This window comes from Rhinatrema bivittatum, chromosome 14, assembly GCF_901001135.1.
Source record: "Rhinatrema bivittatum chromosome 14, aRhiBiv1.1, whole genome shotgun sequence".
In the NCBI taxonomy this organism is placed as follows: Eukaryota; Metazoa; Chordata; class Amphibia; order Gymnophiona; family Rhinatrematidae; genus Rhinatrema; species Rhinatrema bivittatum.
Genome location: NC_042628.1, coordinates 40415615 through 40559793, shown reverse-complemented (window position 1 = coordinate 40559793; position 144179 = coordinate 40415615). Strand labels below are relative to the sequence as shown.

Here is a 144179-nt window from a genome sequence, read left to right as displayed (position 1 = left end):
GCAGTATAGATTTTGGGTGTCTCTTTTGCGGTGCTTTATGTTAGTTCACAATGTGTCTGGCAGTGGAAGGTGTTTGTGCTGCTGTTACTGTGAGGTGACACCAGAATTTGAAAATATCTTTTACTATGATGAGCTGTAAGGGAAACATCCAAGCTCCATTGTTTGGGGGAATTTCAGTGGATGCACAGAGATACAGAACTGGAGGTGCAGGATTTGTATTGACATTCTGTCCCTTCCTATATATTCCAGACTTCACTCTCATAATCCATATAGAATTAGTTGAATGAGGCTATCAAATAATTTTATAGTAGTTTTACTAGAAGTGTGAAACTGGCCAGCTTTTTAAAATAATGCAGAGGACCCTTTGGACTTTTTTTAACAACACTTTTTTTTATAACCAATTTTAAAGCAGGATCCATGCTATAGAGGTGGGTGTGATGAAGAAATGTCATTTTGGCTCCCCCCCCCCCCCACCCAAAACAAATTCTTCTGTCTAGAGATGCCACTGATTTTCTGTGGCACACAAATGCATTGGCCCCTGGGCGCTGGAGACCTTGGTGCGCCACTGGGTGCGAGCCATATGGGGCCGCAAGTGGTGGCAAAGAGGAGTGGAGATTTGGCGGGCCGCAAGCAGTGCCCAATCTGCTCGCGACCCAGAAAACCCCAGTCAGCGGGCGTGATTGAGAATGAGGTAGGAGTCGGGGCCGAGACCGGGGGGGGGGCGCAAGGAAGAAGGCTCGCCTAGGGCGCCAAATCCCCTTGCACCGGCCCTGCGCGCAATACACATGATTCAGGCCGTGCACATTGTGCCGCTAGCGGGAAAAAACGGACGCTCGTATTGAGCGCCCGTTTTCCTAACCCGCACTGACAGCCACCTTTCCTGGGCACCCGAAGCCGAGGAGGCATTAGGGACGCACGGGTTCCCCTTGCGCCTCCATTTTAACACGGCAGCTCATTAGCTTACGCCCGGAAGAGGCGGATGGATGCCCATTAGGAAAGCGTCCGCTTTTCACGTGCCGATATTGCATGGGCCTGAAAGGGAGCAAAGAAAAGCTACCCAGCTCCTTTCTTCATAGGTAGAGAAGGCAAACCTGGAGTAGATGGAAGAGAACAGAGCCTTTAGATCTTCTGATTTATGGTCCTTTGACCGGGGGGGGGGCCACCTAAAATCCTAAATCGGCCACTGCTGTTGATCTTGTTTGAGATGATAGACCAGTACTTTGCACACAAGAGACTGATGTAATAAACCTGCAATGGTATTCATTGCCAGTCCTCCAAGGCCACAAATGGGTTACGTTTTCAAGATAGCCCTAATGAATGTGCATAAGAGGTTTGCGTACAATTGAGGTGGTAGGCGTGCAAAAGTATTTCATGCAGATTTAGCCCTAAAACAAACGGCGATTCTGTATGCAAAGTGCTAATCTGTCTCAAGCAGGAGCGACAGGATGCTCTCCTTAAAGCTTCCGCACAGGTTCTTGCTGGCTCTGGTACTTTCCACGCGGCCCACGTTATTAACATGTAAGCAGCCTTATCCCGGCCAGAACCCCTGCCACGGTGCCGTACCTGGCCCAACTGCAGCAGGGACTCCGGTCAGCCGATCACGCGCCCTCCGGACGGAGCAGCCTTGCCCTTTAAGAGCTCTGGGGGCGGATCGCAGCCGGCCACGCCTTTCTTAAAGGGGCCGCTCCCGGAGCCCGCACGCTACTGAGAGTTTTCCAAGTGGAGAGGCAGCAGAAGTTGGGGGCCGGCGGCTTGCATTAGTTTGACAGGTTTTCGGCTTTCGGGGATTTGATTCCGCAAGGGCAGACAGCATCAGGGCTGCCGAGGACGGGCAGCTCCAGCAGGAATCCCCCGCAGTAAACTTCGCTGCTGTGTTAGCCTCTGCCCCGCGACAGGGTGCCCTTTCCCAGCACCACGATGTACACGATTACCCGGGGACCCAGCAAGCTAGCCACGCAGAGGAGGACAGGTAACCCACCCCGGCTGCCCTCTTATTTTAATGATAAGCCACAGGGCATTGTATTGCTTCTGATGGCAATTTGCAGTGTATGGCGCGTGCATATTTACAGTGGAGTCTTTTCTTTTTTTCTGCTCTGCCGATACTGCTGTCATGTTAAACACCGCATACAGAGAGAGTCGTGCGCCCAGGCGCCAGGTATTCTTTTACAAGCACCGATGCATATGGCACACACGAGGCAAGCACCCGCCTAGAAGCCGCTTGTATTCCTCTCTGCCTGATACTGAGGTGCATTAGTTGTCTGCAAAACACAATCTTGGCCGTGATTTCTTCCTATGTGACATTTACCTTTCTGTATGTGTCTGTCTGTGTGTCTGTCTGTGTGTGTCTGTGTGTTGTAATTCCAGGTCCCACGCAGCAGATTGAAAGCAAACTGGGCGATCTGAAGTACAAAGCTCCGAGCAGCCCGTGCGCCTCCTCCCCCTGGCCCCTGGCAAGGTGAGAGCGAGAATCGGAGAGGGGAGCACAGCCCCGGCTCCCCCCCCGCACAGCTCCCATCGTTGGGCTTCCAAGCGCTGCGGCCCGCCCGGCCCGGCCCGGTGACCTTGCACGTCTCGCTGCGTCTCGGCGCCCTTCTTGTGTGCGATGTCGGGGTGCATTCCCCAGGGTGGGTGGGGGGTGTTCCGGGCCCTCCCCCCCGGCAGGGGGCTGCAATCGCTTGGCATGGCAGCCAGGGAGGAGGAGCTGCCGTCCAAATGACCTTGTGCAGAGGTTAGCGGGAAGGTTCGTCATTGCCACATGGCTGACGGGAGACGGAGTAAGAGGAGGAGGCTGGAAAGAGAGGAGGGGATCGGCTCGGTGTCTCGCCCACCCCACACAGGGCCAGCCCTAGAGAGGGAGAGAAATGCTACCGGGGAAGAGAAGGGGGCGCTGCTCTAGGATCCCAGGAAGGCAGAGAATACGTTACCCAACTCTGAACACTGGCACTGTCTCTAGTGGCCAGGATTGCCCAGTACTAAATTCTGGCACTGCCTTCTATTGTCAGGGCTCCTTGTGCCTGGCACTGTCTGGTTCCAGGAACTCTTGTGCCCAACATTGCCCCAAGGCCCACTGTGAACACTTCCAGCTGTAGCCGGCTAGCGCTGCTACCACCCAAGGTGCCCGGTGCTGACCGAGCCTGATCTTCGGAGGGAAGGGGGGCAACAGGTTAGGGGCCCCAGGTCTTGTGTTCAGGAGACACCTTCCACAGTGGCAGGCTGCACACTCTGGCAATGGCCGCCAGGCGCAGCCACTCAGTCTCCTGCATGCCCACATCACGTGATGATCCCGGGATCCTGTGACAGGGCCCTGGCCCACATTTTACTCGTTGGTACGGTATCGGCTCTTGCAAATCCTGCCACACCTACCGGTACCGTATGCAGGGGCAGCAGGCATGACCTAAGCTTGTTGTGGTGCTGTCCTTGTACTCGGCACCGAACAGTGGTACTGGACTCACCTGGTACCTGGCACTATCCCAAAGAGACAGAGCAACTGCCAAGCTGCCATAGCCATTTCTTCCCTGACCAAATATCTGCTGGTTTCCACTTCCTCCCAGTGTTTCTGTTGCCAGAATGTTTCAGGGGGGGGGGGGGGAAGACACTGCCCATCTCTCACCAAATCTCCCCATGTAAGAATCCATGTAGTATTGAGGGGAAAGGTCACAACAGAAAAAGCCCAAAACTCATCTGAAGTCGAGCGAGACCAGGCCGGACCACAGCTGGGGATCTAATAATAGTAATATCCAATGCCTCCAAATAATCAGGTTTTTCAATAGCAGTAATCACAATTGTGTTATTGCCGTTTGCTATACGATGCGCGAAGGTGAAGCAATTTAGAGGTACATTTCAGTGAAAGGCACTATAATAAACTAAGGCACAAAGAGACAAAAGCTGGGATTTGAACGCAGGAGCTCAAGCCTTCCAGTCTCCTCTGGGTGATGGGCATCCTCCCTTCTCAGAAAGAAAACTGCCCAGAGACCCCCAGCAGAGCAGAGGAAGCACAGCTGGGATTCTCTTTCACTACAGGGTGCGGTGTGTGAGGGATTTCCCTTGGCCAGGGGGGTGCCAGCGTGTGGGCTTGCCATTATTTTGGCATTTCCTTCTTCTTTCGGGCTGGAGACTTTCCCGTGCCACATTACGCCACCCTAAGGCTGTTCTCGAGCCTCTGACCTTGGTGAAGCTTGCCCGAGTACTCCAAGAGTCGGGCAGCTAAATAGCTTTCCTGGGCTCTGCTTCCAGGTGCGGTACTGATCTGTAAGGAATTCCATCCGACTATTTATGGAATATAAGCACCGAGGGATTTAATTCTCACTTTGGAGAGAGACAGAAACCGGGGAGGGGAATGAGGGAGAGAGAGACAAGAAGAGACATAGAGCAAAGAGTAGGTACAGAGAAAACGACAGGAGTCAGGTGGCACCTTATAGAGTAACCAGTTTATTGAAGCATGGGCTTTCGAGGGCAGAGTCCACTTCGTCAGATGCACGCAGTGATGTACAGGAAATGGGTAACATACACACAGAACAAAGTGAAGGCATTGAATTAGGCAAGTCACAGGGGCCGAATCAATATCCTGCATGCAAAAAAAAATGTGCGTCCAATGCTAAATAGCACGTCCGTGGCCTCGAGCGCCCAGGAGAAGTGGCTGTACGCAGGTAAGGAAAACAGAGGCGCAATTTTACGAGCATCCGTTTTCAAAAAATAGACCCTCGTAAACTGAGCTTCCCTTTTCCTAACCTGACTGCTGTCAAGATTTTTTTTTTTTTCCATGTTGCAGCTTTCTATGGTTCCTCCTGCTTAATATCGCAACAATAGGAGGAACCACAGAAAAGCTGCATTTTTTGCTTTTCTGAGCATGGCTTGGGGTTAAAAATGTGCACGTCAGGCGCACATTTTTTTATTATGTTGGGGGTACTAGCTAATAGCCTCATTAACATGGCATTTGCATGTGATGAACGCTATCAGTTATGCGCCGGTATGCTCACTCGATTTTGTCGCGCTATCCAGATATTGCATCGGACGTACGTCTAGAGTTTCCAAACCGCGTGTCCAATCACGTGTTTAGTGGCGCTCTGAGCGGCCCCACAGTGTGACGTGTTAATAGCATTATAGTGTAGCCTACTGACACCTGTGGTAAGTGTGAAAAGACAGAACGATCTGCTAGCACTTAAGTTCATGGATAGGCGTAGTGAGTCCTGACGCATCCTCTCTGTTCAGACCTAGGGTGATGGTGTTAATTTTTTTTTGATGAGCTCCAATTCAGCAGTCACCCAACTCTTGTCATTTTTTGCTGCACCAGTCTAGCACGGCTATCCCTCTGGAGATTTTAGATACAGGGAAAAATTCATCCTGTGAAAACGAGAGGTGCAAAACACTGAAGGAGACAGTGAATGTAGGGGGCCGGGAAGGAAGGAGCTAACAAGCGGCAGGGCTGGGAGGTTCCCCAGAGATTGGAGAGCTTTGAGCATCTTCAGAATATGAGATGCTAATTTTTTATTGAAGATTTCTTTATCAACTTGTACAGTGCAGTCCAAACTTCTGCATAGATGGTGAAGCCTCTTAGCAAGGTTGACATTGCAAAGGTCGGTGGTGGTAACCTCCTCCTCCTGAAATGGCATGGAGGATTTGAAGAGATCAAAGATGCCATATCTGCACTATGAGTGTTGTTTGTGGTATTTTGACAAAATATGCTGATTTCCTATGGCAGCACAGAGTAAGAATGGATGATGTCTGCTCTTTCTGCTTTTTGCTATGAAATCATGTTCTTTCAACCATTCTGAGTTGAAGGATGTCTTGCGCTTGGGCACTTTCAATTAAGGGTGCTGTCAAGGCCGGTGAAACTCACTGTGCATTAGCATAGGATGGCAGCTTTGGGGAGCAGCAAACAGGATCCTGTTGGCTCCATTCACTGAAAAAAACCATCAGCACCTTAAACCCCTTCTTCATACCTGTGCACAATTATATAGTTATGTTAGGTACTGCTTTTCATCATGGCTTTATTTATTTTTGTGTGTTAGACTTTATGGTTTTTTAAATTGTTTGACTCATTTTTTTGTCTAAGCTTCTGACAGGACCCTCAGCTGCTAGCTTTCGGTTTTGTACTGTTATGAAGCATGAAATATTGGATCTTTGGCACCTGTAGGCCCAGAACAAACATGAGTTAATTAATTGGCAAGTATATTAATCCATGAAGACCAACAATCTCCAGTTAATTTGGAGGTTGAAAGTTGGGTGTTTCAAGCAAAAACAGAGGACATGAAGGCATCCTGTTATGTATCAACAGAGGACAGAGTAGCAGAAAAGTGGACGGTCGTAGGACCATAAGAACATAACAATTTTGTGCTGAATGTTCTTGCTGTTTTATCTTCTATTTGTTCTATTTGTTTGTCAATGTTGTGACTGCAAACTGCTTAGAATAACTTGTGCTGCGGAGACGGCATATACATTTTATAAATAAATAAATATATATAACATGCTGGGTCAAAGCAAGGTCCATCCATCCCAGCATCGTGTCTCTGACCGTGGCCAGTCCAGGTTGCACTATTGTCTGAAGAAGAGGATGAATAAATGAGCCGGCTCTTCTGCTGGGTGCCACACATTTTTCCAGCCCTGCTAGGTGTTTGCTGGTAAAGCCAGCTTCAGAATCTTCCACAGCGGCTGGGCTTATCCAGTCATCAATCAGACCTTCCTTCTGTCCATCCGCCTTTAGCATCCGGTCTGGTCGTGCTAACATCCGGCTCGGTTTACAGCTCCAGTGTTGAATTCCTGCTCTTCTTCAAGAGCATTTTTCCTCAGGCTGGCCTGCTGGCTCGCTGGCAACGTTGCATGCCAAATAACCGTTCCCTTTCCCAGGCTAAAGAGCTCTAACTTGTTTAGTCTTTCTTTGAAGACAGCTGTCCATCCCCTTAACCACTTTTGCTGCCCTTCTTGGTACCTTTCCTGATTCCACTCTATCCTTTTTGAGACTGAGTGGCTAGACCTTTACAGAGGCATTGGGATATTTATTTGTTTGAGTTTATATTCTGCTTTTTATGTTCTCGGCTTTATTCTCCATTCTTTACTGAATAATTCCTAGCATTCTGTTTGCTTTTTTTGACTGTCACCGAACACCAAGCTGAGGTTTTCAAGGTCCTATCGACGTTGACGTAAAGATACTTTTCCTGGGTGGTCGCCCTGCATTGTGTACCTATGGTTGGGAATATTTTTTCCCCCTGATGCGTATCAGCTGCATTTGCCCACATAAAATTTCATCTGCTGTTTAGATGCCCAGGTCCCCAGTCTCACGAGGCCACTCCATAGTTCCTCACAGTTCGCCTGTGTTTTAACTGCTTTTAGTATTTTTTTTGTGTCATTCGCAGATGTGATCACTTGTCACTCCCTTTTCTAGATCCATTAATAAGTTAAAGAACACTGGTCCAAGGACAGGTCCCCGGAGCACTCCAGTATTCACATTTATCCGTGGGACTGAGATACAAGAAATTGATCTATTCGAGATCAGCCAGGTAGCTGTGACCAGCTGGCCACTGTCGGAGGTAGGGTGCTAGGCTCCCTGGGCTTTGTTCTGACCCAGCATGGCATTCTTATGGGCTCCAGCTCTTCATTTACTAACTTTTAACGGGTTACCAATCCACCGTAACACAACACCTCCTATTCCATGACTTTTTAGTTTCATGAGGAGTCTCTTACGTGGGACATTATCACATGCCTTCTGAAAATCCAAACATACTGTATTGATCGGGTTACCTTTATCCGCATGCTTATTCACGCCTTCAAAGAGTTCTAATAGGTTAGTAAGGCACAACATCCCTGTGCTAAATCCATGCTGGCTGTTCCCCATTAAGCTATGTAGGAGATCTGTTAGATTTCCAGGCCAGATCTCTGCTCTTTGGGTTGTTCAGGACTCGGGATGTTGCGGTGGTCCATAGGGAGTGAGAGTCTTGGTCATCACACAGAACTTTCAACTAGTAGCCAGACCTGAGGTGCACGTGTACCAGATTCTTGACAGAGTTACATACGGTGGCCTCTGGCCCAGGACTGTCACTGGAGTGGTTGAGAGATACTGAGGAAGAGGGTTATAAATTGGGGTGGGGAAAGTGTTTTCAGTTTGGTGGCATGACATCACGCCACACACCACTTTGAGCCTCTGTACCTGCCGCCATTCATTCTTCTGCCTGGAGTCTTTTTGCCTTTAGCTACATCTTCCATGGTGGTGATAGGTACCATTGACTCATTGGCTTCTGCAGATCTTCAGTCCTTGGGTGCCGTTGGGGGAGACGTAGTGCCTCCACCTGCCCTTGACTTGAGTACATCTTGGACTCTTGCTTTGAGAAGCCCTTCTCTAGGCCCAATGGCTGCCTGGAGTTCCAGGCTGCAGAGAGAACAGTTGCATGCAGATGACGGTGGCAGCGGTGTCCTCTCTGCTGGGTGTGCGTTAATGGGTGAATGAAGATGCATCTGGAATGGTTAGGGAAGATGAGAATAACCTCAGTAGTGTGGAAGGAGCAGCTGCCCCTTTGGGGGGGCTGGAGGGTTCAGTTTGCAGAAGGCCTTGGTCTTTGTGTTGGAATCTATTTGGGAAGCTATGGAGGCCTTGGGAGAGTTGTTACTTCCCAAATAGCCTTGATGGTTGCAAAAAAAACCTATGCTGGAGGAGAAATCTAAAGATTTGGAGAATTTTAAAGAAGTCACTGAACATTATAGCTAAGACCAACCAAATGGCTGCAGTTCAACAATCTCTTAGGTCCGGTTATTGGCTAAATTGGAAAATACTGAAAACTTGTCAGCGGAATTTACACTTTATACATTTTCCTAAGCTGCCACAGCTATCTGCTAAAGAAATATTTCATAGATTCCTCACAATTCCTACTCTTTCTCTTTCACCAATTTCACAGGCCTTTAGCTGGAAGGAGGAGTTTGAGTCTGAGGAGGAGGAATTGGCAGTTTCTGAGGAAAATTTGGATTTAGCCACATTTCTGGAGACTTCGGACGCTGGGCTGGTTAAGCCTGCAGCTCTTATCGTTCCCCTTGCTTCAGATCCTGGTATAGACCGCCTGCTAAAGCTTCCCTTTAAGCATCAAGATGGGAGTTTTCTAGGCTGCAAAGTTAGAGTTTTTTCTGACGTTTCCAGGGTGACCTAGAAGAGACGTTGACCATTTTTGTTAATGAGGCCAAGGGTTTTGCAAATAGGAGCCCATGTTTTAAATATTTTCCCTGTGAGTGTTGTATTACATAGAAGGATGCTTCCTATATTTTTTTTGAACCTACGCGGTTAACTCTTTGCTTTGGAAGCGATGAGTTTGTACGACTGAACACCCAAGCCCGATCCCTGTACCTTCTTTGTATGCTCTCATATAAATATTAGATGGCGCTGTCTCGCCTCTTATCTCCCTCAGATGGTGGGACTGTGGGAGATTACACGGTGGGGTTTTTTTTTTTTTTGTTTTTTTTTTGTTTGCATTTGCTCACAAGGAAAGAAGAACTTTTTAATGTGAATTCCTTTTCAAGTTTTCTTGAAGTGTGGGGAAATCCTCAGGTAGTTGTGAATGAAGAGTCATTGCCCAGCGAGTGAGCGGATTTCTCTTTTCTTGTGCCCAGCAGCTTCCCCCACCTCCTCCTGTGGGGATTCCAGCGCAAATGAAAGTGGCTATAACTAGAGCTTCAGTGCCCCGAGCTTTCATTTGCAGCCATGAGAGAGAGAGAGAGAGAGAGTGTGTGTGTGTGTGTGTGTGTGTGTGTGTGTGTGTGTGTGTGTGCGCGTGTGCATGCGTGTATGTGCATTCCTGCGTGTGCGTTCGTGCGTGTGGTTCCTCCTTCTTTTTATTACCTTCCCACCGCCCATTTTAGCCCCGCTGTTCCCGTGACTGCCCTCTGCCAAACATGGCCCATGGTTCTCTCCAGAACCTGCCGTGATTGCATTCTTGAGTTAAGCAGTGGTTGTTGCTGTTGAGTGATGGCCGAGACCTCCTTTCTCTGCTTTTGGGTTGTGAGCGCTGCCTGTGCAGCACCCGTCAGGCCTGGAAATCAAGCCCGGAGCTCCTGGTGGGTTTTGCCACCGAGTTATTGGACCGGCTCACATTGTCTGCTGTTGACGAAAGGTTTCTTTGCCAGGGACGCAATACGCTATGTAGTGGTACTCGTAGTAGCAATGGCCTAACAGAACGGAAAACTTTCTGGCCACGTGAGACTTGTAGCTACCGGAAATGCCATCTGGGTGCTCACAATCGGTTCACCCCCAGCGGTGGCACTATCGCCGCACTCCACAGCTGTGCTCGGCTCGGCGAAGCTTTGCCGGCACCTGCTTGGGTTTTATTCCTGCATTCTGCCGTCTGCTTTGTCTTCTCCCTGCTCCTTGAAAGGACACCACCAGGACTACTTCTAATGACCTTTCCTTTAACTTACTGACCACTGCATTTGTTAAACATTCACCCAGTTCAGTGTCACAAGTAACTAACTGAACACATTTGCATTTGGGATTTCTTTCATAGAGGTTGACAGTGAACTAATTTTCAGGAATCTCGAGCTGAGGCCAGGGCAGTTTAACAGGGGAAAAGCAAATTGCATGGAAAAAAAAATTCATTTGTAACCCTTCTATCTCACTGTGCATTGCCCAGGTGGCTGTAGTGCTTCTGCCTCCCCCTACGGTGCCAAGGGGAATAGAAACAATCCTCGGGCAGTTCTAGCGCTCATGGAGCTGCGTTCCTTTGATTTCACTCCTAAAATTAGGCAGTAAATCTGAGTTGGTGCTTTCTGTGGACGCGCTGCCGCTTGTTGGCTCTTTCCCTTCCCAGTCCCCTGCGGTGTTTTGCCACCTCTCGCTTTCACAGATGCCTGCAGGTATTTTTCCTCTGTGCTTCTTCTCCAGGCCGTTTTATCCAGAGGGCAAATGCGGCACTTGCCTAGGGCCTGAAGCCTTAGAGGAACCCAGCTTGATCCTCCCAAACAAATTAAAGAAAAATGTTAAAATGTCAGCTAACATGCCCCATGTTACCTTCTATAGGTCTTCACAAGGATCCACTGAGTCCATGGTTCGTAAATTGCTCAAAGATTTTAGGTGGTGAGGAGTGGGGAGGGGTCCAGGGCCTCATAGAGGCTTAAACCGGCCCTGCCTATTCTTTGCTCTTTGTCCCTCCTGGTCTCGCTCTCGTTTTCTCCCCTCCCCCATCTCTCTCCAAAGCCAGGTAATAGTGATGGCTGTGCCGATTGTAACAGGTGCTTTGCTCCACTGAGCTACAGTGAATGCAAAGGGACCTGGGGGGAGGCCCCACAAGGTCAGGATTTAGCTCCATTAGCATTTCCACTTTAGAGAGTCCAGCGAGGTGTCAGAAGCAGCTCTGGAGTCTGCTGGTCCTGATCCACTGTGCTTTCCCTTCCCAGCAGTAACCCGGCCCCAAAGCTCGTCTTCAACAGAGTGAACGGGAAGAGGCACCAGGTGGCGGCTCCTCAGCCTGTGGCCACAGAGGAATGCTACACACTGGCGCATGAGGAAAATGTGCGATTTGTCCATGAGGGTAAGAGCTTGTGCCCCACCCAGCTTCACCCCCCTGCTGCCTGCCCTGTTTCTCGTCTCCCAAGGTTGCCCCATCTCCCAGGGATAGCACCACCTGCTCCCCACCCTCTTCCTCATCTCCTATCTCCCGGGGGGTATTCACTGCCTGCAGCCCCCATCTTCCAGGGGCATCACTGCCTGCTACTCCAGTGGTCTTACTGCCGGGTGCTCCATCTCCCGGGGCTCTCACTGCCGGGTGCTCCATCTCCCGGGGCTCTCACCGCCGGGTGCTCCATCTCCCGGGGCTGTCACTGCCGGGTGCTTGGTCTTCCAAACCCCAGGCATAGCCTTGCCTGTTGCTTCTTTGCTGTTTGCCAAAGGTATTGCCGCTGGCTGCCTCACCTCCCAGGGAATCACTGTCTGTTGCAGCTTTGTTGTCTTTCGGAGGTATCATTGCCTGGTCCCCCTCTCTGAGGTATTTCTTTCTTTTTTTTTACCCCCCTATCTTAAAATCCTAGGCAGGGAACAACATTCATGCATAAAAACTGTCAACACACAAACATCAGACAAAGCAAACACATCCTGCACTTCATTATATAGGATATCTAAAGACAACTCTGCATTCCTGCCTAATGCCCCTTCCCCCTCTCCTCTGTGCTCTCCCTTTTCCCATATCCTAGGGCTGTCATTTCCAGGGCCCATTCTCAGCTTGCTGGCCCTCTTCTATTTCTCAGGGGGCTTCCTTTCCTGGAGCTCATCCGTAGGACCCTCTCCCGCTGTGCCTGATTAGCCTGCACGTCTTGTCTCAGCGTGTTTCTCTTTCCCCATGTCTCTTGTGCTGTGTTGCTATTTTTTTTTTCTCATTCTCTCTTAATCTCCTTGGCCCCTGCTTTCTTTTGCTTCCTGTCTCTTCATCATCTTCTCACTCGTTCTCCACCTCACCTTCTCACTCTCGTTCTCACAGCCTGGCAGGAAGTAGAGCAGCAGTTGGATGACAGTCAGCAGGGGAAGAATGGCCGAGGACCTGTGCAGTATGTGGAGAAAACCCCAAACCCTACCTTGAAGAGTAAGTGTCCAGCACTGATATCCTGTGACTTTGACGGGCTGCGGAGTCCCTTTCCCTGCCTTTCTGGAGCGCTCACTGGATGAGTTCTTCTCCCTGCAAAGGCTGGAGGAGGACGTCCTGGCAGAGCCTCTCCCTGTCAGAGGAAGCATTCAAAAGTGGAAAATTCTGTCTTGATGAGTCCTGGACAAAGCAGGATTCGTTGCAGGTTGTGATACCTTTTTTTTTTTTGGATTAACCTAAAGTTACCCAGGAATCTGGGAATTTTGGGGACTGCACTGGGTGCTGTGCTCATAGATTAGCAAAAGCTCCTTCAGGCGAGGACGGGATCAGTGTGATTTTGAAAGCTCATGTAAAACATCCTTTGTATAACTTTCATCTTAAGCCAGTAAAAGGTAGCACGGTCTGCAAAAATTGCAAAGCACGCCGGCAGCTTTTTCAATGTGAAAACCTTTGAAGCAAAGGCGTTGCAAAACCATGACGGAGCCAGATGTTTGCTCTGCCCTAGAAGAGCAGGATTCTCTGGGGCCGATGCAATAAAATTTGCGGAAAGCGGGCGCTGACTTTTCAGCGCCCGCTTTCTTAGTGCACGCATGGCGCCCACAAGGGGGGGGCACCATGTAATAAACAAATTAGGGGGTCACGTTAGCAAGGAGGTGCTGGGGTCGCTAGCATGACCTTAGCGCCTCCTTGCTAACGCGACCCCGCGGTTACCGGCGGTCTGCCGGTTATGAAAAGCGACACCGAGCATATCGGCGTCTGTCTTCAAAGCAGCCGGCGGAGTTTTTTTTTTTTTCAGTGCGCTCAGCTATTAACGCCTGCTCCAGGCAGATGTTAATATCTGAGCGATAAATGTGCGTCTGAGACGCACATTTATTTTTTTTGCATTTGGAGTGAATGAGTAATAGCCTCATTCACGTGCATTTGCATGTGATGAGCGCTAACTCATTCACTCCACGTCGGACGCGCGTTAAATAGGCGCTAATCCCCCTATTGCATTAGGGGGTGGATTAGCGCTTATTTAACCCGCGTCCGACTGCGGGTTACACAGTGCGCTCGGCCCCTCTGTGAGGCTCCTCCCAGGTAGTGCTGGAGGCCGGAAGGAGATAAGAACTGCTCCGATCGGGCCTGAGTAGATGCACAGCCTCTGTATTCGGTTACTCATGTTTTCTTTTCTTTGATTGTCAGACTTTGTCCCCATTGACCTGGAGGAATGGTGGGCCCAGCGCTTTCTGGCCAACATTGAAAACTGCTCCTAAAACGGACAGAGAGGAACATCAGAAGTGGAGCAGCTCCCACCTCCTCCGCCGCTCACCTTTCTCCCGTGGGGTAAAGAAGTTTGGCAGGGGAGTGGGAGAAGAGCCCCAGGACCAACCGTGGGGTTTTGAGGATTTAAAAACAAACAAAAAAAAACAAAACAGTTTGCACTGGGGACCTGGCCGCCTGATCCCATGGAGCTCCGAATAATGGGAGAGAGGGTAAGGGATGTGCACGGCTGGGATGAGGACATCCAGCATTCAAGAAAGACATAGCCATAACAGCAGCTCCTCCCTCTGCTTCTCCAGCTCTTACAGCCAGCGTCATGGCAGCACACGAGGAGTAAGCATAGGGGAGGGAGCAGGGGCTAGCGGAGCTCCTGTTTCGCCCACCAGCACCTGGTCGTTCACCCATGGGCACAAGTGCTCACATCTCACACTTTACACCATGGAAGTTGTACACAAGGACCACCTGTTTACAAAGGGCACCTGAGGCCCTGCTGGCTGCATGGACGGTTTGCACTCGCACATGTAGACGGTGCCAGCAGAGCCGCTGCACACCTGCCAAATCAGCCGCTCACCACCAATTTCTGCTGCCACTCTGCCATCCTCATGCCAAGGTCACCGTTATCTGAAGATCAGTTCTCTGGGCCCGGTACTGCTCTGCATAAGTCGGTTTGACTGCATTAGATTGCTTTCTTGTCCTCGCTGAAAGCATATCATCATTTCTGTCAGCAGCGCAGCCCTCCGCAGGAGGTGATGTAGGATCATTCTTCAGCGCTTCAGCTCACAGATGCACAACGAGGTCCTCTTTGTTAAATCCTGGTCATTGCTGTTACCACAATTGTAGCTACTCATTTGTAAAAATTTATACACAGAGGAACTGTCCCTGGTAAAAAAACGTGCCTTCAAATGAAATATGGCCACATGGCGTGCATACAAGTGCACGAGGCTGGATACTAGAAGCATGGGTGCGGGGAAGGGATGAGATGGCCTCTGCCTGAGTGGCTTTGAGAGGAATGGGTATAAGCCAAGTGTTTATGTGTAACCTCTGCAGAAAGAACTTTAGGAATGTAATGCTGTGCACAGTTTTCAGCAGAAGGGCCAGATCCTTCCCCTATCATCACGAGATGCTTAGTGAGTGATGGTTTTCAAACCCACACAGAACAGTTTGCATTAGAATGGGGGGCAGACTGGAAGCTATAAAAGCAGGACTGGACTACCACTACATAATGACATGGAGCCGGGGTGAGGGCTAGGGCAGAGGGTAGCAGAGTGGTTGTAACAACTCATATCAATAAATCAGGGGTGGCCAACTCCAGTCCTCAAGAGCCACCAACAGGCCTGGTTCTCAGGATATCCACAATGACTATGCATGTGAGAGATTTGCCTACAGAGGAGACAGTGAATAAATTTCTCTCATCAACATTCATTATGGATATCCTGAAAACCTGGCCAGTTTGTGACTCCTGAGGACCAGGGCTGACCACCCCTGCCATGGTCCTAAAATATGAGAACCATTCAGACGTTTGAGAACTGGAGGACAGCCCCAACTGCCCCCTCCTGGTACTGCCGTTGGCACAGGCACTAGCAGTGTACCCAGAAAGCCACATATACAGAGGGAGGGCTATAGATAATTGTGGTGCGTCTCAGCTAATTAGCCAGCTATACCACTGAATACTTTTGGCTATCTTAAAGTTAGCTGGATAAATTTTCTGCCGAATTTATCTGGCTAACTCAGCTCCTCCCATTATATCCCGGAAAACTCCTAACTTATATGGATAGATTTTAGTCAGGTAGAAAGAAGCCGGATAAAGTCTGAATTATCCAACTATATGCTTCTAAAGATGGACCTCAGGGTCCCTCCACAGGGCAGCTCTCTCACCTCATTTTAGCCAGACTGAAAATGGGCCCCTTAAGGTTGGGGCAGGAGTAGGCAATTCAGATCCTAGTGAGCCACAATGAATGTACACGAGAGAGATTTGAATGCACAGCCTTCACTGTATACTAATCTATCTCATGAATATTCATTGTGGCGATCCTGAAAACCAGACCTGTTTGCAGCACATGAGGACTGGAGTTACCTACCTAGGGAGTATAGTACAGCCCACAGCAGAATCGTAACAAACCTCATTAAAAAATATATTGCCAGAAGTCCCCCAGAGTCTATGCAAACTGCCACTGATATCACCTAAAGCCTTCTCCAGAACAATACTTCCCAACTGGCTTCTGGAGACACACCTAAGCAGTTGGGGTAGTCAGGATCTCCACCCTGCATATGATAATGATTTGCATGCACTGCCTCCATTGTATGCAGATGTAACTCATGCATATTCATGATGGAGATCCTGAAAATCCAGCCCATTTGTGATTCTTGAAGACAAGATGTAGTCCTGGATGCGATTCTCTGCTTTTCACAATAGCACTGGTGCCAGGAGATCCTGAGATAGTAATCCATGCCCGTCTTAATAACTTGCATGCTATTGCTTGTTTGGCTTGAATCACCCACGCTGGTGGCATGGAGATTAGGAAAAATGTAATACACCACTGCTTGAGGTGAGAATACATGAGCAGGTCAGATGCGTCTCTGTTTCACACCCTCTCCTCAAGCTTACTGATACTTTGCACTCAGCCTTACTGTGGCAGATGAGCACATAGAGGCAGAGCAACCATTAGAGGGCACTAGGCAGTCGCCTAGGTCAGCGGTAGTGGGCAGGGCGCCATTTTCAAAAAATGTGAAAGAAGGGGGGGGGGGGGTAACGGGAGAGAGAGCGCCCTGTAAAAGGATGACCATAACTCTATATAGCTGCCACTGTCAGAGGGCACATTCAGCTCCGGGTGGGTTTGGGGGATGTGGTTTTACATTGGTCTGCCTAGGGCGCTACAGACCCTCGCACCGGCCCTGCATGGAGCTGGGTCCAGGTCACAGAGAACGCTTCCTTTGTCTGCTCCCATTAAAGGGAATCTGTCGGCCCCTTGCTTGATGGAGGTGGGGGCAGGTGCTGCTGCTGCTGTGAAAAATATATTTTTAAAGATCTACTGCAACAGAAAACTCTCTTTTATATGGAAAATATTGAGCATGGAATCACTGACATCAATGCCTACCAAGAACATAATCTATTTTTTCAAGTTAAAGTGGTTCCATATTGTGATTCAAAGTTTGTGCCCTGCCTGCAGACGGATGGAATAAAGTGGGTCAGTGCTACTTACCTAAAGATCTGCCCGTCTTTCCTGGAATGAACGTGGGGCATCTTATGTGCAGGGAGGGAGTGGGTGGGCTCAGGACCGAAACATTTCAACCACACACACCACATGATCTGCAACAAAAACTGCTCCCACGCAGCCTAGAAGATTCATTTAAATCTCTACTGTGTTGGGTGGTGGGGTTACAGCTGGCAACCTCAGTTTTTGGGCCTTTAGGGCAAAGGCCCAGCCATATTTATCGATTTAGACTGTTTTATATGTCACCCTTTTGCAGCAGTAAGAGCAGCTACGCTTGTTAAATACAATAAATAGTAAACCATATTACATCAGAAATTTATTTAACAGCTTTTTTTTTTTTTTTTATTTAACAGCTTTTAATATACCGGTGTTCGTGCAAGCACATCACGCCGGTTTACAATAAACTTGAGAAAGGAGGAAATTACAAAAAACAGGGAGTGGGGGAGTGGAGCAGGAGCGAAAAGAGGGGGGGGGAAGAGGGGGGAGAGAGGTAAAGGAGGAAAGACAGCAGCTGAGAAAGGTACAAGGAACATATCAGTATTTACAGGATAGGTTGCTTAATGAGGTTAGAACAAGGTTGATTTTTTACAGCGGTTAATGAGGAATAAATAGATTATATAATGATATATATTAAAGCTTAATTACAGCAGTTATGGTGGATTATATAGATAACTTATTAAACAATTAAACACATATATATAAAGTATTAGCTTATTTACAGCAGTTACAGCAGGTAATAACGGAGTCTTGATTTCGACATATAGGTTGTAAGTTTTAACTGGGTTACAGTGGAGCACGGTGGGAGGGTGGCGGGGGTATAGGGGGTATAGGGAAATATACAGAATATAGAAAAAGACCACCTACAGGATCTTAACCCATTAATAAAGCAATTAAATCTACAGCCCCTGCATCCATATTCAGTGATGTTTCATACTTCAGTGTTTCCCAACCCTCTTTTGGAGGCGCACCTAACCTGTCGGGTTTTCAGGATTGCCACAAGGAGTGTGTAGGATATAGACTTGCATACCCTGGATTTCCAATGGATGCAGATCTTCCGCATGCATATTCATTATGGATACCCTGAAAACAGGAGAGGGTTGGGGAAACTACTGCATTGAACAACTGTGTCTTACAACAGGGGTGGCCAATTCCAGTCCTCAAGAGCCACAAATAGGCCTAGTTTTCAGGCTAGCCACAATGAATATGTACAACAGAATTTTGCATGCACTGCATGCAACTATATCTCATGCCTATTCATTGCAGATATCCTGAAAACTAGGCCTGTTTGTGGCTCTTGGCCACCCCTGCATTAAGGGAACATCTAAAAGTTAACCGACTCTGTGGACATAAGCTCCTGTGGGCCTGAGATTAGAAGCACCAGCGAATAAACCTAGCAGGCACATCTCACAGAATGCGTCATTGGGAGGGAGTGGATATTCAAACAGATTTCTTGCTTGAGAACGGCATGGTGTGAAAAAAATGTCTTCTTAAGGTTTTTGCTAGTGGGCACAGAAAACTTTCAACATTTTTATCACAACTCAGGGCAAATATACTCACTTGAATGGGTCAGAAACCGGTTGAGTAAGAACATAAGAAAATGCCAGAGTAGTGAATGGAGTTCATTGAAGTGGCATGGCAGAGGGAGTAGCCCTTGGACCGCTCCGTTGTAAGTGAAATTGCATTGAAAAAGGTTTGTCTCTTTGCAGATGATTCCATAATCTGCAACAAAGTAGACACCCAGCAAAGTGTGGAAACTATGAGCAGGGGAATGGGTTAGAGTCTGCAGCTAAGATTTAATGCTAAAAAAACCCACAGGCATTTGGACTGCAAAAATCCAAGGGAGCGGTACAGTTGGTTTGTATGGGAAGAGCACCTATGCTAGATGATCGTTTTCTGCTGTCAAATTTCTGTGTGAAAACAGGCAAAATAAAACAGCATCACCCTTGTGCCATTGCTACAAGTAAATATTAAAAATAATATTAAATCGATAGCACCTCAACAAGGCTTACAAGGTAAGGAGGGAAGAGGGAATGGAATATCTGTGAGAATCAGGCCTCTTGCACAGGCAGCAGCAATAGAGACGTACTTCACCCAACTTCTTTGACGGGGGAAGATGCTACTGCTTGGTGATTTCAAGCTGTTGCCCATTGATTGGGACACTGCGGCTTTGGTGATGGTCGGAGCCTGAGAGATGCTGAAGTGCTGCAGAATTTGCATAGGCCCTGGGTTTTTTTAAGGGGGCGTGTCAGGGGCGGGACCAAATGACGCTGCATTTCAGGGGCGGGATGCGGCGTTTCGGGGGCGGGACCGGGGGCGTGGCACCGGCCCGGGAGCATGATCGAGGCCTCCGGACCAGGCCTCGGGTCAGATGACAGCGCGCCAGCAGTCCGCTGGCGCGCGTAGATTTACGTCTGCTTCTAGCAGGTGTAAATCGAGGGACAAAGGTAAGGGAGGGGTTTAGATAGGGCCGGGGGGGGGGGGGGGGGGGGGTTAGGTAGGGGAAGGTGAGGGGAGGGCGAAAGAAAGTTCCCTCCAAGGCCGCTCCGATTTCGGAGCGGCCTCGGAGGGAACGGAGGCAGGTTGCGCGGCTCGGCGCGCAGGCTGCCCAAAATCGGCAGCCTTGCGCGCGCCGATCCAGGATTTTATAAGATACGCGCGGCTATGCGCGTATCTTATAAAATCCAGCGTACTTTTGTTTGCGCCTGCTGCGCGAACAAAAGTACGTGATCGCGCTCTTTTTTAAAATCTACCCCTAAGTAAACTTGATTAATAGCCGTTAATGGACTTCTCCTCCAAGAACTTATCCAAACCTTTTTTGAACCCAGCTACACTAACCACATCCTCTGGCAACAAATTCCAGAGCTTTATTGTGCGTTGAGTGAAAAATAATTTTCTCCAATTAGTCTTAAATGTGCTACTTGCTAACTTCATGGAATGCCCCCTAGTCCTTCTATTATTTGAAAGTGTAAATAACTGAGTCAAATCTACTCGTTCAAGACCTCTCATGATCTTAAAGACCTCTATCATATCCCCCCACAGCCGTCTCTTCTCCAAGCTGAACAGCCCTAACCTCTTCAGCCTTTCCTCACAGGGGAGCTGTTCCATTCCCTTTATCATTTTGGTTGCCCTTCTCTGTACCTTCTCCATCACAACTATATCTTTTTTGAGATGTGGTGACCAGAATTGTACACAGTATTCAAGGTGTGATCTCACCATGGAGCGATACAGAGGCATTATGACATTTTCCGTTTTATTAACCATTCCCTTCCTAATAATTCCTAACATTGTTTGCTTTTTTGACTGCTGCAGCACACTGAGCCAACGATTTTAAAGTATTATCCACTATGATACCTAGATCTTTTTCCTGGGTGGTAGCTCCTAATATGGAACCTAACGTCGTGTAACTACAGCAAGGGTTATTTTTCCCTATATGCAACATCTTGCACTTGTCCACATTAACTTTCATCTGCCATTTGGATGCCCAATCTTCCAGTCTTGCAAGGTCCTCCTGTAATGTATCACAGTCTGCTTGTGATTTAACTACTCTCAATAATTTTGTATCATCCGCAAATTTGATAACCTGTCATCATATTCTATGTTTATTAGCACCTGTGGCAAAACAGGAGTTTTAACTGTTATTTGTCTGTCATGTAAAACTCCTTTTATTGTGAAAACTTTCTTTCCCTGTTGATTTTTGAGTTAAACAGCGGGTGGCAGCATATCAGGGCAGTATTCCACAGTATGGGTGGACAATTCCGGTTCTAGAGGGCCATCAACTGGATGGATTTTCAGGATATCCCTCACGAATATGCATGAGACATAGTTGCATACAATTGAGGCAGTGTGATTACAAATCTATCTCATGCATATTCGTGAGGGATATCCTGAAAACCTGACTGGTTGGTGGCTCTGGAGGACCAGAATTGCCCAGTTCCAATTTACAGCAACAGTAACTGGAGTTGACAAAGCAATTCTCTGAGCCAAAATGAGCTTTTGACATCATTCAGTGAGAGAGTAGTTGGTGTGTGGAAGTTTGAGAACCATTTCAGGTGGGATAGACTACTATGTGCTGACAACAAAACATTACTTAGGACCCTCAAATCTGATTGGAAAGATAAAGCAGTTAATGTTACTGTGAAAATTCCTTTTTCTTTCTCCTGTACTTTGTGGGGCAGCTTTAATCTTATTTACAGCGAACTCAAAACCTTTTAAATAAAACTATTTAGTTTATTAGTACTGTGCTTGTAACTCAGGTAAGGCCGGTGCTATAGGATCCCAATATTTTTTAGTAAATATTCTGTGCTTTTCAGAGAGCTCTATGACCTCAGTTTGTAATGAGGTTGCAGTTTCCCTAGAAATTCTCAGGGAATAGATCATGGGCAGAGTACTTACCCAGAGGCAAGCAGAAACCCAGTTTGCAGACAGGAGGTTAACAGGGAGAGAGGTGCACAGGTGCAGGCGAGGCCTGTACAGTGTGTGTCTTGGGTTCCTCAAGTGGCCAAAGGTTTAACCCCAGATAGGTTGCAGGGATAGTACTAGGACGTTACATAACACACTGCAACCATGTTACAGAGGGTGATAGGCCGTGGTATCCAAGAATCCAAGTTAAAGTAAAAAAAAGGATCTCTTACTTCAGGGGTGGGCAATTCCGGTCCTCGAGGGCTGCAAACCAGTCGGGTTTTCAGGATATCCTTAATGAATATGCATGAGATCTGCATACACACTGCCTCAGTTGTATGCAGTTGTCCTGGAGAACAACTATTATGGCATATTCAGGTTGATGAGGAATGCAGCATACTGAAGATGACCCATGCAATTTTTCAATAGCCTTTTTAGGGTCACAAAGGAATTCTTTTGTACTTGGGGTGGGGAAAGTGGGAAGAGGTGGGAAGGGGGTTATACAAAGTTCTACAGGCTGTTTTGCCTTCTGCTGGATCACCACAGGCAATATCCCAAAGTCAATGGACTAATGGCATTTGTCAATTAAACCATCAACTCTCTAAAGGCAGCAAGATGTTGCTTTGAATGTGTTTGGTTTTTCCCTGTAAGGATTTAATAGGTGAAACATATACAGTTACCAGGGTGCACCCATTTACAGGTTTTCTGCACAGGTATGGCACACTTGGATAGGATTGGGCATTCATGGTAAAGCCCCCTTGGAGCTTCCAATGCATTGGGGAATTCTAACCTAATGGCAGCAGCTTATTTACTGAAGGTTTTAACCCATTTTATGTCTATGGGAGAAAGGCTTGGGAAAGAGAAATCTCAATTTCTTGTACCTACTTTAAAATGCTTAGACAGAAATGTTTTTAAAATCCTCTGGAGGTTACAGAGAATTTTCCTGAAAGAGGTGAATTAGCTTGTTAAATGGGCACTTTGCAGGGGGCATCATATTGGAAGGTTTTCCTGTGTTATTACTGAGTAGCCCCAAGCTGTACAGTCATAGCATTGCACACTCTTCTAACATCTTTTTTTTTTTTTAAAGGCAGGTGAAAAGTGGTTTTAAAAAGAACACACACACCACATGATGTTTGATATTTAACCTCAGAACCACGGCATAAATATTGGTTATTTAATATATACAATCAATGTTTTTAGTGCAATGTTGAAAAATCTGCATTGATCATTGGTAAGTCAGACAGTAGTTAACATAAATCTTTCATCCTAAAACATAAAATAAAACAAAATACCTCACTGGAAACAAGCAAATGGTTGGAAGATAATCAGCAGTGCATTGCAGCCTCCCTTCCTCTAGACACCCAAGGCCATATGGAGTGCCTGCGACAAGATGATAACCATGCAGTACTGAGGTCAGCAGAAATACACCCAGATTATGGCTGGCAAGATATTCCAGCAGTAGAGGATGATGGTTGTGGTGGCTGGGGGTGGGGAATGGCAGCCCTTCATCCAAAACCGCAACGCTGCAGTTTACGGACTAGAACAGGTCACTAAAGGCGCGACTGGTCCTCTAGAAAAAATAAACATTTAAAAAAAAAATCCTCAAATCCTACTAGATTTGGTCCATGACTACTTGCTGTAGCACCTTGAACTCAGTCTATTGCCAGGACTGGACTGTGTTTGGAAGGGTATGTGTTAGGAAAATCAGGTCTGGTCCCAAACCTAAGGAGGACGGAGAGCTGGGTTCTGGACAAGAATGCGCTGTTCCCTGCTTGGCTATTCCCTCACAGACTGAGATCCTGCGGGTCTGAGAGAGGAGTTCTCTGTGCAGCAGGGAAAGCCCGAGTCTCAGCTGGGCTGGGCACAGCCAGGTGGGTGACTCCAGCGCTGCTTTATGGAGGAGCTGGGTTCAATTCTCAGGTCAGCTCTTTTGCCGCAGTCCCTGAGGGAGTCCCATTTGTCACTCAGCAGCATCCCCTACTGGCTGGTCTAAGGGACCATGATTATAGGGCCCTGGAAGGAGCCTTAACACTTGACCCCTTCCCCTCCGGCCATGGACCATTTCTGCAAGGACGACGCTGAGTGAGTGGGAGAGAACGTAACATGGGAGAAATTCCCTGGCTAGTTTTGAATGAAAGCTCATGGCTCCAGATCCCAGCCCCAGCTACACGTAAGCCAGAAGTTTAAAGGAAAAGGAAACTGCTGGACTGAAAGACAAATAAATAAATGAAGCGTGCTGCGTTTTTTGTTTTTTTTCCTCTGCACTTTGTCTTTGGTGGTTGTTTAATATATTTGCTAGCAGGCCATAAGCTGTCAGTCTTCCTTAAAGCTGAAAAGTCATTAGGAGGAGATTAAGTTGCCCAGCTGTGAAGATGCAGGATGCAGCAAGCCGCTGGAAATGGCCCTGGATACAATATACCCCCCCCCCCCCCCCACCCTTATCATCAAGCGATATGCGCAGAAACATGACGGAATTATTTTACAAGTTCCACCACCACTGCCTCATCCTGTAAAAGTCACCCACCACTGCCCTTCTGGAAACAAGGGGCACAAAAACTCCCCAAATGTAACAGGAAGGATATCAGTGGACCAAATGGACACAGGTTTACTTTTCCTACACTGTAACTGTGAGTTGAAAATCCTTTTTTTGCAATGAATATTTTATAGCCCATTACTGCAAAAAGAATTTAAAAAGGAACAAGAGAGGCAAACAATGATTTCTCCTGCCCCGTGCAGACAGTGGAAGATGGATAAATAGGAGGCTGAGGCAAGCTATGGTCAGCATAGTGTGGAGAGAGAAGATCCCGGTGCACAGAAAGAGTCCATGCACCACACTCTTGTCTACCTGCCACTCTGCACCGACAGCCCAGGTGAAGAAATGCCTACTGATCTTACATCCCAAAGCACAGACTGGCATGGGTGGTACAGGGATATCACCTCCAACAGCAGTGCACTTTTTAGCACCAATGAAATGGGCACAATTATTTCGTTACAACATTACAGATGGATAGATTAACAGAAGAGTTCTACTGCAATGCTACAAACAGATTTACAATCTGAAGTGCTTCGAGAGGACTTTGATCCCACACACCATTCTATCAAAAGTGCGGGCTATTACCTGTGACCTACAACGCCAGCGCTATGCCTGCTGGGAGGAGGCAGTGTGTGAATTATCAGTGGCGCAACTGTCCTGGACACCTCTCTGTTCTCCCCTAAGCCCTGGAAGACTGTCGATTCAAATGGCTGTGCCCCAAAAGCGGCTTGATGGATGCAGAGAGAGGCTGAATTTGGCCTAGTCAAACAAAAATCTCCTTTTGCAACTTAAGGGTAAGTGCACACACTCTTGAGGTTAAGACGGAAGCCGGCTTGCTTGAATGACACATGCTCTAAGTGCAAGAGGGATTTTAGCTAACCAAAGCTACAGGGAAAGCTATCCACAATTCTGGAACAGAGAATAACTCATTAGGATACAAGAAAGGGTCAGAAAGAAAACTAGATATATAAAACCTGTAATAGGTACAATATTTATAAAAGTATATGGACTAATGTGAAACAGAGGAGACACATCATCCTTTAAAACAAAGGTTACTCTCTTAAGGAATTTGTTTCGTTTCCATTCGTATGGCTTAGAGAGAGAACAACAAATGCTCAGCATTTGTGGGAATTTCACAAGTTAGTTCCTTCACTGTAATGCAGCTCTAGGCAGGAAGGAAAAATCTTGTACAAACTGAAGAAAAAGCAAACCTGCTGCTGGAGGGAGTACAGCCAGCCCACAGAAGAAAACTCAAGGGCTACAAAATGAGGCTAAGATTGAAGTCGAGCAGTCCTCTCATATACCATAACTACCACAATATCTGAACTTGGACTGGCTGCCATGACTAGGGATGAAATGCAGGTGCCACATTCTCCTATCCCAATACTGTACTTGTAGGGGGGAGAGGTATGTGAAAGGAAAACATGGGGAGTGCATTTCTTCCCTACCCCACTACAGTCCTCTCACTCTCCTCTTCCACGCCCACCCTGGTGCAGTCCCTTGTCTCCTCTCTTACCTCCTCCACCCCAGTGCAGCCCTCCCTCTTTCTCCTCTACCCACCTCACACCTCAATGCAGGCAATGCCAAGAGACATCGGGAAAGGGGACAAAAAGGGGAAATATCTGGAAACAAAATATTGCACAAGTAATTACTGTCCGTAGCAAGGTGATTACAGGCAGATGAGGACCTTTGGCCCACCCCCTATACTCTATGCCTAGACTTCTCCCTCCATCGCCCTCACCGCTCATCTCTGTAGCCGCCTCCAGCATGATCCCTTCTTCAGGTTCTAAAAGCATTGGAGACCTAACAGCAGCGTGAAAAAAAACACTTGCAGCACAGGCTTTACACTCTTGTGAGAGTCTCGTGGCTTATATTACAGGCCGGTGAAAAACTATATCAGATTTTGTGTGTAAAAAAAAAAAGAAAAAGAAAAAAGTTGGAATGAACCAGAAAAGGGTGCAATATTAACCCCTTCTCTAGAGAGGAGCATGCTGTGAAGGTGTACTGCGTTAATAGTGCATGCTGTATGGGTTACGGTGGACTGTAGGCTGGCACTGCAGAGGCACAATGGTTTATGCAATATCATCACTGGCTGCAGAAACAAGTCCTGCAAGGAATACAGTGAATGCAACAGCTATTCATGCCCAGCAGAAGGCACAAAGAAATCTTGCATAATCTGTTAGCACCTGCCTCTATCTAAGTCACTTTCCAGGCACACCCTGGAAGGTTAATTAGGGAACTTCATTTATTTACAAAACAAGAAAGCTGGGATTTTTAGGACATCTTTTATTTGTAGAAACAGCTTTGTCTGTGGTCTTAATCAGTAAGTCATTTAACAAGGCCGGTGTCTGCTCTGTTAAAGAGGCATTTGTTAATCACTAATTCACTGATCTCAATTGAAAGGCTTTTTAGCAAGCTAAGATATATGAATTTTTTTTGGTATCTCAGGGGCCTTTTGGCAACATAATTTTATGTTCAGATTTCATTTTATTACAATTATTAAGCACTTGCAGGAGTGTCATGTCATCCTGAGCAAAAACTACTCAGGAAGAGGATGCCTCAAGCTGAACCTCTCCAGGTGTAGCATTCTCTCACTGTATTCTACCCAAAGTATTTCACTGCTATTATAAAATGATCGTCTGTAAAATAATTTTGTTGGTTTCACAAAGGAGAATAAAATTAAATGTTCTTTTAACAGTATAAAAACATTTGGTATCATATGCCCAATGCTCTCGTTCTGAATCATCTGTACTACAATGTCATCGCCACTGGTTGGCATCACAGCAAATATGCAAATAAAGGCTACTAAGGAACCTGTGGCGTTGCCATAATTACAGCAGCCAGACTGAAATTAGAAGGTAGGATTTTACATGCCTATTTTATAATCTGGAATAAAGCTCCATATCTGAAATGAATACCAAACAAATTCCTTAACCCTTGGAGATGAAATCCTGCTGGAATGGGAGCACCTTTGTGCCATATTAATCCATCAGTCTGCAGAACTTCAAAATAAGGCGAGTGCCAGATTAACCTTTCGTTAAGCATTGTGGGTTTACGCCTATGATGCAGCAGCTCAAGGGATTTACACAGCGGGTCACGTCGGGACTGTCTTGTGCCGAGGGGAAGCAGCCTCTCGAGCTAATGCCAAGCACCCAGGCAGCCACACTGCCAGAAGCAGGCCTAGACCAGTCCAACACCCCCGCCAGCTTCTTTTCCTCGCAAAGCCTGCGTGGGTAAGGCTGTGGGTGGAAGCAGGTCAGGAAAGGGCTACAAAAACGACACAAGGCCGGCAACAAAAACCCTGCAAAGAAAGGCTCCAAACACTCAAAACGTACGCACTGGGTGAAAACGGGGACAAGGGCAGGAGGGACAGAAACTTCAGAATATTCGAGGGACTTCCATATAGTGCAGAAAGGTGACATTTTCAACAGAAACGGGAATGCAAGAAGGAAACTGCACCTAGGAAGGTGCAGAGAAAAGACGAGAGGACACTTCTTTACTGAAAGGGTGCTGGAAGATACTGGCGGCCAAACCGCGGCAGGACTTAAACATGCTTGGGGCAGACTCAAAGCACAGTCTGGTCAAGGCAGGTTAACGTGACAGCCAGAAGAAATGAAGAAGGGAGCTGGAGTGTTTGCTCAATCACACGAGACTCGAGGGGGGGGCCAAAAAGAGAATGCAGAAGCCATAGAGCAGAGCGCGGAGGTGTTACTATTACAGGTGCGGCTGCATTAGGCTGACACGGTTACAGCCTAACAGCAGTGGGGCAACTTACACAGAGTGGCAGATCCATCCCCCTAACCACTGCAGGATGGCTGTATCGGGCTTCCCAGAACGCTGGGGTAAGCTGCTTGGAGAGACTAGGGTGAAAACATCCATGAGCATGAGGAAGCTGGGGGGGAAAGAAAAGTCTCACAAATTTTTATGGTTGTGTGGACTATTACAGAACATAGTGGAGAGACGTGGAAGAGGGCCTGGATGCTGGATTAAGTGTTGGTTTTGTAAGAATAAGAGGATGGCAACAATGCCTGAAAAAGATGACTGTTTTCATTCCACTTTTCAGCACTTCAGAATGGATTACACTCAGTTATTTCTCTGTCCCCAGAGAGCTCACAATCTAAGTTTGAGCCTGACTTGCCCAAGGTTATAAGCAGCAGCAGCAGTGGGGATTTGAACCTTGGCCTCCCTGGTTCTAGGCTACTCGTCCACTCCACTAGCAGAAGCAGGCACTGTAACTGAATTTGGACACACTTACGACACACATATGGAGGGCAGTACTAGAAACAGGGCTGAGAGGCTGAATAAAATACATGGGGTTGGTTTAAACATGAGAATTTGCATGATTACCTAACTAAAATGGTACAGAAGCAGAAAGAAAGAATCTAGACTAGTCCGTCTGCTGTCATTTATTATGTTACGACATAATTCTGCGAGAGATGGATGAGTAGTGCGAACGCACTCAGCTGCTGTTATTAGCGAACACTAATTACAGGTAAGCGATTTCACTTTTTCTAACAAACAATCCCCATGGAGTCACACAGATTGAAATTAGCCAGGTAAGGATGTCTGCCAGAGTGCAGTGGGTAAGGAGGGAAAGGAGCTGTGTGCTGAGTTAATAGATCAGAAATCACTGAAAATGCAAATAACTGAGGTAGAGTGAAGGACAAGGGAACCTGATAACATACAGGTAGAGTGTTCCAGGACTTTCTTGAGCAAGCCAAGGGTCAAACCCAAGAGATCTACTATGTGCATAAGGTTAACACCAGAAGGGATAGTTAGCTCCATGAAGCCTCGAGGATGAGAACTGCAATCAGAGCCATGCAGACAGATGTGCACAGGAAGTGCGAGCACATTCCCAATAGAAAAGACAAAGCAAAATAGCTTAGATAAAAACGTAGCAGACAGAAGCATGGCAAACAAGGCATGATGTGCACCTGCCTCTTTTTTTCCCCTCCTCCTTTGAACTAAGGCTTAAGGAACCTGACCTTGCTTCAGTGAAAGGAATACATCAAGATTGGACTGCAAATGCACTCTAGGACTGAAGATACAGAAGAAAGACTGAATCAAGGGAATTTGGACATACTGAGACAAAACCCGAGTGAGGCAAGTGAAAGGAAGGGCAGTTTGAGGAAAAAAGCTTTATCCTTGAGCCCAGATAGACTTTAAGTAACTGATGGGCCAAGACGATCTCAGAGTAACTCAGATTGGCATACAGGACTGAAGGCTGACAATGCTTCCCAAACTGCATGCCTAGTCTAATCTGAAGGACCTATAAGCATGGAGCCGTGCAGAAAGAGATAGGGCACAGCACTGACATAAGCTTCCACATGTGGCCCTTCCGTCAACCTCATCTTTGGAGTATAAACTTGAAGGGCTGCCGTTCACAGGCTCATGCAATATCCTAATGTCTGTATATGTGAAGAGCACATCTATGTCAAGATCTTAGGCGCTGGAAGTTACCCGAGATCTAAAGATTTACTCTGCAGTTTGAAACAGGATTCTGTCACAGAGCCTGATAGGACATGAGAGACAGCGTTTAGGCACGGCCTGGGGAACCAGGATTAAGGCATCCATACTGTAGCTTGGAGGCACAGGCGCTAGAACCAGTGCTGATTTTCTGCAAGGACACCAATCAGGAACCTTTTTGAACTTGCTTTCTTCTCCCTCATCGGGAAAACGTGGAAGGTGAAGCCTGCTGACCCAGTACCTTTTTTTTTATTTAGAAAACTACCACTGATTGGAACTGCTGAAAGGTATGAACACATATCTCAGTACCACGCCCAGGGGACGGAGCACAGAAAAGAAGGCCATTCTTGGTATAGAAGTGTCATTTCCTTTTAAAGTGCCCTTCTCAGGTGAGGGCACTTGTGGGAAAGAGAACAGCGGCCCTGAAGGAGTGTCATTCTCCAGATGAACAATCTCAGCTGAACGAGTAGAGTAAAATGTGAGATGTTAAAAGGAGACGATTTTGCAGGGCAGGACGACTGGAAGGGGCTGCACATACTGCTGGAAGTGTGGCTGCAGGTGGCTTAGCGGCCAGGTCAAAAGCTTCATGATTACAAGTGCCAGGCTTAGGAGGCTGTTTTGTCGGGACACTGGACAGAGCCATGTGACTCAGCTGTGCAACTTTGAGACTGCTTATTACAGAAATGAATGGGATACAAGGTTCAACACAATTTGTTAAATTTTACCTCCTAAACTTTTCACAAAACTCTTGCAGCTAAGATGAGAAAAGCAAGCCATTCCCATTTTCATTTATATTTCAGAGCTGGATTTTGGATGAGCCCGTTCCTGGTCTTCTGTGTTCAAGCATCCTTCTAACTCAGACTTCAAATGGCAAAATAATGTTTTAAAATCTCTATTCCATCCAAATCTCCTGGAAGCTCATGTCGTTCTCCAGAGAGAGGTGGGGGAATGGGGAAATTGCCCACACAATGCACCAGATGTGCTTCGCTGAGCACCCTGTGATGTGTGGTCCCACCTGTTGACTTACCTCTCAGTTAATCGAGCAAACATCTCTAACTCTCATCACCAACGTAAGTAATCAATCAGGTCTCCAAGGCTCCTCCACATCTGACTAGGAAAGATGAGGAAGCCCATGAGGAAGGACATTAGCAAAGAATGACCAATAATGTCCGCAGATCATATCTGGACCTACCAGAGCTGCTCAGCTCAACAGAACATCACATTTTTGTGGGAATGTTGGCAGTATATTTGTGAGAAACCTAAAAAGTATGCCAGGGCTTTGCATATTCAGTCACCTTCACGTAATCCCAGGAGTCCTTCCAGACATACAGTACCACTTGACCCACAGGATTCCTGGCTGTGTAAGAGACGGCCCCAGAAGATCTTGCAGATGTTTGAACCTCCTGAACAACCCGTTTCACTCACTTCCTCTTCCTCAGTGGGACAGAAAGCAGAGGTTCCATATAAAGGCATCAGGGTTGGAGCACTTGAGTTGTTCCTTCTCTCTGTTGAGCAGACGGACGGATGCACGCTTACAAACGCATGCTCTCTTCTACCCCTTCCCCACCCCACTGTCCCAGTGACCAGAAGGTCGGTTTTCCCTTATCGGTCAAATAATTCTTCCCTATGTTTCTACATTAAGACACACGTTGATATATTATAACTTACTGCCTCTTTGTGTGTGTGTGTATATATTTATATATACATACACACTATGTCTATGCATTGTGTCAGGAGAGGTGTGTTCATTTCCCTTTCTCCTCCGTGTAGTGCTGGAAGTGTGCAAAGCTCATGAACACTTGCTCCAACGAGATCTGGCTGATGGAGTAATCTTCTATTCGGAACTTCTCTTTGGCTTTCTCCAGTGTCCCAAACACCTTTAATTAAAAAAAAAAAACCAAGTCACAAACCCACAGCACCCAGCTCTGTAAAAGACTGGCCAAGAGAGATGGAAGAGGCAGAACCAGAGGGCAGAAGATGCAACTGAAAGGATACATTCATTTTGCCATTGTGGGCTATGTTTATTAGTCCAGGTGATGAGCACTGTGAAAAAAGCTGGCAATAACCGGGGTACCTTCCACAGAGGTATTTTAATAATAAATCTGATACATATTTAGCTGATAATATTTAGTGGTATGGGGGGGGGGGGGATTTTAAAAAGAACCTCAAAATGATTGCAGAGGCTGAAATTGACAAATTGTCATTATTCAGTCCGAAAAGCTATGTGTAACCGTTACAACAAAGTTTATGGCAAGCAGGTGCCTGAAAACAGGGGCGGTGCAGTCTGGTGACTGAAGAACAGCCACACAGGTCTGAAGAACTCATGGGGATGAGAGGCTGAACCTCAGCTGGGTGCTGGCTCTCCGTCCCAGAGAGCACATCACTTTAGCTCCTTGTAATCTGTTGTTAATATCCCTCTCTCCTGCCTATTATGGTTACCTTGTTGAGACAATGGGTAGGACAGAGCTCTAGTGCACAATCCACCTGTCATTCCAGCTTTCTCCACATTATCCTCTGCCCATATTCAGAATGCAACAGCACACCTAGCAAGCTCAGGCTGCACTTTATCTAGAAACGCTTGCATCGCCTGCTCTAAAAAATGCACTTATTCAGTAATACCACAGCCTGGGCATCAGCAGCCAATGTTCTCACTGCCTTTTGTGGCATGTTTTGTTGCCAACAGCATGTCCCTATATCCATATGATATTTTTGTCAGTTTTCTTTGGTGGACTACTGGTCTACCAGCCCAATCAGAACCTGCTCGGGCTCTATTATCTGCCATTTTTGACACACGATAAGGATAAGGTAAGAAGCAGAAGCATCTGGGATTTTTTTCCTTATGCTTGTCACAGCAGTCCTGAAAACCAAGGACATGGGTCATAACCCTCTGTGGAAGCTGATAAAAATGCATCCTTGTGCTAGCGAGCAGATGACTTTATTGCATGTGGACCATTTATTTATTTTATATTTCACTTTCAAGCATTTCAAAGTGGATTACATTCAGGTACTGTAGGGGCAATCAGTACTATGTATGGTGCAATTCATTCATTTTATATCACCAGAGGCTTTTACACTATGTCCCTGTAAGAATATAATGCATTTCTGATGGAATATGTAATTAGTATTCTTACAGGCTCCAGCAACAGCAGAAAGAGGTAAGACTAAGCAATTTGCATTTGACATTGTATTCATGGAACTACAGTCATGATGAGTGCTTAGTAATAGCAAGTCCTGACCTCGTGCCCACTACCTAGGTTACCCCAACCAATTGGCCTCTCTCATTCCTCACATATGCTCACCATGTCTATTACTTGGTACCTGTACCTCCTATGCCTTTCTGTGCCTCGTGTTTCTCTGCTCCCCATGACTACCAGTGCCCTATCTACTGCTTACCTGTGCCCAGCTGAGGTACTTGTTGGTCAGGTGATAATGGACCATTCCCTGGTGCTCATGTTTCAGCACACTGCCTGGAAGAGAAAGCAAAGACTTAACCCCTGGGTAACAGGAGCCCGTGAGAGCCGGTGCACAAGCCAAGAAAGAATTCATGTACCACTATACGTAAAGCCACCTTATAAAATAAACAGGGGCAGTGAGGCATGCTCTCTGAGTGCACTGTAAAGAAAGCTGAGTGTCTGTCACCTCAAAGCATGGGGTTACTGCAACACCATGTTCAATATCTCAAAATGCCCCTTAAGAATGTACCTGACCAAAGGCGCTAAAAACACAGCACGGATCAGGGGTTCTCACAACAAATTGTTTTATGGCCTCAGACTGTGACCACCAAGTCTTGCTGGCAGCTGCATTGACAAGTTTACCTAAAATACTTAACTTTAGCATACTCTTTCATTTCTACTGGCCACATGTGAGAAACACTGGTGTAGATGCCAATCAACCATTCAGATAGGATTAAAAAAAGGCAGCAGAAGCAAAGGACAGGTTAGCGCAGCACTGTGCACGACTGCACACAAGGCCCGAGCTGGGGTCCTGGCAGGACTGGTTTAGACAATACTATAAATGGGGGGGGTGGGGGGGTGGGGGTGGGGGGAAATAGATGTTTGTACCAAACAGTACTGAATGACTCAGCCACGTAGGAAGTCTATAAGTGATATTTACAGCTCAGCTGACAAAATTTAGAGGCTGATATAATAAACTTGTGCTAAAATTGTAGTTAAAGTTTAGCATGGATTTTACTTAACACACGTATTAAAAACAGGGGTCGCCACGAGTTGCAGCAAGCTAATGGGATGCAAATCGAACAGGAGTAAAAAAAAGCAAGCTAAATGAACAAAGTGCTTTAAAATATGACTTAATCTGAATAATCTGCACTAATGCAACATTGTGCTTTAAAACAAGAATAAGGAGGTAAGTGCTTGAAGTTGGAAGGAGTGTGACCAAAATGACCTTGCATGCAAGGCATCCCAACTCTGACACAATCTTGCATGCAAGGCCATTTGGACAAGGCAAGCCAAGTGAAGTCAAAGGGTAAACTCTCCAGGGTGGGCACATACAGCTGGTGCTATGCATCTCTAATAGCTGTAATTGCCTGTTCTAGACAGCTTACCTTTGCTCTCACTTGGCATACTTTGCCCAAATGGTCTCGCATGTGAAACTGACAGAGGGCAGAACACCCCCCTGTTCAACTGTATGAAATAAAAACAGGATTCAATACTGCTGCAGGTTAACTGTTTCCAGCAGTTTTGGAAATAATTTAAAATGCTTCATATGAGTGATTCATTAAATGGAAATAAATACCAAGACATTTATATAAAAAAAATATTGCTGAAGCAAAGTCAAGATATTTGTCAAAACAAAACCAATTTACTACGAAAAAATGTTCTGTATCATTTTATTTTGTCATATAATTATATTAAAGGGGCAATAATCAAAAGTTTTTACGCAGATAAACGTGTTTGAATGCTGTCTCTCACTCAGTGCGGATAAAAGCACCTGCCTCTGATTCGATCAATGGTGTGATCACACCTCAAGTATTGTGTGCAGGTCTGGTCACCCCATCTCTAAAACAATAAAGCGGAACAAGGTACAGAGGAAAGCATCATTGATAAAGGGGATGTAACAGCTCCCCATGAAGAGAGGCTACACAGGTTAGGACCCTTCAAGCCTGGAAAAGAGAAGGCTGGGAGGGGAGATGATAAGAAATTTATAAGGTCATGAGGGAGGTGGAACAGGTTAAAAAAAAAAAAAAAAAGGACAGTTATTTACCTTTTCAAATACTAAAACAAGGGGACACTCCATGAAACTACCAACTAGCAGATTTAAAAAAAATTGGAGAAAGTATTTTTTCATTCAAAGCACAATCAAGCTGTGGAACCCTGTTGCCAGAGGATGTGGTCAAGATGACTTGCAGAACGAGGTTTAAGAGAGGCTTGGACAAGTTCCTGCCCACAAATCATTATTAGCCAGGTAGACTAGAGAAAGCCATTGCTATCCTGGGGAGCCGAATTTTTATGATCTTCTTCCCATCAAACCCTTCAGACTGCAGGTTTGTACCTCTACCATCTGCTGGAGACAGAGAAATACTGAGTGAGTGCAGGTGGCACTCTTGGTTATGTAGCAGTGCCTCAAGGTTTTGCTCTCTGTCTCCATCTGCTGGTAGGGAGGCAAAAAGCAGCTCGTCTGGACTGATCCAGGGTACGAAGAGGAAATAGATTTACTCTTTGGGATCTGTTGGGTACTTGTGTCCTGGATTGGCCATTGTGGGAGACAAGATACTGGGCTTGATAGACCTTGTCTAAACCTACATGACACTAATATTCTTTTCACCTGTAGGGACAGGTTGGGTAATTGCAGGGAGGGGGGTAGTCATTTTGAAATGTGTTTGTAATTTCACATTTACCATGCACGCTTCAAGGTAGATGCAAAGTCTGTGTTCCTCTGCCGGCTCGCTTTTTCAAAGGGAAACTCTGTGGGAGCTTCCCTTTGAAACTGAGCTTGTGCTACCTGCAGGTCCTAATGTACCCCCAGATCTGCAAGCTCCATGAGGAGTACAATGGTGTGACAACTGAGTTATAAATGAAAAGCTGCATTCAGACCAGCTTCCACTTGGATGGTTTTGCAATCCAGATTGGAAAGCAACAGCTTTGCGCAGTTAGAACATTGTTAATACCATGCAAAGGCTGCGTCCCAGTTAATGGAAAACATAAGTAAATCTGACTGAGGTAGACTGCTCACCTGGAAAGGTCCCGTCCACAAACTCTTTGAAGGCCTGTAGCTCGCCTGCCTCCTCCTCGCTGCTGGTCTTCGCCACCAAAGTGTAGCCACTGCCATACTTGCTTTTCAGGTGCTGTGGGCTGCCGAGGCACATAAACTGCCCATTCACCATGATAGCAAGCCGGGTGCACAAGGCCTCACACTCTTCCATGCTGAAAGGGTGAAGGGGGTAGTCCCAAAATAAAGAAAACAGACATGTAAGAGAGAGAGAGATTCCTGGTTTACTCACTCACCACATCTTTTATTAAGAAGGAATTCAGATTTTTATGCAAAGGCCCCAGGAGACAAAGACTGGTTTTCACTTGTCTAAATCCATCCTGAACCCAAAAGAAATCTGCTATGTTAGTACTTCTATATCATCTCCCTCAAACCAAGGTTTAATCTAAAGTGGTTTACAAAATAATCAGTACATAAAAATATCATAAAATAAAATACACAAATAATAAAAAAAAGACATCAATTACATACAACTACTGAAACACCACCACAATTTAATAAATAATCTGAAAATAATAATCATCATCCAAAAACCTAACAAAATCAAACATCCTGTTCTCAAAAGAAAGGACTAGGTGGGCTCACAATAAAATTAATTACCAAAAATCCAACAAACAATATGCAACCCAGTACTAAACCAATACCACAGAATGATGTTATGAGGCAGTACTGACCCAGTGTCCCAACCTAGAGTTAGGAAGCACTCCTCCCTCTGAACCAGTACTGACCCAGTGTCTCAGCCTGGTGTCAGGAAGCAATCCTCCCTCTGAGCCAGTACTGACCCAGTATCCCAACCTGGTGTTAGGGGGCACTCCTCCCTCTAAGCCAGTACTGACCCAGTGGCCCAGCCTGGTGTTAGTGAACACTTCTCCCTCTGAGCCAGTTCTGACCCAGTGTCCCAACCTAGTGTTAGGAAGCACTCCTCCCTCTGAACCAGTACTGACCCAGTGTCTCAGCCTGGTGTCAGGAAGCAATCCTCCCTCTGAGCCAGTACTGACCCAGTGGCCCAGCCTGGTGTTAGGAGCACTCCTCCCTCTGAGCAGGTACTGACCCAGTGTTTCAACCTGGTGTTAGTGGACACTCCTCCCTCTGAGCCAGTACTGACCCAGTGTCTCAGCCTGGTGTTAGGAGCACTCCTCCCTCTGAGCCAGTACTGACCCAGTGTCCCAACCTGGTGTTGGTGAACACTCCTCCCTCTGAGCCAGTTCTGACCCAGTGTCCCAACCTGGTGTTAGGGGGCACTTTTCCCTCTGAGCCAGAACTGATCCACTGTCCCAGCCTGGTGTTGGGGGGCACTTCTTCCTCTGAGCTAATACTGATCCAATATCCCAGCCTGGTGTTAGTGGGCACACATTCCTCTGAGGCAGAACTAACCCCATGAGCCAGTACAATTTTAGGGGTCACTCCTCTGAGCTTGTTCTGAACTAATGTCTCAGTATAACGTTAAGTAGCTGCATGCTGCTGACGGTGCTATCTTTTGGAGGAAGTATTAAACCAAGCTCCTGAATGCCCTGTCGACATCTGAATTTCGCTATAGGGAAGTCTAGTCTGGTGTCCTTGCTGAATTCCAACACAGGCTTATGCATTCTAACAGCAAGTTAAATTATCTTGTTAAACTGTTCATAAATAAAAACTTTTTTTTTTTTTTTTTTAAATAAATGGATGAAAAAACTACAATTTCCCATGAAAAAAAAAAACCAAAACAAAACTTACAGCAGGAGAAAAATCAGCATTTGCTATATCAACTAGTATTTTCAATGGCAGCACTAAAAATAGATGTATAAAAATTATTAAAAATAAATTCAGCTGCAACAGAATGCTAACAGTGAGATGAAGTACCAGCAGAAGGGGGAGCAGGATGCAGAGAAATGAGAGAGCAGTGGCGCTCTTGTACCTGTGGGAGGTGATGACAATAGCTTTCCCGCACTCCCGCGTTCGCGTCACCGCATCCCACAGCAAACGCCTGGCCACTGGGTCCATGCCGGTGGAAGGTTCATCCAGGAAGATCACCGGGGGACCTCCAATCAGGGCAATGCCAGCACTCAGTTTCCTCTTATTTCCACCGCTGCGGAGGGAATGAGGCACTGCTTAAGAAGAGTCACATTCTATCAGCCCCAATGGAACATACTCCAGAACAGCATGCCGAACATTTACCAGATACTCAAGAGAAGTCAGCTTGGCCTCGAGAGTAACCCACAGCCAGTTAGTATCATTTGTATGACCTTCAGATGTACGCACATATTAGTTTAATGCACACATTTTCAATGCTCCCCGTTTCTTCTTGTTCTGCACTTCCTTTTGGTTGTATATTAGAGATAACTTGGAACAGGGAATGAACCAGCAGCTCACAGTTCCTATACAGCAAAGTTATCTGATGCAACCCTAGTGCATGTGGCTGTTTGCTTGCCCTGAAAAAACATGGTGTGAGGGTGAACCAGCAAATCACCTTGGTTGGAGTAGAAAACCACACTGACTCGAGCTTTTTCAAATGCTATTTCACTTTATTCACCTCAGCAGCACTTCAACAATAAGAATGACTGCCTGCCTTTGCAGAACCCGCCCCACGCCCTTGAGCTTGGTCAGAATAGATTTACAGGAGCTGCCTCTCCTGGAGACGTGGGGGCCTCCTGAAGCCAGCTGGGCTTACGCTCTTATCCTGCTCCAGCTGGTCCCGCCCTCAGGACTCTCCCCCTGCCTAGCAGGGTCCTGCCCACAGAGCTCTCTCCCTCGGTGGGATTCAAGAAGAACCAGGCATCTATAGCCTGATCCTGCACACACAAAAGGGGGAAAACAGGATCATGCCGTCACACATGGCTTTTTTGCACCTACTCTGATTTTCCAAGATCTGTTAGTAATTTTATTAAGCTTTTATACGCAGTAACACAGTAAATTTTGACCTACCCAGTCTGTCCAGATGCTCTGGCTTATATCTTATAATGCTATAGCGGAGGATGTGTCTCAGGTGCCTGGAAGAGATTATTGCATCTTTCTAGCTGGAAAGTGCAACCAAGTCAGCCTGCAGCCCATGCTCGAAAACTTGCTGCCTACCTCCCCAATTAAATCTGCTGCAGTTTCCTGCCGACTGACTTTGCCTCCTCTTCTTGGGGAGCATGAGAATAGCTCTGTGCAAATTGACTCTCTCTTTTTCCCCTTTTTGATCCTCTTCTGTTCCATGTGATTGAACACAGATTTCCAGAATTTGTTCTCGCCCATGTCTTTCCCCTATTGCTCCTAGCACTACCCTCGGCCACCTGTCCCAAGCATACTTACATCATCCCATAGTTTTGGTTACTACCACCTCCCAAGGAGGCTATGCCAGGCATTCACTGCCCGCCTCAGTAAAAAAGTATTTTCTTATATTTCCTCTACACCCCTCTCACAACTTTATATCATGACCTCATGTTCTTGAATTTCTTTATTTAATAGAAAATGCCTCCTTTTTTGTACCTCCTTGTAGCCTGCTAAATATTTTAATATTTTCATCATATCATCCCTTTTCCCCTTTTTCCTCCAGCGGGTGCATTTTGAGTTCCTCTCTGTGCTGTCCCTTGCAGTGTCTCCATCCAATCCTTTCTATGAATGAAGTGCATGAATAAGAAAATTATTCCTTATCTGCTAATTTTCGTTCCTGTAGTACCATGGATCAGTCCAGACAATGGGTTATGTCCCCCTTCCAGCAGGTGGAGTCATAGCAAAACTCAAAGGCTGGCCTCATAAGCTGGAGCACCCTCTCTGTCCCTTCAGTATTAAGAATATCAAAGCAAGAGAAAATGTTTGGATGGATCAAGGAACGGTATAAAATACTCAACGTATGAACCACATCAAAATTTTGGAAGAAACATGCCAACAGGCAAAAAACTTGCAACGTAAACCAACTGGTAAGAACAGTAATAACAGCAGAGAGCATATAGGAAAACAGATGCTGGTAAGGAGAGCCGCTATCTCAAGTCCATGATTCTGAGGGTGGGAGTCTGGACTGATCTGTGGTACTACAGGAACGAAAATTAGCAGGTAAGGAATAATTTTCTTTTCCCTGTACGTACCCGGATCAGTCCAGACAGTGGGATGTACCAAAGCTTCCCTATGTAGGGTGGGCCCTGGATAGCCTGGCTTGAAGGACCTGGTCTCCAAAGGAGCCAAACCCAGGAGGTTGCAGATTCAAGCGATAGTGTCATGCAAAGGTATGCAATGATTTCCATGTAGCAGCTCTACATATCTCCTGCAGCAAGACAGATCGACTCTCAGCCCAGGAGGTTGCTTGAGCACGGAGCAAATGAGCCTTGATGCCTTCCGGAGGGCGACACCAATATACGCTGAGGCAATGGCATCCTTCAACCAGCACGTGATCGTGGTTTTGGACGCCTGGTGGCCGCGCCTGGGACCGCTCCAGAAAACAAACAGGTGGTCCGATAAGCGAAACTCATTGGTGACCTCCAGATAACGAATAAGAACCTGTTTGACATTCAGTCTCCGAAGTTCCAGCCGATCTTTGGCGGCGAAGGAAGTTCCACCGACTGATTCAGATGAAAAGGCAAAACCACCTTAGGCGAGAAGGAGGGCACTGTGGACAGGGACACCCCGGAGTCCGTAAAACATTGAAAAGGTTCTCTGCAGGATAGAGCCTGTAACTCCGAGATCTGGCGCGCAGAACAAATGGACACAAGGAAGGCTACTTTGAGGGTGAGATCCTTGAGAGATGCACTCCGCAAAGGCTCAAATGGCGGGCTGGTGAGCACCCGAAGGACCACGTTGAGACTCCACGAAGGGCAAAGGAGGTGAATCGGTGGCCTGACATGCTTTACTCCTTTCAAGAATCGGACGATATCTGGATGTGCAGAAAGAGGAGCTGTCTCCCAATGACGAACCAGAGTCCCAAATGCTGCGACCTGAACCCACAGGGAATTGTATGCCAAGCCCTTGTCCAGGCCACGCTGTAGGAAAGACAAAACATGTGCAATGGAAGCCTGGCGCACAGAGATGTTCATGGAAGCGCACCAAGCCTCAAACACTTTCCAGATCCGGACATAGGAAATGGAGGTGGATGTCTTTCGCGCCTTGAGGAGCGTGGAGATGACTGCTTCTGGATAGCCACGTCTCCTCAACTTCTGCCATTCAAAAGCCATGCCGCAAGACAGAAGCGATCTGCCCTGTCTAAAAATACTGGCCCTTGGCGCAGAAGGTTTGGTAGGTGTCAGAGGCGGAGAAGACCGTCGACCACTAGGTTGACTAGGTCTGCAAACCATAGTCTTCGAGGCCATTCCGGGGCCACCATAATGACAGGCCCCTGATGAAGCTCTATTCTGCGCAGCATCTTGCCCACCAGGGGCCATGGCGGGAATACATACAGGAGGAGATTTTGCGGCCAGGGAAGGACAAGAGCATCCATGCCCTCTGCGCCTTGTTCTTGTTGGCGGCTGAAGAAGCGGGGAGCCTTCGCGTTCCGGAGCGCCACCATCAAGTCCAGGTGTGGGGCTCCCCCATCTGCTGAAGAGGAGCGATACCGCTTCCTCGGCGAGCTCCCACTCCCCTGGATCTATGCGTTGTCGTCTTAGGAAGTCCGCCTGAATGTTGTTGACCCCAGTTATGAGGGACACGGCGAGGCGAGAAAGGTGCACGCCATCAGCTTGTCCGCTTCCCGCACATGTTGGCTCCTCGTCCCTCCTTAGTGATTGATGTATGCCACCGTGGTTGCATTGTCGGAGAGGATCCGCACCGCTTGACGATGAACCAAAGGGAGGAATCGCTGCAGGGTGAGACGGACCGCTCTGGTCTCCAGTCAGTTGATCGGCCATGAGGCCTGGAGTGACGTGCAAAGTCCCTGAGCCGACTGCCGCTGGCACACTGCTCCCCAACCGGAGAGGCTCGCATCAGTTGTGACAATCACCCACTGTGGGACCTCCAGATCCACTCCCTTCAGCAAGTGGTCGAGGCTGAGCCACCAGCCCAGGCTGCGGCTGGCTATGTCGGGCAGAGGAAGTAGGGCTTGAAAATCCTGAGATACCGGCTTCCAGCGGGAGAGTAACGCCCTCTGTAGGGGACGCATATGCGCAAAAGCCCACGGCACTAAATCTATAGTAGAAGCCATAGTGCCTAGGACTTGGAGGTAATCCCACGCTGTGGGAAGTTGGAGGCTCCGGAAGCGCTGGACCTTAAAGAGCCATACTGCACCAGACCCATGGTTTTCGGGAGGAGGGAGCGCAGGAAATGCCAAAAGAGATCAAGAGTGCCACTTAGAAGTGGGGAAGGGAAAAAAAAGGGGAGGGAAGAAAGGGAGAAATAAGGGCTACCTTACGCTCTTGGAAGAACTCCCAGCACACACCAGAAGGAAAGGGCACATGCCTTCACCTCAGGATTCCCCCCCCTTGCACTCTGGGTACAGCTCAACTGAGGGAGGGAGTCTCACCTCAGCAGCACCCAGACCCGCCTTAATCCAGACAGGCCTACATCCACAGTAGAGAACATATGTCCACCATCTACTGGAGACAGAATACTGGCAGGCTGATGTCAGGACGGGAGTATATGAAGGTGTCATCAGCGAGTCTTGATCTTTGTCTCCATCTGCTGGTTGGCATGAATAACCCATTCATAGGGACTGGTCTGAATGGATGCAGAGGAAGATGTCATTTCCATCTGCTGCCAATGCATTTTCAAAGACTCTTATTCTTTCAGTTTCTGTTTGGCACAGAGGACTGCCCAAGGACCAAAAGGAGGAAGTCATTCAAAGTTACGGTATTCATCTCTTGGATTAGCTAACATTGTACAGAGGACTCCGATTTAACGGCTTTGTAGCATTCACAAGAAGCTTTTTGCATATTCAGTTGATCTTTTTTGTCCTTACTGCTGCTTTCAGTTAGTTCTTCCTCAACAGATGCAGGCAGAGATGGGCTTCCTGTTACAGAGTTAAAGAGGTCTACATTGCCCCATGCAGCCAGCAAGTTTGAGCTCAGATCAGTACTTCTACCAGATCTCTCAACTCACCTTCATTCACAGGAAGGCAGTCACCTTCCGAACCCCACCACCCATCAGAGATGCTGATGCGGTCGCCCTCTTAAATCTCTCTTACTATGCCATTCCTCACCAGAGACTTCAGCATTTCTCTAGTGTAACCACTGAAGGTCCTCGAACAAGAGCCTTGCACCCTTCACAAAGAGCTCTACTGGATGTGCCCTCCATTCGCCAGGCAAAACTTGTTGATACAAGAGAATGTGCTTTCTCGATTGCTGCGCCTTCATTCTGGAATTCATTGCTTCAAGAGCCAAGGCTAAGTGGCTGCACAAAGGCATTCAAGAGTCTACTAAAGACGTTTCTTTTCAGTCAAGTGTTTTTCCTAAATTGGGTCTGGTCTTAATGTTGTAGTGAATCCAGTTCCATTTATCTTTTGCATGTAATGTTTTATTTTAGTCCATCATAATATTAAAATATGGGTTTTAGAATGTAAACTGCCTAGGATATACAAGTACACATATATAAATAAATAAATGTGAGTTATGACCAGTTGAAATAAGACTGAGAGCTGCAAGTGAAAGCGTAATCATGCCCTGCCCTTTAAGGCAGGAGGCAGCAGCCCTGCACAGAAAGGATAGGAAGAAGGGGTGGCTGAGCAGACAGGCAGTTTCCTGGAGTCTCACCTGTAGGTCCCAATTAACTTGTCAGCGTAGGGTTCCAGGAGCAAGCCCCGCAGCATGTTCTCCACGCAGCTGCCCATGTACCGCTCGGGAATGCCTCGCAGCCGTGCGTACATGCTCAGGGTCTCCCGGCCGGTCATGTGATCCAACAAGGCATCAAACTGAGGGCAGTATCCGATTCGCTGCTGAACCTGACAGTGTAAGAGAAAGAGACAGTCAGAAAGAGAATATAAGCCATGGACACATCAGAGGGGTGAGAAAGGACACCACACCCACACAGGGAGGGTCTGACACACACACATACAAAAAAGGAGAGCGCAAGCAAGAGATACACAAATGAAACAAAATGACACACAAAAACAGGAAATAAGCAAGAAACAGACACACATATAGAAAGAAAGAGTCAGCAAAAAGATAAGACAAGTCCCACTGTACTGATGTAGTGAGACTCAAACATGTGCGTGTGTGCGGGGGAGGGGGGATATGAGAGTACATACACCAAGGCATGGAGACAGGACACAATCAAGAGACCTACTGTGGAACAGAGCCAGTTTATGTAATTACAGGACATCTCGTGTGTTCCCAGCAGCAGGAACAGTCAGTGATCTTGGCTTCTCCCCTCCCACCTTACCATTTAACTTAACAGGGACCAGGAAGATACTGCAAACAACTGTAGATGCAACATGGATTCAGTCCATAATTAGGCAGCATGATTTGTAAGTCATGTTAGCAAGGTGAGTCAGCCTGGCTGCAGTGTAATTAATGCTGGTAAGGTGAGGCACAGAGGACCCTCAGCTTCTACAGGCCATTGGGATTTAGATATGGGCTGCAAAGTCAAAGGCATTGGCGCAAAACAAATGCATCCAACACACGCTGTATGCAACTTCCCTCACACTGACAGAAACGCACCCTCTGCCAGGTTATTTTTGTCCAATGAATCGCCAATCACGCAAAGCTAAGCAGCTAACCTCATACCAGACTGAACGAAGTCTGGGTTAACACAACTGATGCGGGCATGTACGGGGAATGGGTCTTTCACATTTGCACTCAGCAGTAGGAAGCTGAAAACTATGCTACTGATGAGCTGGCCAGGGGGAAATGGCCACTGCCACTGGGTCAAAAATCAAGGTGCTCTATTCCCCTTCCAGCAGCCCGGGATCTCCTCCTGCTGAAGAGGTATCAAACGGAAGGTTACAGTGGGTTTGGGTTGCCCCTTAATGTCAGGGCTGCATGGATCAGCTGCTCACACAAGTAAAAGTGAAAACTCTCTGGCTCCTTTCTCAAAGTTTCTGGACTATTTGTCGGGCAATTATGAAATGAATGAAAACTGCATTGAGCGTACAATCAAATCCATGCCCCGAAAGAGACAACAAAGTATCACGTTTGAACAAAACCTTGCTGAAAAACAATGGCTCCCTCTGCAGTCTATCGCTTCTACTATTATAATATACTTAACATATAAATTCATCATGTACACAACCATCACTGAGCATCTTGATATAATATCCCTGGATATAAAATTATGACTTTTTTTCCACCCAGCTGAGCCAGTTTTGACTGTTTATAGTGTGAATGTTTGCAATCACTTCTGGATGTGGAGTTCATGGAAACGAAAAATAAATAATAATAAGGCGCTACTTTTTTTTTTTGTTTTAAATGATAGTAACTTGTTTGTTTCTCTCAAACAATGATACTTCTGTACAATAAGAGGCACCACCAAGGGCACGTAGTAACTTATATCTGAACCATAGTAACTGCAGCCAGCAGAAGGTGAAAGAGGTTGTTTTCGACATGCCTGTGCGCCCTACATGGCTGATACAAGGCAGCCAAAGATCAAATCTTGGATGCAGAACTGCACCCCCAACACTGATTGCCACCCCGGATACTCTCTCTCTCCTGCCCACGCCCCTGCAAACTATCTGCCAATAGCCCGCCTGGTACCTTTTTGATATTGGCGAGAATGCTGTGCCCAGCCACAAAGGCATCTCCTGCCGTGACGGCCTCATCACCTGTCAGCATTTTAAACGTGGTGGTTTTTCCAGCTCCATTGAAGCCAAGAAGCCCAAAGCACTCTCCCTTGTTCAGCGCCAGCGAGATCCTGTCCACAGCGAGCAGGGAGTTGCTGCTGCCGTACACCTGAGGAAGACAAGCAGGTTCCCTTACAGAAGAAAACAAACTATGACAGCAGGCAAGGACTGTAAGGCCCATCTAGTCTGCCCAGGGCAGTGGGCTCTCAAATCCAAGTACCAAAGAAGCTGATTTCAGTCCCTCTCTATGGTCTGCCTGCAGAATTTCTTCTGAGAATAATGTAGTGACAACCACCGGGGACAGAAACTAAACAACGACAGCAATGCTGCTCTGTTATAAAAAAAGAAATGTATAAAATCAAAAAAATAAACAAAAACTCCTCTATGAAATATATGCTATTGACAGTGTTTTCAATGGAAATTCATTCTGGTAGCCAGTACCCAAAGGAAACACAAACACAATTGGTATTGAAATATTGGGCTGGGTGCATTGCCTTTAGCTCTAACTGTAAACCATTATTACAAAGCCCTTATTGTAATCATTGGCCCCTTTTTAAACCACATTATTATTTTTAAACAATTTCATTTGCAAATAAAACAAATGGGACTTATTTGTAGAGCTGAGGATGCTGAAAAATTGATACCATTGCAACCCAAAATGCAGCGACACCGCTGGAAAGCAGTCAACCCGCGGTGACTCCAAATGTTCATACCCTGAACAAGAACCACTGTTTCAGCTTCAGTGTCCCACGCTAGTGTCCTGACAGGAACCAAGTTTCAGAAATATCGTCCTGCCTGAAGGGGAACCACTTATTCTCCTTGTTCAATGTGACCTGGTGACAGCAGATCCAGCAGCACGCTGAGTAATGCTGTCACCAGGTTCATGTTCGGGATGTGAACATTTGGAGTCGCAGCGCTTGACTGTTTTCTAGTGGTGTCACAGCGTTTTGGAGTCACGGCTTTTTCAATTTTTCAGTGTCCTCAGATCTGCAAATAAGTCATGTTTTATTTGCAAACAAAACTGTTTAAAAAAAATATATATATATATGTGGTTTAAAGGGGCCAATGATTACAATAAGAGCTTTGTAATAATGGTTTACAGTTAGAGCTAAAGGCAATGCACACAGCCCAATATTTCAATACCAAATGTGTTTGGTGTAAGCAGTGTGTTTCCTTTGGGTGCTGGCTACCAGAATGAATTTCCATTGAAAACACAATATTACACATTCTCACATGCCATTCAAACACTGGTAAGATTATCATGTCCTGTTCTGGGCTTTATACCTCAGAAAGGATGTAGAGCAATGGAAAAAGTCCAGACAACAGCAACAAAACCAGAAGCCCAGACAATATAATCTATCAAGGGAGGATGAAGGAACTGCATTTACTTAACTCAAAACAAAAAACATGGAGGGCTGATGTGATAGTCCTCCAACAGATGAGTGGTGAAAAGACAAGCAGCAACGGACTGAAATTACAGCAGAGGAGACACTAGGAAGAGCTTTCTAAATGCAAGGGTGGTCAAGCACAGAACACAGTTATCAACCAAAGGACAAAGTCTGTCACTTAAGGATTTTAAAAGTATGATAGATCAGCATGCGTCTGGGATGATATAACAGACCCATCAGGCTATTTTTCTACAATTCTAGGATTATACAAGGCCAGCAGGATCCTTTACCTATTCTTCTATCACACACAGCCCAAGACATCTATCCCTTCACCACCCCTCACTCCAGGCTCTACATCTGCTTCTCCCTCTGGTTCCCAATCTACACAGCTGCTCTCTCCAGCTCCCTTTCCTCCTGCCCCCTGCCTAGGTTTACTATCTATACAGATGTTCTACACCACCACTCTCCTCTGGCTCCTTTGTCTATACATCTGCTCCCCCCCACCATGGTTGCCTATCCACACAGCTGCTACCCACCCCCCCCCTCACCACTATCAGCTCCCCTTCTATACTTCTGCATATCGACATCCTGGCTTACCACCCATACAGCTGCTCTCTGCTACCACCAAGCTCCCATTCCCTCTCCAGCTTCCTATCTATATGGCGCTCACCTCACTGCCATTCCCTCCATCCTCTCCCCTCCCTGATCCCATTGCCTGCCCTGGCTTCCCATCTATACAGCTGTTCTCTTCATGACCCCTTCAAGCCCTTTACCTATATCTTCTGTCCCTATCATTCCAGGTTCCTGTTGCTATATATCTGCCCTCATCCAGGTTATCCATTCATCTACTCCTAATGTCTTGTGATAGAGTGCATGCCTCAACATTGCTCTTTAGCTGCCTAGGGGTGCCATGCTGTGTGATTGTTGGCTCTCCTTTACCTGCAATTTCCTACTGTATCATTTACATAAGGTACCTTGAAATCATTGACTCCAACTTTCGAAAGAAAGGAGCCAACATATTTATCTATTTTTATATACCGTCATTTGGCTTCATTATAAAGCCATCATAACTTGAGCTGTACTCTCTTTAAAATTTTTTTTTTTTTTTTTTTACCTTAGTGAGCTCTTTAATGACCAGTGGGCTATTCAAAGACGTCAACAGCTCTGGAGGAGACTCGAGAACCTTTTTCCTCTCGTCGGCCACATCCCGGTCCTCCGGCAACACAGCTGCCCGACTCTGTAACAGCATCTGGGAGAAGAACCACCGGAACATCACAAAGCAACTCTAGAAGGCTGCTATCCATTCTAGTTCATATTTCAGTGCCATTTTCACCGAGTAGCCCTCAAAAGATCAGCTGAATAGGAATACTATCTATGGACATGCAGTGCTGAACTGCAGTCTTAGGCAGCCTCAGAAGGAGAAAACTTAATCAGTGCTGGTGACACGGGAATCATCAACATGCGATTACAACTGTAGTGCATCAGCAAAGATATACAAATTAAGTTAAAGCAAAATGCAGCTGTGGTTTTCCATGAATCGGCACAGAAGAGCCTGCTAATCCAGTTTCTTAATTTGCATATTTGTCCTGCTGCTGCACAGAGAAAAACAAAGGCAAACTAGGAGACATAAGCACAGCCATGAAGTTGCGAGACCATGCAGGCATTTAATTATACCACAATCCCCAGCACATAGTGTGTTACTAGACAGCAAATGTCCAGTCTGGAGGGCATTATTGCGATTGTAAGCTAAAGCTTGCTAGTTGTAGGACTTTTTAATGTTTTATCTTTTTGCGTGATATACTTAGCAGTTGACACAAACATTCCAAGCAGTTACAATAAACCGGCCATTTTCAGGGGACAGAACCCCCCCCCCCCCCCATGTTTCTCCTGAGCAGATCACTTGAAATTCAATACTCTAAAAATTAAAGGCCTGATTTTAAACCAAATTTGAGGTAAACTGGGTTTAACATATGTAAATGTACATTACTTGAGTAAGTGGGCTTTTGGGGAGAGAGAGAGAGAGAGAGACAGACTCTGGGGAGGGCCTCACTGTGTGCATCTATTTATATCTGTATAGGAGGGCCACCTAATAGGTCGAGGTTAGGTGTTAGTGGTGGTTTAGGGGCCAGTTTTGCATGTAGAGTGAGATGTACGAACAGCACAGTACTCCTTGGTGAAGATCTGACTGTTATAGAGTGCGAATGATGAGGTCTGGCCGGGTGATCTCGAAATGCCCAAAGCGTGTATCGGATCGCCTGGAGCTCCAGGAAGTTTAACTGACACTGCTCTTCCTGTGCTGACCATCAACCCTGTGTGCAGAGACCTGCAACGTGGGCACCCCAGCCCAGTTGGGAGGCATCCATGGTAAGCATAACCTGAGCAGGGGAAACCTGAAAAAGTAACCCTATCTCAAAGTAGGGTCTCCCACCACAATAAGGAGTCTTGGAGTGGCGGAGTAACCCTGATGCATACCCGAAGATCTTGAGTGGCTTGGTGCCACTGGGACCGCAGGGTCCACTGCGCCCTACATACGTGCAGACGAGTGAAGGGAACGACATGGACGATCACCGCCATGTGTCCCAACAGGTGCAGCATGTGGTGCGCAGAGACCTGGTGACTCAAAGATGGCTCCTGCCAGGGACACCTAGGTGAGCGCTCGATCCCGGGGCAAAAATGCCCAAGCCTGAGCCATGTCAACCCTGGCACCAATGAAGTCCAGCTGCGGTAAGGGGACCAGCTGTGACTTTGTATAGTTGACCAGAAAGCCTAAGGTCTCCAACACCAGAATGGTGAAGTGTAGGGACTACAGTGTTCCCTGCTGGGTGGCGCTCTTGATGAGCTAGTCATCCAGATAGGGAAAAATCTGCACTCCCAGCCTCCTCAGGTAAGCCCGCACCACCGCCAGGAACATGTGAGGTGCAGATGCCAGTCCAAAGGGCAGCAACCGGTACTGAAAGTGGTTCTCGCCCACCACAAACTGGAGGTATTTCCAGTGGACACGGGAAATTTTGATGTGATTAAAGGCATCTTTTAGATCAAGGGAGCAAGGAGAGGAATCAGGGCATCCAGCGAGACCATCTTGAACTTTTCCTGTTTGAGGAATATGTTCAAGGCCCTGAAGTCTAGAATTAGACAAAGGCCCCCTAATCTCTTTGGAATCAGGAAATATCTGGAGTAGAAGCCGCTTCGTCGCTGCCTTGGTGGAATGGATTCAATTGCCCTGGCCATTTTCAGGATGGAAAGCTCTATCAACAGTATTTCCTGATTTGCCAAAAACCCCCAAGAGGGGCACGGGAGAAGAGTCTAGGGGGTCCTCTTGGAAATTCAACCTGTATCCCCGACGAATAATGGACAGGACCCACCAGTCTGAGGTGATGGCCGGCCAAAGGTCTGCAAAGAACCGCAGCTAGCCTCCAAATGGAGTTCCGTCATCGAGGGCATGGGTGGCTGGGCTTACACTCCCTCGTAGCCAGTCAAAACTCCATGGAAGGGCTCTGCTGGGGTGCTGGCTGAGTCCTCTGGGTACCTGGTTGTCTAAGGCGGTAGAGTCTGGGCCCCTCCCGCAAATACTTCTTGCCAGAGGACGGTTGGTCCGAGGTGCTGGCTGAAAGATGCCGGAGGGTCTCATGATGATCCTTCAGCTGTGCTACTGCCTCTTTAATCTTATCCCCGAAGAGATTCTCCCTGGCATAGGGCAAGTCTGCTATACGCTCTTGCACCTCGGGCAATGGTACATAGCCAAGCCATGCGCCAATGCCCACTGCGGCCATTCTCGCTGCCAGAGCTGGAGCCAGGCCATTTGGCACCTATGGCCAAATGAAAAAGTGCACCCTCATCCTGAACACACCACCATGAGCTGGGAGACACTGTTAAATGTATAGGGCTTTTTATTTTTATTTCCTCCTGCTCCTCCTGGCTTCCAGCTCAGTTTTGGGGCCATGTACCAGGGCTCCCTTCAGAACCCTGCACCGAGCTCCCTTCAGAACCCTGCAATCATGGGCCCCACATCCAACCACTAGGTGTCACCCCTCTCCCAATCATGCCTTTCCCACATAAAATTAAAAATGATGCATTTATAATACTAGCTTGTACATGAAAAAGATTCTTAGGTTCAAAAAAAAAAAAAAAAAAAAAAAGACTTACAACTTGAATATTTACATGCATTGCTGTGGTGCCAACCAAAAACCCTGCAAAACAGACACTTGGAACCCATATGGTATTAGGCCTATGGCAGGGTGCGTTAGGTATATTTATTTAAAAAATATTTGTTACCTGCCATTTCAATGATTGTAGCAGGGTACAGATAAAAGATACTCATGGCCCTCAGAAAGCCATGAGTACACTGAATTACAATTACAATATACTAAGTCTCCCAGACTTATGAAAGGGCAGCCCTCCAAATATTACACAGGCCCTAAAACATCAATACACCTCCTATTAGGAAACAACGATATATTTAAAAAAACTGACAAAAAGAACATCCAATAAGTAAAAACTCAACTCTATCCATTTCCAAATGTCAATAAAATATTTCAAAACAGTTGATACACCCAATAATTAAAACTAATAAGGATATAAAAAATCTCCTGTTGTCCGTACCTGGGGAATTTTGATTTCCAGATGACCTGAGATTGTCATGGATTAGCAGGGAGAGGGGTGGAGATTGTTGTATACAAACTTTCTCTCACACTTGCTCAATCATACATACACACACACACACACATATGCATTCGCTCACTTGCGCTCTCTCATGCTCAATCATACACACACACAGACATACATTCTCATGTGCTCTCTCACTTGCTCAATCATACACACGCTCATATGCTCATTCATATGGTCAGACACACATACATGCTCATACATTCTTTCACATGATCAATCACTCACATACGCTCATATGCTCTCTCTAATGCATGTCAATTTTATATACACAAATGCTCATTCGCGCTTTCATGCTCAACCGTATACACGCACACACTCATACGCTCACATGCGCAATCATACATGCTCATACACTTTTACATGCTCAATTATTCACACATGTTCATACACCACACATACTGAATCATTCACACATGCTCAATACACATACATTCATACTCTGTCTTACATGTTAAATCATGCACATATGCTCTCACATGTTCGATAATAACTCATTCACTATCTCACAAGCATAATCACACACACACGTTCATACCTGTCTCTCATATGATCAGTCATTCACACACGTTCATCTCTCTCTCTCTCTCTTTCATCCTGCCTCCAGGTGTGCTGCAGCATGGGGGAAGAAGGCCAATGCTTCTCTTCATTGCTGCTCCTTTAGGCCCTGCTGTGCTACTCCTCATTGCTGGGCTGGGAAAGAATAGGAGGCCAATGCTTTTTTGCGGCCCTTTGGGCTGCACTGCTTCTCACTATGGGGGTGGCAGGGAGGAAAAGAGGAGGAGGCTGATGTATTTCCATGGTCCCACAGGTCGCGCTGCTTTGCATTGCTGGGGCGGGGAGGGATCAGGAGTGTGGGGCCACGCTGCTCTGCTCTATCGGGGTGGCAGGAAGGGAAGAGGAGGGGTCAGATATTTTTCACGGCCCTGCAGGCCCCGCCGATCTTCACTGCTGGGGCAGGGAGGGATCGGGAGTGTGGGTTGCGCTGCTCTGCACTATTGGGACGGGAAGGAGAAGGCCGATGTGTTTGTGGCACTGCTCTTCATTGTCAGGGCAGGAAAGGGCTCAGGATGCCCGTTACCAATTGTATATGAGCCAGTATTCCAGGAACCTTTTGGAAGCAGGTCCAAGATCTGGTGGAGCGCCTCCCTCAGCAACTGCAGGAGGTCTTCCTGAAGGTTTACAGCAGGGTCTGTAGTGCAACAAGCATGAGGTTTGGTCTGCATATGACATTTTTTGAGACAGCAGCGAGCAGAGTCGTAGCTAGCCTATAGCCGATATGGCCTCGGCCATAGGCACCCTCCACCAGAGGCGCCATCGTGTAAAAACTATCAGCCTCCTCCTCCCCCTCCTGCCCTGGCAGTAAAGAATACCATAGTTTGTGGGGGCCACAAAAACTTTCAACCTCCTCTTCCCTCATGCTGCCCAGCAATGAAGAATAACGTAGCCCACACCTATGGGCCGCCAACATGGAGCCTTGGAAGATTTTCCTCCCTAGGGCATCCAAGGTCCTATGCTCATGGCCTAGAGGAGCCGAAGCATGGGTACAAGACCTCTTTGCCTTCCTGAGGGCGGATTCCACCCCCACGGATTGGTGCGGAAGCTGATGCCACTCAAATCCCGTGGTAGGCTGAACCAGGTACACCACATTGATCTTCCAGTTCACCGGGGGAACCAAAATGGGGTGCTCCCAGAGTCAGACAAACAATTCTTTAAATATGTCATGGACTGGGACAGCAACCACTTCCTTAGGTGCATCCATGAACTGGAGGACCTCCAGCATCTCGTGCCTGGAGTACTCTTCCGACAGGAGTTGGAAGGGGACAGTCTCCACCATGGTCTGGACAAAGCCCGCAAAAGTCAAATCCTCGGGAGGAGATAGATGACTCTCCTCCAGAAGGCAGGTCCTCTGAGTCATCCAAAGAGGACACAGAAGCCTCGAATCCCCACAGGTCATAAGGGGCACCCTCATCGGTTAGATCACCCGGGGACACCGGTGGGGGAGCCCTAACTGTGCCCTTGCCACAGAGCACAGAGAGCCATGAGGGCACTGGAGGCATCGATGGATCCGGCAGGGACTTGGACAACACCGGCCGCGGGGCTGGCCATGGAAGACGAGATACTGGCCCTGACGGCCCTCCCTTGTCTGAGGAGTCAGCAATAGGAATGGCCTCTGGTCGAGGCAGTATGGGTGCCTCCCAGCACAGCGACGGCACCCGAGGCACCGGCAAGGACTAGGTTGGCAGTGCACCGAGTAGCAATCCAAGCGCTCCAGTAACGGTGCCAGCATTGACAGCACAGGCTCCGGCAGCAGTTCAATACCTTGTAGGGCTCGGCCAACCGCCAACTGCTCTCTGTGCTCCAACTCCTTCTCGAATGCTGCCAAAGACAGGTCCTCCTTTTTCCGAGACATTGATGCCCCCGATGCCGAGGGATCGGACTTCCTTGGGCAATCAGCTTCACCATTTTGTGAAGGCACGCACGGCAACCCTTGGGGGTTATCTGGGCACAGAACAAACACCCCCTGACATCGTGGGACACCCCCAGGCACAAGATGCAGATCTCGTGGTGGTCTGTAATGGACATAGTCCAGGGGCACTTAGGGCATCGGCGAAAGCCTGACGATGCTATAGCAAAAAAACAGCTGACGAACGGTCGATTAACGGTGGCCATCGGAAGACGGCACCGTCAGATATCGACTGCAAAGGATAGGGGACTTACTGCGACACCCTCTAAGGCGGGAAGGATCAAGGGACCTAGTGTAGAGAAAAAAACGAGAAAAACTCGACCGTGGCAGTTTTCCAAAGAAAACCAGCACAAGCTCCACATCTGCAAGACGATTGCTCCGCGGAAAAGAAGAGACTGAAGAGGGACCCCCGCGTGGACACGTGGATAGTGGCATGCTCAGTGTGCCTAGTCAAAGTTCTAGAAACTTTAACAGACGTTTTCCATGCCGGGCTCCATCTGATGATGTCATCCATGTTTGAGGACTACCATCCTGCTTGTCCTAGGAGAAAAGGAACCTGAGGCCCCAGGCTTAGGCTGAGAGGTTCTGTCTAAGAGGGGATCAGGACAAGCTTTCCGGTCCGGTGTTCAAAACCAAATAGAACAATTTTATCAGTGAGCATCTTGTAAAATTCCACTTGATCATAATTATAACCATATACATTAACCAGAGTAAAGTGAAAAGTGCATAACGAATAGTCCAGTAAAACGTACTGGCCCTCATCTACCAAAAAGAGCGATGGATTGCAAGGGGTATATGCTTATCCACTAAAACACAAACCCCACAACTATGTGAATTGTGAGAGGAATAAAATCTCTGACCCACCCAACCTATCTTCAGTTTATCTGGCTCATGATTTGTAAGATGAGTTTCCTGCAACATCAATATTTGAGCCTTATTATGGCATGCAAATATACATTTTCTCTTGTACAGGGAAGAGATACCCTGAACATTAAGGGATATTATCTTCACATTTGAGCCCATATAAATGTAATCAGGACTGTAAATAAAATATTGCTACAGCAGGATACAAATAACTGAACACTAAGGCACATACAAAGAATTCTGCATAACCCATCTCAGTCTCATATCATTCACATGAAATTTAGCTCTGTAGATTAAAGCAAAAGTAATAATGCCTCAAGTCTGCTATCCCAGTAAACTTTTTCCCCCTACACTCAACATCCCTTTACCATCCCCCAACTATGATAACGCTCACAGTTGCAAAAAAAAAAAAAAATAAAAAAAAAAAATCACACCCCCCACTAACTAACCATCCAGTCCCTCCAGACTGTACAACCACTCTCTTATTATTCTCATATCCAAAAAAACTACTCCCCCTAAGGTGGAATAACCATCGGGACCCACGAGGTCTAATGTATTATTTTTATGATATATCATTCTTATGTTTTGTGATTTATTGTTTTGCCCTGTACCTGTTTTCCCCAGGGAGCTCTTTTCCTCTGGGGAGGCCTGCAGGTAGTATTTGACTTCTGAACTGTAATTTAAACAGAAGTTTGGGATGCTGGATTAACTCAGAAGGAGGACAGCATACATATGCCAGTACCCTTAAGGAAGCTATAAGACTAACAACTTGCAGTGCCATTGACCAGAAAACCTTTACCAATCAGGTCATTGGTCAGGGAACTAATGCTAATACTTGTGATTTGACTGGCCTTTCAGATGGAGAATGGCTTTGAAGGTACAGGAATTCTCTAGTCTTAGCTGGGAGAACAGAAGGAGCAGCCCTCTGCTGAGCAGCACATGTGGACAGCCTTTTTCCTGACCTCACCAGGCACCAGATAAGTATAATGGAAAGTGTTTAACTAGCTTTTGCTGTTTAATCTTTGTTGTTTTACCTATTCGAAAATTTAATGTTTTTCTGTTCACTATTCTTACTTTTTGTTAATAAGCTTATTAGTTTGTTAGCTCTGCCCCTCTTGCACAGATTAATGATCCCAGTATTGTGAAATTACTACTTACCTGATAATGTGCTTTCCTTTAATTGAGTCAGACCAGGCCAGACCAGTTGGTTGTGCACACCCACCAGCAGATAGAGACAGAGATCAACAGGTTCGTTGATGTCACTGCATATATACCCTCTGTGCTGACATCAGCCTGCCAGTATTCCTGTAACAAGTTAACTATGGACAAGCTGAAGAACACCATGAATTTTTAATGTAATAAATTAATAAATGCTCTAGCAAAAACATTTCAAACCAGTGGACTTCCAGAGAACAAGAACACAGAATCACTTTTAAAAAAAAAAAAAAAAAGAAAAGAGAAACCAATGGCCCAGAACCAGAGGGACGGAACAGTAGCTGTCACCCTCTGGTAGGGAATTGTCCCAAGCTCTTCCTATCTCGACCTCTTCTTTACTCTGTTTTAAAAACTCAGGACCCCTGCTCAACTGAGAGAGGGAGGGAGGGAGGGTAGTCTTTCACCTCAGGAGCTCCAATCTTCACCTAGTGACCAGGCCTGAGTCACAGCATGGTGCTTGCCTACCATCTGCTAGAGAAAGAGAATACTGGCAGGCTGGTGTCAGTGTCATTGGCAAGCCTGTTCTGTCTCCGTCTACTGGTTGGCATGCACAACCCACTGGTCTGAGTGAAGAGGAACTTCTATTTTTGATCTTTGGTTGCATTTCTAGGAAGTGTGTGACCACTCAATTGTGTGGAGTCTCAAGGTCCCTAGAAACCACCAGGGGATGGATAGCTTCAGATGGGGGACTTGCCAAAGCAAGTGGGAACCCAGGTTGTGGGCTGGAGGTTGCCAGTGTAGGAGCACATGCCCAGGTGTAGACTGGCCGAGGCAGCCCTTGTCAGGACCCTCCGAGTGGCCGTGGGGTTAACCTCAGGTGGGTAGTTAAGGTAAGCAAAATGGCTCTCTCCATGTTATATGTTTTGAATATGAAAGTTAACACATAAAATGAAAAACATTTTTGTATTGCTAGAATAGCTTGTCTTCCATATCAAACATGACTGCAGACTGCTTTTCCTTCTCTCTTTGCAGAAGCATGTGGCTGGCTTACCCGTTTCCGTCTCCAGCAGAGGCGGCTGCACAGATTTCGGAGTCTGTGAGGGATGTTGGTCTCGACAAAGACCAGGAGGAGGAGGAAGACGAAGCCCTGAACAGCCATGGATGTGAGATACTGTCCGATTCCCGGAAAGTCCCAGGAAAAGTAATTTGGCTGGTAAGTAATATCTGAGGACAAGGGAGGAAAAAAATGAACCACAGGAAATGGAATTCTGCATTCTTGTTCAGTTGAGATTTTTGAAAGGATGTGGTTCATTTTAGCCTACCAGGAAGCAGATGCAAACAGAAAATGGCAAGCAATAAAATATCTCAACCATATTCCTGCAGGGCCTTCCATTGGTAAACTGTAGTGCTCAAAAGATGAAATTACAGTTGTATGGAAAAGTCAGCTTTTATCATCCACAAAATCTGCTAGGAATCTATGGCAGTCTTTATCGTTAGATTCTGAAAGGGAATTTCAATCCAGCTCACTTGAAATGCTGCTATGTTCTGCGTATTGCTAAAATTCAGCAGTAAACTCGCTGAAAAGTTTCTTCATGAGAGAGCAAACTCGCGTGCATTCTCTGTATGGTAAGAATCACAAAGCAGAGATCTTAAAAGTGCTTTTAAAATCAAAGCTTCAGATACAGTGCTATGGTGTAAAGACTGTACTATGGAGTAGATGCAAATGAGGTAGTTCTGTGTTACAATCTCCAGTCCTGCCTGTCAGATCTAGCTATGCTACATTTTTTTTGCAAGTACATGCTTTGGCACAGTAGCAGGGCTGCACTGTAAGAACATGCAGAGGATAACAGCAGTATGGTATTTAAGAAACTCCTTATGGAGACTAAGACAGCTAGAAGAATCCAGTGTCACTGAGGTGTCCTACTTCAAGATCATAAATGACTACTAGACTTTGAAAGCAACAAAACTCACTGAGAAATCTACAGATGTTCGTTGCTTCCCAGGAGGAGGTGCAGAACTGAATGAACTCGTAGTTTTGGTAGAAGTCACTGATAGACTTGCCGAGGCAGTAATTGGGAAGAATCAGGAAGACCTTATTCAAGGTTTGGGAGAGTTCCACCAAACCCAGCTCTGTGGAATGAACAAGAGGTAACACCTTTACTCCATCTCTCAGATACAAACCTCTGCTGCTTCTAGAGGAAAAAACCTCCCAAAAAAACACAGGCAGCCCTTTTGGGCTTCCAGTTCAATCAAAACCAGTCTTAATAAGGAGGGGGTAGTGGGTATTTTCCCATTTTTTTACCCTCTCCCATCTAGCTCTGATGTTGAAGTTGTGGCCTCGGTAGCCGTATGATACACAGAGGGGTTTACAGTGCTGGAGACAAGAGTGAGTATGGCCTCACCTGGGATGCTCATGATGGTGACAGCCAGGAAGGTGGCAGTGCCCGAGAGGATGTTGAAGATGGTGAGCCTGGTGTATGCTGTGGCTGCCACCGAGAAGAAGAAGCTGAGCAGGTACATGAGGGGGATGATGGCCCAGCCATACAACAGGAAGATAAGCATTACATCCACCAGGTGGTTGTCCTGGGTGAAGGCTCTCACATCAAAGGCTTGGAATACTGCCTGGAAAGGAGGAAGGCATGAGAACAAAAGCACACAGGTGATAGCATGTGTAATACATTTCTGCCTCATTTTCATCTCAGCGGTGGTTGAAATTGCTTTGATCACAACTACAGTTATGAATATCCCACTTAGTGTGCGATCAACATCAATAGCAATGAGGTTTTAAAGATCGGTTGTGGTGAAACTACCACTATTTATAAATTTGAAAAGCATTGCTAGGCATACGCAGTGCAGTACAGGCACACATAAGAGACAGTCCCTTCCTCCCGGAGCTTACAATCTAGGTCAAGACAAACAGATATGACAAATAATAAGTGTATTTACGGTAGAAAAGTACTTAGAATTTATAAGCAGTTTCAAACTATTTCTGGTGCAACCCATTCTGGAGCCCTTTCTGAGTCTTCCTGCACGGCCTAACATGTCTGCCAGACAGCTCTGCTGATCTCTTCTGCTCATCTTCACCTGGCATGTTAGCCACGGTTTACTGTTTGCCAACACTAGTTCCAGGTCCAGTACCCCACTCTGTGCCTACCACCACCCCCACGCTGAGGTTGCCACCTGAATCCCCTCTCCCCAACGCTCTTCTGTCCCATCTCACCAGCATCAGCACACAGGGGATGAGGAAGTTGATGAGATCCCACAGCAGAGCAGAGAGCCAGAAATTGATAATGTAGACTCCACTGACGAATTGCACGTGCTTGGACTTGATGGCTCTCTCGCTGACCAGCAGGAGGGCGAAGGTGCTGGCCAAGGAGGCCATTCCATAGAGCAGATTAATGGCGATAGCAAAGCCAGTCTGACCCCTGCATGGGACGGGCAGAATGTGGACGGGGGAAGAGGGACAGAGGCAATGAGCAGGATGGAAGAGAATAGAAGAGCAATAATAAGGCAAGTTTTGAAAGAAAACATACAGCAATTTCAAAGATCTCAACTCATTAAAAAAAAAAAAATCTAATCTTTTATCGGCCCTATGGAACTAGATATGCTAGCACCATTTGGCACATTAAATGTTTATTTTGTAAATAAGATCTTACACACAAATGAACATAATCATACATTGATGGAGGACAGCAATTTCTTCCAAATTTCAGGAAATCAATGGGACTAACCATAGTACTTTATTCCCTTACTTCTCCCAGAATTCCAACAATATATAGGAAAGGTTTTGTTTCATCCCACCAGTTCACTGTGGTCAGTAATTTCTGAATAAGACCCTCTTAGACAAGATGCCTGTACCGCCCCCCCCCCCCCCACCAATAAGAGAACCAGCAGCAGTGATCAGGATTGGCTACACTGTTTTATACTTTCCAGATCGGTCACCTAGCCAGCAAGTATCCCTCACCGCATCCTATCCACGCAGCCCACTGAGTGCACTGCTCACAATTTCTGCAACGGTTTGCGTAGCCCTGGCTAAAGACAGCTCTGACCGCCGAAGTGAATGATTTCTTATTCTGTAGTGGCACTGCTGGCAGCAGAAAGTCGATAGGGGTTTTCCCCACCCTCTGTTTACTGACAGAAACACAGACATGGGGAGAGAGAGAAAGAGAGAGGGAGAGAGAGAGACTGCTCACTCCATAAGTTGGTCCTTGGCAGTCTCTGTGGTGTTGCGTAGCTGAGGGAAGTTGGTGGCAGATATGGAGGCGTTGGGCCCAGCCACAATTTTGAGAAGGGTGTTATCAGCTAGCATGAGCGCGGTGGCGGCAGAATGATACGCCTGATTGTTGAACAGGGCAGTGATTATAACCTCGTTCTGGATTTCTTCAAAGGATGCAGCAACAACACAGCGCTCATTAAAGGCCCCGCCCTCTTCTGAGGCTCGCATAATTAGATACTTCTCCAGATCACCTGAAAAATAAGGTAACCCCCTTAGAGCGGAAAACTAGTAGGAAAAGGAGTTTTAAATAATTTAACACTTAAAAACAAAATTGGGTTATTGCTTTGGCTGAAGCTATGGAACAGTGTGCTATAGTATATTAGACTCTAGTATAAACTCCAAACTATTTCTGGTTTGCTTTTAGTATTAAAGTGTATGAAAAATTAAAGATCTTATTTCGAGTACGCAATATTTCACCTGTCTTGAATGGAGAAATTACTTACCTGATAATTTCGTTTTCCTTAGTGTAGATGGACTCAGGACCAATGGGTTATGTGCTCCCCAGCTAACAGATGGAGACAGAGTCAGGTTTCAAAGCTGGTGGTAGCCTAGATATACCCCTGCAGTGACCTCAGCCATTCAGTATTCTCTTCAAAAGCTATTGTGGACATACTATGAAAAACCTGAATACAATTTAATAACTTGATTAAAAACTGGTGACCATAACTGTACTCAACCAAACATAAGCACTGAATCCCAGAAATATTATAGATGACCTGATCAGGATGATTCACCTCATGGGCAGCCATGGGCAGGATGCTAAGTCCATCTGTCTACACTAAGGAAAACAAAATTATCAGGTAAGTAATTTCTCCATTTCCTAGCATGCCTAGCATGTAGCCAGATGGACTCAGGACCAATGGGATGTACAAACGCTACTCCAGAATGGAGCAGGAGGCTGCCCACAGTCCGGATAGCACTGCCCTCACAAAGGCTACGTCCTCTCGAGCCTGTATGTCCAGGCGATAGAACCTGGAGAAGGTGTGCAAGGAGGACTCCGTCTCTGCTCGGCAGATATCGACGGGTGACAGTAGCTTAGCTTCTGCCCAGGATACTGCCTGAGCCCTAATGGAATGAGCTTTAATCTGAAGGGGTAAAGGCTTCCCTGCCTCCTCAAAAGCTCCCATGATCCCTTCCTTGATCCAGCGAGCTATGGTAGCTCACAAAGCTGCTTCCCCTTGTTTCTTTCCACCATGAAGAACAAACGAGCAGTCCGTCTTGAGCACCGGTTCTGAACGTTCCAGATTACCATACTAAAAGCCTACTAACGTTTAAGTGGCATAGAAGGCAGTAGTCTTCAGAGTCCTTGCATTTATCCAGGGACAGTAATGAGATGGACTGGTTCAGGTGAAACTCAGAGACCATCTTGGGCAAGAAGGAAGGAACGGTGCAAAGCTGTAATGTTCCTAGATTCAACCAGAGGAATGGTTCCCGACATGACACTGTTTGTAGTTCAGAGATGCAACGAGCTGAGCATATTGCCATCAAGAATACAGTCTTCATCGTTAACAGACGTAGAGACAGACTGCACAGCGGCCGAAAGGAAAGTCCTGCTAAAAGGTCCAGTACTAGATTGAGGTTCCATAGGGGGCCAGCCACTTTTAAGGGTGGTCAGAGGTGTTTAACCCCTTTTTGGAAACGTGCCAAGTCCGGATGTGTCGACAGGTGGGCTCCATTCACCTAACCTCAGACGAGAGAGGCATTATCTGGATCTTCAAGGAGTAGAGGGGCAACCTTTTGTTACGGCTGTTCTGTAAAAATTCCAGAAACATGGGGGATCCTGGTTGTGCGAGGGGGCACCCTGCACTCCTCGTATCAAACTTAAAATATTCTCCAGATCCGCACATACGCCAAGGATATCGAGAACCGTGCGTGGAGCAAGGTGGCAATTACTGCTGAATATCCATGTTTCATCAGGTGAGCCCTCTCAAGGACCAGACCGTAAGGCAAAACAGAGTTAGATCCTTGTGAAGGATCAGACCTTGTTGGAGAAGGTCCCTGTGCGGAGGGAGGCATAGGGGGCTTTCTACCAGAAGCCTCCACGTGTCAGCATACCATGGGCATATTGGTCAATCCGGGGCCACCAGAAGGACTAATACTCTTTGGCGTTCAATCTTGCGAATGACCTTGCCTAGCAGAGGCCATGGAGGGATGTGTACATCGGTCTTCCTTTGACCAGGCCTGGACAAGGGCGTCGATCCCTTGGAAGTGCTGATCTCTTCTGCAAATGAAGAATCGGGGGACCTTAGCATTATGAGATGTGGCCAGTAGGTCGATGAATGGGAGGCCCCAGCAATCTACCAGGAACTGGAAGGCTCTGGTCAACAACATTCATTCTCCTGGACTCAGACTCTCCCTGCTGAGAAGGTCTTTTCTGACATTATCTTTTCCCATGATGTGGGAGGCTGAGATCCCTTGTAGATTTAACTCAGACCCCCTATGGAATGGGCAATTCCCAGAGACACTTGGTGACTTTTGTTTTTTCTCTGGTAGTTGATGTAAGCTACCATTGTTGTGTTGTCCTGCATCATGCAGGCCACCTGGCCCTGGAGTCTGTAGCTGAATTGTAGGCACACTAATCTGACAGCTCGGGCTTCCAGGTGGTTTATGTTCCAGTGCGCTTCTTCCTTGGTCCGTCGCCGCTGGGTTGTCAGTTCCTGACTGTGAGCTCCCCACCCTTGGAGGCTCGTGTCTGTCGAGAGGAGTAGCCAGTTTGGTGGGGACAGACTTACACCCTTGCTTAGGTGAACTTCCTGTAGCCACCACTGGAGTCGATAACATACTTCTATCAGAAGGTGGAGGTGAATCGAGTAGTCTTGAGATAGTGGGTTCCAATGTGACAGCAAGGAGCATTGAAGCATGTGAGCCCTCGCCCACGGTACTACCTCAGGGTTGACGCCATCAGGCCAAGGACCTGACGACAGCTTCATACCCTGGGAAGCATTGTGCTTGTCAACCGACCCACTTGGTCCATCAGCTTCCTTATCCTCAAAGAAGGGAGGAGGACTTTGTCCTGCTTGGTGTTGAACTGGACTCCTAGGTATGCTAAGGACTAGGAGGGCTTGAGGCAGCTTTTGTCCAAAGTCACGACCTAACCAACTTCCTAAAGCAGGGAAGAGACCCTGCTGGTCGCCTGGAGGATCTCTTCCAATGACTTCACCCAGATCAGCCAGTCGTACAAACAAGGGTGCACCAGGATCCCTTCTTTCCTCAGTGCCGCTGCCACAACCACCATAACTTTGGAGAATGTTCTGGGGTCGATTGCCAATAATTTGAAGGTAGGCCTCTGAGAGGTCCAAAGAGGTTAAGAACTCTTCTAGTTGTACGGTCATTATAACGGAGCGGAGAGTTTCCATGCGGAAGTGGAATATCTGCAGATGATGATTGATGCTCTTGAGGTCCAGGATGGGGTAAAACAAATCCTCCTTCTTGGGTACAATGAAATAGATGGAATAACGCCCGAATTTTCCTGGGGATGTAGGTATCGGAGTTATAGCCCTCAAACTGAGGAGCCTTATCAACGTAGATTCCACTGCCAGTTTCTTGGGCTGAGAGTGTAAGGGCGACATCATGAACATGTCCCGAGGGATGCTCGAAATTGCAGAGCGTATCCTTCTCATATTATGTCCAGTACCCATTTGTCTGACGTGATCTCAACCCGCCGCTGACAGAAGAGGGATAGTTGGCCGTGGTACTGGAAAATAGCAGGAGGCTTTCCGTAGGGAGATCAGACTGGACCAAGGAATCTGGTACCGTGTCGTCTGGGCTCCTGCCAGGAATACCAATGATGAGGTGAGGCATGCCTCGAGGTCTGTCGATAGCAGTGGGAGAGGGATTATTATTATTATTTTTACTGGTTGAGGGGATGCACTCAGCTTTTCCTGAATGTGTTTATGACATTGTGCGTTTAAGTACGCACTGACCATAACGTGCACAGCGCTTTCAGTTGTGCACGTAAGAATGCGTTGACTTCACGCGCACAATGCAAGCGCTGTCAGAGTTGTGCGTGCAAGAACTTGCTGACATCTTGCGCACAGCTCTCTCAGAGTTGGCACATAAGGACGCGCTGACATCACATGCTTAGAATTGTGTAAGTACGTGCTAACGTTATGCTCACCGCTGACATACTGCGCGTACCGGCGTTCTACATGGGGCCATACAACACAGAGAAAAGCGTGCAAGTTGGCGCTAAGGCCAACCACACGGTGTGATCATCCTAAAGCAGGGCCTAGCCCACCGAGGGCTGCTCAACCCGTTGGGAGGCCCAATTCCCCTTACCCTCTGGGGAAGCAGGAACGACGCCAGTACGGATAAGGTCGTACTAACCCGTCCTCCGACTGGGAGAGGCCAGGCTTAGAGAAGTTGTGAGGGCCTAGCCCTCCCTAGGCTTCCTCAAAGTGCTGACACAGGAAGGATTTTAGGTGAGACTCTGCAGCCCTAATATGGCAGGCAGCACAAAGAGTGTCACTTGTGCTTCTTTGCTGCCGGAGCCATAGTTGTCTTATGCATTCAGCCGACTAGCGCTTGGATTCGAGCACGCACAGATCCGCCCCAATGCGCATATGCATAAGCGCCCTCGAACATAAGCGTCCGGTTGTGTGCGAGTGTATGCATGCAATCATGCATACTGGTATGTGCGCAGTTATGCGCTCAGGTACGCACACTGGTGCACCACAGGTATGCGTGCGTTAGGCGCACAAGGGCCGGCCCACACTGCATGTACCGATAGTCAAAGCGGGGGCGGGGGGGAGTGGTGCTGCACCAAACCACACGCAAGATGGTGCCGCCGTGGCCTGCCACGTGGAGTGCCCACCGAGCCTGAAGCGGGGCCTAGTTCATCGGAGAGGCCGCTCAACCCGCTCAGAAATCCCCCTCCCTTGCCCTAATGGGATCAGGAATGTTGTTGGTATGGCGCACTGAGCAAAGAGACCTGAGGAAAGACTTACTGACGCCCTTCCACGTTTCTGAATCAGAAGAGTTCTTCTCTACTTACCTGTGCCCAGCACTTACCAACCAAGTATAGAGACTGTCTCTAGCTGCAGGGGGAGAGAGCTTAGGTAGTCACCACCCCGCTCAGTTTCCTGCACCCATTGCCTTTCAGCTGCTTCAGCAGTAAGTCCATGCTGGAAAACCAGCTACCGGACCAATGCACACCTCTGATGGATCTCGGAAATCGCCTCAGGAATTCTCAACTGGGGGAGGGATCTTTAGGTATCACCGCAGGAGAGCGGGGCTCAATCTTTCCTCAATGTAACATTTTCCTTCTTCTAACGAGTACTACAATCCCATTAAATACCAGTGCTGGTGTAGGGATAGCACATCCACATCTGCTAGGGGACTGAGAGATACTGAATGGCCGATGTCGCTGCAGGGGTATATCTAAGGTGATGTCAGCTTTGAAACCTTACTCTGTCTCCATCTGCTAACAGGGGAGCACATAACCCATTGGTCCTGAGTCCATCTGGCTACATGCTAGGAAAAAAAAATCATTTTAATGTATAGTGGAATTTGAGTTGGTAAAAGGTAGTGCTGGATCTCACTAAATACGGACATCTTCCAAGGCAGATGCTTGACAGCCAGCAGCAAGTCTAACATCCACTGGAGTCCCACAGAAAGATACAGCATGGACAGTGGCAGAAGTGACTCCCATCCCATACCCTATCATTGTGCCTTTCCTGCAATGCAGGGACCAGGACTGACAGCTGAGAATGGCTCCATTGTTTTTCCCAAATTGCTCGAAAGATAAATCTATTGTGTTGGACAGCATCTGGGATGAAAGAATGGAAAAACCATTAGAGCAATGATTTGTCATGTTTTATTTCTGGTCCTGTTCCCATGAAATGCAGCCCTATTGATCGAGCTGACGATAAGATCCTTCATGGCCTGTGGTACCATTTCCTGGACCACGATAAGAATCAGTCAAAGATGTCATTGTACATAACGTTCAAGATTCACAGACACCCTTTTTCAGGTGTAAACCAACCTCCCATGCTACAAATTTAATGGTCTCAAAAGCTTCCATTCCCCTTACTTCTTCCCATTCAGCTCCCAACAGGGATCATCATAAACAGTCTTCTATATTTCTCAGTTTTCATAGGCAGATCTTGCTTTACAGCTGCCTCTAATAGGCACTGAGAAAGGAACCAGCTTCCTTTAGCACTGCTTCCTGGCTGAAGGGGACTGGTAGTACTTCTTCAGCAGCCCTCCTAACCCTGGCATTAATAAGTCTGTGTCTGCAGGTTGGTTTGGTTTTCCTACTGCGAGATGGGCAGCACTATCTGTAACATAACACAGTAAGCATCATGCATGTTTTATACAAATATCAAGAGTGCCATTCTTTACCACCACCTTTGTGCTTACCCTGCACCTCCTGTGCCGTGCCCTTCTGCGATGCCAGCAGCTCCGTATAGTACTGGGCCAGCTTCTGTGCCAGTATGGATGACTTTGGCGTGAGGGAATAGGGCACCATAGTGCGACCATAGGGTTCCAGGCTAAGCGGCAGTGCAGGAGAATCCTGAGGCCCTGGGAATGTCTTGGCTACAATCAGTGCAAAGGCCGTGAAGATGAGAGGCACCAGGAACTGTGCGACCACCATCTTCCAGTTCCGCCAGCTGTACATGGCTCGTTTGATAAACATGGCGTAGAACTGCTGACAGCAAAGGGAGAGCTGGGAGGAGAGGAGGAGAGAGAACATCAGCACATAAAATGGGCAAATGGGCCTAAGTCAATTTGTTCTGCACAACAGCTTTCTCCTGCTCCTTTGGGGATCCAGAACAATCACAATGAAGCCTTCCTGGTGTAAAGGTATCACGAGTTTTTGTTCACAGCTACCAGAGATTCCCCCCCATGTTTAACCCTTCCAGTCTAGCCTAGTTACAGAAGCTACAGTCCTCTGGCTGAGAGGTATGGATTCCCTCTGTGTGACCTTAGCCAGTAATAAGTGTGTGATGGCTGGGGGCTTCCTCCCTGCAGGGACTAGGAATGATGTTTCCACAGCATTCCTGGTCCTAACTGCACTGAGGAACAGAGGCCAGGATTAGGTCTCCTGCATCAGATCAACGATCTGGCACATCTTAAGTGATTTTGCATGCTACATTTTTAAAATAGCTTCCAATTACTAAATCACTTGAGTTGAAGCCTTATTTATTTATTTATTTATTTATTTCTTTTATATACCGACGTTCGATCGAGATATCACATCGGTTTCCAGATAACTCAAAGAATAGGGTAGTAACAGCCCTATTTTACATTATAACATTGTAATAAATATAATAAATTGTAACATTGTAATAAATATAACAAATTATACATATTATAACAGGAATAACAGGATTACGTTGAACATTTGATGTAGTGTATAGCATATGTACATAAATGACTTGTTGATGAGGATATATTAAGGTTAGGTTGGCAGGGAGGGTTGAAGGGGGGAATGGGGGGGATAGGAGGGGGGAAGGTGGTGCAAGGGAGGGAAGATGGTGATGCGAGATGCTTGTGTAGGGGGGCGTGGTGTGTTGCAGTTGAATTTGGGTAGGTTACGTGTCAGGTGGGAATGCTTTTAGGAACAGCCATGTTTTGAGGTGTTTTTTGAAGACTTGCAATGAAGGTTCATTTCTGAGACAGGTGGGGAGGGAGTTCCATAAGGAGGGGCCCGCAATTGTTATGGCTCGTTTGCGGGTGACGTTGAGGTGTGCAGATTTGAGATTGGGTACGGCTAGGAGGCCAGTGTTGGTGGATCTGAGAGTTCTTTGAGTAGGGTAAGGTTGTATTCCGTTGTTTAGCCAGTTCATGTTGTTGTTGTTTATTTTTTTGTGCATGAGGGTGAGGGTTTTATACTGGATTCTTTGGGTAATGGGTAGCCAGTGGAGTTCTTTGAGGGTGGGTGTGATGTGTGAGGGTTTTTTGTTGTTAGTGATGATTCTGGCGGCAGCGTTCTGTAGCACTTGGAGGGGATAGTTCTGTAGCACTTGGAGGGGATAGTAGCCTTGATTGGTGCTACTATCACAAGTTTCATATGTGTGTTAATTCAATCCCTTTTTGTGTAAATTTGGGGAAAATTCACATCCTGATGTTTTCTGCACCAGTTTAAAAATATTTTTGTGACTTAAGGATGTAAAAAGACCAACAGCACAGCTTAATGATCTATAGTTAGGTCAGATCTTCAGTCTTTGGCATGACCATAAACATATCAATCACACAAATTACCCACACACACCAACTGTGTATTCCAGTACACCACAATGTAAACAATCAAAATATCCAATGTACTGGTCTCCTTTTGATACAGCACACTGTCACCGATATACTTATGTAAGACCCTCTATTCACAAGCTGGCATACGTATTATCAACTCGTTTGTCCAGACTCCTGGGTTTATTCATCCCTGCCAGCAGATGGAGACAGAGAAAAGCCTCGCTGACACTGCTTGATAAGCCCTGGTGCCACCTGCAGTAGTTCAGTATTGATCTGTACCCAAGTTGAAAACAATGTGTGCAAAAAAACTGAATAGAAATAACATGTCAAAAAAGTTGTCAAAATGTGTAAGTTATGAACAACCAAGAACAGAAGTTTGCTGAAAGATTATAACTGAGCAGAAGACTCTCCCCCTTCAACCCAGGTGGGTTCTGGACTGATCCATTGGTACTACAGGAATGAAAATTAGCAGGTAAGAACCAATTTTCTTTTCCACGTACGTACCCAGATCAGTCCAGACTCCTGGGATGTACCAAAGCTTCCTAGAGAGGGTGGGACCTGGAGAGTCCCGCTCGCAAGACACCTTCACCAAAAGACCAGGAATCAGAAAATCCCAAATCTAATCGGTAGTGCCTTGCAAAGGTATGCAGCGACTTCCAAGTTGCCGCCCTGCAAATTTCTTGTGGAGAAATTAACTGAGCTTCCGTCCATGAAGCCGCCTGAGCCCGCATCGAGTGGGCCCGCAAACCCGCAGGGACTTGATAGCCCTTTAGCTAAACCCTCCTGTAGGAAAGACCAGACTTGAGAAATCGAGGCACGAACCGCCTGTATCCCTTGGTCGGTACACAAAGCTTCAAACACTTTCCAAACCTGAACATAAGAGAGGGAAGTAGACTGCCGCCTAGCCTGCAAAAGCGTAGTGATCACCGGCTCTGGATATTCTCTCCGCCTTAAGAGACGCCTTTCAAAAGCCAAGCCGCTAGACAAAAGTGACCTGCCTGGTCGGAAAATATGGGACCTTGACGGAGGAGATCCGGAAGATGACTGTCCCCCGCTAGATTGACGAGATCTGTGAACCACGGATGACGCAGCCATTCTGGAGCTACTAGGATCACCTGTCCGGGGTACCTCTCTATTCGGCGCAATACTTTGCCCACCAGAGGCCACGGAGGGAAAACTTAAAGCAAGATTCCCCGAGTCCAAGGTACTACTAGAGCGTCTACTCCGTCAGCCCTGTACTCCCTCCTGCGACTGAAAAACCGAGGAGCTTTCGCATTGAGCCAAGTTGCCATCAGATCGACGCGAGGACAACCCCACCTTTTTCGGATGAGCCGCATTGTGGACTCCTCTCCCTCTTGCCTGGATCTAAGCTTTGACGACTGAGAAAATCCGCCTGAACGTTGTCGATACCCGCTATATGAGACGCCGCTAACTGAACCAAGTACAGCTCCGCCCATTGAAACAATTCCTGAGCTTCCAGTGCCACCCCCTGGCTCTTGGTGCCGCCTGACGATTGATGTAAGCAACTGTTGTGGCATTGTCTGACAGAACCCTGACCAAACGACCCTGCATGAGGGGGAGAAAGGTTTGAAGTGTGAGCCGCACCGCCTTGGTCTCAAACCGATAGATAGGCCACGAGGCTTCTACCGGTGACCAAGTGCCCTGGGCAGACTGCTACTCATAGACCGCCCCCCCCAACCAGAGAGACTGGCATTGGTAGTGAGAACTACCAACTCTGGAACCTCGAGACTGACACCATGCTGCAGATTGGACGACTGTAGCCACTACGATAGGCTGCTTCGCGTAGACACATCCAGTAAGACCGGTAAATGAAACTCCTGCGACAGAGGGTTCCATTTCTCCTACATGGTTCTTTGGAGTGGACACATATGAGCGAAGGCCCACGACACTAACTCGAGCGTTGAGGCCATTGATCCCAAAACCTGCAAAAAATCCCAGGCTCAGGGCACCTTCAACGCCATCAAGCAGCAAACTTGTGACTGTAGCTTGAACATTCTCTCCTATGTGAGGAACACTCTGCCTTGCCTTGTGTCGAAACAAGCTCCGAGGTAGTCTAGCATTTGGGATGGCTCTAGATGGCTCTTCACCTGATTGACCATTCAGCTGAGAGATTCTAGCAAACGAATAACTTATGGACCCCACAGAACGACAACCCTCCAACGATTTCTCCCGAATCAATCAATCATCGAGATAAGGTGCACCAACACTCCCTCGTGCCGAACAGCTGCCGCCACCACCACCATCACTTTCGTGAATGTGCGAGAAGCCGTGGCCAGTCCAAAGGGAAGAGCTTGAAATTGGAAATGCTGACCCATAACTGCGATTCTCAGAAAATGCTGATGATCCGGGCGAATGGGAATATGCAGATATGCCTCCTTCAGATCTAAGGAAGCCAAAAACTCCCGAGAGCGCACCGCCGTAATCACGGACCGTAAAGTCTCCATTCGGAAGCGTGGTATCTTTAAGGACACGTTGACCGACTTGAGGTCCAGGATGGGCCGAAACGTTCCCTCCTTTTTCGGCACCACGAAATAGATGGAGTAACGACCCCTGCCCCATTCGTGTGGAGATACCAGGATCACCACCCCCAAGTCACGCAACCTGTGCAAAGTCTCCCGAACTACCCAATGCTTCGCTGAGAACCCGCAAGGGGAGACTGAGAAGAGATCGCCAACAGGACGTCCAAACTGTAACGGGTAACCGTCTCTTACCACCGAGAGGACCCACTGATCCTGTGTAATCTTGGCCCACTCCAGCCAGACCCCTATATAGGGAACGGTGGAGTGGACTGGCTTCGCTTCATTGGGAGGACTTGACTGGAGCTGCTCCCCCAGCCGAGGGAGCCCTGAAAGGCCGTTGTTCGCCGCAAAAGGACTGACCCCCAACTGGAGCCCTGCGGTTGAAAAGGCTTTTGTAACTGCGATCCCCTGTGACTACGATCCCCTGGGACTTCTAGAAGGACGAGACCGTCTACCTTCCCTAAACCGGGACAGTGACAAACACCTGGCGACTCCTAGGCTTATCCTCTGGCAACTTGTGTACCTTTGTTTCACTCAATTGTTTGATCAGCTGCTCCCCAAACAAGAGATGACCCCTTAAAGGGCAAGGAACCTAACTGGGCCTTAGAGGACACATTCGCAGACCAGTGACGGAGCTATAGCAAACGTCGGGCCACCACCACAGAACTCATAACCCCCGACAGCGAATGCACCAAATCATAGAGCCCATAAGCCACATATGTGACCGACGCTTCCACACAATCTGCATTTGATGTGTCAGCTCCAGGTAACGTTTGGTCATCCTGCGCCCAGCGTAAACAAGCTCGTTGCATAATGCTGGAGCAAATGGCGACTCGGAGCCCCAAGGCTGCCCTCTCAAAGATTCTCTTGAGATGAAGCTCCAACTTCCGATCTTGGACATCCTTAAGCGCTGTGGCCCCCGCCACCGGAATCGTCGTTTTCTTAGTGACCGCGGAAACTGCCGCATCGACTTGCAGAAGCAGAAAAGGTCTGCTCCGGCAAGGGGTAAAGCTTGGCCATAGCTCTCCCCACCCTCAAGCCTGAGTCTGGGGAATCCCACTCACGTTCCACCAACTGCTGCACCGACCTATGATACAGGAAGGCGGAAGGAGGAGCCCGAAGACTATCCAGGACAGGGTCCGCCCCATCCAATTCTGGAACTTCCTGAGGAGCTTTCAAACCAAGCTCAAGAATTGCGGAAGCAGAGCATCCAACTCCTCCCTCCAGATCAACCGAAGTTTTGAATCGTCCCCCTCTGCCACCGAAGGGATCCCCATGTCATCTCCTTGATCCCCATCCAGGGATGCCAGATCCTGCGCTGAGGACCCAGTTGCTGCCCCTGCCGGAGGGACAGGGACTTGAAAGCCTCCCGTAGCCGCCCCCCCCGGGCTGGCTACCACCAGATTTACACCCCACGGAACAACTTGGACCTCAACTGGTCCACCTCAACCGAGCAGAGAATGGTTCCCCAAGGAACCAGTTCCCTGGGAGGAAGGCTCACCCGAAAGAGAAAAAAAATCTAGAAAAAACAACAAGGGTAAAAGCAGCACTGCAGGTTTATGCACCAGCCATCTGCTGGAGACAGAGAAATACTGAATTACTGCAGGTGGCACCAGGGCTTATCAAGCAGTGTCAGCGAGGCTTTTCTCTGTCTCCATCTGCTGGCAGGGATGAATAAACTCAGGAGTGTGGACTGATCCGGGTACGTACAGGGAAATGTAAATCTACAGCTCTAACACTAAACTTTCAAAAGGGAAACTGATAAAATTAGGAAAATAATTAGAAAAAAACTGAAAGATACAGCTGCAAATGTTAAGAGTATACAAAGGGCATGGACACTGTTAAAAAATATCATCTTAGAAGCGCAGTCCAGATGTATTCCACGCATTAAGAAAGGTGGAAGGCCAAGTGATTGCATGCATGGTTCAAAGGAGAGGTGAAAGAGGATATTTTAGCCAAAAAAACATCCTTCAAAAATTGGAAGAAGGTTCCATCTTAAGATAATAGGAAAAAGCATAAGCATTGTCAGTTAAATGTAAAACACTGATAAGATAGGCTAAGAGAGAATTTGAAAAGAGGTTGGCCATAGAGGCAAAAACTCATAATGAAAACTTTTAAAAATATATCCAAAGCAGGAAGCCTGGGAGGGAGTTGGCTGGATGGTTGGATGATCGAAGGGTTAAAGGGGAACTTAGGGAAGTTAAGGCCATTGCGGAAAGTCTAAATTAATTCTTTGCTTCTGTTCCAAAGACTTTTTCCAGGATGACGATTTGGATGAACTGAACCAAATCACTGTGAACCTGGAAGATGTAGTAGGACAAATTGACAAATTGAAGAGTAGCAAATCACCTAGGCTGGATGGTATACACCCCAGTGTTCTGAAAACTGAAAAATGAAATTTGAATCTATAAATAATAATTTCTAACCTAACATTACAATTGTCCATTTTACCTGAAGACTGGAGGGTGGCCAATTTAACCCTGATATTTAAAAAGGGATCCAGGGGGATCCGGAAAACTATAGACTAGTGAGCCTGACCTCAGTGCTGGGAAAAATCGTAGAAACTTTTCCTAAGAACAAAATCACAGAATATATAGAAAGATATAGTTTAATGGGACACAGCCAGCATGGATTTACCTCACAAATCTGCTATATTTTTTGAAGGGGTTAATAACATGTGGATAAAGATGAACTGTTAGGTGTAGTGTATTTGGATTTTCAGAAGGCATTTGACAAGTCCCTCATGAGAGGCTTCTAAGAAAACTAAAAAAGTCATAGGAAAGGAGGCAATGTCCTTTTGTGGATTATAAACTGGTTAAAAGACAGGAAACAGAGAGTAGGATTAAATGGTCAGTTTTCTCAGTGGAAAAAGATAATCAGTCATCTGTTCTTGAACCAGTGCTTTTTAATATATTTATAAATGATCTAGAAAGGGATATGATGAGTGAGGTGATCACATTTGCAGATGATTCAAAATTATTCAGAGTAGTTAAATCACAAGCAGATTGTGAAAAATTTCAGGAGGACCTGGCGAGACTGGAAGATTGGGAGACGAAAAGGCAGATTAAATTTTATGTGGACAAGTGCAAAGTGATGCATATAGGAAAAAATAACCTATGCTGAAGTTACACAATATTAGGTTCCATATTAGGAGTTACCACCCAGGAAAAAGATCAAGGCATCATAGTGGATAACACATTGAAATCGTTGGCTCGGTGTGCTGCAGCAGTCAAAAAAGCAAACAGAATATTAGGAATTATGCCGCCGCACGGTGAACAAGCAGTCTCTCGAGCTCCGCGTCTTTTGCCTGCTGGCTAATTCTGAAGTGCCTTTTTTCTGGTTTCTTACTTGTCTTTATGCCTCACACAAAGCGTAAGGCCAGAATTAGAGAGGTGATGGCCTCTACTCCCGTTATTTCCGCTAGACAGACGAGAATCGAGGACGTACTGCCAGGTTTGCTGATCGAGCCGGTGAGGGGGGCCGCTGGCGATAATGGCGGTGAGCGAACGCCATACGCCCAGGCCGATGAGATCTCATTAAGTCCCGGCGAGCCGACTATCCCCTCTCTATCATGCAAGCCCCCGGATTGTGAAGGGGGAGAACAGCTGCGAGAAACCTCACTGAACCAACCTCCAGAAACATCGGAGGATCCCCAGAGAAGCGGTTTGAATACTCTACCGGCTTCGGAGAGCCTAGAAAGTGCAGGCTCCAGGGGAGGAACGCTTGGTTCAGAACGAGAGGAGAGAGAGGAGGGGAACCTTCAGGACACAGGAGGTGAGGAAAAGACATTACACGTACTATTACAACACTCCCTAATAACCCCTAAAAAAATTACATCTGAAGAAATTTGGAAGGCGCTGATGCAAATGAATAAAGCTATAGCAGATCTAACTAATGTTGTGAAACAGAACATAGAAACATCTAAATGTTTGGAGAAAGAAGTGCAGAAACATGATGCACATATTGTATTACTGGAGCAAGATATTAGTAACATCAAAGAAGTGAATACCAATTTAATAAAATCAGATTTATATGTTAATGGAAAGATAGATTTCTTGGAGAACCAACTAAGAAGAAACAACTTAAGAATATTAAACTTTCCAAGAACAAAATGGCTACCATTAAGGGACTTAATTAAAAGTTACTTTAAAAATGTTTTACTTTTTACGGAAGAAATACCAATTGTGACAAGAATGTATTATACTTTTGGAGGGAAAGCGAAAGAGAGAGAACATCAAGAAGCCATGTCAGAAGAAGTTATCTCCCCTGATAATTTAACAGACTTTATTGAAAAATCTTATGAAGCAAGAATTACAGAACGAGCAACTGTTTCTTTAACTTTTCTACAATTGTCAGATAGAGACGAAGTTTTGATGAGATCCTTTAAGAAACAGTCTGAATTGTTTTATGGATACCAAGTGAGAGTATTCCCGGATGTAACAAGAAAAATTCAAGAAAAAAGAAAAGCCTTTCTTTCCTTGAGGAATGAAATAGTAGCTAGGGGTGCCAAATTCTTTTTAAAATACCCCTGTCGCTGTACTTTGGTACACAATAATAATAGATATGTATTCACTGAATTGGAACAATTGCGTGTATATCTAGACTCTCACTCTGATTAATATCCTGAAGTGTTAGCTTGAAGTAGTATATTCAGCAAATAACCGTGCGTTAATATTATTTGGAAATTGCCCCTATTATCGCTATATTTTCCTGGGTCTCCCATTTACTGTCTGGCCTCATCCTTCGACAGAGACTCATTCGCCAACAGCTGCTGTGCCCAGCGTAACCCGGCTCGCAACGAAAAATTACTACAGACCGCGACCCGGATTCCTAACGCCGAGACCTGAAAAATACGCTTCAGTTGAACCTCCAACTTCCTATCCTGTATATCTTTGAGAGCCGTACCTCCCGTTACCGGGATGGTGGTCTTTTTGGTAACCGCTGCCACCGCCGAATCAAGTTTTGGCAGACGCAAAAGTTCCAACACGTCCTCCGGCAGTGGATATAACTTATCCATAGCCTTAGCTACCTTGAGTCCCAAATCCGGAGTATCCCACTCCTTAAACATCAAATCCGATGCCGAGAAATGCAGTGGAAAAGCCGACGAGGGACCCCTGAGGCCCAAGACAACCGGATCCGTCTGACCCAGACGAGATTCTACCTGGGGAAGTGGGATTCCCAGTTCCCCCAGGATTTCAGGGATGAGGGGCCCTAGCTCATCCCTATGGAACAACCGAACTACCTTCGGATCGTCCCCATCCGTAGCGTGCAGTGTCCCTGCATCCTTAGGCTCCGGCTCTTCCTCCCCCTCAACCCCCCTCGGGGGCTGGGATGGGCAGTCCAGATCCTCCTCCGGATCCGCCAGCACCTCCGACTCCGACGAGGAGAGCGAAGGCCCCTCCGCCCCCCTGGAACGAAGAGGCCTTGGCTTGGGCCTGGGCCCAGACAGCCCCCCTCCCCCCGTGTCGGATTTTGGGGCCTTGGCCGCTGGCGCTCCGCTCCCAGAAGCGGGGATCCCCGGAACTCTCTTCCGAGCCAGGCGGCGTGCTTTAAAAGCTTTATGCATGAGCAACACGAACCGCGAGTTAAATGAGGAGTCCGATGACCCCTCCTCCTCTCCCCCCTCCTCGGGGGAATCATCCCCAGGAGACCTGGACCCTAACGGCCCTTCCTCACTTCCAGACACCCTCTGGGGGGACAAACGTGGCGGGTCACGCACCTGTGCGGTGGTCTGCCGGCCCGCGCTAATTTGTGCCGCCCGCGCCGACAAAATGGCTGCCGTTCCCGCCGAAACCGCTGTTAAAATGGCCGCAGACCGCTCCGTAAACGCTGAGACCTCGCGGTCTTGCCTACTCCGCCGAGGCGCTGAGGCCATCGCCGACCCCCCTTCTCCGCCGCCCACGCACACAGAACAGAGGCTGTCGCGCGACAGCCGTCCCGCCGCGGACCCGCAGGCCCTGCACGATGCCTGCCGAGGCATCCTTCACACTGCCGCGGGGAACGGAGGCAGAGAGAGAAAAAAAAAATCAAAGTTTCTCCCCGGATCGGCGGGCCCCAGTCACCGCGAGCAAGCACAGCCTAGCAAGCACAAGCACACACACCACACAAAATAAATGAAAACAAATTTTTTTTTTTTTTTTTTTTAAACTGCTTACCTCGGATCCGGAGCCGGCTGGGGGGAGTGAGCCGGGACCCCCGGTATCACCCCCAGCTCTGTGGAGCCGGTACGTGGGGCTCTCCCACTCCTCGGCTGCCTCTACCAGGGGGAACAGTCCCCTCAGGACCCTAACTTCCCCTGGGAGGCGGGGATTGGGACCAGCAGGCAAGCCTCTGCGGTCCCTTCCCACTAGAAAAAAACCAACAAACTTTCCTACCTTTTTTTTTTTTTTTTTTTTTTTTTTACAAAAACCACCTAACCAACGTAGGCCTAACACAGACTGTAGGTTTTGCACCCTCTCCACCTGCTAGGAGACAGAAGAATACTGCCAGACTGTAGGTGGCACCAGCCTATATGTAGGCGGAGTTTTTGTTTATAAACTTCTGTCTCCATCTGCTAGAGGGGGGGCAAAACCCAGGAGTCTGGACTGATCCTGGTACGTACAGGGAATGGTGAATAAAATGAAGAATGGCATAATGCCTCTGTATCGCTCCATGGTGAGACCGCACTTTGAATACTGTGTACAATTCTGGTCGCCGCATCTCAAAAAAGATATAGTTGTACTGGAGAAGGTACAGAGAAGGGCTACCAAAATGATAAGGGGAATGGAACAGCTCCCCTATGAGGAAAGACTAAAGAGGTTAGGACTTTTCAGCTTGGAGAAGACACAGTTGAGGGGGGATATGATAGAGGTGTTTAAAATCATGAGAGGATGAGAATGAGTAAATGTGAATTAGTTATTTACTTCTTTAGATAATAGAAGGACTAGGGGGCACTCCATGAAGTTAGCACGCAGCACATTTAAAACAAAGTGGAGAAAATTATTTTTCACTCAGTGCACAATTAACCTCTGGAATTAGTTGCCAGAGGATGTGGTTAGGGAAGTTATTCATCCTCTCACGATTTTAAAGACTTCTGTACCAGTCTTGCCAGGTCCTCCTGAAATTTTTCACAATCTGCATGTGATTTAACTACACTGAATAATTTTGTAACTGGGTTTAAAAATGTTTGGATAATCAACTAACATCATTCATAATAGATCCACGCTTTTTGTATCCTTTGTGCTTGAATCTGACAAAGATAAGATTTTTACAGTTTTCTTTAGGAATAAGGATATGGCATTGTGTGTTCAGAAAATACAAATCTTCCCCAATGTCTCCAGAGCTACACAAGCTTGACTGAGGCATTTCCTGCACCTGAAAGGTAAATTGTTAGCCATAGTAGCTAATTTCTTTTTAAAATACCCTTGTTTTTGTTATGTTACCTTTCAGGGGAAAACTTTTAGTTTTTCTGACCCGCTTCACCGAGAGACTTTTTTTTGTTAGATAGGAGTCCAGTAGGGGAAAGAAATGATGACCACAACTAACTGAAAACTCTCCTCACTTATTTCTATTATTATTTTGAATGAATGCACCTATAGTAGAATACTATATGTAAGGTTGCATACTTTCTTGTTTCCCCCAGCTATTATGTTGATGATGCAGATAATATTAATTTTCCTTGCTGTATTCTTTGAAAATATTATGAGAATCTACACATTTCCTGTATTTTTGTGTTAAATTAATTGAAAATTTAATAAAGAAAAAATTATAAAAAAAAAAAAAATTGGATAAGTTCCTGGAAGAGAAGTTCATAAACTGCTATTAATCAAGTTGACCTAGGGAACAGCCACTGCTTATTACTGGCATTAGGAGCATGGGATCTATTTAATGTTTAGGTACTTGTCAGGCACTTGTATCCTGGACTGGCCACTGTTGAAAACAGGATGCTGGCCTTGATGGACCCTCAGTCTTATCCAGTATGACAACTTCTTATGTTATTAAAGTAAAAGCAGGAACATGTCTATGGCCTTCAGATGTTACAGTCTAGTTTCTGATCCCTTAAGATCTTTTAATGTTAGCTGGGAACTGGAAAATATATATCTACTCCAGATGTTGCCAGAAGATGGGGGACACGCTTCCTTATAAGCCAATAATGAATCATTTCGCCAACATGATTTGGGAAGTGGATGGAGTTTTCCTTCTCATTTTCTTTTACTATGAGTTTTGGAAAGGCAGTTTCATTTTTAATTGAGAAAGTAGCATTCAAACACATCACCAAACTCCAGCCCTTGCCCAACAAGGAACAAACTGTCTTCTTACTTTTCCTGTCATCATTTGTGGTTTGGTTTTCTATAAGTTTGGTCCCTTTGGGTAGTAGGGGGCTCTACTTGCTCTTTGTAATAGCAAGCTGATTTGGCTGGGTGACTGGTGACTTTGGCTGTGGGAGCTTGCATCCTTTGTCTCAGAGCTTTCCCATGGTTCAGTGGGTCCAGATCATGCTTACCCCTATATTCAGTTTGATGTTGGAACAGTCTTCGGTGATGAGAGCCCCGCTGTCATCCGTCATGTCAGTCATGCCACTCATGCTGCTGGAGTCGTCGGCTGCCCAGTCATTTGACCTGCGCTCATGCTGGTACTGTAGTGCAGGTAGCTGGATGGCCTGGACATCCATGCTAGTGTCTACCAGTTTCCCTACCCTGCACAGAAACAAAAAGCCACCACAACAGATCACCTCACAGGACTTTCCACTTGAGGAAAAACCCAAAAGAGTCAAGTCTTACCCTGTTCACTTCTCTTCCAGTGTATAGAAGCACAGTGGGATAAAACAAATAAATAAAAGGGCATGCTTTCAATAAGTGGCCCTTTCTTTAGAGTGGTCAAAATCCCCCTCAACCACTGTGGTTATTTTATCACTGACTGATGAAAAATGGGTCAAATCAGCGACTTCAGCCACATTACTTTTCTGGAAGTCTACTGCCTCCCTACCTCACACTCTTCATTCCATTCCATTCTTTGGAAACAAAGGCGGCCCATGCTAAAAAAAAAAAAAAAAAAAAAAAAAAGAAACCTTTGATTTAATGGAGGAAATGCTCTGTCTTCATGGGGAAGCACTAATTATTTACTTGTTTGTTTTAGCATGGACAAGCTGTTTGATGCCATCATCTTTAAAAGCCTACCTATGACCAAGAAAACAGCGATACCTCCCATCCTGTCCCCAATAGCTAGAAACATTGATGTCAAATTGATTCTTTGGTTTTGTGTGCTTTAATTCTTGGATAACTGATTTTAAAATCTGTGTTTTACGAAGCACTTTCAGACAGTACCAAAATGCCTGGCTTGAAGGAAGGAAGAAACAGTAGGAGACCCTCTCACCCTACTTCCTGGTTTTCTTATGGGGGAAGGTGGCAGAGGTCTGATTTTTTGCAACTGGTGTGTGATCTATAAATGCACCTTTTGAACAGCTTTAAATCTTACTCCTGGCTTTACCAGACAATCCATAAACATCCAAAGGAGCAAATGGCGGCAGTTCTGGCAAGGAGAGTTCTGGCTCTCCTTGCCAGAACTGCCGCCAAAGACGCTGAAATTTAAAGTTTGAATGCCACAAAGAATATACTGTTCCCCCCCCGACGCAGCCGCGTTTGGCGAAACACGGGTCCGTGTCGGGGGACCCTGTGTTGAAAAAATTCTGTGTCTTTTGAGCAATGGAGTTGCCGATTTGATGAATAAAAATATTTGCATATTCAAAATTATCTTGGAATTTCTGGGACTGACTATTTTCCTGCATCTCCATGGTGATTTACCAGACAATCAGCATTAAATCTAAGTGTGGTTTTAATATTAGAGAAATATTTATTGCTTAATAATTGTGCTACCTAACAGTCTGACTAAAATTCTGTTTTACAAGGTTTTTTCACTGCTTATAGCTTCTTACTTCAAGTCATAGAATAATTAAAGCAGACTCTGAAATGCTAATTTCTCTTATTTAGGTCCACTACCTATTTTCTTACATAGAGATTTAGAAAGCAGATACCTTTGGCTCCTGCTTGAAAACCACCCTTTTTGAGGCAGCTTTTAAATCCTCAAACTGGTTCTCCCTAATTATGGCCTTGCTTTAACCATTTTCAATAATAATCAAGTTCCTAAAATCTTGTATTTGTCTTGTCTGTGAATCTTGACCAGATTGTAAATTGCATGAAGCAGGGACTCTCGCTTCTGTGTGTCTATATAGTGCTATACGTGTCTTGTGGCACTATGAGATCCATATTCAGTAGACTGGTTAGTGGACAAGTTATCCAGCTAAAGTTAGCCGGATAACTTGTCTCATATATTCAGTGACAAACATCCCGCTGAATATACCAGCCTAAAGTTATCTGGCTACATATAACGGTCAGCCCGAGGTGACCTTTTAGGCATATAAAAAAAGGACGTTTCATGGGCGTTCTAGGGAGAAAGTGGCAAGATAACTTTTTACTTAACCGGATATCTTCAAAGACATCCGGTTAAGTAGTGTTGTCATTGTCACCGAAAAAAAAAAAAAATCAAAGGCCTCTTATACATAAATGGCCCAATCGGGCTCAGCACCCCTCAGCCCCAAGGAACGATCCCATATTCAGCCAGATAAGAGACTGAATATGCTGTATAAGCCATTTACATGGATAACTTGTGAATTACCAGTCTAAATGGAGACGGATAATTCACAAGTTGTTTTTCTATGAAATTTGGCAAGTGAAAAGTGTGCCCGCTAAAAGCACTCATCTTCTACTCTGTGCCTGCTATTTGCGTGGGCAGAAAAGCTCATGTACATTTGAAAAACTGAATGTACGCATGCTGTTACCCTCCCCCGTCCTAATCACGCTCAGAGTGCTCCTTTTTCCTGCAGCTAAGTGTGCACCTGCTGTATAACCCACACACACTTTTAGCGCTATTTGAAAGGGAGAGGGCAATTTGCAAACAGGCCATTTTATCTGAGTATGGGCCTTTAAAAACTGCCTTTACAGAAAATGTACTTTAGCAGAAAAGGAACACGCGTCTCTAAGGCAATTTGTAACACTGAATCATTAACTTCAGCAGCAGCCTTATGTGAGAGATAACCTGGTCCCTCTCCTTCCTACAATACAAAAGCAAATCTACGAGATAATATTTAGTTACAGCTCAGGCAACAGTGGGTCACATGCCTTCAACATCTTGCACAGGACTCTTACTGCTATAAGAGTGTCCTGTACAAGGGAATTATTTCACAGTTTAAGATTTAAAAAGGGCAAATACAGGACTGGCTTGATGAGGAAGAAATCTTTGCGAGCGCTGACCTGAGAAAGACTTCCTCCATGGTGGTGACAGAGGCTCCGTAGCTAGCGATGCCCAGCTCCCCTCGCCTCTGCTCCAGTTCTGTGAACAGAGCCTCAAACCTGCAAAGGATGGGGGGCACAAAGAAACATCCAAGGGATTAGCTTCTCCTTTGCTACCACTTACCCAAAATGTTTTCCTTCATTTGTGTTTGATAATAGCTTCTACAGGCTGCTCAATATGCCTCTTTCATGAACTGTTAAGGTGAGACACATAAAATGCAATTTCCTTGAAGCGCTTAAGGCTGCTCTGCTGGGGAATAAAGATTGTTTAACTACTGGGGGCTGCTCTCTCTTACAGCATGGTGTCATTATCCCCATTAGGAAGGACAGACTCTGCCAGAGCAGTCCCTCAGAACCAGGTCTTACGGCAAGCCACCACTGCTCCATATTACCAGACAAGAAGCCTGTAATCTCTTATTAGCTCTGACTCCTGCACCTCGGACTGTTAGTGGAAGTGCTGCTGAAGTAGCACTCACAGTCTTGTCAGGCTGAGGGACCGCAGAGTACAGCTGCAGTAGTCACATCTGATGACTGGCTAAAGAGCAGCACTGGAAGTAGTGCCAGAGGACACAGCATTATCATCTAAAAGCCCCTGAGCAGGCACTCGTGTGTGTGAGCTCCAGGAGTTACCTGTGTGTGTTCTCCTTGGGCAAAATGAAAGACAGCTCTGCCCCTGCATTGCTCTCCAGAGTGGCATTTGGCACATAGCAGCAAATCAGCTGGGAGATCTCCCCCACATTGCAGTATGGCTCCTTCACCATCACCATGTGGTAGCCGGCCCCTGAGGGACACAGAGATTGCTTTTACAGAAATGGAATTAAAGAATAAATCAAAGATTTAAGGTATCAAAAGAAACAGATTTTAGGCATCCCTGCAAAGGTTGGTCAGTTACACTCAGCTTCACTTTCAAAACTGCACAGGACTCCTTTATATTATTAAAGAAACATTTTGCATGAAACCCTGCAGTGAATTCAGAGGGCAGTACGGCTGCTGAGACCCAAGGCATGATAAATGCATGGAAGGAGCCCCAGCCATTGTATGAAGGACATTGGAAAACAAAGAGTGAAAAAAAGGAGATGGGAAAGCAGAGGACTGATCCCCAGGCCTGAGCGAGAAGACTAGGTGCAGGCCTCCTGCTTCACAGAGTAAGTGTGAGGAGAAAGCAGAAGTATTCCCCGCTCCTGGTAAAGGCAGCATTGCAAGCTTAGACTTGTAGCAGGCTAACCACTGCAGCCTCAGTCAACTGAGTCACCTGACTGCAGGGGGAAGAGAGAAAGCACAATACAGAAAGGGCAGGCTAGTGATGAGAGAGTCAGCAGCTCCCAATACTGCTCTAGTGCACAGTGACCCAGGCTGAGGAGGAAAGGTCATTTGACCTGAACTCAGGTGCTCTTATGTCATGTGGTTGGGCACCCATGGTCTGAACAAAAGGTTGCTGGAGTCTGAACTTGTGGACTCCCATTATCTCTGTACATAAACAGCCAGCTCTGCCCAGTTCTCATGTCATTGTTCTCAGAACAGTTCTGCATGAATCTTCCCTTAGGCTAGGGGTTCAAAATCCACTCCTAGCCAGTCAGGTTTTCAGGATATCCACAACTAATATACACTATATAGAATGGCATGCACTGCTTCTGTTGCAGGCAAATCTATTTCATGCACTTTTATTGAGGAAATTTGACTGGATAGGTGTGTCCAGAGGACTGGGTTGAAACCCACTGCCTTAGATGACCAGTTCCTTTGAAGCCTTTCACCTCTAGGTGACAGGAATTAAATCCAGTAGCAAAAGAAATTCATTACCATCTGAGAGCTGTTCAGTGGCCTGTGAAATGAGCTCAGTCTAGTTCATAGTGTCCAGTCTCAGCTGGAAGACTAAAGATGGCACATACATGGCTACCGACTCACCCTCCCCTGTATACTTGGTCCGTCCAGCAGCGCTGCTGCACATTGGCAGGGCAGCGTGTGGAGGTTTACTCTGCCACTAATCAACTGGCATCTCTCGTAGGCATAAATGGAAGACTTCAGTTTCCAGTGCTGTCAAGCCAGAACTTTTCAAGAGCACTAAATTCATCAGGAAGTAAATGATCTTTATTAGTTAAAAAAAAAAAGTACTCTTACCATATTTGTGTTTTAGAAAAAGGGAGGAGCCACAGCACTGAAGCTCACCCTTTGCCATAATGGCAATGCGGTCGCCAAGCAAGTCAGCCTCGTCCATAAAGTGGGTGGTCAACAGGATCGTGCGGCTGCTCTTCTGCTGCTGGAGGAGATCCCAGGTGGCTCGCCGGGATGCTGGGTCCATTCCCGATGTGGGCTCATCTAACATCACCACCTGAGGTCACAGAACACACAGTCCCACCCACTTACAATCATCACAGCACTATATGGCAGCGCCAGATGGGTCGTTCTTCAGACCTGTGCTGTAAGCAGAAAGCTTTGAACACAGAGCAGTGACGCCCAGAGCTCCACCTTTCAGTCCCACCTCCATTATTCACAGAGTAACGAGACAATTAAACCCCCTGTGCTCAAACCTAGGGGAGGGACCTGCATGCTAAGCTGTGCTATATCTACCGATTTTAATGCAGGCATCAGCACCTAGCTGAACACCCGATGTACTAGAGAGCATAAGACCTTTAGTACGCTGGGCGTTCCAACACCCCTCCTTCTCCTGACCCTGTGAAGAAGTGCCCCTGAAAGGACTTAGTCATGGAAGGTCAGCAAGAAGAGCCACCCAGAGCATGGCAATCATCTGGGCGACAAGAGGACCAAGACTATTGGGCTAAAATGGAATCAAAAGAGTGCTAAATACTGAGGAGTACATTTTAAAAAAAGGAGTCAGAAAATAATTTCCCCTTCTGTAGCCTCTCTCTCACTCACACACACAAAAGCATTTGTTGTAATTCAATCACTTTTTTTGAGTCATTAGATTCCATCATGAGGACTAGGATTAGTAACAAAACACCATGATTAGTCCAAGTAGAATACAAAGTTCATGAAAGCAGAACATTTCTGGCTCGTATGTACTCTGTTTATAGCATGACTAAGATCAAAAAGTATAATTTCCTTCTAAACATAAAAACTGACTGAATTAGGACTGCTGACTGGCAAGAGTGACGCTCTCCATTTCTCTCGGCAGCAGACTGCTAATAGCCATATTGGCCATGGCGAAAAGTGGAATCTTTGGACACGAGCTTTCCACACCGCAAGGGGCCTTCTTCCAATGTCTACTCAAGAAAGCTCACAGGCAACATCATCTTTTTGTTGGTACAAAAAAAAAGCAGCCTTAACAATCTACAAAGATTCCAGTCCTATACACAATCAGCACATGCAGAAGCAGTGCACGCTACCTCACAAATAGTGCCCCATCGTAAAACAAGGACAATGCAGGCAGCAGCAAAGCAAATGTCATTCACGCAATGTCTCAACATAAACAGGTGCAGCGCAGGCAGCAGTGGTGCAAGGTTCTCACCCACGCACGCTTCCACCAGAGAACCACGTAAAGACAGCTCAGGCGACAGCAGTGTAAGCTTGCCGACACACTAATATACCCTCACTTGCTTCTGCCTGGACTCTTCCTGACTGCACAACTAAATAAATGTATTGCGACCAGTGTCCATGCCGAGGTTCTCTGACCGAAAGAGACTTGCCTTGGAGTCTCCAATGAGAGCGATGCCTATGGACAGCTTGCGTTTCATGCCACCGGACAGCGCCTTCGAGAGCGAGCAGCGTTTCTCCTGCAGATCCAGGATCCGCAGGATTCGCTCTATTTCCTCCGGGTGCTTCCACAGTGGGAATCCTTTCAGCTAAGGATTGGAGGGAGAGATAAGAAGGTCAAAACATTTTTAAAACAATTAATAAATTAAAATTTACAAAATTCCAGGACTGGGAGCACCCATCCTGAAAGCCAGCAGACAACTCAATAGAAACTTTCCAAATCCGGCAAACAGATCAAACTCTCGTAAGGAAGCTTTCTCCCCAGAACCTATTTATTTTGGCCAGTGCTATCTCACTGGAGCTATGCTGATTATTGCACAGAGAGACCCTGCCTTCATTAATATGCATCATGCTGATATCTCCATAGTCACTGCTGTCTGCAGAAAAATCACATCTACCTTCACACTACATCTGTCATGAGACAATGCATGCTTTTTGGTTTACAGTATCATGGTCTCTCTCTCACCTCAAGAAGTAGGGAGTTATAGGATATATCCAGCAAACATTGCATGCAGAGGGCATGTTTAATGTAATATTTATGCCTCTTCAGAATAGAGGCCAATGAAACGTATTACAAATGGTGTCTTACAGTCATTTCCCATTCTATTAAGTTTCACACCAATCAAGACCATGATAGTATAGACCAACTGCTCCTCCCCTCTGACAAGGCTCAAGGTCTGAAATGTGGTGACACCACAGGATTTTAGTCTTCTTGCTCGGTTCTGGGTACTTCCAGAGCAATGTGGAACTAGAAAAAGTCAAGGAATCATAATATTGGTCATCACCAACAATCACCTCAGTCTTTCCTCTGGGCGATGATAATAATATAGCAACTGGGCAAAAAAAAAAAAAGAGTTGAGAACCCCTGCATTAAGATAGTCCTATGGTAAGTACCACAGTACAGAATGAGGTTGAGTGAAATAGTATAAGAATATTTTTTTTAAGGAGTTCTCAATTCTGTTCTTGAGGCAAATCTGGCCAGTCAGATTTTCAGGATATCCACAATAAATATGCATGAGATAGATTTGCCTCCAATATGCAAATCTATCTCATGCAGGACAGTGCAGGCAGTTGCTGCTGTCTGCACTGTCCTTGTTTTACAATGGGGCACTCTTTGTGGGGTAGTGTGCACTGCTTCCGCCTGTGCTGACTGTTCTATAGTGGGGTCTGGAAGCACGCACACAAGTTGCTATTTTGCAAGCAGTATATTCCCTCCAGCTTGTCCGTACTCTGTTACACCTGCTAAATGATTTGCACAATTGAAATACATGTGTTTTTTGTCTGCAGCTTTTGGGTGCGAGGTCTGAGTGAACTGGCAGGAGGTCAAGGTGACATGCTGGAGGGTCTAGGCATCGGCGAAATGCCAATTCCAAGTAGGCGCGCAAGTATTTTCAGACGTGAAGTACGAGCATAACCTATAGAATACCTCCTCCACATTTAATTCTGGGTGACTTGTTATACGTGTAAAATATATGCCTGTATTCTAATAATATGGGTAGAGAAAGTAAGCGTGTCCTTACATTACAAATATATGCATGTACTTTTGGGGCAGAAATATGCTGTATTTTATAAATTGTGCAGTATAAATCTCCACGGGCCCAATTATGTGCCCAAATGGTGTACCATGGGTAGTTTTGAAACTTGGGCTCTTTATTAGGATTTTGTGGAAGACAGGACAATGGCAGCCCAAATCTCTTGATTAATACGATGAGCAAAATTAATATATTTGCAATAAATGCAGGTACTTGTCTCAATAACTCTGCCTACAAAACACAGTGTATACTGCAGCATGGATGAAGCACTGAATTCACGCTTCATAAGGTACATGTACGGTGTATACGTATGGTATTTAACTCACCATAGAGTAGAAGGACAGATGCTCCTCAACAGTCATGTTATCAAAAAGAACATCATGCTGGGGACACAGGCCCAAGCTCTTTCGGATTAGCACCATTTCCCGTGTGATCTCATAGCCACTGATGTACGCCTGCCCACTTGTGGGAGGGTACAGCCCTGAGGGAGGGAAATTATACCAGGAAAAAAACAATTATTCCATAAATCCAGAGAGTCTCACAAAAACATTCACATTAGATTTTACCAAAGCAAGTCACAGCTCAGTAACTCTGGAGTTGCGAAGACTCTTTTTTTTTTGCACTTTTCATGACATCTCCTTCTCCCATCTCGCAATGGATGGATCCTCACGCTCTGCCCAATCACAGCCAAGTGAGTTAGTCAGTCAGTCTCCCCCGTACCTGTAAGCATGGACAGTGTGGTGGTCTTGCCTGCACCGTTGTGCCCTAAGAGCACCGTGATCTGCCCCTCGTACATGTTCAGGGTCAGGTCCCTCACAGCCTCCTTTCTCTTTTTTCCCGCCTTGAACACCTATAGGAAAAGCAGAGAGGAGCATAAGGAGCAAAGAAACTGTAGGTCTTTCTTATTCCTCTGGATACAAAAAGCAGCAGTGGGCCCAACTTGTAGCAAGCACGCCATCAGCACGCATGCTATCCACCTGTAGCCATCAGAAGGGTCTTATCCAAAGTTAGCATTTCACAGTGAGAGCGTTGAACAACAACAACAAATACTTCCAGCTGAAAGTCACCTATATATAAAAAGTAGAACTATTTTATTTTTTTACTCATAATTAAATATTAAATGAAAACAGTATACACATATATGATTATCCTGAGAATCATACAAATGGTAACCTCATCCCACTTCTCGTTTAGAGTATATTATTGATCTATGTAACTGTAAATATTGGCACACTATGGATAACCTAGAAACCAAACCTATTCGTGCCTAAATGTAAACCGTTGTGATGGTATATTACTAAACGACGGTATAGAAAAGTTTTTAAATAAAATAAATAAATAAAATAAATAGTAAGCTGGAGCCAAGAAAACAGCCAATGGGTCCCGAGTCTCCCTCTCTCCCAAGCATGTAGGTGTCACACTCCTCAAATCCTTTCTGCTGGGTCTGGCTTTTGCATGACGTTTTTACAAACATAACGCCTCCTGGCTTGCAGATTAGTCGATGACTATCTCTGTGATTGTCGTATCGCTTAAGAGTAGTGATTATTTATGTTGTTCAGTTTGCTTTCAGTCCGATTTCTTGTTTTATTTTGTATGCGACTACGTATATCACTTAGGACTTGGGCATAAGCGATCAATAAATTTTAATAAAATAAAAAATACAAATTAATAAATAAGGAGGAGACGGCAAGTAAACAACGGACTGCCATCTGCTTTCAACCTAGAAATCTCTCCAGAAAGATACAAGCAGCATGGTTCCAAATCTTTACTGGTCTTCTTCACTGCATTAAAAAACAGTCACATTTCTAAAAGGTTTCTTGCACAGTCTACATAATATAATCCAGCTGAACTGGATAAGAAGTTATGCCTTCCCTATGCATAGTTCTTCACTGCATTTCACTAAATGTTTAAAAAGCTTTTTCCTGAGTTTCAGAAGTTAAGATGTTTTTGATGCACTGAATGTAAAACTCTTTCAGAAGATATGAAACTGAGCTGCTTGTATATTTGCAGGGAGATTTCTAGACAAACCAGTTTCACTTTGGCCTGCCCTGGTAATATCTTTTTTTTTTTTTTTTATAATCAACTATATAATTAAGAACTTGTACTGTTACTTATGTAATTGTTTCAGGTAACATTTGTTTCAATTATTTTTTTGTAATTATGAGTTTGATGGTATTTGATTTTTTGAATCGTGTAGAAAGCGTGTTCTATTGTTTTTCTATTAATGGTATTATACACTGGAAAATACAGGGTGGCTCATGGAAAAGTAGCCTGCCCGCGTGGCGCTAGTATGGGAGACGAGCTACTTTTCCATAGGCCACCCTGTAGAATAAAAGAATATATATATATATATAAATTATATGGGGCGGATTTTCAGAGCCCTGCTCGCGTAAATCCGCCCAAAACCGGGCGGATTTACGCGAGCAGGGCCCTGCGCGCCGGGAAGCCTATTTTACATAGGCCTCCCGGCGCGCGCAGAACCCCGGGACTCGCGTAAGTCCCGGGGTTTTCGGAGTGGGCGTGTCGGGAGGCGTGTCGGGGGGCGGGGCCGGAGCGCGCGGCGTTGTGTCGGCAGCGTTTTGGGGGCGGGTACGGGGGCGTGGCTACGGCCCGGGGGCGTGGCCGCGCCCTCCGTACCCGCCCCCAGGTCGCGGCCCGGCGCGCAGGAGGCCCGCTGGCGCGCGGGGATTTACGCCTCCCGGAGGGAGGCGTAAATCCCCCGACAAAGGTAGGATGGGGGTTTAGACAGGGCCGGGCGGGTGGGTTAGGTAGGGGAAGGGAGGGGAAGGTGAGGGGAGGGCAAAGGAAAGTTCCCTTCTAGGCCGCTCCGATTTCGGAGCGGCCTAGGAGGGAACGGGGGTAGGCTGCTCGGCTCGGCGCGCGCAGGCTATACGAAATCGATAGCCTTGCGCGCGCCGATCCAGGATTTTAGTAGATACGCGCGACTACGCGCGTATCTACTAAAATCCAGCGTACTTTTGTTTGCGCCTGGAGCGCAAACAAATGTAGGCTGTTCGCGCTCGTCTGAAAATCTACCCCTATATGTATTTAAATATTGGTATTTGCACTTCCCTAGGCTGAACTGTTTGTTGACTTTGTGCAAACTGTGTTAGTGACCATTTTTTTTTCTCTTTTGTAGTGCAGCTGACATGCCATAAACTAGAGACTCAAAAGACACAGAGCATACTTTTAAATGCTGGAATCCAATCTGACAGTTTTTATGCAGCATTATTCCCCAGGACGGGCACTGAACCTGTATGTTGGCCAGGATAGTGCAGCAGGATATACATATCCACCCATTCTCGCAGATTTCAGCACTATGCATCTACCATGCTTACCTTGGACAGATGCCTGATTTTGATCCCTGATATGAGGTCTGTAGGTTCTTCTTCAATGAACTGGCTCTTCAAAGCCTTTTCCGGATCCTCCTCTTCCTCCTTCTCCAAGACAGTTCTTGGGGTCCCACACCAGTACAAAGGCTGCAGGGAATTAAGCAACAGTTACAATAGCTATAGCTGCCGCTCTTCCTCAGAGTGGTGGTGTTCGTGTTTGAGGAAATGTTATAGAAACATAGAAATGACGGCAGAAGAAGACCAAACGGCCCATCCAGTCTGCCCAGCAAACTTCACACTTTTTTTTTCTTCTCATACTTATTTGTTTCTCTTGGCTCTTAGTAACCTTTTGGTTCTATTTCCCTTCCACCCACACCATTAATGTAGAGAGCAGTATTGCAACTACATCTAAGTGAAATATCTAGCTTAATTAGTTAGGGGTAGTAACCGCCGCAATAAGCAAGCTACACCCATGCTCATTTGTTTACCCAGACTATGTAATTCAGTCCTTGTTGGTTGTTCTCTGTATATAGATCCACTTTTCTTCATTCCCCCTGCCGCTGAAGCAGAGAGCTATGCTGGATATGCATTGAAAGTGAAGTACCGGTCTTCCTCCCCTGCCGTTGAAGCAGAGAGCTATACTGGATATAGTATCAGACTTAATTGGTTTGGGGTAGTAATCGCCATAACAAGCAAGCTACTCCCCTCTTTTTTGTGAATGCAAATCCTTTTTTCCACATTTCCTCTTGCCGTTGAAGCTTAGAGCGATGTTGGAGTCGCATTAACCGTGTGTATGTTTATTGAATAAGGTTATTATCTCCAGGTAGTAGCCATCATACCCGCGAGCCACCCACTCTTCATTCACGTCCTCTAGACTTTATGGATCCACAGTGTTTATCCCACGCCCCTTTGAAGTCCTTCACAGTTCTGGTCTTCACCACTTCCTCTGGCAGGGCATTCCAGGCATCCACCACCCTCTCCGTGAAGAAATACTTCCTGATATTGGTTCTGAGTCTTCCTCCCTGGAGCTTCAAATCGTGACCTCTGGTTCTGTTGATTTTTTTCTGATGGAAAAGGTTTGTGGTTGTCTTTGGATCATTAAAACCTTTCAAGTATCTGAAAGTCTGTATCATATCACCTCTGCTCCTCCTTTCCTCCAGGGTGTACATATTTAGATTCTTCAATCTTTCCTCATAAGTCATTCGATGAAGACCCTCCACCTTTTTGGTCGCCTCTATCTTGTCTCTGTCTCTTCGGAGATACGGTCTCCAGAACTGAACACAGTACTCCAGGTGAGGCCTCACCAAGGACCTGTACAAGGGGATAATCACTTCCCTTTTCTTACTAGAAAAAGATATTCCTCTCTCTATGCAGCCCAGCATTCTTCTGGCTTTAGCTATCGCCTTGTCACATTGTTTCCCCGACTTCAGATCATTAGACACTATCACCCCAAGGTCTCTCTCCTGCTCCGTGCACATCAGCTTTTCCTCCCCCCCATCGAATACAGTTCATTCGGATTTCCACTCCCCATATGCATGACTCTGCACTTCTTGGCATTGAATCTCAGCTGCCATATCTTCGACCACTCTTCCAGCTTCCTTAAATCCCGTCTCATTCTCTTCACTCCTTCTGGCATGTCCACTCTGTTGCAGATCTTAGTGTCATCCGCAAAAAGACAAACCTTACCTTCTATCCCGTCCGCAATGTCGCTCACAAAGATATTGAACAGGACCGGTCCCAACACCGATCCTTGCGGTACACCGCTTAAAACCGCTCTCTCTTCAGAGAGAGTTGCATTTACCATCACACATTGTCTTCTGTCCGTCAACCAGTTTGCAATCCAGGCCACCACCTCGGCACTCACTCCTAAGCTTCTCGTTTTATTCACCAGTCTCCTATATGGGACTGTATCAAAAGCTTTGTTGAAATCCAAGTAGATGACATCGAGTGCTCTTCCTCGATCCAATTCCTTGGTTACCCAGTCAAAAAAGTCAATCAGATTTGTCTGACAGGATCTTCCCGTGGTGAATCCATGCTGCCTCTGGTCCAGCAATTCTCCCAACTGTAGATAGTTCACTATTCTCTCTTTCAACAGTGACTCCATTACTTTTCCCACCACCGAAGTGAGGCTAACTGGTCTGTAGTTACCAGCCTCTTCTCTGTGCCCACTCTTGTGAAGCGGGACCACCACCGCTCTTCTCTAATCACTCGGCACCACTCCTGTTTCTAGGGATCTATTGAACAGGTCACACAGCGGACCCGCCAGCACATCTCTGAGCTCCCTCAGTATCCTGGGATGAACCTCATCAGGCCCCATGGCTTTGTCCACTTTCAGTTTCTCCAGCTCTTATACTATGCATGCAGGAAATGGCGGTGTGTGTTTGTGTGTGTTGGAGGAGGGGGAATCTGCATTCATTAATATTGAATTTTAGATTTACAATAGAGGGTCCCCCTAACTAGCACCCCCACTGGCAAATGAATGATCTTCTAATCATTTTTTTCAGATTTAACTCACTGAAGCAGTGAATTGGATGGGATAAAGGGAGGTTTCTAAGATTTTCCTCCAGCAATTGCTATTTGAAAATATTTCTGGGTGTGTGCAATTACATGTACCAGTAATTGTGACAGATTGCATGTGAGTAACCACAAGTGGGCAATGAGTGTATGGAGTGTGGTCATTTTATTTTGATTTTTCTATGCGCCATAACCAGGGTATTGGGCAAATGTGATAGAAATTAAAAAATGTACAGTCAACTGAAGGATAGCAGTGAGTTGCACAGAATCAAGAAGAGGTTACATATTTATTTCTTATTAAGCACCTAGAAACATTTTTTTTGAAAGAAATGTGTTTTGAGATGAGATCAGCACAGAGTGAAGGTAGGGTGCTTCCTGAGTTGCAGAAGAGAGTTTATTACAAAGATCTGGTGCAAGAAGAGACAAAGCCCAATATGCAGAGGTGCCAATGGCCTAGAAACCAACCAGGCCATTGCTGGCAGGCCAACAGTGGTTGGCAACTTCCTAGTAAGTCTATGGGGACTTAGGAGGTCATATGTTCAGGGATCAGCATTGTTAGTCTGGTAGCTTTTTAGATTATTACAAAGCTTGGTGGACAGGCCTGGATTGACGGGGGTGGGGGACACAACTAGAATGGATTAAGTATGGAATCTGACATGCTCATCTAATCAGGGATGTTAGAGAAATGCTGGGGTAAACCACACAAAGCACCAGTGTCACAGCTTTTTCGAGCTTACAGAGAAAGCACTGGGGCAATGTGCATGGATTGCTGGTTACAAACTTACAACATTAATGATACAGCTGCACTGGATAACCTGCACAGAGTGACCACGGTAAAAAAATCAAACACAAATGAGCACAGGGAGGCTGGATGATTTGGTGGCTATCTGGATTATTACAAAACTTGGTAAGAAGAAGGACATGGAAGGGGACCTGAGTAATGGTCTTGCAAGAATCAAGAGTGAAAGATGAAGAGGCTTGAAATGGCCTACTAGCAGAGGTGGTGGAGGCCAGGACTGTGACAGATTCTGGACATGCTTATGACAGGCAGAGAGAGCAGTGGTGGAAGTGGAGTGGTTAGAGGTCAGGTGGAAGAAATGGAGTGCTGAGAGATAAGAGAGATGGTGTTAGTTTATGTATGGGAATTTGTATGTTTATCTACCCAGGGTGGTAGAAAAATCAGAGAAAGAATCTCAACTGGGCAAGCTAAATGGATCAACTGGTCTTTATCTGCCATCATTTATGATATTACTATAAGTATGCGTGACAAGCTGAGAGATGGGATCTAAAATATACACTACTTGTTCCTCTGACCCTGTCCCCACCCGATTCCTCAGCTCCAACTCTACTGCAGTCATCCCTTCCATCTGTCACATCCTCAGTCTATCACTCTCCACTGCTACTGTTCCTGCTGCCTTCAAATGTGCTGTAATCATACCACTCCTTAAAAAAGCCTCACTGGACCCTACCTATCCTGCCAACTATCATCCATATCCCTCCTCCCTTTTGCCTCCAAACTACTTGAACAAGCCATTCTTGATTCATTACAGTCTGGTTTTCACCCTCTACATTCAACTGAAACAGCCTTTGCCAAAGTAAAATGGAGCGTTTGTTTTCCTAACCCACGCACAGCCACTTCTCCTGGGTGTCCGATGCCGAGGAGGCGCTAAGGATGCACAATTTCCCCTAGCACTTCCTTTTTAACACAGCAGCTCCTTAGCATACTGCATCGTGCTCAATCATGAGTGCCCATTCTTCCCGCATGGATATTGCATCAGCCTGTATGCATGCAACTCTATCAAGACTTTTTGGTGTCCTGGGAGACTTAAGGATCTCTGCTCTTGCCAGTGTATATTCAACTGCATAGTATTGTGCATAGGAAAATTGGTTCTTACCTGCTAATTTTCGTTCCCACGGATCAATCCAGACAGCAGTTGTGTCCCCTGTCCAGCAGATGGAACGAGAGAAAAAAAATAACTGAAAGGCATACCATATATGGGCATAGCTCACCCTGCGCTCCTCAGTATAAACATTAACAAAGCAGAAAAAGAAATCAAATAAGGTCAAGCAAGTAACAATTCAACAGTAATAATTACACGCCAATTTGGAACAGTGTTATACATATGTCTTAACAATTGTGAAAGTAACATCCGGTGCCTTATGAATCCTTTATTTAATACTTCTGTAGGATAAAAAAGGCATTTACCAGCGCTGCAAAAGGAAAAAGACTACGAGCAGACTGAAAAAGTAGACCGGGAGGGAGTCTGGACTGATCCGTGGTACTACAGGAACGAAAATTAGCAGGTAAGAACCAGTTTTCCTTTCCCTGTACGTACCCGGATCAGTCCACACAGCGGGATGTACCAAAGCTTATCTAGTTAGGGTGGGACCGAGACAGTCCTGCTCGGAGTACCTGTCTACTGAAGGAACCAAAAATAGGTGCCTGAATGTCGAGACGATAATGCCAAGCAAATGTACGTAAGTATTTCCAAGTAGCTGCTCTGCACATTTCTTGCGGCGAAACCAGCTGGCTCTCCGCCCAAGAAGTAGCTTGTGAGCGCAACGAATGGGCCTTTAGACCCTCCGGAACTGGCCGGCTCTGGCAGAGATACGCGGAAGCAATAGCTTCCTTTAGCCAGCAAGCCTTAATAGCTTTAGAGGCTTTCTGCCCCTTATGAGGGCCGCTCCATAAAACAAAGATGATCAGAAACTCTGAAATCATTAGTGACCTGTAAGTAGTGCAAGAGAACTCGCTTAACATCCAAACGGCGTAAATCACCACTAGCCAAGCTAGCAATATCCTCCTGAGAAAAGGCAGGGAGCTCCACTGACTGATTGACATGAAACGAGGAGACTACCTTTGGCAGGAAAGAGGGAACAGTCTTTAAAGAGACCCCCGAATCTGAGAACCTCAAGAAGGGTTCTCTACAGGATAAAGCTTCCAGTTCAGATACCCTCCGGGCCGAACAAATAGCCACCAGGAACACTGACTTAAGCGTGAGGTCTTTGAGCGTGGACAGACGTAGAGGTTCAAAAGGCGCCTCGCAGAGAACATGAAGGACCAGGTTAAGACTCCAAGACGGGCATGTATGCCGGACGGGCGGATTCAAATGCTTAACCCCCTTAAAAAAATGCACATCCGAATGGGCTGCCACCGCTTAACCATCTAATTTCCCCAAAAGAGAGCCAAGAGCTGAGACTTGAACACGCAAGGAGTTGAATGGCAAGCCCTTGGAGAGACCATTCTGGAGAAAAAAAAGAGAACTAGAGAGACCGAGGCCCTGCACTTCAAAACCCCAAGTTCCGCACACGTTATCAAACACTCTCCAAACCCAAACATACACCAGCGACGTAGAGGTTTTACGAGCTCGCAACAGTGTGGAGATGACTTCCTCCTTATAGCCTCTCTTAGATGCCTCCGTTCAAAAGCCAGGTCGCTAGACAAAAGCGATCCACCTACTCGAAAAATACGGGACCTTGTTGGAGGAGATTGTGGATGTGACAGAGTCGAAGGGGGCCATCCGACGCGAGATTCACGAGGTCCGAGAACCACGGTCTGCGGGGCCACTCTGGCGCAATGAGAATTACCGGCCCGATGTGAACCTCTATCCTTCGGAGTACCTTTCCCACCAGAGGCCATGGGGGAAATACATAGAGGAGGACAGGACCAGAGCATCCACGCCCTCCGAGCAGTGTTCCTTTCTGCGACTGAAGAACCTGGGAGATTTTGCTTTTCTCAAGGTGGCCATCAAGTCCAGGTGGGGAACCCCCCACTTGTGTACGACTAGGTCCATCACATCTTCTGACAATTCCCACTCTCCGGGGTCGAGATACTGACGACGGAGGAAGTCAGCCTGAACATTCTCCTTCCCCGCAATGTGTGAGACTGCCAGGTGTTCCAAGTGACGCTGCGCCCAATCAAAAAGCTTGCTGGCGATTCCTGGTGCCCCCCTGGCGATTGATATAAGCCACCGTCGTTGCATTGTCTGAGAGGACTCTCACCGCCTTGTGGCAAAGCAAGGGAAGGAAGAACTTGAGAGCCAGACGGACTGCCCAGGCCTCCAGACGGTTGATGTGCCAATTGGACTGGACTGTGGACCATCGGCCCCGAGTCGATAGAGACTGACACACCGCCTCCCAGCTGGAGAGGCTGGCATCCATAGTCACCATCATCCATTGGGGAGACTCCAGGGGCATTCCCCTTTGAGAGGTGGTTGAGAGAGAGCCACCACTGTATGCTAATGACAGTAGATTCGGGACTTGTGGTAGAATTGCCCGAAAATCCTCTGAAACCAGCTTCCAACGGGCAAGCAAAGCTTTCTTAAATTGCCATTTCTTTGTCATTTATGGCTATGTAATGTTAAAATTTAATTAAAAAATTAAGAAAAAAGTTTTGGACAAGTTTCTGGAGAAAAGTCTGTTAATTATTAAGTTAGAGTTGCAGAAATCCACTGCTTATTCTTGGGATAAGCAGCTTGGAATCTATCTACCCCTTGGGATCCTGCCGGGTGCTTGTGACCTGGCTTGGCCACTGTTGGAAACAGGATGCTGGACTTGATAGACCATTGATCTGACCCAGTATGGCAAGCCTTATGTTCATTGTTCTGCAAGGGTCGCATATGCGCAAACGCCCAGGGAACCAAATCTATGGTGGAGGGCATGGAGCCCAGTACTTGAAGGTAATCCCAGGCCGTGGGCTGCGAGAGAGATACGAGAAGCTGTACCTGATTCATGAGCTTGAGCGCCCTGGCTTTGGGTAGGGAGACCTTGGATTCATAGGTGTCGAAGCGAGCTCCCAGAAATTCCAGAACTTGAGAGAGTTTGAGATTGCTCTTGGAGTAGTTGACTATCCATCCGAGGGAGGTAAGCAGCGATATGACACGGCTCACTGCCGTCACACAGAGCTCCATTGACTTCGCCCGGATAAGCCAGTCGTCCAGGTAGGGATGGACTTGGACTCCTTCTTGCCGAAGAAAAGCCACTACTACCACCATCACCTTGGTGAACGTGCAAGGAGCAGTGGCCAATCTGAACGGGAGAGCCAGAAACTGCAGGTGCTGGCCCAGAATTTCGAAGCAAAGGAACCTTTGGTGCTCCTTGCAAATAGGGATGTGCAGGTAAGCCTCCATGAGATCGAGAGAAGCCAGAAACTCGCTGGAGTGAACTGCTGCTATGACCACCTGCAGGGTTTCCATTCGAAAATGGGGAACCTTGTGAGCCCGATTGACCCACTTGAGGTCTAGGATCGGTGGGAAAGAGCCATCCTTCTTGGGCACAACGAAGTAAGTGGAATACTGGCCGGATCCTTGTTCGTTTTGAGGAACAGGAACTATGGCCCCTAGCTCCAGGAGTCTGTTGAGGGTTCAACACACCGCAGGCCTTTTCAGAGTGCCACAAGGAGATATCAGGTGGTGGTCCGGAAGGTCTCGAGCAAATTCTAAAGCGTAACCGTTTCCGATCACATCCAGGACCCATTGATCCGTAGCAATTTTGGCCCATTCCCCGAGAAAAAGGGACAGATGACCACCTAAGACAGGAACGGAGGAATGGGCCTTCCATATCTCATTGTGAGGACTTGGCGCCAGATCCTTGGGGGTTTCCATCTCGTTACAGCTGACGTCCCCGAAAGGAAAGGGACCATGCCTGACATCTGGAGGGGGTATTCCAAAGAAAAGACCCATGCGGCTTGTTGTACCTGCGCTGACCTCTGAAACGAGAGCGCGAAGGAAAAAAGGATTTGGACTGTTTAGGGCGGTCCTCAGGCAGCTTATGAACCTTGTCGTCTCCCAAGGATTTAATAAGCTGTTCCAGGTCCTCCCCGAAAAGCAACTTACCCTTAAAGGGAAGAGAGCCCAACTGCATCTTAGAAGAGGAATCCGCCGCCCAGTTACGTAGCCAGAGGAGTCGCCTAGCGGAGACTGTGGAGACCATGGCTCTTGCCTGCACCCGAAGGAGATCATAAAGGGCATCAGCGCCATACGCAATCGCCCCTTCATGCCGCTCTGCTTGTTCGGCCTCTGCAGCCGGGAGGTTCTGGGTGCTGAGTAATTGTTGAACCCACCTAAGGCTCGCCCGCTGCATGAGACTGCTACATACCATCGCGCGGACCTCTAAGGACAGCACCTCGAAGATTCGCTTGAGGTATAGCTCCAACTTGCGGTCTTTAAGATCTTTTAAAGCCGTTGACCCCACAACTGGGATGGTAGTGTGTTTGGACAGGACCGCAGGTTATGCCTCTCAATCTGCTGGAGTCAGAGGAAATACTGAAGGATGGCAGGTGGCACACCAGTATATCTAAGGGGTGCTTTCAGTTTTCTCTCTGACTCCATCCGCTGGAGGGGAGGCATAACCCAGCAGTCTGGACTGATCCTGGTACGTACAGGGAACGGGGGATTCCCATTCCCTGAGTTGGAGCTGCATAAACACAGGATGAAAAGGGAATGTACGAGGCGAAGCCCGTAAGCCAGCTAGGACTGGATCCACGGTGCGGGAAGTGGATGCACTGGCAGAAGTGGAGGCACTGGTGGTATCTTCCGGTGGGACTTCAATCCCTAGTTCATCCAGAACAAAGGGAATAAGTGGATCCAGCTCCTCGTGTTTAAATAACCGCAGGACCCATGGGTCATCTCCTTCTACGGGTGGATTCACAAGCAGCAGATCCGGATTTGAATCAGAATCTGGCAAAGGAGCAGGCTGCGGAGGGTGAAGAGTATCTGAGCCCCCGGATACAGTGCAGACCCTAGTAGCCCCCTGCGGGTCCAGTGGGCCAGAGCCCTGGCCACCGACCAAATGAGGAATCTTAGCCAAGGGAGGGCCCAGAACGGGATCCCCCTGTGCCTCCAAGCTGGCCAAAAAAGACCTGTGTAGAAGAAGCACAAACTCTGTGGAAAAACCATGGTAAGGCTCGTCAGGTACCTGTGAGGGAGGGGCCCCTTGAGAATAAAATTTTGTAACAGGGGGGCTTCATGGGGCTTAAGTCAGGCGGAGAGTGTAATAAATCGGGCTCCCCTCCCCCCTGAGGCTCTGAAACTGCTTCGAGGTCTGGGCACAAAATGGCCGCCTTTACCGCGATTTTCTGAGGGAGGGCCGGCCCGGACGCATGCTTAGCAACCCAACCCCGGGTCGTCGACTTAGAAGCAGTCCCGGAGGGTGCTTCCCCTCTGGGTAAGCAGACAGAGTAGAGCCCTTGGCGGGAGAGCGCGAAGCAGGCTCCCTGCAGGTGAGGCAGAGAGGTGACCTCGGCATCGGGCAGCAAGAAATCAGCTGAGCTGAAAAAAATAGTGAAGCGCAGGAGCCGGCAAAACAGCTGTGAGGTGCTTAAATCCCTGCCGGTCGGCGTAATAGCTGCATAGACTTTTTCCCTCTGCTTCAGATTAAAACAAGCAGAAATAGTCTCCTTTAATCCCCTTTATTTTTTTGTAAAACTTTGTTGAACTTTTACCATAACAGAGGAATGGCAACGTCTCTGCAAGGGGACTGAGGTAAGAACATCTCAGGGGAGACCAAAACAGTAAGGGGGAGTGACTAGACCACCAGTATCACCCCTGTGCAGGGAAATTGTTATGGCTTCCGGGAATTGCAGTCCTAGGCTGAATAATCAAGGGGAAATCCCCCCCTAGGACTCCTTAAGAGCTAGGAGACAGAACTCTGTTCCAACCTTTTTTTTTTTTTTAATATCTTAATACTTGCTTGACCCAATGTAGGAGAAGAAAACTCTGAAATATCTGAGGAGAGGAACCGCAGGTTCGTCTGACTGCATCTGCTGGAACCAGAGAAATACTGAGGAGCGCAGGGTGAGCTATGCCCATATATGGTATGCCTTTCAGTTATTTGTTTTCTCTGGTTCCATCTGCTGGACGGACAGGGGACACAACCCGCTGTCTGGACTGATCCAGGTACTTACAGGGAACAGCATGCTATCCTCCTGATGTGCAACTTATTTTTGCAGTGTCTGTCATTACTGAATCTTTCCAATCAATGAATTTCCCTTATCTGCCACTACTGAACAATACTGCCCTTCCTGCACATCAGGAAGTTGAATAGAACAGGAAAACTCCAGAAGAGGATCTACTCATTTAAATCTGCCCTTATTCAACAATCTCTTTAGTTCTCCAGCAGTATATATCTTTCATAATGCCTTCCCATATGGCAATGTCTGCCTAGCCAAGGATCTGTGGCATGAGGACTAGCGGAGAAATCATCACTACCAAATCTCAGACCCTCTATTTGCACACCGGGCTTTGATCTTCCATGATGAATGCAGGTTCTCTCAAATAGTTTCTGGACTGGTCAGGGTTCTCTGCGCAGCCATTTAACATCACTAGGATCGTGTGGATCACCAGGTTGCAGCTGCAGTGCAGTTCAAATTATGTTTCTCACTGCTGAAGAAATGATTCTGACTAAAACTAAGGAAGGTTTCAGTAACTCCTGACCTGATACGGCTATTGCTTGAATTGGTGTTTAGCATGTGCATAATCAAATTCCAGAATTTGAAAGTGTGGCAGTGCTTACAGGAATAAAATATATTGTCTTCCTAGGAGTTCAAATTAATAATGAATTACTGGACATGGAAAAGGTTAACTGTGTATCTGGAAACAGAAGGGTTTATACCTGTTTTTTGTGTCTGGAATGGGTTTCTGGAGACACTGCATGTGGTAAGCAGGAATGTGCTTACAAGCTGTAAACCAATTGGGGACTAGGCCTGAAATCACACGTGCAACTGTGTGTTCGATTACTTTCTGCAAGCGAGTGTGTGACATGTGCAAGTATACCTCAGATTACTTTCTGCGCGCGAGCAACTACATGTACAAACAACTGCTAATTTATTTGCAGTTCTGAGTGCATGTTTATACGTGTGCTAGTCCGCCAGCTGAACTCACCGTCAGGAAAAAGTACCAGGGCTGTGGCACACCGTACTCCCCAGGAAAGACAGCCTCCACGTACCACGCCACTGAACCATACAAGACCGAGTCTAGCAGCAGCATTCCAAGCACGTGAGCGAAAGTGAAGTTATCGTCCACACTCAGCGGTTTCAGCAGGTCTTCCCACTGCACACCAGTCCCTGAAACACACAAAAGAGTGAGGATCGGCTGCAGGGCAGAACCCTAACGAAGTCATTCCTTTGCAGCATAAAAGTGTGGCCTGCAAGCCTCTCCTGACATTGTTAGATGAAGTGTTCGGCTACTAAAAGCCGTTCACCCTAACATCAGCTGCACCATCCATGCAAGACGACTAACCAACTGCTAAACAATGTGAGCCTCCTTCTTCCCAAGTTCATGCGGTATCACCGTGTCCACGAGATACCTTTTTCTACTGAAAAGGCTGCCTTCTTGTACTTTTACTGAATCCTGTTAGAAATCCGATCTTTTTTCATATCCCCTCTCTGTACAGGGTTTGTGTGGCAAGCCTTGCACCATTTTAGCGCCCTGTGTCTAAACTGCTTCCGGCCTTTCAACGACCTTACAAAAAAAAAAAAAAAAAAGGCATGGTCTCCCCGACTGAACACCGTAGCCTCGGTCAGTGCTATACCGCTGGCGTACAGAGGCACGGCAAAATCCTTCCTGCTGTTGTCGTGCATGCCACACCCGACCCCGCTTACCTTTCCCCTCAAACATGCCGATCAGCTGGGCCCCCATCGCCATGGCAACGTTGGAGATGAGACAGGATGCCAGCTTCTGGTGGTGCGACATCAGGTCGTAGCGCGGAGAGATGAAGAAGTACGGGATGTAGGACAAGAAGTAGAGGAAGCCACCGGCTGCAGCCGCCACGTTCGCTGGGGAGGGGGGGGGGGGAGGAGAAGAGAGAGGTTTACACTGATTCCACAGCTTTCGCAATGCTAGCTGCTGTGACATATACTGAACGCGCAGAGATAAATCACTTTCCAGACCATTTAGCGCCGTGCTCCTCATGAAAAAAAAAAAAAAATTCCTGTGACCAGAAGCACGGCAACGGCAACATGCTGATGGCTGCACTTCTTAATTTCATTTGCATATTAGCTAATTTGTCATCCCCAAAATCTGTTAAAGCATGAATTGGGATTTTAAGAAGTAATACAAATTGTATGCTGACATTTGACTGAGAAATGAGTCTACACGCCATTCTTCCAGAACAAACCAAAGAACAGCATTAAGGTTTTCATCTGTTTGCGGTTCCTATCCAGTCCCTTCCCTCACTTACTTCTCAGCGCTGGCTGTAGGGGGACAGTGGCTGTGGGATGAGGGTGGCAGGAAGTGCTTTTATTCCAGAGCTCCTGCCTTGACCTGCAGCATGGCCTATTGGTTACTGCACTTGCAATCAGCCATATAAGGCGCTGGGAGCAGAAGCACTGGAGATAAGCACTTTCTGCTCTTCCCTATGGCCACTCTCTCCTAAAGCCAGTTTTATATGTAAGCGTCCAACCAGAGCATCCTCTTCCTCCCCCCCAACCCTTGGGAGCACCTCCATGTCTCCTGAAGGCATGCATGCCTTAACTCTGCACATCTCTGGTCTAAAGTGGTGGCCTCGCTTAGGATTATTGATTGCAGTGCCAAGTACACTGCAAATAGATTTCTGTGCAAGTCAGAAACACAAAATGCTGCCAATAAACCACAATTCTACCCAATAGCAAGAGTGCTCCCCCCCTCCCAAACTCCCAGAGCACAGATAATATCCGAAAAGTGGCATGGGGGTTTGTGACAGGACTCACCTCTGGAGAAGAACGTGCTGACCATGAAGCTGAAAGAGATAGTGGAGATGGAGAAGACCAGCAGATACACGAAGACCAGGGAGGGATCACTGTTGGTGAGCACTGCCCCCTGCTTACTCACCTTAAAACAAAAAGTTTGTTAGGCTTGTTAGGCTTGATCTGAGCATCCATTCACTAAGCCTCAGGTTTGTTTATTTATTAAAAATTTTTTTTTTTTTTTAAGTATGCACAAAACAATACAATATTAGAGAGTCATTGGTGAGCTCAGAAACAAAGCTACTGGGCATGGATTGTAATTTTCCTTTGTTAATCTTTAACAAACAGATTTAAATATAAAGACAGAGCAAAAAAGAGAAATGTGCATAAACAGACTTATACAGCAAATACATTAATAAATTTGTCTACAATAAGTGAGCACTGAATTGCACATGAAGGACAATGAGGTCCAACCAGAAGGCTAACAGACCATGACAAAGATGATGTGATCCACTCTCTCCTCTAACAGAATTTACTAGGGAAAATGGCTTACAACCCAAACAATAGGCCCGGATAAAAGCATTTAACATTAAAAATCTTAGCAAACAGATCAGATATCGAGAGGTGAGGAGGACAGAGTCAGCTCTTTACCCACATACTGAAGGAAAGAGTCCCAGATGCGTGGGACATTTTGATATTTATCCTGGATATAAAAAGTGAGGATCTCCATTGAAATAACCTTCCAAAAAGTCTGAATCCAGAGAGATTGTAGGTTGGGACATCCGCAGGCTTTCATTTCACCTCACAGCCACCAGCAAAATGAATCACTAGGGGAATACCCCCAGGGGTGGGAAGAGGTGAGACCTGGGACAGCAAACCCCAATAAAATTATGGCAGGGTGTAATGGGAGGGAGACCTTGGTGATATCATGTATCCATGATATGACCTCTTTCCTGTAGATTGTTATCCTAGGGCATGTCCACCACACGTGAAACAAGGAACTCTCCTCTTCACAAGCCCTCCAACACCTGTCCGAGTCACAAAGTTTCATTTTATGTAATCTTACAGGAGTAGGATATCAATGGCACAATAGTTTAACCATTTTCACTGTTTTTCATTCACAATGAGTTGCCCTTATGGCTTTGCCAAATTATGTGTTCCCATTGCTCATCGGTAATGTCTGTGCCCAAGTCAGCACCCCAGCGCGTCGTTTTATAAAACACTAATAGGATCTCCCTCCTCCTCAAGTAACAACAGATACATTTTTTAAATCAACCCTCAGATGTTTACCTTCCCAAGAATTAACTCCTCAAAAAGCAGGCAAGCCTTTATCAGACCGAAAGGTCCCCTGAAACTGCAAAATCCTAAAAATCGGGATTAGAAAGCCATCTAATTTCTCCTCCAACTGCTGAAGAGAAAGAAATCCCCCCCTTGTAGTACAATTGCCCAACACGACTAATACTTCACTCACAAAACCAAGAAAAATGGTTCTTATTGATATGCCGAGGGAAATATCAGGAGGTGCTGCAGGGCAGGATGCAGGTTTACTACCTCGCTGGCTAATAAATATTCTAAATTCTTGCTGTGGAGAGTGACGTTCGTTTCATAGGAGAAGGAATTCTGCTGGCACTCACCTGCACACTGAAGAGCACGGTGACGAAGAAGACCGAGATGAGCAGGAAGAGGAAGAACAGTAGGAACCATGCACTCCAGTGCAGCCAGTTACTGAGCCCCATCATACGCATGTACTCCTGGAGGAGAGAGTCCCAGAGAGAACATTTAACTGGGCAACACCCACCACTAATATTGAGCAGGGCACCAAGCCTTGGGTCCTTGACCTGCAACTGAACCTAACCAGGGTTACCCAAACTTGCCTCTCCCGCCACATATCACAAAAGCAAAAAGCAGCGAGGGTCGCCTCGCCTCGCCCCGTTGCTTCCTCAGCGCAGCTTGCTAAGTTCCTCCTCTGGGCTGCTGCTGACCACTGAACAGGATGCCAAGCTCTCCCCCCCTTCACCACAGCACAGCACAGACAGGATTCACTCTTTCACTTAGCATTAGGAGCGCAATTGTTGAAATCCACACTAAACAATATGTTATTGGATGCTGCGGAATACACTTTTTTTATATATATAAATAAATAAAACCAGAGCACTCAATATGTTAGATTTCCAACTTGGAAAAACGTCCTGGAACACCTGTACACTAAGACCTCCAACAGACACTACCGGTACCTTCAGCTTCTTCTCCTTCTCGTGCACCACAGCCCGCACAATATTGAGTGAGGTGTAGGTGAAGCTGAGCATGAGCAGCAGGGGAAGCTGGTTCTGGATGGCGAGCAGGAAGAGATCGTTGACATAGGCTGGGTACTGGAAGCGCTGGACGACCACAGTAACCTGGGAAAGCAGCCCTGAGGTTGAGGCATTGGCGTGGTATTCCATGATGGCTCTGTCCACCGCATGCTGCACTGCTAGGAAACCTTCTCGGAAGTAACCTGCATCAGAAAAGAGGAGGAGGAGGAGGAGAGGGACAGTCAGTCGACAGCAGTCAGGGCACATCCCAGATTAGAAGTGCTCCAGGAAGCTGACAAGGTCAATTAGATTAGCTAATATACCCTATCAAACATCTCTCTAAATCCAGCACAAGGGCTCAGCAGTTTTCTGGACTTGGCAGTATTTTCAGCATGAGATTGTCTTGAAGTTATCTCCACCATAATCATCCCTTTTCCTGCAGAACATCTGAAAGCTCTGGAAGGTTATCGGACTATAGGGACAGGATCTCTCAGAATCCAACAGCAGTATCAGAGGCACAAAAATCAGTGCAGTATGCCGTGTTCAAGTTGAGATATTATTAACCAAACTCGTGGCCAGGAGAAATTAATCCAGAGGAGAGGTGGCCCCAGAGTGCTATAAGAACTGTCATACTAAGCAGACTGGGATTCTCCCAATCGGCAGTGAGGCCAATGTGAAAAGTTGAGCATTAAAACCATGTGCTGAAATTCAGCCCAGTTTCTTAATGCACAAGTTAATTTTTTGTTTAAACTCCCAATACAGTAAGCTAATGGTATGCTAATGCATCGGGAATTAAAAATGCATACAAATCAGAAAACGTGCACAAAGAAAAAGCTTAGTGCATGGCAAAACGTGATTTATGTGCATAAACCTTTTATGTGCAGAAAATCTGATTAGCCTTGGAAACGTAACTTCCAGTCCAAGGTGGAGTAAAGTTTCCAGCGCCAAGAAAAGACAGGGTAAGCTAGCTCACCTATCTGCATTGGTAGGGAATGGCTAATGCCATCATTAACATGGAATTTACAGTTGAGGGTGCTAACACACATTGTTCTGCACAAACCTCTTACTTTTTTTTTTTTTTTTTAAACTATGCTGCATCGGTAGCAAAGTTTCTACATCCAAAATGTGCGCACAACTGTAGGTTAAATTGTGCTCTCTGTTGAGTGTACATCGGCCTCAGAGAGAGGCAAGAACTATCTGATCAAAGATTCCACACCTACCTCAATCAAATGTCGAGAAAAAAAAAATATATATATATATGATATGTAGGAGGGAGGGGCATTCCACAGGGGTCTGTGCTGGGACTGTTGCAATCTAATGTTTTATAGCAATGGATTTAGAGTGCTGGTTTCCAAGCCTCTCCTACTGATGCTACCAGATGGCTTTTCGGCATATCCACAATGAATATGTATTAGAAAATTTTAAATACACTGGCTCTCTAATGTGTGCAAATCTATTGCATGTATATTTGTGAATATCCTGAAAACCCAACTAACTATGGGTCATTGGGACAGGTTTGGAAGCCAATCTTCTGGAGGAAGGAATAAGATGCAATATTGCTATATCTTGAGTAGGCACAAGACTGTCATACTGTAAATGAACAGCAGGACTCGCTCGTTGTTCAGAAAAGCTTGGTACTTTAGGAAAATGGCAGACTTGAGAATAAGATTTAATGTGGACAAGTGGGGGTAAATACACTAGGAGCACAAGAATAGATGAGGGCAATATACTTTGAATGGGGCAATTCTGCTAACAAGAACCAAGATACGGACCTTATTACATTAGCAGATGAATTAGAAAGGTGTGCACATAGCCAAGAAGTAACAACCAAAGCTGGGCACAGGCTGGCATGCATTAAATAGAGAGTGAGAGCAGCGGGGTGGGCAGAAGTTAGGAATGAGGAGAGCAACCTTCCACCATACAAAGTGTTTGACACACTATGTCGTATAGGATTCAGTTTTGGGTGCTCATCCTCTAAAAAGGACACCCAATTCTGAGAGAGAGCCTGAAGAAGGAGCACCAAGCTTACATGTGCTGAAAAACTGTACCAACTAGACCTATTTACAGGAGGGAAAAAGAGAAAACACATCTGAAGAGAAATTTAATTTCACTCTAAATATACATTAATGGACTCTACAGGGCTCTCACAGATCTTTTTACTAAAGGAGCAACAAAATAAAACAAGGAGATACTCTTTAAAGCAGGGGTGTCAAACTGCAGCTCTGGAAGGCTGCAAACCAGTCTAGTTTTCAGGATATTTTTAATGAATATGCATACAAAGGAGGCAGTGCATGCAAATACATCTCATGCATATTCATTAGGGATCCCCTGAAAACCAGACTGGATTGCAGTTTGATACCCCTGCTTTTAAATTAAGGGGAATCAAACATCACCACTTTCAGAGGGAGAACTGGACTCTTTACTGAAAAAGCTGGGAAACTATGGAATATTTTGCCAGCAAAGGTAGCCACTGCTACAGCAACCAACCACGAAATTAAACTGCACACATTTTTAGAAGAGAATTCTCCACGAGAATGCCAACTACAGGCAAAGGGGCTAATCCAGGGATTGGGAGCCAATTGCAATATTTGGGAGTCAGGAAGGATTTCTTTCTTGAGCACTGAAGAATTCTTTAACAATGCACACTAGAGATTTTTCACCTTCTCCCGGATAACCACATAGAAAAATCAAACAATCAAAAGTTTGTACCTCTGTCTTCTTTCAATCTAATGATCTCCATGCAAATTATCACTCACCTGGTGTTCCTCCATCAGTGTATTTCGCCTCCCGGGGCCCTGGTAACTGAAAAAGTGGAAAGAGGTACCGCGTGTGCCAGTCCCGGTCCAGGTTAGGATTCAGTCCCGTCTGCTCATCTGGTGGGACATTCCGGGGGCTGTACTTAAACCGCAAATGGTACTTAACCTAAGCAGCAAAGGAAAAAAAGCAATCACAGCCAATATAACTCTGGGTGAGAGAGGGAGAGGACAAAAGGCAGGTATTTACACACTCAAAAGTAATTCTGTTTTATGGGTTGGAGAATAACAGTGAAGGGGGTGCAGGGGACAAAAGGGGTAATGGAAGCTGCGAGACCCGACAAGAATCTGTGTGCAAGGGAGATGGAGGGGGTGAGGTGGGCCCCAAGAGACCCAATTTCAATCTAGGTGTGAGGGAGAGGGAGGAAGCGGAATAATCCATGTGCATTTGTAGGGAGGGAAAGGAGCCTTCAGACGAGAGAGACTTACATCCTAGCAGAAAGCCTGGATGACGTGCCTGGGATTAGGCAGCTGTCTGCTTGTTGCCTTACCTGCAGTGGCAGGGGCTCCCTGCTGTGGCTAAACTTGTGATCGAAAACCAGGGCAGCGAGCACATTGCCTGACGTGTGATTTAACTTTATGTAATTGTCGAAATCCTTTTCGGTGGGAAAGCCTCGTGCTGTAGAGGAAAACAACACATAAGAGCTCAGAGTACAGCAACAGAAGAAGTGCTATGCTGGGCCAGACCAAGGTCCATCCAGCACAGCTTCTTGTCTCAGACAATGACCAGTCCAGGTCGCAAGTACCCGGCAACCTCCACTAGTTGATCTATTTCTTTTATTTGAATCCCAGGGATAAAGCATTGGCTTTCCCAAGTCTCTCATTTAATCCTCTTATTTTGATGTTATCTCCTACATCCTTGCTTTCTATTTTATTGATGTTATGGTTTTTATGAAGTGCAGCTAATTTTGATTGTAAATCACTTTGATTTCTTATTTAGAAAGGCGATTAAAACAAAAAAAAAAAAAATCTAATAATAAAAATAAGTCTACCTGGATAATACCTGTTTATGGGCTTTTCCTTTAGGAACTTGTCCAATCCTCTTTTGAACTTTTGACCACATCCTCTTGCAACAGATTTTATTCGTTTTACTGTGCACTGAATGAAAAAATGCATCCTACAGTTTGCTTTTTTCATCCTAGTGTTCTCTGAAAGGGTAAATAACCGTCCCCTATTTAGCTCTTCCAAGCCACTCATGATTTTATAAATTTCAATCATATTCCCTTCTCAGTCATCCCTTTTCCAAATTAAAGAGCCCTAACCTATTTAGCTTTTCTCCATAAAGGGAGTTTTCCTATCCCCTTTGACATTTTTTGCTGCCCTTCTCTGTACTTTTTCTATATCTCGTATGTCTTTTTTGTTTTAGATAGGAAGATCAGAACTGCACACAGTACTCAAGGAGCAGTTATACCATGGATCTGTACAAAAGCATTATATTTTCAGATTTGTTCTCTGTTCCTTTCCAAATAATTCCTAGCATTCTATTCGTTTTTTGGACCGCCGCCACACACTGAGCCAAAAGATAAGGACGGAGGAGAACCCCTCCACACACATATATGTATTTCAGCTGGGAAACATTGGCTTCAGAGAGTTGCGAACCTCATATTTGCAAAAAACACTGGCATCCTGATACTCACTGATCCTCTGCATGTCAAGTTAGAACATTTCAAATGCATACTGCAGATTGTTATTTTGGGGAAACAGTTTTCCAGCTGGAGTCTTAGGTACAGGAAAAGTACAACTGAACATGCCATTCCCCACCAGAGGCAGTAACAGAAGAAGCAACACTGCTGTTATGTACCAGTTACAGCTGGGAAGATTAAGCCATTATGTCCCAGTGTCCCATTTAGAGGATAGCCTCTTAAAAAATTTGGGACATAATGGGTTAAGAACAAGATAAAAGTGATTTTCTTGGGTCATATGAGCTGAGTCGCAAAAGCATCTAGAATGCAAGAGCACTTTGAGGTCTCGTAACAACCAGTCCTATGCTCTGCCTGCTGGTGCACCCCAAGACCCTGTTAAAACCCTACCACCAACCTCTTATGTGGACGTGTAAAGCCGCTTCCACTGCTTCAGCAATGCCCTTCACTGCAACACTGTTAGAGGGCACGTATGCCAGCTGCCATCGCTGACCAAAATGGAAGTACAAAGGCAGGTCCTTCACAGACAGAGTACCATAGTCTGTGACATTGGGGTGATTGACGGCGTGCACTCTTTGACGTAATGTGATCAGAATGGCTGCGAAGACCAGCGGCAGGGAGATCTCAATGAAGGTGACCAGGATCTGTCGCTTCTGCAGGACAGAAAGGCAAGATCTGTGAGCATGCAGTGCACCTACTACTTTTCGGCTCTGCTATAGATTTGCCCTATGCCAATGCTGAAATACATGTCTGCGCTGCATAGCCTACATGCCCATAAGCTAGCATGTTTCTGCTAAACTGAGTGGGAAAAAATCCAGCACTGCACACAAATTGGAGAAATTACTTACCTGATAATTTCATTTTCCTTAGTGTAGACAGATGGACTCAGGACCAATGGGTTATGTGCTCCCCAGCTAGCAAATGGAGACGGAGTCGGGTTTCAAAGCTGATGTCACCCTAGATTCACCCCTGCAGTGACCTCACCCCTCCAGTATTCTCTTCAAAAGCCACTGTCGACATATTATCGAAAAATATCTTGATTAAAATATGATTAAAAGACAGATAATTGTAATTGTATTCAACCAAACACTGAACCCCCAGTAAGAATATACCCTGATCTAGGAACTTAATGAAGGCTTACTCATAATGTCTTGGATTCAATATCCACTCCACGGGCGAATCCTTGGCACCGTTCTTGGCAGCCGTGGGTGGGATGCAGAGTCCATTTGTCTACACTAAGGAAAACAAAATTATTAGGTAAGTGATTTCTCCATTTCCTAGCCTGTAGCCAGATGGACTCAGGACCAATGGGATGGATAAAAGCTACTCCTGATCAGGGTGGGAGGCTGCCCACAGTCCGGTTAACACCGCCCTTGCAAAGGCTGCATCTTCTTGGGCCTCACTGTCCAGGCGATAGAACCTGGAGAAGGCGTGCAAGGAGGACCATGTCGCCACTCGGTAGCTATTGGCAGGGGTCAGCAGTCTAACTTCCGCCCATGAGACCGCCTGAGCCCTGGTGGAATGAGCTTTAACCTGAGAAAGTAATGAGTTTCCTGCCTCCACATAGGCTCCCGTGACCACCTCCTTAATCCAGTGAGCTATGGTAGCCCGCGAAGCTGGTTCGCCCTGTTTCTTTCCACCATGAAGGACAAACAGACGGTCCATTTTTCAGACCGTTCTGAAACTTCCAGATACCATACCAAAAGTCTACTGACATTCAAATGACGGAGGAGGAGATATTCCTCCGCGTCCTTGAGCTTATCTAGGGATGGCAATGAAATGGACTGATTCAAAAGAAACTCTGAGACTACCTTGGGCAAGAAGGTTGGAACAGTACAAAGCTGTAATGCTTCTGGAGTCTTCTGGAGGAACGGCTCCCAACACGACAATGCCTGCAATTCAGAGATGCGACACGCCGAGCATATAGCCACCAGGAATGCCGTGTTTAAGGTTAATAAACGCAAGAAGACTACGCATTGGCTGAAAAGCAGGACCTGCCAAGAATTCCAATACTAGATTAAGATTTCACAAGGGAACCGGAAACTGTAGGGGAAGCCAAAGGTGCTTCACCTCCATCAGAAAACAGACCACGTCCAGGTGAGCCAACAGGGAGGCTCCGCTCACCTCACCCCTGAAATAGGAAAGAGATGCTACCTGCACCTTCAAGGAGTTAAGGGCCAACCTTTATTTTAGCCATCCTGAAACATTCCAGAATAAGGGGGATTTTGACTGCTCGGGGGGGGGGGGGGGGGGGGGGGGCGCACTGCGTTCCTTGCACCAGGCCTCAAATACTCTCCAGACCCGCACAAACGTGGAGAACGTCCGAGCGTGAAGTAAGGTGACGATTACCTCTGCAAAATATCCTTGCTTCATCAGGCGAGCCCTTCTCAAGGGCCAGACCGTAAGACATAATCAACTCAGTTCCTCGTGAAGGATCGGTCCCTGATGCAGCAGATCCCTGTGTGGTGGGAGGCACAGGGGGGTTCTCCACCAGGAGTCTCCACATGTCCGCAACGCACAGACGCCTGGGCCAATCTGGAGCTACTATTCGGACTCAACCCCATGCTGTTCGATTCTACGAATGACCCTGCCCAGCAGGGGCCATGGAGGGAAGGCATACAGTAACTTCTTCTGACCAAAGCTGAATGAGGGCGTTGATTCCCAGGGACCATGGATCTCTTCTGTGACTGAAGAATCAAAGGACCTTCGCATTGTGAGATGCGGCCAGCAGGTCGATGGACAGGAGGCCACAGCAATCTACTATTAGTTGAAAGGCTTTGTCCAACACCACCCACTCTCCTGGATCCAGACTCTCCCTGCTTAAAAAGTCTGCTCTGATGTTGTCTTTTCCTGCAATGTGGGAGGCCGATATCATCTGTAGATGTATTTCCGCCCACTCCATAAGGAGGTCTATCTCCTGCGACATTTGCTGGCTCTTGGTTCCTCCCTGGCGGTTGATGTAAGCTACTTTCATTGCGCTGTCTGACATTATGCGGACCCCTTGACCTTGGAGTCTGTGGCTGAATTGTAAGCATGACAGCCTTACTGCCTGGGCTTCCAGGCGACTGATGTTCCAGAGGGCCTCTTCTTCCATCCAGCGGGCCCTGGGCCATGAATTCCTGACAGTGAGCTCCCCAGCCCCAGAGACTCGTGTCTGTTGTGAGAACCAGCCAGATTGGGGAGGCCAGGAACACACCCCTGTTCAGATGAGCTTCCTGCAAACACCACTGGAGGTGAGAGCAGACTCCTATCGGTAAGTGGAGCTGAACAGAATAGTCTTGAGACAGCGGGTTCCAACATGACAGCAGCAAGCGTTGAAATGGGTGCATGTGTGCTCTCGCCCACAGCACTACTTCCAGGTTTGCTGCCATCAAGCCGAGAACTTGGAGACAGCTCCATACCAGCACCTGGGACATCAACTTCCATATCCGTATGGTCGGGAGGAAGACCATGCCATGCCTGGTGTCAAACCGGACTCCCAGATACTCCAAGGACTGGGAAGGCTTGAGACTGCTGTTGTCCAGATTTACTACCCAACCGAGTTCCTGAAGCAAGGAGGTTACCCTGTTTGTCACCCAGAGGCTCTCTTCCATGGACTTGGCCCGGATCAACCAATCGGTCTGCAGATAGAAATGGGAGAGGGAAGGTTACTGGCTGGACAGGGGCAAGCAAGGTAGTAAACTGTGCCTGTACAAAGGTTTGTAGGCCACTGGAAAAATTCCACCCGAGAAAAGGTGCCGGGTCCATGCTTAGTCCAGAGGGAACTGGGATGCTTCCAGCTGAGTTTCCCTCTCCCATGGATGACCCAGTCAAGGGGGTACTCAGATCCAGAGAACTTCCAGTTAAGGCTGTGACCAACCCATCATCTGAATGGGAGGAGCCAGGCTTAGCTAAGTCCAGGGAGGATAAATCCCCTTGGGCTTCCTCACAGTGCTGACAAGTTGGAATCCAGGTCAGGCTGTGAAGCCCTAATATGACAATCAGCACAGACAACAAGGCTCTTTTATGTTTCTTGGCTGCTGGTGCCATTGGTGGCGGAAACCATACATTCAATCGGCTCATGCTTAAAAATGTATGCGCACAAATTTCGAGCACCTGGGCAGGGTGTGTCGAGGCGCATGCCCAGCCTGTGCATCCAGCTTTTACTGTATCCTGCGCTTACTAGACTGTGTGCGTAAGTGTGCACTCAACAGTAAGCATGCGGTGCATGCGCAGAACCGATGCACCGCACATACCAATGTCCAATGGCAGGCAATATGGCACGCACAAAGACGCGCGCAAGAAGGGGCCGCCGCGGCCTACCATGTGGTGTGTCGAACAAGCCTAAAATAGAGCCTAGCCCACGGGGGTGGGGTTGCTCAACCTGCTCAGAAGCCCACTCCCTCTTACCCCAACAGAATCGGAAACGATGGTACGGTGCACCGAGCAAGGAGGCCAGAAGAAGTCTTACCCTCTAATTGTCTCTGAAGGTAAAAAACTTGCCTGGGATCAGCAATTACCGGCTGAGTACAGAGACAGTCTCTGGCTGTGGAGGGAAAGGGCTTGGACGTCACACCCCCACGCTCAGCATTCTGCACCCACTGCCTTTCAGCAGCAAAGTCCACACCGGGAACCGGCTACTGGACCAAGGCTCACCTCTGATGGATCTCTAAAATCACCTCAGGAATTCTGAACTGGGGGAGGGACCTTTAGGTATCACCGCAGGAGAATGGGGCTTAACTTTTCTCAGAGACTTAGAATGTAGAATTTCTCCTTCCAAAAAGTACCGCGATCCCCATAGGGAAAGCATGTCCACCATCTGATGGAGACGGAGAATATAGGAGGGCTAAGGTCACTGCAGGGGTGAATCTAGGGTGACGTCAGTTTTGAAATCTGACTCAGTCTCCATCAGCTGGTAGGGGAGCATAACCCCCATTCTTCCTGAGTTCATCTGGCTACATGCTAGGAAACTGACAATTTTTGGTGCTGGGGTTGGTGGGTAAGCATGGTGCAGACCAGTTCTGTGCAAGCTGAGCCACCTCTTACAGGCAATATTACCCAGCAGAAAACAGTTTTTAAACTCAATTCTCCAGGATCTCTTTTTTGTGGCACTCTACCATACTGGACACAGAAATAGCTTTTACAGAAGAGAGTTATACATCCACTTCAGGAAAAATAGATTGGAATGACGTGAGGACAGGCCCAGTGGCTCAGCAGATCAGGGTCACTTCCTAAGCCCGGCTTCTGTTCTTTGGCTGGGGGTGCTGCGGAGACAGCGTTCCCGTCACTTGGGGGCTGGGAGTGAAGGCTCAGTCATTGTGCGATGGTGACACTTAATGGGTCAGACATGAAGTACACATGTACTGGGTTATGAAGGGGGTTGTGGTCTCTGGGTCCTTGCCAAAATACTGTCACCTCATTGGCTGGGCTACAGAGAAAGGAGACTGGTTGGGGGGGGGGGGGGGGGGGGAGGAGGGAAAACCTGGGTAGTTTGAATTAGGAATGCCACAGCCCCAGCCAGAATCAGTTCCAACTGAGCTGAAGTTTAAAATAGCAGAAGGAAACTGCTGTAGCAAAACAATATATTAGAACAGTAGTTCTCAACCTTTTTCCCCATCGTGACACACCTGGCAGGTCACGCTCACATGTGTGACACACTGCACGGCGGAAATAAAAAGTAAAGGTCCGGTAATTATTTTTGTTGTTTAAAATGACACAAGGAATAGATACATATTCTGTCTGAACAGAAATTGCATAAAAGTAAACATCCCACACCAAAACAGCACCAATTTCCAGCACTTAACAGTAACCACCTTACCTAAGAAAAGGCAACACTGAAAATATTACACCAGGCCTTAAGACACCAATACATCTCCTATTAGGAAAACTGACCAAGTCAGGCTGCTATAGAGTCCTACACAGAAACTACAAGCCAGCAGAAAACCTCACCTGAATCACATGTGCTGACCCTCACCTAACAAATAAAGAAACTAAAAACGCATAACTAGAAGCATGCAGAAAAAACTGAATTGGAAACTGCAACAAGCCAGAGAGACTTTATGCAGTGTAACAAAGGAAAAAAAGAAACATCACCCATCCTTATAAAACAAATCAAGAAATATAAAATCAGTAGCAGTAAAGCCATACTAACAAAAAGAACAGATTATTTCAAAACAGCTGATGAGTGGAATATCCAATCATTAAAAACTCATAAAAAATTTCTAGATACCAATAAAATATTTCAAAATAGCAGACACAAAGATCCAGTAGTGAAAAATAAGGATACAAATTTTTTTTTGCTCTGCATACCTGGGAACATTTGATATCCAGGTGTCCTGAGATTGTTTTGAATTAGCAGGAGGAGGGGTGGTTTGCTTGGAACTTTCTTCTCTCTCTCTGTCACATACCAGTGCTCTCTCTCACACTGGCTCTCAATTACACACCTATACACACATGCTCTCAGTCACATACTGGCATACTCTCTCACCTAAACCAGCTCTCAATCACACAGACACACATGCTCTCTCTCTTTCTCTCATTTACTACACAGGCTCTCAATCACATACTGACATGCTCCCTCACCTAAACCAGCTCTCAATCAGACACAGATACACATGCTCTCTCTCTTACTTATACACACAGGCTCTCAATCATACATACACATGATCTCTGTCACACACAAAGGATCTCAATCATACACACATACTCTTTCACACAAACAGGTTTTCAATCACAAACTTACACATTACAGGTTCCCAATCGTAAATTTACATTCATGCTCTCTCTCACAGACATGCTCTCAATCATTCACACACATGCTATCTCACTCTCTCTCTCACACACACACACAGGATCTCAAACACACATGCTTGCTTGCTTGCTCATTCACTCTCCCTCCCTCCCTGGAACTAGCGGCAGCAGCAGCCTCCTCCCAAACCTAACCTCCTTCATTTTCAGCCCTCGCAGAGGAGTCGTCCCATCGGCCGCGGGGATTGACGTTCTTCTTCATTTTTCTCTGAGCCGCGCTGCTCATTCCTCTGGCCGCATCTTTCTTCTGTTCTTCGGGCCGACGCTGACTACACTAGCATGGTCTCTTCTTTCCCGCACGCACCCGCTGCTCACCACTTCCTCTTCCGGGCCGCGGGGGGCGGGAAGAAGAGACCATGCCGGTGCCGCCGACTCCAGCTGTTCTGCTGCGTTCCACCCGGGCTGACACACTGGTGTCACTTGGGAGTCAGCTGTGCAGAAATGCTGCTCTGAAGCAGATAAGAACATAAGAAATTGCCATGCTGGATCAAGCCAAGGTCCATCAAGCCCAGTATCCTGTCTCTGAAAATGACCAGTCTGGGTCACAAGTACCCGTAGATCTCAACCGTTGATCTATTTCTTGTTTCTCACTCCCAGGGATAAGCAAGGACTTTCCCCAAGTATACCTGGCTCATAACTGTTTATGGACTTTTCCTTTAGGAACTTGTCCAATGGGCAGTGGAAGCTTCTAGAGAATGTGTGACTCGTGAATTAAAGCAGACACTTGTAGGTTTTCACAAAAGGGCTGGCAGACACCTCAAGTCTCTTGTAGGGAGTATGAGAAGCATACATTCAGACCACCTTTCACAGTCACGATCATACTTTCCCAAACTTGAGGCATCCGTACACACAGGCAAATCGAAGACTGGGGCGAGCTTCTGTAGCAATTGGCAATGTTTATCCTACCAAGTCAGTGAAGAGAAAGGGTCGTGGAACTGCCAGCAGGGACTCTTCGTGGGGATGGCCAGCAGAGCACAAACCTAACGGCTGCTAGAAAGGAGGAATTGGCACAAGCAGAGCATGGTTCCACTCCTCCCTCTCCCTTCCCAGCAACACCCACCTCCCCGAGTTTCTGGGCCAGCCTAAGGATGTCCCAAAGGCCTCTCCTCCTCCTCCTGTTTACAGCATTCACTTCCAGTTTAGAACAGAACAGATGCGTGCACCACGGACAGGAGTTGCTGAATCCACGGGGATAAGGAGCGCACATCTCGCGCACTATCCCAATTTATTTATTTAAGATTCTTCTATTCTGCCAAATACCAGCCCAGCTTCTCTGGGCAGAACAATGCTGCAGAGAGAAGATAAAGGTGGAGGGAGCAATGGGGGATTAAAGATGGAGAGGAATAAGCCGAGTAATAAATAGAGAGGTACGAGAGACAGAAACATTGTGGTGAGATATGGAATGGAGGGAGAGAAGGGATGGAAAGAAGAAGTCACAAAAGTAAGATTGAAACTGGCGAGATGGAGTGAGGGGGGAGGAGACACACGTACAAGGAGAAAAGAAACAAGAAAAGGAGTCAGGAGAATACAGATGAGAGGAGAGAGAATAACAACACAAAACACAACAAAGGTAGAAAGAAATGACCCCCCCTCCTTCCCGTTATCTCACTTTGAGCATTTTAAATTATAAAGTCTGGTTTTGACAGGGCAGTTGAGGGCGGCAGTGGGACGTGTTGTGTGCGCTGCTTTCCCACCCCTGGTTTCCCAACTCGTACGTCTTGTTATGGGCTGCCAAAGAGGAGCACCACAATCGGAAAGGGCTTTGTCAGCCGATACAAACCAAGACGGAGGGGAGGGGGAAGAAGGGAGACGTACAGAGAAAGATGAAGCACGAGAGGGTAAGGTTAAAGGGTAGGAGAGGGGGCAACCGAGGGGAGAAAAACCTCTGAGCTGCTCAGCATCTTCAAGGCTATGGTGCTCACGGACGCCCGACAGAGAGACCCGTATCCAGCACCGTACTGTACAGAGTCAAGCTGGAGCTTTAACACGAGACATCCGGCGAAGCAGGATCCAAGATCTACAATGTCATATGCCTTCCTTAGAGTATAGTCGGACCACTTATACCTTTCTGAACAACTCACAAACCAACTCTTGTCCTTGACAGCCATAAGCAGGTCTGGATTTTCAGGACAGACACCATGAACATTCGCAAAATATATTTACATACAGGGGACAATAATTAAACAGCGCACAGACACTGCAGGCAGATTTTACTTGCAAAGTTTGTAACAATAACCGAAGCAAAAGCACGCATGTACTTTTGCTTTTGTTATTGTTACAGAAAAAAAAAAGACCCCCCAAAGAACGGCGCATGTTTTTTTTTTTTTTTCAAGTGGGTACTTTTTTTTTTTGTTTGTTTTAAACTGACCCAGCAGTTTTCTCCTGCTCCTCTGAATTTCCAGCTCAGTCAGAACCAGGACTGGGATCTGGTGCCATGAGCCTTCATTCGCAACCACCCAGAGATATTTTTTTTCTCTCTCTGTTTTACATCTCCTCCAGTCGTTGCAATAACTGTCCTGGGCTGGGAGGGGGCCAAGCATCGGGGGCTCCCCTTCCAGAATCCTGCAATCATGGGCCTTAAATCCGGCCACTGGGTGTCACCTTTAAACAATGCCATATATCAAAAAGAGAAACAAAAAAAAGTTCAAAAGCGCTTGTAAGATAAGAGAGCCCTCCTGATGCAGACAATACCGCAGTGTCCAGGCTGCTGCAGATGGTGGCTGTTTATAGTTAAAAGATTTTTTCGGATAAGCTTGGTTTTTATCTTGAGATCCTATCAAAAGTTCTTTATAAGAAAGATTTTGGGTGGTAAATGATTGTAGAAGACTAAAGCCCACTGCGTGACAAAAAGGTTTTTACATCAACATCAGGCCCCAAAGTCACTCAGATGCCATCTTTTGATTAGAAAGTTTGGATACCTTGATACAGTAATAACAGTTTTTGAAAAGGTGCTTTTGAACTTTTGTTTCTCTTTTTGATATATGGATTCTTATTCACCAGAGAAACTTCTCTGCTTGATCTTCTGAGTTATGGGTTCCCAAGTGACCTTTAAAATAATGACCATTTCTTCCCTCCCATGGGAACTGCGAACACTGCCTCTGCGGCATCCCCAGCCCCAGCTGACCCAGAAAAGTAGAAGGGGTCTGAACCGGGGACCTTCCACATGGCAGTACACCCTTACCACTTCACCCAGTGGGCCAGCCCCAGGTACTTGTTCAAAGCAAAACATGCAGAGTTTAGAAAACGAAAAACTCTGGGCATTGCTGCCTGCCTGCAGGAAAACCTCCAGCTAAAAGTACATGCATGGTTGACTGCCACATGTACTTTTATCCACATAAAGGATGGGCAATTTTCCAAAAGCCCATCTCAGCAGGTAAAACACTATTTTATCCACAGAAAGGACTCAATGTCTAATTAAAATAATATAATTTGCAAATACTGGTTAGCCTTTAAACAAGACCAGTTTACGGCTCTCAAGAACTGGAGCTGGTTACCCCCAACTTCACTCCCTCCCCCTGCTCTTCTGCCATCCTCTACCCCGATATGGACACACCTGCAAGATGTAGTTCTTCCAAAGCAGGAGCTTGAACTGCCGTAACACTGCCATCCTTCTGCAGGCCAGAGTGCACTCACGCCGCCGCAGCTCCACACCTCATCTCTAGATACTGCAAGGAAAGAGCAATATGTGAAGTACTCGGGTTTAAAGCTGATATATACTGCTTTTCCTCAAACTTAACAAGCTAACAGTAAGAATGCGGACACGATGAAGGAAAATTTGAAGCAAGTCAGTTCAAGTACATGTTAACTTGTGGTAGGTAGCCCACCTGGGTATGAGCACAGAGCTGTGAAAACAGACAGTCAAAATACTATTTCCTACTCCCATTTTCATCACTCATTCCATGAACTCAAGCAGGTTACTTAACCTCTCTCCTTTGTGCATCTTGAGCCCTGTGGGTGCACATGGCATCCTGCTGCCTATTAACATTCTACTCTAAGGTTCAGTTCTGTGCTGTAACATTAAATAAATCCTCCGAGGAGCCCCCCTCTGGAGCTCAGCCCAGACCTGCAGCACTGAACAGCCAATTTTCCCATTTTTTCCCCCATTCGGAAGCAGCACAACTTATTTACCATATCAATATTCCAGAAGCCAGGCCGGTCCTGCAGAAAACTGGATACTTTGCCAATTGCAATTCTTTAAGAACCAAAAGAATTAACCCACAATATATAAGCTTTTGAAGCCACCCAGATCCCACAGGTCACATCTGAAGAAGGAGCCACCACGGATTCCCATAAATATCGGATTACCTTTTGCTTTCCCAGATCAGCAAGAGACGCTTTGGAAAGCCATACACAGTAAATTCTCTTTCTGACATCCCTCCCTCTTGTTTGCACTGGCTTTGTACCTACCGGATCTCAAGGTGTTTATTCAAAAACCAAGTGCTCACACATCTCTGATGCAAGCAGAACTTAAATTCTAGGAGTGGGAGCCAAGTTCAGAGGCTGCCTTCCCACACTGCCACAACATGCCAAGATGGAGGGGGGGGGGGGGGAGATGAGACCAAGGAGAGACAACCAGTGACAAAGAGAAAAGAGACTGCGAAGAGGAAAAAGTGAAAACCGAACATAAAACGAGGAGCAACAGGAAAGAGAGAAGCAACAATAATAGAGAGAGAGAGGAAAAAAAAAAAAAAAGAATATAGTGGAGTCTGTAATGGTAAAACAATCTAACCAATGAATGAAACGTGATGGGTAAATGTACAATGTATATCAAGCATTAAAAAAGGCTGAAGGAAGATCAAACGACTGCCAGCATGAGGTAAAGGAAGTTGTTAGAGCTAAAAGGGAATCTTTAAAAAAAAAAAAAAAAAGGAAAGCAGACCCAAATGATGAAAATAGGCAAGAGCATAAGCACGGGCAATATAGATGTAAAAAAGTAGTAAGACAGCCCAAGAGAATTTGAGAAGAAGCTTGCCAGTGAGGCAAATAAATAAATAAAACTTTTTCAAATACATTCAATGCAGAAAACCTTTGAGGGAGTCAGCTGGGTCACCAGATGACTGAGGGGTAAAAGGGATGGCTCAGGGAGAACAAGGAAATAGGAGAAAAATTAAATGAATTCTTTGTTTCAGTATTTACCGAGGAGTATGTCTGAAACACTCCTTTACTGATGGAGGTTCTGAGCAACTAAAACAAAATATCTGCGACAATGGAGGATATAACAGATGAGATCGACAAACCAAGGAGTAACAAATCACAGGGACTGAATGGTATCCACCCCAGAGTTCTGAAAGAACCAAACATGAACCCGCTAACCTCTCATTGAAAATAGCTGTGATGCCCAAGACTGGGAGGTGGCCAATGTGATGCTGCTTTTCAAAAAGGGCTCCAGGAGGGATGTGGGAAACTACTGACTATCCAGCCTGATGCCAATGTGATGCAAACTAGTAGACTTCATTTTAAAAAAAAGATCACTGGTCATATAGATAGACATGGCTTAACAGGGAAGAGTCAAAATGGTTTTAGCCAAGGGAAACCTTGTTTTACCAATCTCTCTGATATTTTGGAAGGTGTAAACATATAGATTAAAGTGAACTGGTTGGCATAGTATATTTGGATTTTCAGAAGGCATGTCCATGACAGATTCTCAGGAAATTACAAAAGTTATGGGATAGGAGGCAGTGTCCCAGTATAAAATAACTGGCAACAATACATGAAACCAAGGTTGGATGAAATGGTCAGTTATCCAAATGGAGAAAAATCATTAGTGGAGTAGCACAGGGATTGGTACTGGGACCCGTGCTGTTTAACATATTCATAAATGATCTGGAAAAGGGAATGAATGACAAGTGAGGTGATCAAATTTGTAAATGACACAAAATTATTCAAAGTAGTTAAAACAGCAGCAGTTTGCAAGGTATTGCAGAGGCTATGTGACTGGGCAACTGAATGGCAGACAAAATTTAACGTGGAAAAGCATAAAATAAAGTGCATAGTGAAAAACCATCTCAACTACAGTTATGCAATGATGGGTTCTGTATTGGGAGTCACCATTCAGGAAAAGCACCTTGGAGTCCTTGTGGACAATACATTGAATTCCTTGGCTCAGTACGTGGCAGAGGTCAAAAAAGCAAATAGAATGGGGAAATAGTGGAGAGAATACCAGCACTGTCCCTGCACCGGAGTTACCACCTACAGCCACCCGGTGCTTAAAACGAGGTACACAGCAGCACGCCGCTACCGGTGCACTGAGTGTTGCACGCCCAAGGGGGAACGCCCCTGCATACAGTTCTCTCTCTCTGCATTTCTTGTGGTCCGAGGGGAAAGAAGAGGAAGGGGAGTGTAAAATCTATCACATCAGTGTCTTCTCCTCTACCCTCAACATCAAGGTCGGTGAGCCCATAATTTTTTGCTGAACGAGGTATGTTGGGAACTGAGGAACTTGGAGCTTTAAGCTCCATTCAAGATGAGAAAATAGCCTCTCTCAGCCCCGTTGGGCCTATTCCTCTGAGGGCAGGCTTATTTTGGTCTGGTGAGTCTCCTGGTAGTGTCAAATAGAAAATAGTCTCTTCTGACATTACTGGGGATGTGAAGGCTCCTAAGACTTTAGAAACTGGGTCCGCTATTGTCTCACCTTGGAGCTGGGACTAACTTTCAACTTCCAGTTTTTAAACCTGGAATTATCCACTTAGAAATTTTATGGTTTGCTATCAGTAAGCTGGATCAGTCAGTCAAGTCCACTAGACATCCCATCTCTGGGATGGTTCAAGGTCTTTCGCTCTCTGTCAATAACCATTTGCAATATTAGCTGAACAGTCAGTTACTGAAATCTCAAGAAACTGATGTCTCTGATTAAACATTCGCAAACAGTGCATCAGAAGATAGAAAATATGGGGGACTCTCTCAGGTGTTGTAATTTGAGATTTTTAAAAATTTTCCTTGCCGCTCATTAATCTCACCTAGAGAAATGCTGAGGAGATTCTCCCTTGAATTTTTAAGAGTTTCTAAAGAGATGGTGCCAGAGACTACCAAAACACAAAGCTTCCTCAGAAACTCTCTCAGGATTTGCCTGATGGAATAGATCTCACTGCGTTCTTGGAACAGACTTCTTCAGAGGGTGAGAATATGGAGAGAGCGTCACTCATTGTTACCTTTGTTAAAGAAGTTGACAATGGACTTTGCACTTATTTTTTCCTTTGAAGCATGCTTTGGTTTTGGGTCAGTCTATGTCTATCTTTCCAGATGTTGTAAAGGAGACACAGTCCAAGAGGACATTTTTTTCTTTTGAAAAAACCTAGGGTTTTGACCCTAGGTGCACATCTTTTTTATTAAGATTTCCCTGCAAATGTTTAATCAATTTTTCTGGTGTTAAATATATGTTTACTGACCCTATTCAAAAACAGAAGTGTTAACTAGCTTCCTGAAGGTTTAACCACTTAATTTGCAGGTCCTATTAATTAAAATTGTGTATTTTCCTTACATAAGTTCTCTCTTTCTCGATTATGTGGTCTTTGTACAGATGACTCTGATTGTGTTCTGGAGATATTTTTGCCTTTATTGTATTTCATTGATGGCTCATCCATTTCCAAAGCCACAGTATTCTTGTATTGCAATTCAACTGAAAATAAAAATAAAGTATTAAAAAAAAAAAGCAAATAGAATGTTAGGAATGATCTAAAAAGGAATAGAGAATAAAACAAAAAATATCAGGTTGCCTCTGTATTGAGCCATGGAGCAACTGCACCATAAGTATTGGGTGCAATTCTGGTAGCACTGTCTCAAAAAAGATAATAGTGGAACTAGAAAAGGTACAGTTGCAGCAACAAAATTGATATCAGGAATGAAATAGCTCCCTAGGATGAGAAGTTAGGGATCTTCAGACTGGAAAAGAAAGGGCTGAGAGGGGACATGATAGAAGATTATAAAATCATAAGTTAGTTGCAATGGAGGCTTACCCTAGAAGTTAGAGTAGTGGGCTATGAACTAGGGAGACCAGGGTTCAAATCACACCACCGCTCCTTGTGACCTTCAGCCTCAGGAACAAAACTTAGACTGTGAGCCCTCTGGGGACAGGGACATACCTACTGTACCTGAATATAACCTGCTTTGAAGTGCCAAAAAGTGAAATATAAATAAAGGACGGTTATTTACCCATTCAACAAGTACTAGAAGAAAGGGACACTCCATGAAATAATCAGCAGAGTTAAAACAAATTGTAGAAAGTAGTTTTCTCTCAACCCACTATGAAGCTGAGGAATCTGGTGCCAGAGGATGTTATCAAAGCAAAGCAACTAGAATAGTAGGGGGTTTAAAAGAGATTTGGACAAGTTCCTGGAAGAAAAGTCTGTAGCACATTATTAGCCAGATAGACTGAAGAAAGCCATTGCTATCCCTGGGAAGGAGTAACAGGAAACAGATCTACTTTATGGGATCTGCCAGGTATTTGTGACCTGGATTGACCATCGTCAGGAACAGGATGCTGGGCTCGATAGACCTTGATCTGACCCAGCATGGCAATTCTTATGTAAGACCCATTATATGCCCATAATGGACCCATACTACCTTTCCACATCTTGCAGAGAGAAACGACTAATATTTTTACAAAAATATTTATTGCCATACCAATTTCGCTGAGAAATTATCTACACCCTGTGCTGAATGACAAAAGACCACAAGTCACCTGCCCTCAGACAGGATGCAGCCTGGGGCAGAAATATGCAGGCAAAGGGAAGCAGTTTCCAGCATGGACCAGAGGAATAAGTGCAGAAATAGTAACTTTACAAGTAAACACTCCTGAGGCAAGTCCCCGCTCCACAGCAGCCTCTAGCTATTTACTCAGATTTGCAACAGATGGACTGGGAAAGGAGGAGCTAACAAAAAATGTATTTACATACAAAACTTAAATTGCTGAACTCATGGTTATATTTTTGACACAAAGCAGGCACCACACTAGGAAGAAAAACAAAAAATAGGAATGAGTCCCATATTTAATGAACTTCAAAGCTCCAACATTTTAGTTCCTTAAGCAGCAACTTCATCAAGCATTCTGTTTCTGGATATTGGAACCTTGATTCTGGGCAGTTTATTACATTATCTTTACTGGGGCGCTTACTATATTCGTGTCTCAATATCTCTGCCCCTTAAGCTGTCCCCATTACCTTTGGCATTAAAAACCTTCCCACCCTACAGAGTGCACCATGGTCTCCTTTTCACTATTGACACTGTGGATGTTGCCAGACTGCTGAACCTGTTTTTGGGGGGGGGGAATGCATTTCGTAAGAGATACTTGACATTAAAACGATGAATCCTTCGCAAACAGAGAAAAATGTGGAAATTCCATACAGAGAACGCAGCAGGGCCTTGAAGTGCATGCTCTCATCCCGACCCCATCCTGAGTAAATACTTTGTGCTTTCAAAACCCACTTTTGATCAAGCTGAGGCTCTTTCAAGAGAGAGTTTTCATACAGTCAACATTTAAAAAAAAAAAACCAAAAGACAAACCTTAAACACTTCTAAATGAATATCCGTTCCCTTGCTGTAAGCCCTCCTTCCCAGAAAAAGTTTTCATTGTTCCTCTAAGAGAAATAGTTCACATCTCAAGTCACAAATCAGAATCACAGAGAGCATGCCGGCAGAGGCACATTAGGGAATCAGTCACCCAAGCCACAAGCTTGATGGTCACATGCAGACTCAAAGTGCAGTATTTATCTCATGTCAATTAAACTTTGCTTAAATAAGAACTAAAGCTGCAAGCCAGCTGTGCTGAAAGGTGCTCAGTCAGCAGTAACACGGCAGACTGTAACCCAACTTGCACGAAGATGATCCTCTCTCAAAGTGTTCCTTCCTCAGGCTGGGGGCTGTTACGAGGGAGATCCGGGCTGGACTCAGTTTCAGTTCCTCATAGTGGCAGAGGGCTGTGGATGCTGCAGAGGCAGAGCTCACAGACCCTTGGGGGTGGGGTGGGAATCCTAGCAGAATATTGTGGTTCTCTGAAATAAACGCTTAGAGCCAATAGCTTTAAAGAAAAGCTGTTTATTTAGATATTAGATTATCTGACAGATTATTTTATAATAAGACCTTATGGAGAGAGAGACTGGCAGAGTGCTTTGCAATGCACCGGCATAAAACTCCCTTTCTCAAATGATTTTACTGGTAACAAGGCATCATATAGAATTTACAGTTGTACATTTGCAACCCCTAAACTAGGTTACACAATTGTCAATTTCTACTACTGGCTTTCTATTATAAACAAGTAATCTGAATGGCCATATAATAATTTGCTCTCACTCTCCATGCTAATTATTCCTTGCCTTATATGCTAATGGGCCTGCAACTAACTACACTGCCAAAATGACCTTGTTGATTCTCAGCATAGCTCTTGTAGCTCTGAAGCCCAGTTCTTTTTGATAATACACCATTTTCTATTTAGCCTATAGTGATAGTTTGTTTAGGAAAAGCGAAGCACAAAATTGAAGAAATATTACACAATACTTATTAGTAATTTTAGAGTTCTTATGCTGAAAAGTAAAAAAAACCAAAACAAACAACAGAACAAGGATACTGTCCTTATGTGACATTTCAAAAAAGTGTTTCACTGCCTTTTCACTACTCTTTATTACACGTTATGAGTAGGACAGGGCCTATGAGCACCACAACAAGAAGTCCACTGCTGCTGAGAGGAGGAGGTAGCATAGGAAGAAATGAAAATTGGTTCTTACCTGCTAATTTTCGTTCCTGTAATGCCACAGAATAGTCCAGAAAAGTGGGTTATGTATCCCTACCAGCAGGTGGAGTCAGAGAACAATTAGAACTTTGGGCACTGCTACATAACGAGAGTGCCACCTGCAGTCCCTCAGTATTGGCCTGTACCCAAGCCCACACTAACAGAACTAACTAGCAGCCGAGGTTGAAACCCCAAAAAAAAAAACCCGACAACCTGCGGCCTCAACAAATAGACTCAGAAACTGCTCCATCGAGTAACTGTAAACACAGAGCTCTGTAATAAAAAAAAACAAATTAAAAAAAAACAGCAAATCATAAGGCAATGCAGTCTTTCGGTATCTGAAGAAAGGGGTGGGCCTCTGGACTGATCTGTGGTATTACAGGAACGAAAATTAGCAGGTAAGAACCAATTTTCATTTCCTGAACAAACTCAGATCAGTCCAGAAAAGTGGGATGTACCCAAGCCACCCTACACTGGGCGGGAACCTGAAAGACCCACATGCAATACACTCTCACCAAAGGACGTTTCATCATCAGCTTTAACGTCCAAGCGATAATCTTTAGTGAAAGTGTGTAAAGAAGACCACACTACCGCCCTACAAATCTCCTGAGGCGACAGGAGTTGACACTCCGCCCAAGAGGTCGCTTGTGCCCTGGTTGAGTGTGCTCTGAGACCCAACGGCACTTGATGCCCTCGGGAAATGTAGGAGGAGCCAATGGCTTCCTTAATCCAACGAGAGATGGTCGCCTTAGACGTCTTGTCACCCTGTTTATGCCTCCCAAACAGGAGAAACAAGTTTTCCGAACATCGGAAATTATTAGTAACCTCCAGGTAGCGCAGCAATATACGCCGGACATCCAATAGATGAAGATCCCTGCCCTGAGAGGAATCCCGAGCCCAGTGCTGAAAACCGGGAAAATCCAACGCCTGATTGACATGGAAGGCCGAAACCACTTTGGGAAGGAATGAGGGAACCGTGCGCAGGGAAATTCTACCGTCATAATCCGAAGAAAGGGATCGTGGCACGACAATGCCTGCAATTCCGAAATCCGGCGGGCCGAGCAGTCCCCAACATCGGATCTACTGCCATGAGGACCAAAGCGGGAGGGGGGGGGGAATCCTCTTCTTGCTCAGAGTATCGCGAGTCACCCCCCGTGCGGGGGAGGGGCCACCCCGACGGGCCTTCCAAACCGGAGCAGTCTGGGCACAATGACGCAGAGTTCAAATTCTGCCCACACGCCCACAGGAGTGGCAGACCGCTGATTTTCACGGCACCATGCCGGGCTGCATAGCCACGTGGTCAGAGGAGCTGAGGGAAGAAAAAAATAGGCTCGAGACCTGCAGCTGTGCGAGCGCCGCCAGCAGCGCAGGAAAAAAAATAGAAAAATAGAAAAACAAGGCCTCCGCGAGGAACCACACTGTTCAGCCACCCGGGTGCTGAAAACGCAGCCTGGACCCGGTACACACACTGCCTACCTTCACTATCAACCCGGAGCCCCGGGAGAGGAAGGAAACGAAACTGCGACGGCTCAAAGCTGTCCCCACAGCCTGCTGCACAGCAGGCTCCCCCGGTGCCGACTCCTTACCCTCAAACTGAAGAGACTTTTTTTTTTTTTTTTTTAAACAACTAACTTTAAACAATTACACTACTGAAGCCTGCACTAACAAGGGTCGAGGCAGCAGCTTCGGGGGTAGGAAGACCAGGAGCCCCCGGCCTGTACACTCCGGGACGGAGTGGGCGAAACACAGTCAAGGGTGTCTAACCCCCCCCCCGGACGCCTGGCTTCCACTGAGAGATGGCCCACGAAGGTGCCTAACACCTCAGGAAGCAAACGAGAAGGAAAAATAAAATAAATTTCCTAACTACCCTGAAACAAACTAAGACTGCAGGAGATGCACCCTACCACCTGCTGGAGTCAGAGAAATACTGAGGGACTGCAGGTGGCACTCTCGTTATGTAGCAGTGCCCAAAGTTCTAATTGTTCTCTGACTCCACCTGCTGGTAGGGATACACAACCCACTTTTCTGGACTGATCTGGGTATGTTCAGGGACTAGGAATCTTAAAAGAAAAGAATATATACTGGTAAAGAAATTTAAAAAAAAGTTTAATAAAAGTAATTTTCCAGGAGAAGGAACAAGGCTAGGTTATGTTTTTCTGGTTCTTTCACTCCTGGCAGCAAGCGACACTGGGCCGCCTGCAGAGATCTCATGTGGTTTAACAGCACTTGTTCCAGGAGGCTGTGGTCTTTCACATTTTGATTCTTTGTTAGCAATCAGAGATTTTTTCATCTAAAGTAGAACCATCACACACTGTCTTAATAAAAGCAGTTCATGACATCATGGGAGGAGATACCCGACGAGAACCGGAAGAGACAGTAACAAAGGGGAAAGGCTGTGCATGATGGAGCCCTGATGACAGTCAGATGAGATGAAGGAGAGAAGTCATTCACAAGTGATTAAGCAAATAAACAAAAAAATAAAAATCAAAGAACAAGTGTATTTAAGTCAAATGTGATGACTAAATCCAGAGGGCAATTTTATTTATAGACATTTCATATTCCATCTTTCCAAATTAGTTTCAAAGCAGAAAATCAAATTTTAAGTTATATTCTTATACAATAGTATATTTAACAACCACTGCCTACCTTAGATAAATACACATTAACACTGGACTAAATAGGTACACATTTTGACTAAACACTGTTTTAGCAGCACGTCCATGGCACTCAAGTAGCACACTGGCAGTTTAGCATGGGAATATTCTCTACCCCACATGCAGTAACAGTGCGGGACAGGGGGCCATGCACCAGAGCTGCTTCTGGAACCCTGAAATCACGGGCCCTGAATCTGATCACGACTCCATCTTCACATCCCTCCCCCTCTCTGCTGGGGCTGTGAAAGCTTCCTTTCAAGCATCCCTAGTCCCGTCCCAACATGGACTTTGAGACCCAACCAGGAGCCTTCCACAGAGTCGGCCCAAGAAAGTGCTTTCCTGGAGTATTTTGTAAAATATAAATACGATACACAATAATATGCACTTTTCTTACATTGTTTAAGGAGGAAAAAAAGAGAAAAGGCACTAAAAAAAGTGTTGTCACTTATTTTAGGACAGCCAGAGAATGGTGCAAGATATGCCAGAACCCTCCACTCATTTTTTTAAGAACTTTCTTATCCTGAGGTCACCGCTGCACCTCCACTTTCACAGTCGCCACCTGCGGAATCACTGGTCCTGTTTCAGCACAAGACAGGTAAATCCGAACTCCTTGACCCACATTCTTTCGCTATTTGACAATTTTACCAGGGATTCTGTGGGCAAGAACAACCCGGCACACTGCCTCTCCTTTGCTAACTGTGATTCTGAGAAACAGAATTCAGTTCATATGCAGTAGCTAATCTGTTCCTCTTATTGGTTTTTGGGTTTTTTTTGCCTTCACTGAGCAGAAGTCTTTCACTTAGGTTCAGGAGGAGCCAAGTCAGCAAGTCAATGCTTCCTCTCTGGATTTATTCAAATCTGACCTAAAATCCCTCCCTCTTCTGGGGCTGCTTTTACGTCAGAACCCCTGGCTCTCCTGATCACACCCATGTTGGTTTTAACCATTTTCCATAATAAGTGAAAATCCCTAATTCTTTTCTTTTTCGTCTTGATCGTATAGTCTCTGCTCCGTAGAGCTTACATTCTTTTTGTGTGTATTTCCATGGCGCCACATCAGAAATGATGATCCCTAGCCACAGAGGGCAGGCTGGACCAGACGGAATGCTTAGGGTTGTCAGAGCAATGCTGGACAATCGTCGGGTCCCACCGTGCAGGAGGGAAGAGGAACTGGCTTGTGCCTTCTTTCATTCTGAGACAGCTCCCAAACAATTGAGGAACTCGTAAGAATTAAAATTGTCCTGCATCTTCATAGCTGCTGTAGCCCAAGAGGCTTTGGAGAAATAGTATGGTCACACACACACACACACCAGAGTCACTCTCTCTGGAAAGCCTGAATTCTCCATAACATACTGACTGAGAGCCCTGGGCTAGTGCTGTTTGAAGTATAAAAGAATTTATTACCTACAGAGCATGGACACTGCTGAAGGATTATTTACTGGGCTAAACATATCCCCCCCCCTTCCCCATACAGCTTACGTCTAAATTCAGAAAGGTTAAGTGACTTGTGCAAAGCCAAATTATAGGTGGTCCAAAGAGGAACTGAATCAGAGCACCACCATTCAGTTCTGCATATTCCCAGTGTCCTAAAGATAATCACAAATTCAGCAGTGCCGCTGTCATTCTTATGGCCATCAAAAGTGCCTCCTCTGGAGCAGAACCAGCAGTACTGATGACTGCAAAGTGCTAGTTATATCCAATGCTCAAGTGAGTCACTTCCTTTTGTAGTCTTTCCAGCAGTTAGTTAACATGTAGGATTCTGTTGCTTCTAAAAATATCCTAACAAGACATTTAGTATCAATTATATTAATCACCAGCAAAAGCCCTGTTTAGAAGTGCCCAATGATATTATGGACTTTCTATATTTTACAGGACTAGGCAGATATACATAAACAGCAAGATCACATTCATGAAAGATTTTTTCATTTAATATACCGAACCAGGATTTCAACACAGCTCAAAGGTTAACTACATTGAATGCTCACCCACTGGTCTATAATGTTATTTGATAGTACTATTTCTAGGAAAAATTAACTTTTTATAAAAAATCAAAAAGCTCTATGTAGCAGTGCACAGACATGGCCTCCACTCAGCCCGGATAAAGATTGTGCATGGGGATGGGCCTTGTCCCTGGATCCCAGGAATGGCTGAACTGGCCAAACAATGCAGACATAGCGCTTGAATACCACAAAGATGCTCGGCTGCACATCAGCCATAGCAACAATCTGCAATGTTTCCAATATGGTTAATCAAGGTAGGACCCAACCGAGCCACTGCAATTGCTAATTTCAACAACTGTCTTACTGCAGTAACCCATTAACTTAGGAGCTATAAAAACTTGAACTAAACACCTCCAAATCAGAACTCCTCTGGCTAAGCCACCTAGGTCATCCCATCATATCTCTACCTTTGTCAGAAACCCCATTTCACCCCAAGGAATCAGTATGTAGTCTCGGAATTCAACTTGACCAAAATCTCACAATGAAATCCTGCATCTCAAGATAATAAAAGCCTCCTTTATGCACTTACACCAGATCTGCCAATTACACAACTACCTTTCCCGACACAACTGAGACACTGTAATTCATGCATTGATCACCAGCCAAACTGATTACTGTAACCCAGTACTGAATGGCATCTCTCAGTACAGTATGAAATGCACCAAAGTCTTGCAAAATAATGCAGCAAGAACCCTGGTAGGGGCCAAAGCAACAGACCCCACAAAGTCCATTCTACTCAAGCTGCACTGGCTCCCAAAAGAATCCAGGATAAAATTCAAAACCCTCTGCTTCTTCTTTAAATGTGTGAATCAACAGGCCCCAGATTATCTGTCCCTTCTTACCACCTATGTCCCTTGAAGAGATCTCCAGAAACCTCCCGTAAGCCCCTTCCGCCTCTGTTTCGGACCCCTCCAAAATCTTTTCATTTATACTATTCAAGATTGATTTACAAGGGCGGGCAGGTCTACTACCTGGTTGCCCGGGGTTATTTGGGTGCCAGGTTCACCTCGGGTGGCTCGGGTTGAGTGGTTATTGTCAGTTCCTCAACAGTTAGGGCAAAAGGTCAGTAGATTTAGTTAAAAAAAAATAAAACTATTGGTTGGCTGGGAGTGTGATTGGTGGCTGGGTTCTAGGGCGGTGGGGAAATGGAGAGGAGTTTATGGGAAGGGGGTTGTACGTCAGCAGGCCGTAGATTCACTTGCCCGCTCTCTTCTCAGGAGCTGCATCACGCTATTGCAGGGAGCGGCTTTGTGCGTGGCAGGGCCACTTGTCGTTGGTTTGGTGGGGGGCTTTGCCTGCTGTTTCTCGGCTGCCTGTGGATACAGTGGCAAGCCTGACAGAGTTGATGGGGAAGGGGCTTCTTTGCAAGAAGATGACCTTGCAGCTGATGCAGTCCTTACTGGGAAGTTTGAACTTTGCCTGGCGGGTCATTCCCATGGGTAGAGTGCTCTTTCATTGGCTTTCGCGGCGTTGTCTGGAGTCAGGAATAATCATATTCAAGTTACTCATAGAATACGAGAGGACTGGGTCGTCTGGGATCAGTTTTTGGCGGAGTTAAATGGTACTTCACTTTGGCAGTCTAATGCTTGATCGAGTCATGATTTGGAGCTGTATACTAATGCAGCGGGGTTCCTTCAGTTTTGGGATTTGTCAGGGTTCCTGGGGTGTGGCGTTGTGGCCTGAAGATTGGAAGCTGGCTGGTACCACAAAAAACATTACCTTCTTGAAACTGTTTCCGATAGTGGTGGCGCCGTATTTGTGGGGCCCTCGTTTATGTGATAAGTAAGTGGGGGGTTTTTTTGGTGTGATCACCTGGGTGTAGTGGAGGTTATCAACAAGAGATCTGCAAAGTGTCTGATGGTCTCTGATCTTTTGCGGGAGTTTGTGCTACGTTACATGATGCTAAACTTGACTGCTTGGTCTTGTCATGTGCTGGTTGCGACTACATTTTTAGCTGATTCTCTTTCTCGTTGCAAGAGGACGCAGTTTCAGAAGCTTGCTCCAGAGGCAGATCAGTGTGGGACCGCAGTGCCTCCTTTCCTTTAGGAATTTGGTTCCCAGAGGCATAGAAGTTGCTGCGAGCATCCTTAGCCCCTCTACGTGGGCGGGATATGTGAAAGAAGCTGACAAGGTGGTGACTTTTCTTGCTTCTGTGGGCTGGCGGTGGGGTCCGATCTTTGATATTTTACTGCAGCAATTTATTGAGAAAGCTAAGGCTGAGGGTGTTTTGAAGGCTGCCATATCTAAGCAACTCCTAGGGCCGCATCTTTGGGGGGTCTCAGGATAGTTTTCTACCTGCGCCTCTGGCGGGTTTGCCCAAGCCGGTTTTGAGTTCAGCGGTATGCTGAATGGTTTGCTGACTTGACCAAACGGTCATGTCTGGAATTGTGGGGTTGGGACAATTGGGTGCGGTTATTCCATGCACGGCTCCTTGCCGAGCTGAGGCGGGGATCGTGGGAGCTGTGGTATCGAAATGCCAGTAGTCTGCAGGCCGGGTGGCCTGGAGGTGTTCATTTTGCTGAGTGGTGGCGGATGGGTTAGTCATTTTTGGTGTACTACCAGCTAAGGCTTCTGGTTATGTACTGTAATAAAGCAGCAGACTGTTTTGATTCCACTCAGGAGTTAGTGTGTTTTATTGTGTGTTCGGTGACTCTGTTACCCATATTATAAGAAATGGTGAATTTGCTTTGTTTATTTTCAACTGTTCCCTAGAGCATGGCTTTGTCCCGAATTTTCTGAAACAAGCTATAGTTAAACCACTACTCAAAAAATCCAACCTTGACCCCACCACCCTTTCTAATTACAGACCGGTGTCCAACCTACCCCTCCTAGCTAAAGCTCTTGAGAAGCTGGTGAACTCACGCCTGTCCGATCACCTTGAACAGAACAACATCCTCCCTCCTACCCAATATGGTTTCAGGAAGCATTTAAGTACTGAAACATTGCTCCTCTCCCTGCACGATACCCTTATCAAAGGAACCGACTCCGGATCCCCCTACCTTATTGCATTACTTGACATCTCGGCTGCGTTTGACACAGTCAATCACGATGTCCTACTCAACATACTCAGAAATATTGGGATCACTGGCAAGGCCATTGATTGGATGCAATCTTATCTCCAAAATCGCACTTTCACTGTCACAATGGACAACAATGAATCTGATCCCATCAGTCTTCCCCAAGGTGTACCCCAAGGTTCCTCACTCTCATCCACGCTATTTAATATATACATGCTTCCCCTTACCACGCTTCTCACTAACCTGCACATCAAGCATTTTATTTATGCTGACGATGTGCAAATCATCTTCCCTTTCTCTGACACCATCCAAACTGCTTTACACAGCTGGGAATCCTGTCTTTCCTCTATCAACCAACTCCTAAAGGACATGCACCTAGCTCTTAATTCCAACAACACTGAGCTATTAATCATATCTAATAGGCAACCGATCCCAGACATCCCTCCTGCTTACTCAGCTACCAACTTCCCATCGCACACTCGCAACTTAGGAGTTATTATTGATAATCACCTCTCATTTAAACCATTCATCAAATCCATCATAAAAGACTGCTATTTTAAACTCCAAACAATAAAGAAACTCAGACCCCTACTACACTTCAATGATTTCCGTACAGTCCTCCAAGCTATTATTTTATCGAAGATTGACTATTTTAATGCGCTCTTACTTGGCATTCCTGCAACACACACTAAGCCACTTCAACTCCTACAAAATGCCGCCGCTCGGATATTGTCAAACACAAAGAAAAGAGATCACATCACCCCCACACTTATTGAACTACACTGGCTCCCTATACAGTCACGAATTCTTTATAAAACACTCTCGATCATACATAAGAGTCTAGTAAATTCCAACCTCAACTGGCTTAACCCCCCCCCTCTTACCTCGTACCTCCAAGAGACCTACACGCCCAGCTCTCCAAGGAACACTCCGTGCCCAATCTATTAAATCTTTTAAACTCTCCGCCACAATTAACAGAGCCTTTTCTCTTGCCGGCCCCACCATATGGAACTCACTGCCCCATGATATCCGCATAGAGACCTATACCCCCACTTTCAAAAAGAAACTTAAAACATGGCTCTTTCAGCAAGCCTACTCCATCTCACCCCCTATTACATAAAACCCCCCTATGAATGTTATACTGATATCTTGGTATGAACGCCTTTATGTCTGATGATTTTGTACTTTGCACTTTCATGTATATAGTTATAGTTATATTCCATAGTATCTACCCATTGATGCCTGTTATATGTAAGGGCTCCTCCCAAACATTTATTTATATGTTGCCTAGTTCATCATATTATATTATGTTATATGTACGGGCACTGCCCAATGGTTTTTTGTTCACTGTGAACCGATACGATGTGCGAACGGATATCGGTATAAAAGAAATGTTAAATAAATAAATAAATAAATAAATTTGATAATCTGCCTTTTTCCAAGAAAGGCCACAAGGCAGATTACAGCTGAATTAGAGTAGACTGACAGGTACATTAGCAATAACATTTGCTGTAGGGTCATGTGCAGTCAAAGACAGAAAACAGAGAGCAGGGCTAAATGGTAAATGGAAAAAGGTGAATAGTGGAGTGCCCCAGGGATCTGTTCTGGGACCAGTGGAAATAGGAATAACAAGAGGTGATCACATTTGCCAAGGACACAAAATTGTTAAATCACAAGAGGATTGTGAGAACTTGCAAGAGGACCTTACAAAGCTAGGAGACTGGGCATGCAAATGAAGTTTAATATGGACAAGTGCAAAGTGATACACTTAGGGAAGAATAATCCAAATTATAGCTACATAATGCAAGGTCACCTTTCAGTAAAAGGATCTAGGCATCATCATTGATAATGTGTTGAAATCTGCTCAGTGTGCAACGGCAGCCAAGAAAGCTAGGAATTATCAGGAAAGGAATGGAGAATAAAGCAGAGAATATCATAATGCCTCTGTATCGCTCTATGGTGCGACCTCATTTTGAGTACCGTGTGCCGTACTGGTCACCACATCTCAAAAAAGATATAACATAATTAGAAAAGGTACACAGAAGGGCAATCAAAATGAGAGAGGGGATGGAACAATCCCCCTGTGAGGAAAGGCTAAAGAGGTTAGGACTCTTCAGCTTGGAAAAGAAATGGCCGAGGGGAGATGTGATAGAGGTTTATAAAATAATGAGTAGAATAGAATGAATAAATGTTAACTGGTTGTTTACACCTTCAAAAGTATGAAGACTAGGAGACACACAATAAAGTTACTAGGTGATACATTTAAAACTAATAAGAAAAAATATTTTTTTACTCAACGCATAATTAAGCTCTGGAATTCACTGCCAAAGGATGTGGGGAAAGCTATTAGTGTAGTTGCATTTAAGAAAGGTTTGGACAAGTTCCTGGGGGAAAACTCCAAAAACCATTATTAAGGTGGAGTTGCAGAAATGAACTTCTTATCTTTGAGATAAGCAGCATGGAATCTATTTACCTTTTGGGATCCTGCCAGGTACTTGTGACCTGGCTTGGACACTGTTGGAAAGAGGATATTGGGCTTGATGGATCTTTGGTCTGACCCAGTATGGCAAGTCTTATGTTCTTATAATAGAATCTATGTCTAGACATAGTGAAAGTTGATTCTTTACTCATGAGCAACCAGGACTTCCTCTAGCCTGAACAGCCATGCCTTTACCTATTTCCAGAAAATTAGGTAGGACGGTTGAAGACAAAGGGGTAGTGGTACCTCATTCCAGATGTTATCTTTATTTAAAATTTGGATACTGCCATATACTGAGGCCCAAGCCAATTCACAACACAGCGACATACAAAATAAAACATACAACAAAAGAATGCAGCAAATAAAACAATCAAAAGAGCATAATAAAATCAGCAAGGTGTAATCTCGCTACAATAAACTGCCATCTAATATGTCAATTGAAAGCATGCTCAAATATATATGACTTAAGCATTCCTTTAAAAGGTCTTAGTGTAGTCTGTAAGATGAAATGTCATGGGAAGAAGTTCCAAAGTTCTGGGACAGCAATTGAAAACGCTCGCTCTTGCGCCTCAGATAGCTGAGCCTGAGGGAACTGATGGCACATCCAACAACCTTCTCTCACAGAATCGCAGAGCTCAGCAAGGGTTATAAACCCGCAAAAGCGCACTGACCCAAGGAAAGAAATCTAGAGCAAGAAAATTATCGACTGATGTGGTCTCACATTGTATGGCCTGAAATCAACCTTGCAGTTGTGTTTTGGGTGCATAGCAGCTGAAAGCATGCAGTCTGGTGAAGGGCAGTTTTACACAGGTCGGGGGTGGGGGAGGAGAGAAGATGCACAATTTCATATTCCTTAGCCCTCTAGTAACCTTTGTGCATTTTGAAGTTCTCGAGCATTGCAAAGCATACGGAGGTTTTTACCCACTCGCGTAGTCATATGTGAGTAGGGATATGATTTACTTCCTAGTTAGACCTCAGATCAGGTTCAGGACACACGACTCTTTGCTTGCGAGGCACAAGACCGCAGACTCTCTGAGACAAATGCATTTCATTTAGGTCTTAGGAAAGAAGTCTGCCAAACATGCATTCTCCACTTTGCTAAGTCACAGGGTGCTTTTATTTTGCAGTCATCAAGATGGGATTCAAAGATACACCGCAAGGCAGCATATTTCTCTAAAAGACAGGACACTATCACAAAGTCAAGCACTTCTCCACCAGCACTGGGACCTGGACACAACATGGGCCACGTGAAGTTTTCAAGCAATCCAACTACCAAAAATGTCAAAATTAACTGCAGATTTTATAACAAAATATTTTATTTATTTTATATTCCACTTTATTGGCACTTCAAAGTGGATTACATTCAGGTACTGTAGGTATTTCTCTGTCCCCAGAAGGCTTACAAGTTTGTACCTAAGGCAATGGAGGGTAAAGTGACTTGCACAAGGTCACAAGGAGTGACAGCAGGACTCAAACCCTGGTCTCCTGGTTCAGAGCCCACTGCTCTAACCACTAGGCTACTCCTCCCACTTGTAAGATGTGCTGGGGCACCATTTGGATGACAACTTCCATTTCAACCTTAGTTATCAACAAAATGTCTGATTTGGGCCAGCCCACTGGTCTCAGTGGCAGTGGGTTGGATTCCTGAACTAGGGCTCTGCTCCTCAGCCTGAGGACGCTTCAATGGCAGTGCTCACAGCCCTTGGGGGGAGGGGGGGGGGGAAGGCATGTCAGCCATTACACATCCAACATACCTAGGGGCCATACACAGGATGCACATGTAACAAGTTTTGGAAAGAGCCATGTTCTGGGGTCCCTGGTCAAAGACTGTTGCTGTGATTGCTGTGCTAGATGGAGATGTTACAGAATGGGGGGGGGGGGGGGGGGGGGGAAATCCTGGCAGTTGCAAATGAAGGCTCAAGGCTAAGTACAGGCTGATTCCAATTGAGCTTAAAATGCATAGGAACCAAAAAATTATTGGGTCAGATAAATCACAACCTGATTCATATAAGCCTAGGTATGACAGTCTTCCATATGGAGCAATAATATACTGATAAGAAAAGCCTCAGCATAGGTCTTCATGAATCGCCTCAGATAATGTCTTTCACAGCAATTTCAGCTTCAGAAGCTGACTGCGGCTGTGCCAGATATAACTTGCGAATAGGGACCTTCGTTTTCAGTTTTTATGTTATTTTTCCAGGAATTTATCAGTTATTTTTTCCCCATTTTTATTCATTATAATAAATGCTGAAAAATTCCTGGGGAAAAAAACCAAAAACTGAAACCGAAGGCCCCTACTTGTGAAGGATACAAACAAGTTCCCCTGGCCTCTCCATCAGCCCCAGTCCCTTGGGACATCAGGTTTTGCAACTAAACCTAACCCCTCAGGGTTAAGGTGAGGGCGACAGTCAATCCCTGCATTCAAAGAACTAAGGGGCAGGCCTGATGATTCAGCTCCAAGCCCAAAAGAGCAGAAGGAAGATGCTGGGCTGAAAAGAAAGCAGCCAAAATCTTAAGAACTCAAAGTCTGTACAAAGCAATTGCAAATTGCTAAAAACAGCACTAATTGTACCAAGTCTGAAAACCCCATTTCCCTGAAAAGTTGCAGCCACTGAAATTCAGTATAAAACTGTACAATAGGTGGCCACATATTAGGATAAAAGATCACAAAAGTTGATCCTTGATACCACAGTTTAGGTGTAAAAACTGGGGAGGACAGAGACATTTTATGCTGGACTGGAGTGCAGGACGAGGGGCCTAGGATACTGTCTAATATTAGGAATATATTTTTGTTCAGAATAGCACAATAATCAAATGTGGGCATGTTTGTTATTTTATTTGGGATAGTATAGAAAATTATTCTGCATGTACAGACTATTGTGTAGACTGTTTTCCTCCCAATAAATAATTTTTGAAACAAAAATAAATGCTAGATAAAATAAAATGTTAATTTTTTTCTATAAGAAACTATTTTTTTTTAAACTTCAGAAAGCCAATGAAAATACAAAAGAATTTAAGCCAATGCAGTCTTCAGAATTAATTGGATTTTTGCCATTTTCATAAACCTGTTATCAAATCGGGTTTTCCAGTACAAAGACTGCATCCAACTCTGCAGTCAGGCAGAATATAGATAATCAAGGCACATCATCAAAACTGAATACGCTAATATTTGATAATGATTATGCCCCCTCGGCCCCTGCTTAATTTGTAAATGGCATGCAATTATGTTCTCCATAGCTCCCATGAACTTAAAAAAGATTAATTCCTTAAAATTGTCAAGCAAAATATGTTTCTCTCTCTGTGAAAAGCCTTCAGAATACTCTGGGCTATTTTTACACTTGAAGGTTTACTTGCATCATCATATTTGTACCTTGCCCCCCCGACTAGGGAAATAGATGACAACATTCCCCCTAGGCATAGAGCTCTCCCATAATCATGCCAGGGGAATTTGACACCCTACTCCCATTTCTAGATCTTATTTGCAAACTAGAGAGGTCTATGAGATGTCTTTGTTGCATTAAGGTAGCACCACTGAAATCTTCGCTGTTTTACCAAGTGATCTCAAAAAGCATATTTGGCTGAGATGACAGGACAGTGTAAATTGAAGACTCAAGGATATCTTTCATTTGCGGACATAACAGTAAGTCAGGACTTCTCTTAGTACTCCAGTACCCAAATACTCCAAAGTGCTACAGACAATTACTCACTTGCTGATAAAAAAAAAAAGGTTTGGTTTTTTTTTTGTTTTAAGGGCACTACAAGCTAGTGGATTCCCACCAGCCTATGTCAGACCTTTACCTTATTACTTTCTCAGAAGCAGCAAGTATTCCGTTCACAGTGCTCTCAATGTTATCCACTGACGTAAACAAAAGAAACTCACAATGAGTAATTGATCCGATTTTAGTTCTTTGTTCCAGATTTCACAAGCCTTGTCTCTGGTCGCTTGTTGGAGGAAATGAGAACCACTATTCTGGTTTATTACTGATTCTTCTACGAGAAACAGTTTCTGGGTTTTCACAGTGAAATGGATCTGACCTAGTTCTAGCATAATATTCAGAAGTGTCATGCAAAACCTGCAGGTGCAGTGAAAGCATGAACTCCCATAAGCCAGTTCCTAACTAGGACAAAAGAAGCTACATAAAGTAGCTACTTACGTCGTCATTTTTGGGTCATTGCATTTAAAAGATTACGAAGTAACGTCATAAAGGTGAGCCATTTACCTTTGTGAACAGTAATTTCTCCACGTTAAAAGCACTGCTCCAAAGGGCTGAATGCAGAATAGAAGGCAGAGGAAGGGGCGCTGACTCGCTCCCAGGTTCCCTCCGACACAGGTAGAGCGCACCTGCCAACAACAAGCCTACCTGCAGCAAGTCCCGCCCACGGCCTCGGTCCCAATTGGCTGCAACCCACGTTACTCGTTTCTAGCAAGACCTGACCGGCTCTAACAGCTTCTTACTGCATTCACGCCCAACTCCAACGTAACCCCACATACAAGAAGCCCCTTAAAGCTCTGCAAGAGGCTAACAGGAGCTGCTTTTCCCCAACCCTGAAATTCAGAACCGGCGCAAAAAACGTAAAGAAACAGAAAGGGGAAAGCAGCCCTGACGGTGCAGGACGGACTCACCCTTCTGCAGGCTGCACCGCGAAGGCCAGGGCCGGGAAGAACGGGTTACGCAGCGCTTCCTGCCAGCTCCCAGACTGCCCTCCTCCCGCACACATCTCCGGGACACCGGCGCTCGGAGCCCCCTCCCAGAGGAGTCTTTGCTCTTGAATTCCGCTGGGGGGAGGTGGTGGGGGATATGCTGGGGGCCTCAGGCTCCGGCGGCGCCGGCTTCTGGGAGCGTCACGTGACCGGCAGGAGCCAGGTCAGGTGACCGGCGTCAGCGCGAGCGGGGTGAGGGTTAACCGGGGCGGGGAGGCTTGGTTTCTTATTTATGTATTTTAAAGCCGAGCCTTTGTGCTTTCAGGAGGCAATGTCAGCCGGGGAAGCCAGGTCCAAGGAGGACCCAGGCAGGGGGTGACCCTCCAGACTCTGCCGGCCCGACGTTTAATGTTGTAATGAGAGGGAGAGCCGTACAAGAGGGAGGCCGTGACAGTAGCAACTTCCCTTTCGGCTCCAGCAGTAGTGAGCTCATCACGTATAGGATAAGTGACCGCAAGCTAGAACTAGAATTATGTAGACAGAAATTGAACTGAGCCCCAGCAATACTCGTTTCCCAAAACAGAGAGAAAATCAAAGAAGACCTACAAAAGGAGCAGGAAATATAATCCTGGGGGAAGACATATGAGAGAACAGCTAGAGTAGGAAAAATGTGGTATTCTGGCTCTAGGCTAGAAACGTAATCTGATCAGCAACAAAACAGAGCAGCACTGGACCCTGGCACTTGTCTTTGTTATTGTAATTTCTTTTTACTGTTATGAGGCATGGTTTTTATGAAATTGCAGTACATTAAGTAACATAATTGGTTTCTATTTTTCTTTAACCATTTTTATGTAGGAAGAGTAGCAACACACAAAAACTGTCATGTTATTTGAATTAGGAAGGGGAAGGGTTTCGTACATGTCCTGGCTGCACCCAGCAGTAGTGGGGCAGGGTTGATTTTAAGCAACACGGGGTAAGGAGGAGCACCTGTTGGAAGCAGGTGTAGTCTGTCTTATGTGGGTATATGTTGAAGAGTGGAGGGAGTTTGTGTTGTGTGGTATTTCAGACTGACACCATTTAGAAATGGCATCATCAGAGCTAATATCCTATAAAGCAGGCACAACTACTATTCCCTGTACGTACCCAGATCAGTCCAGACTCCTGGGTTATGCCCCCCTCTAGCAGGATGGAGACACAAGTTTACTAATAAACTCCGCCTTATCTAGGAGGGTGC

The 144179-nt window shown here is 46.1% G+C and overlaps 2 protein-coding genes across 7 annotated transcripts; one reads left to right on the top strand and one right to left on the bottom strand.

Moving 5' to 3' along the window:
- The first annotated feature begins 1681 nt into the window (after window positions 1-1681).
- Window positions 1682-17004, top strand: MCRIP2 (MAPK regulated corepressor interacting protein 2). 2 transcript variants are annotated; one of them, XM_029577053.1, is made up of 5 exons: window positions 1682-1969; window positions 2365-2455; window positions 11368-11498; window positions 12441-12542; window positions 13728-17004. In XM_029577053.1, the coding sequence occupies exons 1-5, from the start codon at window positions 1918-1920 to the stop codon at window positions 13796-13798; spliced, it is 447 nt and encodes a 148-aa protein (XP_029432913.1). In that variant the 5' UTR covers window positions 1682-1917; the 3' UTR covers window positions 13799-17004. The 2 variants fall into 2 exon arrangements, with proteins under 2 accessions (XP_029432913.1, XP_029432912.1); XM_029577052.1 differs by having other exon boundaries at window positions 1686-1969; window positions 11365-11498.
- A 5538-nt stretch (window positions 17005-22542) lies between these two features.
- On the bottom strand, window positions 22543-143172 carry ABCA3 (ATP binding cassette subfamily A member 3). 5 transcript variants are annotated; one of them, XM_029577524.1, is made up of 31 exons: window positions 142928-143172; window positions 120990-121101; window positions 111048-111303; window positions 109502-109629; window positions 108954-109119; window positions 106141-106400; window positions 105541-105657; window positions 103931-104051; window positions 102845-103018; window positions 102126-102307; window positions 90739-90879; window positions 88121-88250; window positions 87727-87881; window positions 85802-85957; window positions 84276-84486; window positions 82791-82941; window positions 82122-82220; window positions 79319-79511; window positions 66464-66770; window positions 60021-60294; window positions 59048-59252; window positions 58230-58449; window positions 57799-57957; window positions 56879-57051; window positions 47794-47928; window positions 45206-45400; window positions 43268-43455; window positions 37534-37704; window positions 35604-35794; window positions 32808-32881; window positions 22543-31291 (listed from the first exon to the last, which is right to left on the bottom strand). In XM_029577524.1, the coding sequence occupies exons 2-31, from the start codon at window positions 121041-121043 to the stop codon at window positions 31160-31162; spliced, it is 5118 nt and encodes a 1705-aa protein (XP_029433384.1). In that variant the 5' UTR covers window positions 121044-121101; window positions 142928-143172; the 3' UTR covers window positions 22543-31159. The 5 variants fall into 5 exon arrangements, with proteins under 5 accessions (XP_029433384.1, XP_029433385.1, XP_029433388.1 ...); XM_029577525.1 differs by lacking the exon at window positions 142928-143172 and adding an exon at window positions 142524-142645; XM_029577528.1 differs by lacking the exon at window positions 142928-143172 and adding an exon at window positions 124914-124932.
- Between the last annotated feature and the right edge of the window lie 1007 nt (window positions 143173-144179).

What these genes read in the sequence shown, in the direction of transcription:
- MCRIP2 (XM_029577052.1), top strand. Translation starts at nt 1,918, where the DNA reads ATGTACACGATTACCCGGGGACCCAGCAAGCTAGCCACGCAGAGGAGG. An exon ending in TCCCCCTGGCCCCTGGCAAG is followed by an intron (nt 2,456 to 11,364) that starts GTGAGAGCGAGA and finishes TTCCCTTCCCAG; the next exon opens with CAGTAACCCGGCCCCAAAGC. An exon ending in CCCAAACCCTACCTTGAAGA is followed by an intron (nt 12,543 to 13,727) that starts GTAAGTGTCCAG and finishes TTTGATTGTCAG; the next exon opens with ACTTTGTCCCCATTGACCTG.
- ABCA3 (XM_029577524.1), bottom strand. Translation starts at nt 121,043, where the DNA reads ATGGCAGTGTTACGGCAGTTCAAGCTCCTGCTTTGGAAGAACTACATC. An exon ending in CAGCACGTTCTTCTCCAGAG is followed by an intron (nt 103,019 to 103,930) that starts GTGAGTCCTGTC and finishes CCCCCTCCCCAG; the next exon opens with CGAACGTGGCGGCTGCAGCC. An exon ending in ACATCAAACTGAATATAGGG is followed by an intron (nt 66,771 to 79,318) that starts GTAAGCATGATC and finishes CTCTCCTCCCAG; the next exon opens with CTCTCCCTTTGCTGTCAGCA.